This window comes from Sciurus carolinensis, chromosome 7, assembly GCF_902686445.1.
Source record: "Sciurus carolinensis chromosome 7, mSciCar1.2, whole genome shotgun sequence".
Lineage (NCBI taxonomy): Eukaryota > Metazoa > Chordata > Mammalia > Rodentia > Sciuridae > Sciurus > Sciurus carolinensis.
The window spans coordinates 153,535,823-153,677,810 of NC_062219.1; the positions used below are offsets into that span (position 1 = coordinate 153,535,823).

A 141,988-nucleotide genomic window follows, 5' to 3' on the forward strand; every position below is an offset into this window, starting at 1 on the left:
ATTTCCTAATGAGAGGGGGTATGCTCACGAACAAGCTCAAAGGGCCCTATCTACAAGGTCATTTTTAAGCAGCATTTCCTTTTCTGAAGTTTCATTATTGTGTTTAAGAGTATAAAAATTAATACAGAACTGTTCGACTACAAAAGATAATGCTGAAGAATGATATATAGACTTTTATTAAGGTTTCCAGGGTAATACAATGGCTGCATCGTATAACTGAATTCAGAGAAATCAATTCCTGTGAAAACCAATTAGGAAATACAGCACCTCCGCAAAATTCTCAGGCCAGCCGGACCAATTCTCTGAAGCCAATATTTGCAGATTACATTTTAGACCACTGTGATCCTTAAGCTCCTTTATGAATGATACGTTATTGCATGTCATGACAGAGAGGGTATAACAAGTCCAGAATTTAACAAGGAGGTGGTAGTTCATTTCACTTTTGTTGGTAGACTGAAGATGACTTTCCAAAATCTGAGTGAGAATAGGAATGAACTTCAGGCGTTTGGCTTTCCGCTGGCTGACAGGGTTTAAGTAGCACCAACACGCCACGCTCTGGAGCAGCAGAACCTTCACTTTGGGAACCACCTTTTCATTTTGCAACAAGTCAGCTATTTCTTTCATGTAATCAGCTGCGAACTTCCCAGCAATGGGTCCACCTGTAAAGCAAGCATTTGCATTTCCAGCAGTGTTTGGTACACCGAGTAGTAGCTACTAACATTTTGGAGTCTCATGCTTCTTTCTCATTGCAGCAAAGAGAAAACACCGTGAAGCCACAAGGCCTGGAGGAGAAGGGTATTTATTTATTTATTTACGTTTTGGGGTTGCTGGGATTACCTGTGTGTGCCACCATGCCCAGCTGGACCCATTGTTTTAAATTGAGATCACTAAAGAGAAAATAATTAGTTATAACTGTGGTGGTTGAAAGACAAAAACTAGTCATTCAGTCAAAGGAAATGTTACTGGAGGTTTTTTGTTTGTTTGTTGTTTGTACCAAGGATTGAAACCAGGGTGTCTAACCACTGAGCACATCCCCAGCCATTTAAAAAATTTTTTATTTAGAGACAGGGTCTTGCTAAATTGGTCAGGGTCTCGCTAAGTTGCTGAGGCTGGCTTTAATCCTCCTGCCTCAGCCTCCTGAGCCACTGGGATTACAGGTGTGCACCACCATGCCTGGCTACATTATTGGGGTTTTAAGAATAGAGCTGAGGAACTCACCAAATTACAGTGTTCTAACAAAGAAGAAAACTTTCAGATGTCACTTTTAGCACAGCTGGTTAAGTCATACCTGTGAAGGCCAGCAGCCCAATTTTCTGGGCAGCCTGGGCTCTCGTTTCAAAGGGTAGAAGCGAATTCTTCAAGGTGTGGCCAAGTGCCAGCATTTTTTCTTTGTGAAAAATACTCTCAGCTGAGGAGATGTGCACTTCCTCCTTCTCCTCCTCAGCAAAACAGCTCTTAACAGTGACATTCCAGAAATTTTGGAGGCACTTACACAACCTCACAAAACAGAAGTGCACCCGAACCCAAATTCGTGTGCAGAAAAACTGTCTCTTGGTCATCGTGCAGGACGGCCGCGCCTCGGTGGCCCTCTGGCCTGGGGGGAGCTAACAGTCAAGAACTCCGGCCGTCGCCCGGCAACGCCACAGAATGGAACCTGCAGCCGGAGGAGGTGGCCAGGGAGTGCCGGGCCCTGAGGGCCGTCCCCAGGTAAGGGGCCACGTCCGCTTCCTTCCTCTGGGTCCCCAACCCGGCTTGACTCTGAGCCCCTAAAGCAGGCCGACGGCCCTGCCCTGGCACTTGGCGGGCACGGGGCACCCAGCTCTTCCGAGGCCTGCCCTCTCCATTGTGGCCTCACAGAGCTGCGCCTTCTGCTTCCGTGTGACCCAGGGAGGCCTTCCTGTGCCACAGACTCAGCCTGTCTTGCTGAGAAAAGAGAAGCAGGGCAGGAGGCTTCCGTCCTCCTGTGCACTCCCTGCCCGTCAGCGTCCCTGGCCTCCTGGTCCCCAGGGTGTCCTCTCTGTGCAGGGTTCTCTCAACTCGCCTCCCCAGACAGATTCTTAGTGATTTTTTTCCCATCTCAATTGGGTCCTTTGAATCATCCAAAAACAGAGGGCACTTCTTTTCCTCATTATGAAATCGAAGCCTCACCCGCACCCTCCCGCAGCGCCCACACAGGGGTCTCCCCTCTTCAGACTGCCTCGTGCCGTCTCAGGGTTTCCATTGCCCCGTGGATGGCCTCCGCACAGGACTCAACCACGACTCCACTGACGTCGCCCAGCAAGGTCCTAGGAAGGCCTTCCGTCCGCTGAGCCCAGTTCTCGGTCCTCAGCCCTCAGCAGTCCACGCTCCTGTGGACAGTTTTCTGCCCAGCCTCAAAGACACGCTCTCTTGCTTTTCCTTTTACCGGCCACTCTCTGTGTCCCTTTGCTCATTTCCTTTTTTCTTTATGGCCTCTAAATATTGGAGTGTTCTAAGGCTCAGTCCTTGGATTTCTTCTTTTTCTATCTATACTTCCTACCTGAGATAAGCCAGTGTCAGGTCTGCTGAGACTCCCAATTCTGTGGTTTTGTTAATGCTCTTTGTTTTGAGATGGGGTCTGGCTGTGTTGCCAAGGTTGGCCTCAACTCCTAGGCTCAAGTGATCCTCCTGCCTCGGCCCCCTGAGTCACTGGACTACAAGGAGCACACCACCAAGTCTGACTCCAGTTTCGTTTTGAACAGGAATTTCCATCTAAACCCGAGACTCATTCTGTCACCAGCTCGCTGTCTCCATTGGGATGTCAAAAGCTTTGCGACCTTGTCATGTATAAGACAGAGTTCGGGGCTTTCTTGGCTTTCTTCCCTGGACCTGTTGCTCCGCAATGCCTCATCCTGGAAAACGGTGATCCGTCCTTCCAGTCGTTCAGGTCAAAACCGTCGGATTCGTTCTCGGCTGCCATTGGTTTCACAGTCATTTCCAACTTCGCCACAAATCCTGGGGCTCTACTTCAAAACATCCCAAGTTCGAGACATCCTACAAAACGTATCTGCCTCTCCGCTTCAGTTGTGTGGATGTGTGAAAGTTGGGGAAAAGGCTCAAAGAACAGCGTTACTCGTCTAGGTGGAAAGAGCTTGAGGATCGTGACCCCTGGTGGGATCCTGCCTGCCGGACTGCGGGAGAGCGTGCCCTGGGCGCCAGGCGGGTACTGTGGGACACCGGGGATCGGAGGGACGTTGTCCAGGAGGCAGCCACCGCAACACGAGGCTGTCGACCAGTCCGGATTGAGGAGTGCTGTCCATGTGAAATGCACCGGATTCAGAGATATAGTATGAGAAAGATGTGAAACATCTCAGTGATTTTTACACTTACATTTTGAAATATTTTAGATAGAATACACTTCCCCTGTTCTTTGATATTTTAAAAACGTGGTTACTAGGAAACCCAAAACACCTAACTCAGCCCTTTTTCAAGATCTGTGTACTTATTTTTGCTTCTGTCCGGAATGTTCTTCCCAGATAAAATGATCCACACCACTAACCCCATTACTCCTCCAGTCAGTCCTCAGTGACAACCCTTTGTGCTTGGGGTCTTTGACCTCATCTCCCTCTGCCTTTATTTTATTTACAGTAGTGGGGATTGAACCCAGAAGCACTTTACCCACGGAGCTACATTCAGAGTTGCCCTAAGTTGCTGAGACTGGCCTCGAACTTGCAATCCTCCTTCCTCAGACTCCCAAGTCTGAGGAAGTATTACAGGCGTGTACCAAACACCCAGCTAATCACTCCTCTCTCTCTTTTTTTTTTTTTTTTTTTTGCTGCAACAAAATACCTGAGATTAAACAACTAACAAGGAGAAAACATGGTTTCAGAGGTTTCCAATCCATTTTGGCTGCCTCCCTGGCTTGGGCTGTGGCAAGGCAAAGCATGGTGTTCTCTAGGGAGGGCATGTGGAGGGAGGCCACTCAGCATAGGCAGCCAGGAAGCCAAAGGAGAGAGAAGGGCCTGGGGTCCCATCGTCCCCTTCAGGGCCCCCAGGGACCTAACTTCCTTCCACCAGGCCCCGCCTCCCCAAGGACCCACCACTGCCCAATAGCATCACGAGCTGGGGCCCAGGCCTTCAGTCCATGAGCCTCTCACAGGGACTTACAGAGGCTGCCCTTGCTAACAGCAGGGGCTACTTAGGCCCACAAATGCCCCGCGGGTAACTGAAGGCAGGACAAAGCTCAGCCTCTCTGCCTTCGTCTTGTGCCTGCATTCTTCGTGACCTTGAACCAGGGCCAGGTCCCTGCAGGGCTCTGCACACAGCCTTGCTGATCATTTAAGACACATTCATCTGAAAGCTGATAATGCCAGGCTCACAGCCCAAGTTCACCAGACCCGCCTTATTCCCGCTGGATCGGAGGTCTCTAGGCCTCCCCACGCTCAGGATCACAGGTCTGGTAGATGAACGCCTTGACGGGCAAGCGGAAATTGTCCCCCTCAAATGATAAAGAACTCTGGAGCCACCTGCCTCACAGGAGAGGATGACCCGCCAGGCGGTGACACGACTGTTGGGTGAAGCGGAGCTCTCACCCTGCCCTGCTCCTCGTCTGTTGACTTAAGGCTCCCGTGGATGCCCTGGAGACAGGGCTGAGACTTGTTTCCACTTTGCCTTTGCAGTATGGCCAGTGTTTCAGCCAGTTTTGCCATGTTGGACCAAAAGACCTGACAAGAACAACGCAGAGAAGGAAGACTTCATTTTGATTCACAGTTTCAGAGGTTCAGTCCACGGCTGGCCATCTCCATAGCTTGGGCCCAGGGTGAGCAGACCATCAAGGCAGAAGGATGTGGCAGAAGAAAGCCACTCAGGACGCGGTGGCCAGGAGGCAGAGAGAGCTCCCCTCACCAGGGACAGAATGCCACCCCAAAGGCACAACCCCAGGGACCTACCCCTCCAGCCACACACTACCTGCCTCTAGTTACCACCCAGTTAACCCATATCAGTGGATTAACCCACTGACTCGGTTACGTCTCATAATCATTTCACCTCTGCAAATTCTCGTGTCGTCTCATACATGAGCCTCTGCGGGACCCCTCGTAGCTAAACCATCCTGGCCATGTTGATTAGAGTCTTTTCACTACCTTTTCTGTTTGGTTTTTGAGGCAACTGGCAGGACCTGACTTGTTGGGACCTCTGGAGGCAGGTTCCTGGCCTTGGACTTTGGTAATGAGCACTTGGGGGACTTTTAAGATCCAAATGATGACATTCTGCCTCTGACCCCACAAGGTCACATCCACCTCACAATGCCAACGCATTTAGTCCATCTCCAGGAGTCCCCAGCCTTAACAGTCCCAGCGCGGCCGAAAAGTCCACGCCTGAAGTTTCTTTGAGACTCACGGCAGACTCTCGCGGTGAACCCCTATAAAAATTGAACGAACAAATCATATTTTTCCAAGATACAATGGCACAAGATATGCATTTCAAAAAGGAGGAGGAGGAGCACAGAAAGGAGGGACGGGAGCCAAGCGACACTGAATCCCAGCTGGGCAGACATTACACCCAGACATTACACCCTAGTTCTGTGTTCAGTGTCTGGGGCACAAGGTGGCATGCGGGTAGCTCCATGGTCATGGGCAGCCCTCCCCGTGGCCTTGCTGGCTGCGGCCTGCGTGCCTCCCTGTTGGGCTGCCTGCTCACTGCCTGCATCTTCCCGGGGCAGCTCCAACTCCCCAGAGTCTCGCTGCAGCTTTGTCTTCCCTCACCGCTTCGTGCATCGCCCTCTCAGGGCTCTTTGCAGGCACAAGCACAAATGGCCTCTGGTCCATTCCCAAGAGAGTCCTTGTTCCATCTGAAACCTCAGGAACAGTCTCCACTGGTGTGTTCCTATCAGCAGTCCAGTCTTCTGAGCCGGCATTCCAGACTTTCTCTAGCTCGCTTCTTCAGACTTTTCCAGATTCATCCCACGAACCAGTTCCGAAGGCTTCTGAACTGCACGTGTAGGTATAGTCACAGCCACCACCCCACTTCTTGGCACCAGTTTCCTGTGTTAGACAAGTTTTTGTTGCTGTAACAAGATACCTGTGATGAACAACTTAAAAGCAGAGATTTATTCTGACTTACAGTTTCAGAGGTATCAGTCCATGGTCAGCTGGCTCCTTTGCTTTTGGAGAGAACATCAAGATGGGGAAGGTATGGTAGAGCAAAGCTGGTCACCTCATGGAGACCAGGAAGCAGAGACAGAGTGAGGGACTCAGGTCCCAATACCCACTTCCAGGGCAGCCCCTCCCCCAGTACCCTAACTTCCTTCCTCCGGGCCCACCTTCTGAATGTTCTACTCCCTCCTGCCACAGACTGGGACCAAGCTTTCAGCACATGGGCCTTTGGAGGAAATCTGAGGTCCAAACCATAGCACTATACAGGGTGCACTCAGAACTTTCTCAAAATATTCAAATGCTATTATTTGTTTAATACAAGGTACTTTTTCCAGGAAAATGTCAGGGATCGAAAGTGATCTTGTTTTCTTTTTGAGTAATTTGTTTTTTCTTATGTATTAAGAAGTGCTGCTATTTTTTGCTGAATTCAGTTTTACCATCTTACTTGATGATTTTGTAAAGTAACGAGGGCAATTCAGTTAAACAGTATAGCAATAAACATATAGGCAAACTCTTGACTCAGTAAAAGCAATAAATGATATTTGGTGAACACTCCCAGAGTTGAATGTCAGGTCCCTGTGTGCTGCTGCTGCTGCCGGTTTGGGATGGGCACAGTCATGAATGAAGGCTCCCTCTGCCCTCAAGTTGCTCAGTCTGTGGTCATGGATACCACATCCCGGACACAAGCTCCCAACCAATTAGCTTTACAACACGTCTGGGTTACTTTGTTAAATCAAACTTTTGAGGCTAATAGGTCTCTGAAAATAGGGTTTGTTGAGCTGTGTAGATGCTAGCTGAAGGGTGAAGGGCCAGTGGGACACATTCCTAAGCCATCTGCAGCGGGGGCAGATTCAAACTGCAAAAATGTCCACCAGACCTAAGGGGCCAGGGTAATCTATGATAACATTTTGGGGAGAAGAAACATAAATCATTTACACGGAATCTACTTTTGACTATTCAGAGAGGAGGGAGGGATCACGGGAAGCAGGCAGTCAAGGGACAGGAAGTTAGTTCACGAAGAGAAGATGTTGCTACTTTTTGGTTGGTTGGTTCCCAGAGCAAAATGTGCCATGGTGGTTGATCTTCAGCACACAGGAAAGGAACGTAGAGCACTTGATTGAGCTCAAAGTTCTGATTTAACATGGCCTTCTCCCCTCTTCCCTCCCTCCGTTCTCTATAACTCAATTAGGACATTTCAGAATTCTTATCAAGTTACTTTCCCTATTTATGTAGGTGAAAGTTCAAAATCAGAAGAGGCCTGAGTTGAGAATGAGGTGCAGTGTGGTGTGGATGCCAGCTGAGGAGGCATGGGAGAAAACACCCCAGACTCTGCGGAGACTAGTCATTACAAAATAACTTTTATTTTAACTTATATGATTGAGTGATGAATACAAATGCCACAAAACTAAAAGCACCCCCTAACCCAAAATAAAATGCAGAGGTGAATACAAAAGATGTGGAATTAATTACTCATGCAATATTCAAAAAAATTAAAAACCCAAAACCAAGAAACCCTGTAACATGTGAGACTTGATTTTCTATAGAAAGAACCATTTCAGTCATTTAACATGGACTACAGACTATGCCTACTAACTACAGACTGTACAATGAGCCTTTAAAATGAAGGATGAATGCATGTATAATATTTATAAATATACAAATATGTACATTATAACTTCACAGTTGAAAGAACTATTTTGCCAGAAGCCTGGCAAATAATTTTCACTTTAAAATGAAATGAACTCTTTTAAAAAGTCGTGCTAAAATGTAAATACTTAAAATGACAGCCAAGTGAGATTTATGCAAGCATGTCCAGAGTACTGCTGACAGTCCACAGTTCAAGTCACATTCACAGGTGTTGTTCCGATACCCTGGCGTACCCCACCTGCCCCTCTTACAGGGAGGGAGAAAAGTCATTCAGAAGCAGTGGCTGTGGGCCCTGTCTGGTGGAGGACCGTGGGAGCTGCCATTGAGGCTGTTTGGCCAAGGATGCTACCTGGTGGTGAATGGCTTCTGGGGACTTTCCACCCCTCAGGGAATCCTTCTTTCTAATTTCGTGGTGATTTTTATAGACACAGGAATGATTATTAGTGTCCCTATGGTCCTAACCCATTAAGGAGTTCAGGTTCTTCCACCTTGAAAGAGCATCACAGTTTTCTGAATCCATGACTTCTGGTTTTGATTTGTCTTAGCAGCAAAATACCTGTATGGGAAGAGTCTCATCAAAAAATGGCTCTTGTTAGGAAAAAAGAAAAAAAAAGCTGTCAGGCACGGTGGGGCACGATGCCTACAGTGTCAGCAATGCAGGAGGCTGAGGCAGGAGGATCACAAGTCTGAGGCCAGCCTGGGCAACTCAGTGAGACCCTGTCTCAATATAAACATAAAATGGCTAGGGATGTAGTTCTGGGTTCAGTCCCATCAAAAAAAAAAATAAATAAAAAAAAGGCTTAATGAGATTTTGGTTTCTGAAAGTATGGGTATAATCTTACTAAGGTAGTTATTAGTAACTTAGTTATCTTTTTATTGTAATGAGAACATGATTTGGGAATTTTTAGGATGGGAAAAAAGAAAGACAGCACTTTAAAAAGTAAAATACAAAAATTAGACTCTCACAATGGGTCATTTTGCCACATTCTGCAGGCAAACGTTATTTGAAGAAATTCTTTTTTGTGCTTGTATTTAAAGTAAAATTAGGTAGCTAAAGGACCACTCAGCCCTGAGAACACCACAGAGAAAAGCTGCAAGGCATATGGTATCATCAAGATACCACAGGACAATTTCAGCTTATTCAACTTCCGAAAAGGTACAGAGATGGCCGTTTTAAGACCCCACGCTTGTTAAGATGAGGTGGGTTCACTGACACTGCCGGACAGTCGACCACGGGAGCCGAGTTCTGCACAGCCTTGTTCCTGTGGCCCAAGGAGGAGCAGGGCTGGGAACCAGGCTCAGTCCGTCTCACGTTGCAGGAGGTCTTCATGTCCTCTACGCCTTCCAGCCACATCTGGCACGTCTTGGTGGAAAGGGCCGGAAGTTGGGACGGGTCAGGCAGTGCTAACCGGTGGCTAAAAGGCCGTGGCCACTTCAGCTCCATGACGACCTCCAACTTTCACCTGGTCTCGGGGAAATTTGTCCAGCTGCTCGTAAGCCAGCCGCCCGTCTTCTCCTGGATGGAACAGGAACATGAACACCATTGTGACTTTACTCATCGTTCAAGTAAATTCACACCATGGCTTTGGGTGTGGGTCACTGGGCTGTGGTTTTATTTTCCCCCCCAATGCTGAGGGTCAAACTCAGGCCCCTGCACATGCTAAGCAAGTGCTTGGCCACTGAGCCACAGCCTAGCCCTGGATGGCTATTTTAAGCTATTTGCCATGGTAAGAAAAATTGGCTATTATTCCTAATTATGTTACTGACTTCTAAGGGATGTTTAGAACAACCATGAGCTTTTGAGCTAATGCCAGATACCAAAAGAATGCCAAGGCGACATGAAGTAGAAGCCCTGTGGCCATCTGCCTCTGGTAACGTCACACGAGATTTATTCCTGCACTACACTTAGGTGTGTCAGGGATCTGCGTGTAGCTTATCCTTCTTTAGTGCATCGAAGTTCCACAGTCCTCTCTTGCACAGACTGCATATGACGCTTCTAAGTGATCACTGGTACAAGTCAAACCTAGGCTTTCCAAAGGTAGTGGAAAATTGCTCTCTGCCTCGGAAACCCACGGGGATGGCCTTCTTCCAGTCCGCAGCTGTCTCAGTTTTGTCTGCAGCAACACCTTGAACAGCCTAGATATATTTTCGAGTAACTCAATATCTATTTTTCCTGTTCAAAAAAACTGATTAAAAATAGGGGAAAGAAGGATGGGGATGTAGAGAGAGCACACGGGTCGCACGCATGCAGCCCTGGGTTCAATCCCAGGGCCAAAAAGAAGGAAAAAGGAAAATGGAATGCAGCGACCGTGATAAGATGGAGGCTTTCCTACGCTTACTAGAAGTGAGACAAAGACAGAAAAAGTGAGTTGTGCTCAAACAGAAATTCACTGTGCAGGAAAACAGAAGGAAAAAAAATTAAAAAAAAATCATGAAATACTGGAAATACATGATCTTCGAAGGAGTGTAATCTTGGATTTCATAATGTAGTCACCACAAAAAGAAACCTTTTAATAAACCAGAACTCTGACTTAAAGTTTTTGTTATTGTTTCTTTCATGTAACTTTTTCAGGAATACATAGACATTTGCTTGCCTCTTAAGAAGCCCTGCCAGTGGACTCTTCCATTAGCCAAAGCCTGCTTTTTTTTTTTTTTTTTGAGGTACCGGGGATGGAGCCCATTTCTCTGGCACAAGCTAGCAAGTGCTTGCCACTAAGCCACGTGCCCAGCCCAGAAGTCTGCTAATCTAAGGGACGTTTGTTAACAGCCTTTTCAGACCCTGACTTTTAGAGACATGCAATATTATGTCCTAGTATGATATTCTCAACTTTTTCTTACTTTGGAGCAGAAACTTTAATTTATTGAAACGAAATACTTATCCAAAACTCTGTAATATCAAACAGATTAAAACAGGGCCTCACAGATGATGGCCAGGGGAGATGAAGAGAGAGGCTTGCTGAGCCTGCTGGCCACCTCCTGTCCCTCCTCCTCCTCCAACCACGGACACCAGGTCAGCGCCTGGCTTGCTCAGGAACCCTTCCAGCATGGAGTGTTCAGTTCTCCCCCAGAGCCCAGAGTCTGGTGGCCTAGAGGGTCAAGACTCCACCTACCAGGGGGGAAGCTGGGTCTGGGTGTCCATTGGCAAGTCATGCAGCCTGTGTGCTACTGTCTGGATCTCCAGTGTCCCCCAGAGGCCTGTGCTGAAGGCTTGGTTGCCAGTCTGTGGTGCTACTGAAAGGCGGTGACCCCTTTAGCAGGTGGGGCTAATGGAAGGAAGGAGGTCACAGATGCTGGGACTGGAAGGGGATAGGAGACACCATTCTCTTCCTCTCTCTGCTCCCTGGTCTCCGTGAACAGAGCCGTTTTCTTTGCTGTGCACTTCTGCCATGATGCCCTGTGTGCCACAGTCTCAAGGGCACTGACCAAGTGGCCATGGACTGAAGTTCTTGAAACCACAAGCCAAAATCAATCTTTGCTTCTTTAATTTGATTTATCTCATGTTTTTTGTCACAGCAACAGAAAGATGACCAACATCCTCAGCATCCCTTAGTGTGCCCGCATATAAAATGGGACTAACTGTGCTTCTCCCCTCTCTGAGCTCTGGGAGGGACAGAGGAGCCCTTACAACAGAGCCGAGCACAAAGCTGGTCCCCTACACAGCTACCCAATACTGGCTGAGCATCCCTACCCCCAAATCCAAGATCTGAACTGTCCCCAAATCCAAACCTTGTGAGCACTGATGTGACTCCACAAGTGGAAGACTCCACACCTGACCTCGTGAGGTGGGTTCTAGTCCGAATATGAGTGAAGTAAAAAATGTTGCATAAAATGACTGACTTATTTTAAAGCTAGATATATAGTAAACGGGTGCATCTGAAATATAAACGACTTTCATGTTTAGACTTGGGTCCCGTCCCTAAGACATCTCAATATGTATATGAAAATATTCCACAGTCCAAAAAAACCATGAAATCAGAAACACTTCTGATCATCCCAGGGGAGGGCTACTAAACCTGCCTTACAACAGTGCCATGACCAGGGCTGGCCTCAGGGCATCTCACTGGCATGCAGTCGCGGTGGGCTCTGCTCGGCGTTGGCTCCTCTGCATCCCTTATCAGCCTCGAGCTAGGAGCACAGCTTCAGAGGAGGGAGCGCCTGGGTCTGGGGAGTCAGGAGCATGGCTCCGGGCAGACCTGGTTCCCGTGGGACCCACCAGCACGGTCACCATTGTGATGGAGACGTCTGTGTCGATACAGTGGCCACCAGCACACGTGGCTATTTAAGTTTAAATTGCAATTTCTCAAAATTAAATAAAGTGATTTTTAAATTTCTATATTTTTGTGGTGTTGAGGATTGAGTGCAGGACACTGCATGGGCCAGGCAAGTACTCTGCCACCAAGCTGGACCTCCAGCCCCAAGGAAAGCTTCAGTTCCCTAGTGGAGGAGCCAAGCTTGGGTCGTGCAGGACCACCTCTGTTGTAAAGGGGGACGTGGGGCACCCCCATCCCACAGAGGCATCCACTGGACGGCTCCAGGCTGACACGTTCCTGACTGGGGTGCAGAGCTGCCTGAGTGCCGTGATGACTCTCGGACCTTTGTCATTGGGAGATGCATTAATTCCCACAGAAAACACCACTGTCACCATAGCAGTGCAGCCACCTGTGTGAGAAAGATGCACCCGTACTTGGGTGTCAGGTGAAAGAGGACTCACAACGCTGAGTCCGGGCTCTCAGACTTCATTGCACGGAAGAACCGTCTGGAAGGCTTTGGGAAATCCCCACGTGTGCTTCAGATCTTTGGGGTGGACCCTGGACGGGTGCGTGGCTTCCCCCGTGAGTGCAGCATGCAGCCAGTGTTGGGACCCTGACCTGGGAGCACAGGGCCCGCAGCTGGCATGGGTGGCATATGAAGAGTGGAGGAAAGCAGGACGGTGGTCACTCCTGGAGATGCTGCTGTGGGTGCAGCTCCAGGGACCAGGCCAGCTCCTTGGGGACCCTCGCTTGGCTTACAGTGGAGACAGCAGCATGGCTGGTCAGGTTTACCCTTCTGTCTCTTTTGCTGTCGTGGTTATTTCAGAACAGAAAGGATAAAGGAGTCTAAACTAATAACACCCTGGCGTCATTTAGAGCAGTAAATACCTTCAATACCTAAAACGGCCATTAGGAATAACTATTTTATCCTTTGAACAAACATGCTGGCCAAGCTTTCTGAGCAACAAACAATACACACAATAGCGGGATGGAGTCTTAACCCCGTAACTGTAAGGAAGGGCCTAACTGGGAATGGGATTTCCACGGTGGTTAAAGTGCCACGAGATTCCCCTTCACACGGGTAAGACACCAGAGTCAAACCAGGGTGACATTTTCCCAGGTGGTTTTAGGGATGGATTATGTTTGAAGAACTTCAGAGTATTCCTTTTAGAATGTAAGAGTGTGTTGCTATGGTAAAATTATTTGGAATGATTCATGCATTTTTATACGGCACTAAGAAAAACTATAAAACATGCTAGGCAGGGACCTCATGGTGTAAAGGGGGGAAGGACTATCTGGGTATTCCAGAATTAAGACGTCAGCTCTTATCTTTGGGGTCAGGGCTCCGGTCGGCCTGGGGGGCAGCCCAGGCCGAGGTGTGTGGGATGCAGCCCTGGAACCTCGGGTAATCACTGCCTTTTGTGGTCGCCAACCCACACTGGCACCCCATCTGGATATCCATAGCCTCCTCTTCTTGGTTTGATGTTTGTGTCCTTGATCCAAGTAGGACACAAACTGATAAACCAGGACAGCGTGACTCCTGAGAATAGCCTCGCTCTCCGCATTCAGAGAGAACGAGGGACCGGGGAGACGGATACTGATGTTCCCCTACTCTGCATGTGTGAGTAGACAACATGTGGGGGAAGTTGCTGAAACAGGAGAATGAAACTCTTCTTCTCAGCTCCCTTCGAGAAAATCAGAAGTAAGCAATTACATTTAACAAAACAAAACAAAACACAAAACCCAACTCACCAAGAGACAAGAGGGTTTCTGAGGCCACATTTCTGATTTCTTCAGTATCAGACTGACACAACGTCACCAGCATTTTAATGCTTTCAGTTGCCTATGGGGGGAAAGTAGTTTAGCGCTCTGATGTTTACTCTGGGGTTCCCCGAGACAGCATTTCATCACTTAGAAAATCTTACTTAGGGGTCCCCAAACTTAGTAGAGTGTCGGGATCATTTAGTGAGCTCCCTTATCAGTGCAAGTTCCTGGGTGCTGCTCCAGACCTGCCATACTGGAATTTCCTGGGGGCGGCCTAGGATGTGCACTGTAGACAATCTGAGGAGCCGCTAAATCCCTCTTTGCAGAGTACTCCAGGGCTATAGTCGAAGGTGAGTCTCCTGCTTTTCCAAAACAGAACCCATTTCCCTAGTGCTTTCTGCTGCTTTCCACAGATTCCAAATAGCACCGGGAATTTCCACACCTGTATTATTGAAACAGCACATTGTGCCTGATAAATATGCACAATTATTATCTGTCAGTTCAAAATAAAACTTAAAGACAGAACTCTTATTCAGTTTATGCACTGAAATAGAGAAGGAGAGTTAAAGTCTGTGGTGGGACGTCTTCTATTTATCCTGTGAGCAGCTGCTGAGCACTCTGCGAACCAGACAGTTCTCAAGCCAGGGGAGAGTCTATGGTGACCCCGACATGGTCCTGGTCCAAAGAGTCTACAGTCCAGTGGAAAGAGAGATTGTCACATGGGCACTTATGATGAGTGACAGCCGAGTGAGGTGCTGGGGCAGAGCGCCACTGGGAAACAGCCTGCCGGGGAGGGATGTCCCCACGGAGAGGTGGCCTGAGACTTGTGAGCCAAGTGTGGGGGTGGGCGGGTAGTGTGCTTGGGGCGGGGAGTGCCTGGGGTGTGGAGGAGGAACTGGTTCTGGCAAGGCTAATAGACCGCAGCAGGGCCAAGTCCAGAGGTAGCCACAGAGGTGTTTAGAGAAGGCCTGTGCCTCATGAAGGGGAGTCTTGTGAGCCATGTAAAAGGCTTCCAGTTGAATCCCGAATTCACAGCTTCATCTGGGTCTAAGTCTGAGATCTAAGATCGCAGAGGCCCCTGCGGAGCTTTGAGCAGATCTGTGTTTTGTTGCAACATTTCTGATGTGGTGGCGAGGGTGGCCTGATGCAAACTCAGGTTGTAGCAGGCAGGGGGCTCCCACGCAGGTGACTGGTGCAGACGGGTGGCGGATAAAGCAGAGGGCACAGACTGAAAGTGGGGTCCACGGGATGGCGGGATGAATGGCCTGGGAGAGGAGGTGGGGCAGGGTCACTGTCGACTCCTGGCTCCCAGGGCCTGGTGTAGGGCCCACCAAGGCACGGAGGCGAGTGGTGGCTGGGGTAGACGCAGTGTGAAGTGACTTCCTGCCAGAGCTACCTAACAGCAAGCTGGTGATGGTCGGCATGGACCTGGACCGGAAGTACTGGGGGTCATCGGTGCAGAGATGGCAGTGGAAGACTTGGGGGTGACCTCCCATGAGACAAAACGCCTCTGCTGAGCTGCTCGAGGAGCTGGGCTTGTGAAGTAGTAGAGGTGGACAGGGCGCCAGAGAGGGACAAGCAGAGGGAGCAGCCTGCGGCACTGCAGCCCATCACAACAGGTGGGAGACCTGGACGTGGCCACTGGACTTGAGGACCAAGATTCCCCCAAGGCTGTTTCCAGGCTGATTAAGGAACAGAAAAGTGAGAAATTCCTGCCTGTTACCATTAATTAAAAAATAAAATAAAAACTCCCCCATAAGTCAGCTAAGGATCGTGGGTTGGCGTGGGTGAGTGACGGATCTGCACTGTCTTGCACAGGAGCCGGCGGGCTGTGGGGGTCTAGGCAAAGGCATCTCATCTGGCAGAAAGGGTCCTATCTTCTAGGAAAAGAGAGAAAAAGGAGGATCTGGTGCTCCCAGACGTGGCTGTGCGGGAGTCGGAACGGAGGGTCTGCTTTCACCTTCGCAGCCTGCGGATCCGTGAAGACCCCAGCGGGCCTCGGGGTCCTGCCCTACTGGTGCGAAGTCTGTATCAGGCATCCAGCCCTGTGTGTGTCACCGTGTGTCAGGGACTGCCCAAATAAACAGAAATCACTGCAGGCTTTTTTCTGGCCACCTGAAAGTCATTTTTTGACCAAGTAACAAGGAAGGTAGACTTTCCCACAGTTGTTTTTCTTCACAGGTCATTAACTTTCCTTTTGAGGAGTTAATCCCTTTCTTCACGTCCCATCAGGCCTGCAGGTCTCTGCCTTTGTCCCAGGTGCCCATCCAAGACTTCGGCAGATTCTAAGGTGTGGCCTCCTCACTCTTTTCTCAAGGCCCATTCGTCTTATTTTTGTGATACAGCAGGTCAGATATTAAATCCAGCCCATGGAAAGGGCACCTCTTTCTTGCCGGGGATTCTCAGCCCTTCCATCGTCCATTAACAGTGCAGCTCTTCCCTCTCTGCTAACTTCCTTCCCCCACACAATTAAGACTGGCTAACTGCTTACAAAAATAAATCATGGGAAAGGATCTGGGTGGAACCCAGGGGCACACTGACTTTTGAGACTTCTTTGCATCCCTTCTATCATCCCTTGCCATTTGTTTTGCACATTAAATTTTGGCGAAATCATCATCTCTTTTTGGAATAAAATATTTTCCTAATACTGACCCAGAGGCAAACTGATTCCTAAGGGCCACTGCAAAACATGATTATTTCTTCCACTTATTCACTTTAACAAAACAAAGTCACATGCAAGGGAACAAGGACCCCACGTCTAACAACCAGCTGCAGGGAGAGGAGCAGGAGGTACTGGGGGCGTGGGAGGGGCTGCGGGCTCCAGGGGAGGCCCGGCCTTACCTCCAGGCTCCGCAGGGCCAGGCAGGCCGCCTTCTGCAGCTGCAGGTTGGTCTTGGTCAGTGCTTCACAGTAGTAGAGCAGGGCCTGGGGGAGAAGAGGGACACTGTGAGGCGTCCTAGGAGTGTCCCGGAAGAGGTGTGTGACACTCCCCTCCCTGAGAGGAACCACAGCACCTGTCCAGGTGCTCTGAACCACGGTCACAGAAAGAAAACCCGGTGAAATTCAGGTTGCTTAAAAGACCAGTTTATTCAATAAGGGGATCCTTCATCTTCTGCCAGCTCACAGACTCTGGGGAACATGAAGTTGGGTGATACAAAGTTATGCTTTTTTTAAAGATTGATTTTTCCTCTTTATTCGCCAGTTTTCAAAACAATGAACTGGTTCGTTAGTAAACCCAATGGTGACTTTTCATTTTTTAAAAATGTATTAATATTTAAACATTTTTAATGGGCACATGTTTGCATGGGTTTATGGGGCAGAGTACGCTAACTCAGTACGTGTGTACGACGTGTAACGATCGACTCCAGTGATCCACGTTTCCATCATACCCAACATCTGCCACTCCTGTGCACGGGGAATCCTGGACTCTTGCCTCCTAGTTATTTTGCAACAGATCATTGACTGTCACAGACCAAGTCACCCCACTGCGCTGCTGCACACCAGGACTGATCATTGATTGTCACAGGCCACAGTCACCCACTGTGCTGCTGAACACCAGGACCAAGTCTTACCTCTCACCTAACCTCTCTGGGACTGTCACAGTCCACAGTCACCCACTGTGCTGCTGAACACCAGGACCAAGTCTTACCTCTCACCTAACCTCTGTGGGACTGTCACAGGCCACAGTCACCCACTGCACTGCTGAACACCAGGACCAAGTCTTACCTCTCACCTAACCTCTCTGGGACTGTCACAGTCCACAGTCACCCACTGCACTGCTGAACACCAGGACCAAGTCTTACCTCTCACCTAACCTTCTGGGACTGTCACAGGCCACAGTCACCCACTGTGCTGCTGAACACCAGGACCAAGTCTTACCTCTCACCTAACTGCTCTGGGACTGTCACAGGCCACAGTCACCCACTGGGCTGCTGAACACCAGGACCAAGTCTTACCTCTCACCTAACTTCTCTGGGACTGTCACAGGCCAGGTCACCCACTGCACTGCTGAACACCAGGACCAAGTCTTACCTCTCACCTAACCTCTGTGGGACTGTCACAGGCCACAGTCACCCACTGCACTGCTGAACACCAGGACCAAGTCTTACCTCTCACCTAACCTCTCTGGGACTGTCACAGTCCACAGTCACCCACTGCACTGCTGAACACCAGGACCAAGTCTTACCTCTCACCTAACCTTCTGGGACTGTCACAGGCCACAGTCACCCACTGTGCTGCTGAACACCAGGACCAAGTCTTACCCCTCACCTAACCTCTGTGGGACTGTCACAGGCCACAGTCACCCACTGTGCTGCTGAACAACAGGACCAAGTCTTACCTCTCACCTAACCTCTGTGGGACTGTCACAGGCCACAGTCACCCACTGTGCTGCTGAACACCAGGACCAAGTCTTACCTCTCACCTAACCCTCTGTGGGACTGTCACAGGCCACAGTCACCCACTGTGCTGCTGAACACCAGGACCAAGTCTTACCTCTCACCTAACCCTCTGTGGGACTGTCACAGGCCACAGTCACCCACTGTGCTGCTGAACACCAGGACCAAGTCTTACCTCTCACCTAACTGCTCTGGGACTGTCACAGGCCACAGTCACCCACTGCACTGCTGAACACCAGGACCAAGTCTTACCCCTCACCTAACCTCTGTGGGACTGTCACAGGCCACAGTCACCCACTGCACTGCTGAACACCAGGACCAAGGTTTACCTCTCACCTAACCTCTCTGGGACTGTCACAGACCACAGTCACCCACAGTGCTACTGAACACCAGAACCAAGTCCTACCCCTCACCTAACCTCTCTGGGACTGTCACAGGCCAGGTCACCCACTGGGCTGCTGAACACCAGGACCAAGTCTTACCTCTCACCTAACCTCTCTGGGACTGTCACAGACCACAGTCACCCACAGTGCTACTGAACACCAGAACCAAGTCCTACCCCTCACCTAACCTCTCTGGGACTGTCACAGGCCAGGTCACCCACTGGGCTGCTGAACACCAGGACCAAGTCTTACCTCTCACCTAACCTCTCTGGGACTGTCACAGACCACAGTCACCCACTGTGCTGCTGAACACCTGGACCAAGTCTTACCTCTCACCTAACCTCTGTGGGACTGTCACAGGCCACAGTCACCCACTGGGCTGCTGAACACCAGGACCAAGTCTTACCCCTCACCTAACCTCTGTGGGACTGTCACAGGCCACAGTCACCCACTGCACTGCTGAACACCAGGACCAAGGTTTACCTCTCACCTAACCTCTCTGGGACTGTCACAGACCACAGTCACCCACAGTGCTACTGAACACCAGAACCAAGTCCTACCCCTCACCTAACCTCTCTGGGACTGTCACAGGCCAGGTCACCCACTGGGCTGCTGAACACCAGGACCAAGTCTTACCTCTCACCTAACCTCTCTGGGACTGTCACAGACCACAGTCACCCACAGTGCTACTGAACACCAGAACCAAGTCCTACCCCTCACCTAACCTCTCTGGGACTGTCACAGGCCAGGTCACCCACTGGGCTGCTGAACACCAGGACCAAGTCTTACCTCTCACCTAACCTCTCTGGGACTGTCACAGACCACAGTCACCCACTGTGCTGCTGAACACCTGGACCAAGTCTTACCTCTCACCTAACCTCTGTGGGACTGTCACAGGCCACAGTCACCCACTGGGCTGCTGAACACCAGGACCAAGTCTTACCTCTCACCTAACCTCTCTGGGACTGTCACAGGCCACAGTCACCCACTGTGCTGCTGAACACCAGGACCAAGTCTTACCTCTCACCTAACCTCTCTGGGACTGTCACAGGCCACAGTCACCCACTGTGCTGCTGAACACCTGGACCAAGTCTTAGCTCTCGCCTAACCTTCCTGGGATTTTGGCATTTTAAGGGGCCTCAGGTCTAAGGAGAAACCCCAAGGCTGCTCTGAAGGAGCTGAGGAGGGGATGCGTCAGGTACCAGGAGGGAGCCCGTGTACGTGAGAGGGGAAGGGACGTCTTCTGGGTGTTAGGGCAGGTTTCACAAAATGATGTCAGGGCCTGGCCTATTGGCTTAGTGGTAGGTGCTTGCCTACCATGTGAGGGGCACTGGGTTCGATTCTCAGCACCACATATAAATAAGTGAATGAAATAAGTTCGATTAACATCTGAAAAAAAAATGATGCTTGAAGTGGGTCAGAATGGTGGATGAGGTTTCAGACGGGAGGCTGGGGAGAAAAGGGAGTTTGGGCAGCAGTGAGGGAGGCAGAAGGAGGCAGTAAACTCCAGTGAGAAGGGGCCACTCGTTGGGTGCAGGGCATCTGGGTGCTGTGTGTTAAGTTCTTCACAGGGCTGGGGGTACGGTGTGGTAGAGTGCTTGCCTGGCACGGTGAGGGCCAGGGTTCCAACCCCCTACCGCCTGCCCCCCTCCAAAAAAATCTTCATGCAAAAGCAAATTTTCTTAATCACTAAGCTAATTTCTTCCTGAGTGGGTCATTGACTTATAGTATTTAATATGAGTTCGGATGGGAAGAATCACTCTCAGGCATTTGTTCACAGGAAACAATGATGACTTGTGGAGAGAGGCAGACGGGAAGGACTGGTTTTCCATTTCTTAAAGACAGACTGCACAGTCTCTTGGCTACCTGCTGAGTGGCTGTCCTTTTAAAGAGCAGCACTCAGGTAGGGTCACAGCACTCTAATCCACAGCAGCCAGCTGACTCACCGTCACTCACACCACAGGGCTCCTCAGACTCGCTGCTTCCCATGGCCTCCCGTTTTGCCTTTGCGGTGGTGTGGCATGTCCACTCTGGGGGCCGAGGTGGTGGGAGCTCATGCCCCCTAGCACCCACCCTTATAGGACTGCCCAGCATCTCCTCTAAACCAGTGCCTCCTTGGGGCTTCCCGAGGTCCAGGAGCAGCTGGCCCCGTGGTGGACCCTGCGCCCCTGTTCCCGGGCCCTGCACTCTGCTCCCAGAACTCCTGTGCCCTCTCCGTGGACCCCCTGCACTCTGCTCCCAGAACTCCTGTGCCCTCTCCGTGGACCCCCTGCACTCTACTCCCAGAACTCCCCGTGCCCTCTCCGTGGACCCCCTGCACTCCGCTCCCAGAACTCCCGTGCCCTCTCCGTGGACCCCCTGCACTCTACTCCCAGAACTCCTGTGCCCTCTCCGTGGACCCCCTGCACTCCGCTCCCAGAACTCCCGTGCCCTCTCCGTGGACCCCCTGCACTCTACTCCCAGAACTCCCGTGCCCTCTCCGTGGACCCCCTGCACTCTACTCCCAGAACTCCCGTGCCCTCTCCGTGGACCTCGCTTCTGATTGTCCTCAGAAGGCCTTGGGCCCGGCCCCTCTCGTGGCCACCTTCCCTTCTCGTTGCTCTGTGCGCTGTCCTGCTTGTTTATCTGGGGTGCAGGGAGGAGGCCCAGGGCCTCACACGTGCTCGGCCAGCCCTCTCCCGCTGAGCCATGGGCAGCAGCCCTTCCTTGTGTTTTCCCACCAACGAGTCAACTACCCTGACTTATCTGTACTTGGAATTGTAAGTGCAGTATACCTGATGGTGGTGAGACCCGCTCACAGGCTTTCTGACTCTGCTGTAGAGAGACTTACAAAGGTCTGGAGAGTCCTTGGCACAAAGCAAGCCCTCCGTAAACACAGCCACAATGATTTTCACATGCATCCGTGTGTGCACATTTGTTCACTGGAGAAATGCCACAGTGACCTCATTTATGTTGATTTTGTGTGTGTGCGTGTGCTGGGGACGGGACCCAGGCCTTGCGTACATGAAGCCTGCACTCTACCACTGAGCTCCGGGCCCGTCCCCCATCCTGAAACTCTTTGAAGATGTCTTAGTTTCTCTTAAAAACGTATTCAGCTCCTTTGGCATCTAGAAGGATATTCTATACCTAGCGAGTACCATCGAATTGGTAGCAGCAGAGGCCCTGGATGCAACTGCTCAAAAGCATCCGGCCTTAGTGATGGGCAGGCTCGGGAGGTGCCAGGAGGCTTTGCCTTGACCAGAACGGCAAGGCCTCCTTGAAAAACGATGATACATCTTAGCACAGGATAACACAGGAAGGAACAGGATTCTCTGGAAGCTAGAGTTTCATATTCTAATATGGAAAAGACAAGTATTTTATGAAAGAATATGTGCTAACATGCTAATAGTAAACCACAGAAAACTAATGAGTGTCTGGTTCAGGGGCCGAGATTTGGCCTCCTACCTTTTCCCTGAAATGCTCGTTCTTGGAGGCCGCTGCCAGGTAGAGTGTCACGGCCTCACTGACGTCACTGTCGTCCCTGGTTAAGAGCAGAGCCAGAGTCCGGAGCACCTCTTGCTGGGCCAGGAGGCTGCTGGGAGCGAGGTCACCCATGGCCTGCTGCAGCTTCTCGTCTCTCAGGGACTGCAGAGTCTGCACCATGGACACTAGAGGGGCAGAGAAAGGGCGGTGCGGACAGCACAGCACAGGTCATCGAGGACACACGTGGAAGGTGTGTCTCTGTGACAGATCCAACACGTGTGACAGTCTAGCGACACGTCACACAGGGAGCATGTCTCTGATGGATCCAACGTGTGCGACAGTCTAGCGACACGTCATTGAGGACACACAGGGAGCATGTCTCTGTGACGGATCCAACGTGTGCGACAGTCTAGCGACACGTCATTGAGGACACACAGGGAGCATGTCTCTGTGACGGATCCAACGTGTGCGACAGTCTAGTGACACGTCATTGAGGACACATAGGGAGCATGTCTCTGTGACGGATCCAACGTGTGTGAAAGTCTAGTGACACGTCATTGGGGACACACAGGGTGCGTGTGTCTCTATGACAGATCCAACACGGAGACCGTCTACACAAGGCGGTGTTTCCAGTCGGTGAGAAAAGGACTGAGGGATGAGTAACTGGAGGGCAGAGTGGGGGAGTCAGGGGAGAAAAGGTGACCTGGAGTCTGCCTTAGGGTGGACGCCCACACGATGTGTCAACGCAGTCAATGAAAAACAGTGAAGGAAAGATAAGGAAGAGCGTGTGCAGTCTCTCTGGAATACGCGCGGCAAACCCAGCTGCCCGACTTTTACTCAGACCGTTTGTCAAGACCCTACTCCTAGGCGAACCCAAGACTGCGCTGAGGTAACCCGGCCCCTGCGCAGAAACTCACTTTGTTGACTGGACTATGGGGGTAAGACCACAAAGAGGGCTCCGCGTCCCACGTGGCCCTGCCGTATTCCGTGAATCAGCGTGTGCCCCGTCCCTAGCTCGGCGTGTAGCAGGCTCCACTGCAGTGGCACGGGAAGGCCCGCCTCACCTTGCCTGGCCAGCTGGCACAGGTGGCTCTCCAGGTCGCTCACGCTGTGGCTGGTGAAGTAGCTGTGGTACTGGAAAACCGTGACGACTTCCGAGGAGAGGCTGGTGGACACCAGAGGCTCAGTTCGGTCCAGAATTTGGGAGACCAGGGTTCGAAACACTGTTTGGAAGGGAAAGACCCAAAGCAGCTGAGGATCGTGCTGCCATTCATGCATTCTCTTACTGCAGCGCGTGTGAGCGAAGTGGACCCTCACTTGTCCACCGTGCACCGACTTGCCACACGGGCAGGAGACTCACATTCTCACACACCTGCATAACTTCCAGGCATGTCGAGACCCGGAAGGTCCTCAGCACTCAGTCTGGGCTTCTTGTGCCCCTTCCTCGTCCACAGCTACCCCCTCACTCCCAGCTAGTAACCTGTCCCCTGTCTGCATAAGTGCTTGACCTTCACATAACTGGACTGTATGTGTTGCTTCTGGTTCCTTCTACCCTACAAAGCGTCTGCGAGATTCCTTCAGATTGTTGCTTGTAGCAGCAATATATTCTTTAAAAAGTGCTATGCAATACCCTGAAGTATGATTATGATTTATCATGGGCATTTGATGTGTTCCCCAAAACTTCTGGCTCCTGTGAACGAAGCTGCTATGAACTTTCTTCCACAAGTTCTTCCTCCTGAACATAAGCACTCGTTTCTCTTGGTATGTTCAAGAGTAGAATTTCTAGATTATGGGGGAGGGGCATATTGAGTTTTAGTAGAAACTGCTAGTATGTCCTCAAAGTGGTTGTGCCATGTGACAACTTTTGTACTGGTGGCATTTGATGAAAAGGTATCCATGGGTCCCACATCTGCAGATTCAACCAACATGAATCAAAAACATCCGGGAAAAAAAATTGTAGTGAAGAGGCAGACATTTGAATCTCGTCATCATTCCCTAAGCAATACGGTGTAGTAACCCTTCACACAGCAACCGCACTGTCTCAGGTGTTACAAGGAACCCCGGAGTACATGAGGGTGTTCATGGGTTATGGACAAACACCACGGCATTTATACCAGAGACCTGGCATCTGCGATTCAGCTGCGAGAGTGTCCTGGAACCAGTACCCACAGACGCCCAGGGAGAAGACAGACACGTAGTACTTTTTAAAAAATCGCTGGGGACACTCTCAATCGAAACCTGCTCGACATCTGTCTTTCCTAACCCTGACTGAGTGGTGATGTCCTCCCTGGGCCTGCGTGAGCACTTCTTCAGGCCCAGCTGCGGGACAGGTGCAGGGGTCCAGCCGCACCCACTCTCACACCGAGGGACAGACCGTCTCCCGCGGTCCCACCTGGGTCCGCAAGTCCTGGGTACTCGGTGTTGACGGTCCTGGCGAAGCTGGCTTCCAGCTGCGTGACCACCCGGTCGGCTGAGCTGTGGTAGACACCGGCCGGCCCGCAGCACTGGGTCCAGAAGGACAGCAGGGACAGCTTCTTGTGAAACTCGGGGATGGCTGGAAGAGAAGAGTGGCCAGCTCAGGACACGCTTCAGGGGGACTGCAGAGGTGCACCTGGAGGGGCGGGGGCACCAGCAGGCCTTTGGGCTCTGAGGGGTTTGTGATTGGAGCCGGCAGGGGGACAGGTTAGGAGGAGGAGCGCACCCTGCCCGGGAGTAGAGAAAACAGAAAACCAGGCCTGTTTGCTTTCAGTGACAGAAGGCCCAGCAGTCCCCGTTGGGGGTCATCGAGGCATCTCAAGTCCCCTAACGTCACAGGATCAGGACTCACACTGCCCGGGTTTCCCTCAGGGATGCAGCCCTGGGGGCTGGGGGAGTTTGCCCTGCCTGGGGGCTGTCAGACTGGAGAGTGGACTGCAGAGGGCAGCTGTGTGGTCACCACTGCACTCCTGAGGAGGGGACAGTTGCTTGTGGCCTGAAGGTGTGTCCCTGTCTTGCCTCTCAAGGCTCTGCCGAGCTGACTGCTCCTGGGACCTACACCTGAGGCCGACACCAGGGAGAACCGGGGGCTCAGGCCTGGTGCAGATCACTCAGAAGACCCTGCCTCCCCCCACTTCTGATGAGAAAATAGAAACCCTCGCGAGGGAGACCACAGGCGTGCCAGCCACCTCCTCGCATCGAGTTCAGCTGCCAAGACGGAGCCAGGGCCTGTCCTGCAGGCCCGGGGTCACCAGCCCTACCTCTGTCTCTTGTCAGTGCTATGGGGTGCATGGCCGCTGCACGGCCAGACCCCGGTCACCTGTCTGCAGGGACTCTGGACGCTGCCTGGAGTGACGCTGCCTCTGCACACGGGAGCCCCTGCTCCCCAGGGAGGCCCTGCAGAAGACGCCAGGGGCCGGGGTTCACCCGGAAGGCTCGTCAGGCCGCCAGGAGCCCACAGCCCGGGCACCGCCTGCTGTTGCGTGGCCCACTGCTTCCCTGTCTTCCCGATGAGGCCCGGAGCAGCGTGGGCAGTGGGCGGGCGGGGGTGCCCGCGCCCCACCAGCCGCGGGTGGAGGCTCACCGTGTACGACAGAGCTCAGACTCCCCGCCTCGTCGTCGCTGACGGCCGCGAGTCTCTCCACCACTTGGATCTGCCTGGAAAGCTTCTCTAAGAGGTTTCTTGCCACAAAAGGGGTTTTGCTGGAGAAAACAATTTGCTGATAAAAGAAAAATGGCTGTTTCAGTTATGTTGTCGGGAGTGTCCCCGCTCCCCACTGCCTCCTTCCAGAACGAGCGGCTGATGCCGGAGGCACGCACGCAGGGCTACTGTTCCCGCCGGGTGACGGTCCTCACTCCCTGCCAGGTAAAATGTCTGACCGAGGCACAGCTGCCTGTTTAAATCTTTTCTTTTCTTTTTGGTCCTTGGGATTTAACCCAGGGGCAATTTACCACTGAGCCACATCCCCAGTCATTTTATTTTTTATTTTGAGACAGAGTCTCCCTAAGTTGCTGAGGGCCTCTCTAAGTTGCTAAGGCTGAACTTGAACTTTCCATCCTCCTGTCTCAGCCTCCTGAGCCTCTGGGATGATAGGCGTGTGCCACTGTTCCCAGCTAAATTTTTTCATGCCTGTCTATGTATCCAGGAATTTTATCAGTAGTAGAGAGGCAAGCTGCTGTGAAGTTGTTGTCCCTTTTATGTATGGTAGATCTGGTCATCCTCTTTGAAACTCGGAGGACACATTTAGGCTGCGTCTTGGTGTGTAATCAGAAAAAGATCTGTTTGACAAAGTGCAGTAAGTTTTCACAGCATGGCTTTGTTTTTTGTTTTTCAAGTGAAACATTAGGAGCAGACTGTGTGATGACTGTCATTGCCATCAGAGCGGTCTCTTCACGCTGAGGGAGTGCCCCTGAGGGCCGGGCCTCAGCCCTGTGCATGTGTTAGTTCATGGTGCTTCTCACAATGACCCAAAGCAGTGATCCGACTGATGTCCCCATTTTACTGATGAGGACACTGAGGCACAGAGAGCTTAAATAATCTGCCCAGGGTCCTACGAGTGGTGTTTATGTTTGTGTGCAGGTCACACGCACAAGGAGGTGACATAAATCACTTGCTGTTGATGTCCCTCCTCCTTTCGGTGCCTCTCAGGACCTGCCTGGTCACCTGTTAGGCACAGGCAGACGCAGGACACAGAGAAGTGCTGTATCATCTAGAGCAGTCCCACTCTAAAACAAACAGGTCTTCAAACTTCAAGTCCACAGTCATGTGCTAAAGTCTTTCGTGTAAGTGAATAAAGTAGAAGTATATTTATTTAAAAATAAGTATAGCTGTTACGATTCTTACGGAAGGCCCGTTTTTTTCTTGAGTCATGTCAGTGAACACGTAAACTCACCGATTGAGGAGTGAGCGCAAGTGAGAAGCTAGGTTTGCAATCTCCTCCCCTTAGCCTACATCTTTATACCCACCCCTTTGCTTTTCTAGCCTGGCTCTTCCCCACGGAAGACTTGGATTGATCAGTCTTTGGGAGCAAACCTCACCCTCATGGAAGAGAATTCTTGTGTCTCTCAGAGTAACTGTTTTACCTCTAAAAAGTAAACAGGTGGTTTCCTTGCACGGTGTCAGCATCAGCAAGAACAGAGTGTGAAACCCTCCCATTCAAATGGTCGGTAAATAATGAACAGCCATAAGTAAATAAGAACGCTTGTCCATTTCCATCAGAGAGGAATATTGCACCTGCTGCCTGGATGGTTTTTGGTATTGTGGTTTCTAACCTTGACACTCAACAGAAGAGACCAATAGGGTGCTGGCCAAGTGGTAATTGCCAGCCAGTTTCCCAGAGCACACGAGCTGCCTGTGGTTCCTGCGGGGTTCTTCATACGTGTGGAAGACATGCTCCTCTGTCTCATCACAGGTGTGGCACTGAGGAAGCAATGCCGCCCAAGGCCCGGGGCTCCCTGACTCTGCACCCGACCCTGCCTGCCAGCGGGCCGCTCCCTCAGGACCTCGGCTCCACCCCCGCTGGCACCCCTCCCTTTCCCCCATGTCCACATACAAGCCGAGAGAACAAGAGCGGGAGAAGAGAAGCCACCAGGTAAGGAGGCAGCGTTTAAGTAGGGGCTCTGGGGCAGAGGTTTGGTTCGGGACAGCTGAAAGTCTTCCTGCAGCAGAGGGTTTCAAGACCTTGGCTCCACCGCTGTGAAACCTTAAGGGGCCAAGTTTGAAATGAGAAGAAACATCAGCTCCATGCTGCCCCAGAAAGCGGGCTCGCCGGTGATGGCGAGACCCAGAGGCACGTGGCTCCCGCTGCTCAGAGGTTGCCAGCGAGACCTGGGGAGGGAGCTGCCGTCTTCAGCCTTTGCTCGTGGCTCTCTGGGGGACACGCCGTGACTTTCGTGTTAGTGCATGGTCACTGTACTGCTTTCCACCTCCATCTGGATGCAGAGACCTTTCCCCTTAAGCACGGTCCTCTCAGCTACTGCCAAGAGATCTAGAAGAGCCAGCAGATGGTGTTCGACCTGCGACCTTTTGAGATCTAGGTTCTGAGATAGCAAACCCAGGGCTGAGGGAGGCAGGGCGTGCCATTAGGGCGCTTGAGGAGGTTCAGACCCAAGCGGGACTGTTCTCTTACTCCGAATTCTCATCGGCCTGCAAAACCGAGAGCGGAGGCCTGCTCTCCGGCCACTGGGGCGGCTGCATACTCGGGCGCGGGGCCAGCCGCGCTTCCCACCTGGACCAGCTGGGTGCAGTGCTGCAGGTGCCGCACAATGGCGATGTCCAGGCTCTCGTTCCCCGTGGTCAGTGGGAGGGGGCTGCCCGCCACACTGGTCCCGACGCCCGTGTCTTCCGTCAGAGCTTCACTCAGGTGGCCCCTGGCTTCTGGGTGGACCGACCTGTAACTGGTGAAGGGGGAGGTGGGTGAGAGGTGTGCACAGGCCTTGGGCCGCGTTGGCGCGGCTCGCGGCGGGCCCCACGCACCCACTGGAATCCTCTTTCCCTCGCCTGCTTTAGAAGCACCTCGCTCAGCCTGAGCTGGGCCTAGCACTGGAGGCCCAAGCAAACGCTTTGCTTCTAGGGCCTCCGCTGCTTCTCTGGCCGCCGGCCACTCAAGAGGGGCCTCTCAAGGTCTTTGAAATGGACCCTTATTGTGCGTTGGTCACACTTTCCTGCTCTGTTGACAAGACGATTTGCCAGCTTTTCTGGCATCAAACTGTCCTGTATCTGTGGTTGCCCAAGAGGAATACCGTTAAGAAATCATCTGTCACCACCTTTTCCTGGCCCCAGGTCAATTGCTTCTTGAAGACAAGGCAGAAGGAGAGTGGCCGGGAGGGGAGAGGGGACATTCTGTAGGGACAAAAGTCCGGAGTAGTGAAGTCCGGAGCCCAGCGGGTCCTGCCTCCCAGCACTAGGAGCCTGCATCTCCCTGAGTCTCATAGTGAAGGCACTTAACGTTACCCCGTTTTATTCTCAGAGTGAATCTGTGCTTGGGAGGGACAGAGCAGGGAGCCCGGAGAGCGCCTTGGTTTACCGGCTAGGCACCAACAGACTGGCTTTTAGCCTCCTGCTCCCCCTCAGTGCTCATGACGCAAAAAGCTCCTCACCCAGGCTCAGCAGCTTTGAGGGCTTTGCTCTGCTTCACCTTTGCCTCCAGGGAAAGATGCTCAGTTGTGTACACACACACACACACAGATTCTTTTCTAATAATTCCGATAACATGCAGTAAGACTGCAGTAAGACTCAATCAGTTAGGTACATTTAACATTAATGTTCTGCAAAATGTGCAAAAGCCATAATGTTTTTGTTAATTAAAATGCCTCTTTTAGCATGAAGAAAAAAGTTTAGACAGACGTCTGACTGTGATGAGTCATGTAGCTGTTGAGTTCACAGAAAAGTTTTGGTGAGGAAGTATTTCACGAATTGTCAGGATAGAAAGCATGCAGAAGCGGAATTAAATATTACATTCATCCGTTAAATTTGCTTTCCTTTTATTCCCAGTTTGCTCTGAGGAACATGTTCTAGTTCTCATGTTGTGTTTTGCTTTGTTGATGTTGTTTTTGTTTTTCTTCCTGGTTTTCTCTTAGAAAAGAGCCCCAAAACCATAACTCCTCCCACAGAGAGACTTGTGGAGGTCGAACACAGAACCTCGAAGCGTATTCATATCACATTGTCCCAGAGGAAGAGAGCAGTAGGAAACGCACCTCTTCCTCAGGGAGTGTTTGTGCATCTTTCTCAGTGACTGAGGGCCAAGCATGCTCATGGTGCTTGTCTGCTCTGCTCTGAAATCACAAGACGGACCCCAGGACCCGGCTCGAAGGACCAGGCAGACAAGGTGACCTTTCACCTTCATGATCCCCCACCCAGAGGTCACATTTTCCACCCCAAGCCCAGCCTGCTGTGGACTCACTGGGCTGAAGGGCAGGCAGAGCAAAGCCCAGCAGAGCCAAGGCCCTGGGAGGAAGAGGGCTCCAGGCGGGACCGGGCCCCGCCAGCTGGAGAGAACCGCAGCAGTCGGGCTGCAGACACGGCCCGGCACCACAGCCTCCCCAGGACGCACACGGCAGCCATCCAGCCGTCCCCTCACACCGGGGAAGAAAGGGGTCAGTTCTCCCTTAAGCAACCCCAAGGAGGTGAGGCTGTGCGTGACGGTAAAACGGAGCCCAGTGCCGCATGCAGGGCCGCGTGGGAGCTGTGCGCCAGGCCCCTCGGTGTCCGCGACGCTGGCCTCAGACTCACCTGTTCCTCTCTGGCTCGGTGTCCGAGAAGACCGAGTCAGCACCTCCGCCAAGACCTGCCTCCTCCCCGTCCTCCTCCTCGTCAAAATCGGAGGTGTTCAGGAAGTCAAAGCTTTCGAGAGCGCTCTCCACCGTGAGGCTGAGGCTGGAGGCCCTGCTGCGGCCGGCCACGGGCTTGCACTGCAAGGCAGAGGGCGCCGGCGTCAGCACCCTGGGAAGGAGGAGCGCCCGCGCCATAGGCCACACTCGGCTTTCCTTTAGTCAGGCTTTTATTTTTTGTTGGCATTTAAAATCTTTGTATTCCAAAAAGAAGTACAACCACAGGTAAAAATGGCACAATATCTGGGGTTAGCTCCCAAATGATCCAGAGAGAAATACACAGGTAGAAGAAGGGACAAAACAAGACGGGCGTGAGCTGATTGCGGAGGACGCGCGCCGATGTCAGAATGGGCGCCTCTCCTTCTGCTTCAAAGTTTTGTAATAAATGCTTGCTAAAATGTCAACCAGAAAGTCTTGGGAAACAGAACTGCACTGTTCCCCTCTGCCTGGTGCTCACCCCTAAATAAAGCACAGCTAGCAAGCCGGGGCAGTGGCACATGCTCATAGTCCCAGCGACTTGGGAGGCTGAGGCGGGAGGATCCTGTAAGCTCACAAGTTCAAGATCAACATGGGGCCACACAGTGAGACCGTGTCTCAAGAAACAAGAACAAATCAAAAACCAGCAGACAAATTTTAAGAGATACCAAGTCAATGCTGATTACTAACCAATCTCTAATTACAAGTGACCATGTCCTCAAAGTCCTGAGACTAGAGCTTTCTATCTAAAGCACCTGCTGTAAAGGTAGTCCTGTAGGCAAATCCCAGAACACAGAACGGTGTAGATTCACGGAGCCCACATTCTCTATGTAAGGAGCCCTACACGGAAGGTCACATGTACAGCGCGTGACCTCTTCGAGCACCGAGGACTGAATGAATGGTACGGGCATGACGGGAAGCAGCCTCACTGCCTGGAGCTCTGCCTGGAAAGGAACGAGCCCGTGGCCTCCCTGGCCAGGCCCTGGAATTGTGGGGTGAACCGCCCTCCGACCTGCAGACTGTGTCGCAGGACATGCACAGAACATGACAAACAGATGGTGCCAGTAGCTACCGGCACAGAGGGGAGAGGAATCCCAAAGGCTCAAGAGAAGGCTGTGGTGGGCGCAACGGACAAGTCCTGCCAGGGAGACGTGCTACATGTCCTCCACGCTGCTAGGTGGCACTGCTTGCTGACTTCCCAGAGCAAGGCAGGAAGGGCCTGGCAGGGCTGGCTCGGGCACTTAAGATGGCACAAGAGCACATGGGACACGTCTGTCGCTGTTTTAAATCACAGTAGTTCTGTTCGCCCTCAGGGATCTCCATCCAAGAGGCAGCTTCATTTAGTTCCTGATCCTCAAGATGGGTTAGCGCCCTAGGAATGTGAGGGAGGGGAGAGAGAAGAGAGCTTTGTCCAGCTGATGCTTTGATTCTGGCCGGGTACAAAGCCACTTGCCCCAGACCTAAACCCTGTGGGCATTTTCAGTCTCAAGGGGAGAGAGGGAGCTTGTTGGACTTTCTCCTAAGTTAGCTATCTGTACGACTTGATCTTGTAGAGGATGGGGGTGGTTGAGGATTGCACTAGCAAGTTTTAGAACAAATGTAGGCTGAAATAATACTTGGAGAGGAATTCGCGATCTGCAGGTCTTCATGAAACTAACGGTGGCGCGTTCACTGTTTCTGGATGGACTGAGCTATTCAGAGGCATCCTAGGTGCCTGGAACAGGAGCTGCCATCGCCCGCTACAGTGTTTGTTTAGGTGGGTCAATGTGGGTCTCAGGTCTCTTCATTCTGAGAGATGGGCATTGAGTCCAGGGCTCACATATACTAGGCGAGTGCTCATCCACTGAGCGACAGCCAGCCCCTCTCTTAGTTCTTTGGCTCACAAAACAGAGCTGGGCCACTGTGTAGAAAAGAGGCTCAGTGGAGTAGCAGACCAGCAGTCTCCACGCATGAGACCTCAGATGACGCTTCTGAGCTATGACTACTGAAGCAGATTCCAGTGCCCTTCCCTGAGTCTCGGAGCTGTGCCCACAGTGGAGCTAACCTGTCACCAGCACTGGAGGACCTGCAGAGTCAGAGGCTAACTCATCATCTGTGAGGGCACAAGTCCTCTCCAGGGCAGGGCCAGCGTGACTCAATGGAGAGGCATAAGATGGACAGGAAAGCCTTAGAAATGGAGTTCCAGATGCCACTGTCAAGCCACATCTGAAAACAGTCCCACAAAGCCTGCCGCAGCCTCCTGTGGCTGGATTCTCGGTTTGTTGCTGTAGCCTTACATTTAAGCCTCTTTGACAGAACAGGTCCCCAAGGAATTGCTCTTTCAAGAAAAAGGATCCAAGTTCTCTTTCTATATAAATCAGAGTCAGAAAGCCAATAATACAAGAAGTGGCAGTGAGATTCAGGACACAAATTCAAGCTCTGTCTCCACGTGCGGCATTTTCAAAACTGTTAATCCAATGCCGGGTGAAGACAGATCCATTCTGCTATAGCAGGGATCATGATCTTGTGCTTAGACCTCCTGCTTGAGAGGAAACCAACTCTCTCACTCTTATCTTATCTAATCACCATGGATGGGCGAAAATACCTCTGGTGAAATCTGCCTTCCCTGACTTCTAGAGTGTGGCATGACGAGTTGCTGGTGAGGTCCCAACTTGCAGATGGAAGGGTTTCTTCTACCAGGCAGGACCACTGGAGAGGGTACCAACTGGGGCTGGCCAGCTCCGACTCCTGCCAGGCAAAAGTCCCCCTATTTCCTGAGAGGGACCCTGTCCAGTAACATCTGAGGCTATGCTGGTCACAGTGCCAGCATTTCACATTTGGATTAGAATGATTAGTTCTAGGACTAGAAGGGTTTAGACATTCTTTTGAGTTTTTAGACGAACTCCTAATCAGTTTAGTTAAATTGATCTGTTGTTGGGGAAATAAAAATGAATATGCACAAGTGGCATTAATAATCACTGTCATTTAAATGACAATTATCTATTGATCCTGTGACAGGACAGGGCTTAGAAGAAGGAGGAGGAGAAAAGATGCTATCTTAATAGAAAATTGGTCTAGGGCAGCTCTCTGCAAACCTAATTCAATCTCTCTGAAAAGGCACTTACTTTTAGAATATCATCCAAATGCATGACCTCTTGGTTCAGATCCTGAAACTCCTTGTACTTCTCCTTGTGTGGCTCAAGAGCAAGCAACAGCCCGCTCAGGGCGTCCTCTAAGCTGCCCTCCAGGAAGGACTCCCCACCGGCAGAGTTCTCAGAAAGCAGCTGCTCCGCAGCTACTGGCGCCTCTGCCGAGGTGAGCCTCTTGACCAGCTGTTTTGTGATATTTCCTTCAGAAGTATCCAGCTCCACTGGCTTCAGCTCCGAGGCCTCGTCGGACTCCTGCAGAAGGGCCTCGGCCACTGCATTCTCAAGGAACAGGCGCTCAGTCCCTGCAGCTGTGGCCATGGTGGGTCTCCTGGGCTCCGCTGGGTCTTCCTGCAGGTGGGCCTTGGGCTCCTGGCCTTCTCCCGAGGAGCTCCTGGAAGATGCTGAGCTGCTGTCCTCCTCTCCCTCATCCCCCTCACCCCGGGAGCACGGGCTGGTCTGGCTGAGCTCTGCAGGGGTGATGGTGATTTCTGGATTTGCTGAGCTCGAGCTGGAGGGAGACGCAGAGCTGGAGGGGAGGGCACAGTCCCCATTGGGCAGGTCACAGGAGCTGAGAGACAGTGGCCTTGGTTCCTCTGTTGCCTTCCCAGTTTCAAAGATGTCATCGGGTAGATTCGCCTGCGGATAAAGACAGCTGTTATTTTCAATTCAACTGATGGATCTGGCAGGCTTATTTTCAGACAAAACCCAAGGAGTTAACATGAAAAAGTTTGAACTTTCATATTAGCCTTTTATTTGCTGATGTATACATATGGCGGGCAAAAGAAAACAAGCCCTTGAACACTGCGCATAGTTGAATCTAGGTGCAAGTTCACTGAGCCTATTCTTAGGGCTGACATTTTCCACAAGAAGCAGTTAGGGGAGGCGCGGGATGGTTGCTTACTTTCTCAATCCTGAATCTCACAGTATTTGGCAGCCATACTTTGAGTAAGACTATGAAATTCTTCTTTTCCTTTTGGCATCTCTCTTAAACAACTTCCCAACATTCTCGCTACTTTCTTTCAAGGATGTGATGCTTTGTTCTGCTTCGGTTCTCAAAAATTATGTTTTGAAAATCTCTACCCACAGATCCCAGACTCTTGAAATGTTTTACTAATTTAGTAACCATGCCATAAACACTTCAAGACCAATGGTACATCTGCACAGCTTGTCCAGGAATAATAGAAAAAGACTAAGAAACAAACACGCATCTTCCAGGAGGCAGAGCCCTCCCCAGCCCCCAGGCTCCCAGCATGCCGAGGTGCAGCAGATGCAGGCTGTGTCCCGACAGGCTCTGCGGCGGAGCAGAACTCTGAAGAGGGATGATTTGTTCACGCTGGCACTGCACTTGCTGAGTCAGCTTCCCTAGGCTGCCTCTGCCCACAGTGGCTAAATGCCAAACACTGCTCTGTGTTTTCTAGGTATCTGAGACTGAGCCCTTCAGAATGGTTGATTTTTCTGCATTCCAGATTGGATCCTTAAAGTACAACCAACCCTCTGTGTCCATGAGTTCTGCATATGCAGATTCAACCAAGGACTGGAAATACTTGAAAAACAAATCTGTGTTGAGCACATAACAGATTTTTTTTTCTTGTCTAATTCCCTAAACAACATAGTATAAGAATGAAGTCTTTGCATCGCATTAGGTATTAGAAGTAACCCGAGGGGGTTTAGAGAGTATGGGGGATGTGTGCAGTTTATGCAAATGCTTTACCGTGTCATGGGAGGGGCTTGGGCATCCCTGCACTGGGGTTGGTACCAGGGACTGGAACCGGTTGCAGACAGACACCAGGGATGACTGTAAATTGTCGTCACCAGGCTAGTGCCTGCTTTACTTACATATAAAATGACAAATTCTCATAAAACATTCCTGCAAGTCAAACAGGAGCAGACCCAAGGCAAAGGTCTCGTCCACCTCCAGAGGTGTCTTGGCCTGCTGCTCCTGGACATGCCCTGGGACACTCAGACCCTCGCAGGCCCCAGGTCCTGGACTTCTCTGAGCTGAGAATGCTCCTCAGACTCCTCGGGGTGCAGGTTCTGGCGCCCCCTCCTCCCCTCCAGTCTGCTTATTCTGGCTCCTCCCTCTAATTGCCCCTCATGCTTCCAGGAAAGACGACGGGAACGCTTTTGGGGGGTGAATGGGGAAGCTGGAGTCCTCTCGTGGGGTCTCCTCTGTGGGGGTCTCTTAGGCACCTTGCTGAATGCTCGGCTTACAACTGATCCTGCCAGCTGGGCTGTGCAGCACTGAGGCGGGGTGTGCTGACCAAGGCAGAGGACAGGGAGGTCGAGGTTCTTACATGTCCACCCTGGCCACTTCTCCCATTCTGCGTTCCCAAGCCCAATTCATACTACAAAAGTACAAATGTCGAGCTGGAATAGGTTGAGAGGCCCTGCCCAAGGGACTGACAGTTTCCCAGGGGACAAGTTTACACGGGACATACCCCAGTGCAAGGAACTTGTCCAGGAGGAAGGCCACAGTGGAGTCGCATTGGGTCAGGGCCCTTAAAATGGAGTCAAGCTTGGTCCAGGCCCATCCAAGGTTCGACTTGTGAATGGAGCTCTCTGCACACACACCCAGTACATGCTGACCTCACGCACCTGACCGAACTGGAAAGAAATCCACTCTCCTTTCTAATGGCTTGTGAAACCACTCCCCCTGTTTCCTGAGACTGTCTCCATCCCTTCTACAGAACGGTTTGGCCTTTAGAGCACCGATCACAATTCTTGACGAAGGACAGATGTAATCAACCTCCGCTGGCCCTGGCCCTGGGAGCTGAAGAGGGCATTCCCAAGGCTGCTGAATTCTGTCTCCAGGTCTTGCAATCCTGGCAAGCCCTGAATACACTTCATTCTTCTGTTCTGGACTGGGCTGGTTTTACCTTGGCTGACAGAGTGCATAGTGCAACTGAGGCATGTGTCACGAGATAAGGGTCCCAGCAAGGGGAGAAGTGCTGCCCAAGAGAGGACCGGATCCAGCCTCCACAACAGCGAGGGAGAGGACAGAGGGGACAGGGGCAATGTATGCAAAGATACGCGATCCTGGAAGGATGTGGCGAGTTGGGAGGAGAGCAGGGAGGTAAGAGAGGGGAGTGTGGGCCGGGTAAGACAGGGATAGCTGCTTTGGGGACTTCACATGGTTCCCAGGCTACATGAAGCCATCGAGCTCTAGTGACCTTGCTCCTGTGTAACACACTCTGAAACCTCTACTACCTCCCCAAGCCCTCCAACTTCCGGTGTCTGAGTGTGCACATGCATTGGGGGGACGGGTACGTGACAGCTGTGTCCGTTCCACTGCTTTTGAGGTATATTTTCATGCACATTTCCCCATAAATTCTTCTGATTTTCCTCTGAAACTCCACTAGGGCTTCCCCTCGTCCTTTCCACCTGGTTTTTGATTCAATGAATAACATGCAAGTATTCCTATGATAAGGTTGCTATCAGCCTGAAGACTCCACCTTTTTCTCCCTGAACATTCAAAGATGGCTTTTAGTGTCTGTGAGGAGCAGAATATTCCATGTATGTACAAGTATGCACGTAGTCTCTTGTGACACAACGTGTGATTCATGTGAAGTAGGCTACCTGCTGCACTCCTGTGAATTCAAGGGTTTCTTCTACCACAGCATGAGAGAATGAACATGCTACGATACACCAAGACCGACAACCTCTTTAGGTAGACGCAGTGCTAGTAGAATTAGTCTAAATCCTTCAGAGACTTGAATGCCAGTCTTTGAAAGGCTGAAATTTCTCTAAAATAAAACCTCCTTTGCTTTTAAGGATAGCTGTTGTTTTAAAAAATAAAAATCTTATTACCATGGATATCTTTGCCACAGTAGAGAAAAATCACAGCACAAAAACAGGGATAATCTAAGGAGGAGCAACACAAGTTGCATGCATAGCCAACCTGGAGAGCAGGACAGAGAAGACGAGAGAAGAGAAATGCAGAAAGGCAGGGGATAGCAGCGGGGGAGCGCAGCCTAGCATGCACAAGCTCCTGGTCCAAGCCCAGTGCTGGAGGGGGACCAAAAGAAGAGACATGCAGAAGCATCATGCAATGAGCCCCCGAAGTCACTGAGTCAAGCACGTCACACCCAGGCAGGCCACACTCACATAGAACTCTAGCATGGCCATGGGGCTCAGGCCGAGGGAGGGCAGGTCCCTCAAAGAGCGGCTGCGGTGCAGCTTGGCAAAGAAAGTGTCTCTGGAGGCACTCAAGACAGACAGCCACCACGGCCTGTCTGCAGAGGGACGCCGCGGGCTCCTCTGAAGTCAGAGCAGGGCGGGGAGTGGGTGGAGAGAACAGGTTACCGCACCACCCTGGCTGGCTGGAGGTGGGCTGGGGCCCTCCCTAGGTCCACTTCTCTCAGTGACTAATGCTAGACCACCTTTGGAAGAGTCCACCCATTATCATCCAGCAATGGGTAAGACGAGGGAGGGACGAAGAGGAAAGAGGGGGCACCACCGAACCAAAGGCACCAGGGAGGCCACTTCCTGTCACCCTTTGACTGGGGAGACCTTTAAGAACGTGGAGCAGGCACTCCTGAGAATCCCCGCACCACTGTGGGGCATCGCAAGTGCTGGGCACAAGCACGGCTCAGCCTCGACTTCTCCTCCAGAGTCACGCGGAACTTACGAAGAAGGAGTGGTCTTTGAAGGTGGGCGTCTCCGGGGTGCCCTGGCTGTACATGGACATCCTCCTCTGGAGCGCTGCCGTCTTGTTCCCGGCGCCACCCGAGGATGGGGTCGTGTCCTCCACGTCGAAGGGACTGCAAAACAGCGGGTCCCAGGCGGGTCACTGTTAGTCACTGGTGATGGCAGGAGCACAGGCCGAGAAAGCACCTCCTTGCACCCAGGTCAACTCAAACCTGGGGCAACTGTGCTGGATTTGGCTAAATTGTCAGAAAATACGCCAAGAGAAGAGAAGGGGGAGCAGAAGACAGAATCGAGACTAGTGCAGCTCTAGGCACGATCTACCTATCCGCCTGGGCGTGTCCGTGTCCTTGTGAGCACTGGACTCGTGGACACACAGCGCGGGCTCCACAGAACCAGAGGTCGGGAAAGTCTGTGGAAGTTCTCTCTGTCGGGAGACACTTGAGCAGCTTGAGCAAGGAACAGGCTGCTGTGTGTTTCTAATGAAAACACTCAAAAACAACCCCATTCCTTTCGGCAGCTAGAGGCTCCCGAGAGCCTGCTCGCAGGGATGCTGCTGATCACCCTGACGCCCTGGTCATCCAGCGAGAGTGACCTTGCTCTGTGACATCAGTGGCTACACTGGAGGAGGCAGAACCGGGCAAAGGCACTGGCACTGCTTCCTGGACAGGCAGCAGGATCTGGGCAGCTTCCACGCTGACTGACGGGAAGGGAAGCCCAGAACCCGCGTGTCCCTGTGTGGCATTTACTCGGGCATGGTCCAGGGACACGACATCCAGTGCTGGGAGCTACAGACCTCATCCAGATCCTTCCAGGGGTGGCCCTGGGAAACCACCTCTGCATTCCACAAGAGAGAGCTCTTGCCTCGGACACATTCTATTTCAGTAAGGGACGCCTAGAGGGCATTTGCAGTTCTCCAGGGAAGTACGTGCTAAGCAACTGGGATGGCTGGGACCTGCCTGAGGGCAAATCCTCCCACCCTGGACAGTTTGCTGCAGCTCACAGTAGTTTGCTTGGGAGGCGAAGTTCTTGGTGTATCTGTGTGAAGGTAGAGAAGGGGGAAGGAGGCAGAGTAAGACGCTCAGCGTGGGGAGAAGGAGAGGAGTGTGGGGACGTGGCCAGCTTATCCACGAGGGCACGTGTCACCTGGTGGGTTGTTGACAGGTGCTCAGGCTGCAGGGCTGACGCTGTGGGTTTGCTCGACAGACCCCCTGGCGGTGCCGGTGCCCATGGCGGCACCCGCCTCAACAGCGGCCTCCAGAGCGCGCAGTGCCACGGGAGGACAGAAGGGCAACTTACTACCAGGTGATTTCCAGGTTCAGCTTGATGGTTCCAAGGTCATTGATGTCCACAGCCACCACCTGCGGCCGGGCTGCAAACAGTTCTTTGGTCTCACAGGTCACGCTGCCTACCAGGAGGTGAGTCGCCAGCCCTTTGAGCTCTGTGACCTGGCAGGAAGAGGGGCAGAGGGGGAACAGGCTTTCTCTTTTCTTGTTTTCTGAACCAGCTGGTCGCCTGTTTCAGAATCAGACTGAAACCCCAGGGGGCTATTTCAAAGGTCCAGCACTTTCTCATGAGAGCAGCTGTCCTCCTCACAGACAGTGGGGCAGGAGGCTGAGGGGTGGCAGAGCTTTGGGGAAAGGCCCCCAACGAAGGGTCCTACTTGGCGCCAGGAAGACAAGGGGCAAGGTAGGTGCTGACCTTGATGGAAATGAACCCCACGACCAGCGGCAGGAAGACGGTCTCCTCCCCGTCCCAGCTCTGCTTGCCGTTGACCTCTATCTTGCCCTTCAGCTTCCACCTCTGCCGGCCGTACTTCATGAAGATCTGGAGCAGACACCACAGGCCTCACGCTCACTGCCCGCTGGCTCCCAACGCCAAGGCAGAGGGCCAGGCGGCCGGCCCCGGGCAGCACCCCCTCCACCCTGTCCTGGTTCCTGGGGAGCTGACGAGATCGGGAAGGGGCACGTGGAAGGGGAAGGGCTCTGCTTCCCCAGGACGGGCCCTGGAGGCGTCTCCAGTAAAAGACACGGAAAAGACACAGCTGCGCCCTTGGGCTCCTCTTCCTTAGTTCTATGCCCATAGGTCAGCTAGGGACTAATTCTCCAGGGCCCCACCCTGTAGAGACACAAGAGCCCATCCCTAAAACCTGCCTAGCATAGAGACCCCCGCCCCTGGGTGACAGCAAGCGGGCAGGGACTGTGACCCACATGTCCTCTGGGGGTGGGCCTACAGGCTTTCCCTGTCAGGTGGAGGGTGCTGGAGGAGATGGATAAGGTCCCTGGTGACAGGGAAACAGAAAAGGACTTTGTACTCGGTGGAGTTGGTGTTTATATAGACAGGCCTACATATTCCTCTTTAGTCGTGATATTTAGAACAGGTCGTGATCCTGGATTAGGTCTTAGATCAGGAAAAAATAAAAACTGCTACAAAGTACCGTTTTGGGACACTACTAGCATAATATGAAAGTGGACTATGTGTGAGAAGACAAGAGCCAGAGTGCGCCGCACTGGGAGCTGCGCTCTGCTGGGGACATCCTCCACCCTCTGGAGGGCGCCAGGCTGCAGGGCCAGGAGGCGGCATCCCACTCCAAACAGCACAGCTAATCACCACGGCACGATGGCTATAGATGCTACGCCGATGTGGCCCATGGTTAAAAAGAGCCAGTCCAGGTGAAGGGCAATGAGAGGCCTTGCACCCACCTCCAAATCTCATCGGCATAGAATGTTTCTCAAGATAAAAATAAGACACGCTCAGGAAGCAAACAAGACCACCAGCGCCGGCCCGCAGGTCCTCAGCCCAACCGTCGGTCAGCAGATACTTACTTCGTACTGGTCTCCAGGGCAGAGACGTGCAAAGCCAGCCAGACCTGTAGGCAAGCAATTAGGACGTGAGGTGCTGAAAACGTGTCCCCAGAGACCCGGGCCGCGTGTGCGAAAATCCAAGTGCAATGCCAGACTTGGGCAAAGCTCAAGTAACATTCCGGGGCTGTCTGTGTGGAACAGCTTTTTGGGGAATCCCATCTATCATGGTCGGAGAGGACATTCCTTGACGGGCGAGGGGGAGGGTTTCTGGGGCAGGGAGGCTGTTGGAGGGTGACTTAGAGTCCCAGGCACCTTGGCAGATTCCAGAGTCGGGGTATTCGTGCTGCAAGACGCACTCAGTTGTGTACTGTTCCCGTGAACATAAACTGCAGTCTGGTTTCCTTCTGGCTCTAAGATTGGAGACTTCTCCCCGCTTCCCATTTAAGACTCCCCTGGCCTCTCCCAGCCCACTCCTTCCTGTTCACTCATCCTTTCTACCCAGCACACTGAGGCCACCATCTACTGCATTAGGAAGTTGCCCAAATGGGCCGTCATTTACTTGCAACTAGTGATTAAGAAGACAACTCAAACCAGCCGTCCACTCGACAACAACCTACACCCGCGGTGGGGAGAGGCGACTTCCCTGTCCCGCACCTTCCAGCCAGCCATACCTAAAAGGGGGCGCCTTGCGGCAAGCCATTCCTAAAAGGGGGCGCATTCCGGCAAGCCATTCCTAAAAGGGGGTGCATTCCGGCAAGCCATTCCTAAAAGGACACGCCCCGTTGGAGGCTGGTGTGATCTCTGCCTGGTGCAGCAGCAAAACCAGGTCTTGACAGACTACAGGGCCCATCCTGGGACAGCCCTGGGGTGCTGGCTCTGGCGGGTTCCCTTCGTTCTTTCTATGGCATCTAATGAGAGCTCGCTGTGTGTGAGGGTCTGAGTCAGGCACTGGGGTGATGACTTGGAGATCAGGAGAGGCTCACAGACCCCCACAGTATGGAACAAAGCCTGGTCAAAGCCCACAGGAGTGAAACGGACAAGACCCGTGGGCTGGGAGATGGACTAAAGCAGAGCTCCTTTCTGTCCTCCTACCAGCTAGCCTGCTCTCATTTGTCTAGCTCCAGTTTCTTCACCTTTAAGATAGAGATAACAATGTCCGCCTTATAAAATGGTTGGTAAGGAAAGAGATGGCATCTGGCACACGGTAGGTGCTTAGAATGTGAAAATGTTTCATGCCCATGTATTGAGCACATGGTGTATACTATTCATTTAAAAGATGTCATCTGTCCATGCACAGTGGCACATGCCTGTAATCCCAGTGACTTGGGAGGCCAAAGCAGGAAGATTGCAAGTTTGAGGCCAGCTTCAGTAACTAAGTGAGGCTTGGTCTCAAAATAAATAAATAAATAAAATAAAATAAAAATAAAAGGGGCTGTATCTCAGGGGTGGAGCACACCTGGGTTCAATCTTGAGCACAAAACAAATAGGATCCCCAGCAAATTAATATCCATCAGGAAAGCAAAGAGCAAAGAAGTAATGGTAAAAGATCACTGCTTTTTCTTACTTTGTGTGTTTATGAGAATGTATTCCTTACATGATTAAAATTAAAAATAAAAAAAGAAAGACTGCCTTTCACTCAATGTAGGACAGCCCCATGGAGGAAAGCAGCAGAACCTCAACGCAGCCAGACCAGGCCTCGCTCTAAGACAGGTGAGGCTGAGCGAGTGGGCGGGGGCCTTCCACCATCATTGTTTTTCTTTTTGGGAGGTGCTGGGAATTGGACCAGGGCCTCAGACATGCTGGGCAAGTGCTCTACCACTGAGCGACACTCCCAGCCCATAATGGCATTTCTTGAACGCCCACTGTGAGTCAAGCATGAGTGATGGGGTGGGGAGGGAGGCAGATGAGTCTGAAAATTTTAATCAAGGAACTAAAATCCAATAGAAACCAGAAAAAAAACTGTCACTTTTTAACTTTCTGATTAATAAAATTTGTGATAAAAATTCCAATTAAAAAATCAGTACAGGTCAGGTGAGGTGGTGCATGTCTGTAATCCCAGTAGCTTGGGAAGCTGAGGCAGGAGGATAGAGAGTTCAAAGCCAGCCTCAGAATAAATGAGGTGCTAAGCAACTCAGTGAGATCCTGCCTCTAAATAAAACACAAAATAGGGCTGAGGAATGTAGCTCAGTGGTTGAGTGCCCCCGAGTTCAATCCCCAGTCCAAAAACAAACAAACAAACAAACAAAATAAAAATTCAGTACAAATGAGGCATGAGGCAGGATGCAAAGTGTTATGCAGAGTCTGATCTCAACTATACATAAATGTATCCAAAGGAACAAATCTAGAAAAACTGCCCAACTCTTAGAAAGAACTATCTCTAGATGATGGAATCAGGGGGAAAGTTAAATATTTGACAATAAGTTGTAACTTCCATTTGATTTGTAAAAGATCATGTAATTAATTATTTTCTAACAAAAAGAAAAAGGATATAAAAGAGCCAATAACACATTGGTAGTCAGCATAAACATACAGAAAAGGCAGGTTGGATATTTATGATCATTTTAACAAAGTTTAGCACTGAGTGGAGCAATTGTGTGATTTCAATTTATGGCATATATTTCTCAATGTTTAAAAATTATAAGGCACTGCTTTTCAAAATGTTATTACAAAAATTCAAGAAGACCCGAACATCCCATTTCAGTTTATCCATTGACTTCGCAGTTGCAGCCTGAGAGGAAATGATTTTGATGATCTGGGGAAAAGAGCCCTGTGATTCTTAGATCCTTGACACGCCAAAGATGTCCAAACAACAAATGGATCCCTCCTCCTCTGCCTCCTCACCTTGACATCATAACCTTCACGTTCTGGGTTCCTTATGCATTCAGCATGATTTTAGCCACATGGAGATGACGGGGATGGTGTCACACAAAGTACCTTTCCTTCTACCAAGAACCCTGTAACAAGTTGTGACTCCACATGACCCAGCCTGCTGATGCACAGGGCCAGGTTAAGACAGCACAGGGCCAGAGAGGTGCAAAAAGATCTGCTGTTACCAGCTGCCATCAATAGGTGGCAGCAACTCGCCAGCTTGTCAAGTCTACCCAGCCAGCTGGCCCATTAGAACAGCTTTTATTAACAGAAGGTGGCCAGCCACTTAAGAAGACTTACTGAATTAGAGCAGAATTAGAGAAACCCATTCTCACTAATAATTTGGGGCACTTAGTCTTTTAAAAAAATACTTCTGAAGGAAAGCATAATCAGCTGCCTTTCATAAATTCAAGGCTTGACATGTTAATTCTATAAGAATCCAAAGTGCTTTTAAAGAAAAGCCTGCAAATTAGTTTGGGATTAATTCACTGCCTGTTTACCTGTGCAATTACAATAGAAGCTTGGTTCAAAAGAAGCTGACCTCCCACGGTTGCTAGATAAAGGTGAGGAAAGGGGAAAAAGCTTTCATTTTCCCCCTTTCAATATTGCCCCAAATTTCATATCTGAAGACCCTAACGGAAAGGAAAGAAGGTACACAGTGATGACGTTTTCTTACATAATCCAAGGCCTGAAAGCGCTCCCTGGAGCTGCTGGTAGAGACACCACAGCGGCTCTGCTTATAGCAAGGACGCAGCCTGGCAATGGCGGGGGGCTTGGTCCAAGCTTCCTCAGCTCTCCCTGCGCAGCAGGCGCCCTGTGAAGTGGCAGTGGCAGCTGCTGAGCCCCAGGCCGTAGGTCCTGGCGTGCCCTGGCAGGGGCCTACCGCACTCCCAGCGGGGAAAGCTGAGTGGTCTTCCTGCAGTTTGGGGACTGCTGTTGCACTATCTGGGAAGTTTTCCTTAGGACCACCCGGAGTCCTTCCGGTTGAGGCTCGCGTGGGATGAGTGTGGGGACCTCACATCCACGTGCGACCTCTCCTACCCTCCGCGTGTTTCCCTGTGCCCACGTGTTGCTGACATACTGGCCCTTCCACAGCCTCAGCTGGAGGCCAGGAGCTGCAGGTGCAGGCGCCCACCTGGTGGCCTTTGCTCAGACACCCATCTGCCAGAGAGTGCTTTCCACCGCCTTTCCCGCTTCTCCCACACGCACCATGACCTTCCTTCCCGGGAGTCACTCCTTCTGCCCATGGAAAACAGCCCTGTACTGCCAGTCGGGGTTTCTCTTCCGGCCTTACTGATTTACTGACCAGCTCTCTGGAGGCCTGACTGGCCTTAAAGTTGGGGGGACAGCACAGATTTTAGGACACACGTGCCAGGAGCTTAATTAGCATGAAGTCTTGGGGAAGAAATGTTTCCCTAAGGAACGCTCCATCCTGGTCCCAGTGTGGGAGCTAGCGCTCTCTCCACGGGGCATTCCCGGTATTCCAGAATCTGGTCCTAGAGAACTACCCACATCTCCTCCCAATAAGCACTTCTGCCACACGGGTCTTCCTGGCTCCTTCTTCCCCCACCCCCCTTCTCCCCCCACCCCCCTTCTCCCCCCACCCCCCTCCTTCTCCTCCCCCCACTCCTTCTCCTTCTTGGAACTGGGGACTGAACCCTGGGGACAATCTACCGCTGAGTTACAAACCCAGTCCTTTTTGATTTTTTTTTTTTTTGGTGCTGGGGATTGAACCCAGGGTCTTGTGCATGCAAGGCAAGCACTTTACCAACTGAGCTATATCACCAGCCCACAAACCCAGCCCTTTTTAATTTTTATTTTGAGGCAGGTTCTCAAGGAGTTGTGGAGTCCAGCCTTGAGCTAGTGAGTCTCCTGCCTCAGCCTCCTGAGTGGCTGGGGTTGTGGGCATGCACCACCAGGTCTGTCCTGCCATCTTTTTTAAGAAATTTATTGGTTCTTTTAGTTATCTATGACAGTAGAATTCATCTTGCTATGATCAGGTCCTGTCATTTTGATCAGTTTCCCTTCCTTGGTGCGTGCTACTCCAGTTCTGCTGGTTCTACTTCATGGGTTACAAGGGAGGCCTCCCTCCTCCTCCCCCACTCAGCCTCCCCCAGGCTTCCACGGCCATCTGGTTATACTATGGGTCCAGCTGGTCATTTATTCCATCGAATGAAGTGCACTGGCTGGCTCAGTAGCTGCTGTGGAGCTCAGGCCAGGGACCACTCACAAGGTGCCCAGGAAGCACTTGCTCCATGTGGATGTCACCCAGGGTCTCCCCCCACCCCCAGCAGCTGTCGCTGTGGGTTGGGGTGGGGCAGAAAGGGAAGTGGGGAAGGGTGTGGAGGGAGGAAGTTAGGGTTGCCAGGTCAGAGTATTAGGCAACAGCTTCAGTTTGTGGCTGTGTGTTGGGGTGGTTATATTTTACCAGAACAAGTGACAGAAGAAAGCCACCATGGCAAAGATCTAGGATTTCTTGGCAGCAGGCAGGCCTTCCCTTGCCCTTTCTTGCAGAGAGGGGAGGGTTTCCATGGGGCGTTACCCTCCAAAGGCTGCAAGGATGTGGCCTTTGGCTTTCGTGTTAGGTTAGGAAAGCAGAGGTAACAGGAGTCTATCAGTGGAAAAGCGGACAGCTTCAGGTCTGAGAGAGGCCCCGGATCCAGGTGGGAGCTCCGCCAGCCCACCAGGAAAGGAGCTGAGGGAGGGAGGGAGGGAGAGGGAGGCAGAGCTGAAGCAGTGCTGGTAGCAGCAGGGTGGTTACCCCCAGGGGTGGTAGGGCCCCAACGGCTGTCGGCCAGCTCTGGAGATCAGGTGGGCGGGACAGCTCCCTCCCCCCACTCTCAGGGTGCCAGTGTGGGGTGGGGGTCCTCCCCCAGCAGGGACCACCCGTTGAGCAAGAACTTCCTCACAGTGTGTGGCTGGGTGGGGACAGCAGGAGCCAAGAGCCAGAGTTCAGTTTCAAGTTCAACACCGACTGGCAGTGTGACTTCCGGGACCAGTCACTGAAGCTCGCCGGGCCTCACTTCCCATCTAAAAAATGATAAAATTTCCCTCTCGCCAAAAACTGAAGCCTCGGGTAACAGCATCAGAAAAGGGAGCCACAGGGCTCTCCCTGTGTTGCCAGCGAGCAGCTGGTGGCAGCGTAGTGACTGACTGCGTTTCCTGGCTGCAGCAGCATCCTCAGAGTTAAGACCATCCGAGGGGACCCCACCCCAGCGCCATGTGCTCTGACTTTTGGCAAGGGGCCCCAAGGAAGAGAACAGAACCGGAAACCTGGGAAAGTGCAGATGCCCAAGGCAGCAGTGTTCTGGGTTCCACACCCCGGGGAGAAGTACGCAGCACCTGGTGGCTGGGGCCAGGCCTTCCTGTTCCAGGTATGCCCACTCCGACTCCGCAAGCCCACTCAGCGTGACGCGCCTCCCGAGGTCGAGGACGCACATGTACATGTGTACACCAAGCTCTCCTGTTGAGCACTTTTTAAAAAAGTCTCCCTTCTTTACTTCCTTAATTGCAGAAAGTAGACAAGAGGGTGATTAAATCCCCATTAGCAACACAGGGATCAAGCTGCTTAAAAAGCCCAGGAGAAGAAAGAAGTAGAAGCACCAGCCCCTCCTGGCTGTGGGAAATGGATGTCCTGTGGAGCAGCTCAGGCACAGCCGGCCTGGCCCCTGAACTTTGCATCTGTGACGCCTGTGTCCCTTTGTATCCATTTTTGTTCTGAAGATGCTGTGGTATAAATCAGTAATGCTTCTAGACTGGAACTTTCTGGAACAGATGCCACAAAGTAACAGTCCTCCGTGATGAAATGGTTGACAGGTAGTTTACAGATGCATGGAATAAAGGGACCATGCAGAGGCCAACAGGCATTTCTGGAGGGGAACATTCGCACCAAGGGGGCTTCTCCCAGCCCACGGTGGGAAAAGAGGGCATGGATTTGCTTCAGATTAAAGAAAATCTAAAAGATGTACCCAGTTACTAATCAGGATGCATGGTCCTGATCCTGATTTCAGCAAACCGACCATAGGAAGCATTTTATAAGACGACTGGGGAAATCGAATGATGAAGCGGGTCAACATCAGGCCTGCTGACTGTTAGATGTGGAGATGGGACAGGACTCAGCACTGCAGCCCTAAGAGGGCCCTGTTCTCTAAGAGAAGCAACTGAAGCCTCCAGGGCAGCCTGACAGAACTGGGTTTCATTTCATCAAAGGACTGCTAATTCATCAAAGGGAAAACAAAGGCAAGAAAACAGATCAGGCAAAAATGTGCTAGTTATTAAATCCAGGTGATGGCTTTATGAAGGTTCATGTAATGTTCTCTCCACCTTTGTGTGTGTTTGAGATTCTTGGATAATGAATGCACTTTTTAAGTCTGAAGGCGAAGACTCAGGAGAAGCATCGATATGCTAACACCGTGGGTAGGGCTGAGCGTGGGCAGCACAGTCTTTGCAAGGAAGCAAGAGCATTTCCCTGGCAGGAAAGCATTACCTTTCATCCTGATGGAGAACTCCCCCAGCAAACCCTCCAACTCCGCTTCGATGGCGCACATATTCTGTGGGGCAGAAAGTAGAGGGGCATCAGAGTGGGTTTTCTTCCACGCACTTGAAGCACGGGTCATTTTAATAGCTCGGCAGCCCCTGCATGAACTACAGGAGGCCTTTACCTGCTCTCCAGGAGTGGCACAGCACAGCCTTTGAAACGTTCTTGCCAAATGTTTAACCTGAGGCTAACCGAGACATGGAGGCACTGACGGATGAACAAGTTAAATTATACCCCAATCAGACAAATCCAGAATGTGGGATAGTCTCTTAGAACTGGCTTGAACTAAATCAATCTATTTATCTATCTCATGGGGAAACAAATTCTAAAGAAAGGGTAGAGACATAGTAACCAATTGCAACCCCTTTACCTTGATTACAACCTGGTTTGAAAGGTAAGCTAATAAACTAAAATAGCTATAAAAGGCATCAGTGGGGGAAATCAGAGAAATCTGGAAGTAGACATGATGTTGGGTGATTCTACAGGATGGCTGTCAGTTTTCTTAGTTGCAATGGAATGTGGTTATGCTGAAGAGGCACTGTTACCGTTAAGACATCCACGGCCCCTGGGTTCAATCCCCAGCACCGCAGAGAGAGAGAGAGAGAGAGAGAGAGAGAGAGAGAGAGAGGGAGAGAGAGAGAGAGAGGGAGATGCAAGCTTAAAGTGCTCGACTTACCCATTCTACAATATACGTATTTGAAAGCATAATGCTGTATACTGTACATAAAGTTTTTACTTATCAGTTAAGAAGATTTTTAAGAAGAGATCCATGCTAAAATACTTATGAAATGAAATGTCATGATATCTTATTCTCAAGTGACTTGGAGGAAAAACTAGTCCTATGAGAGGGTGAGAATGTTAAGACGTCACCCAGGGAGCTCTAGGTACAGGTATCTAGTGCTTGCTATGCTGGTCTTTCAACTTTTCCACAGGTTTAGATTTTTTGTTAATAAAAATTAGGGCAAAAAGAGCACAGGAACTCAATTCTACCAGAGTGAGTGAGGCAGACCTACTGCAATGCCACAGCACCCCAGAAATGGCTCCCAGGTCTGGCGAGGTCCTCTCCTCACTCTAAGGGTGAGAGAAGCGAGACAGCAGGATCCACGGGGCCTGTGGTGGGGCACCAGACTCCACGTCCCACCTCCCCAGGGTCTGAGGACCTGACAGAGCAAACAGAGTGGGCAACTCAGGCGAAGAGCTGCAGGGTCTGCGTCCCCAGGGAGGCCCCTCTGCAGCTGAGCCTGGGCCCACCTCTGCTCTGCCGAGCAGCACCTCCATGGCAGTCCCCGGGGGTGCCTTTGGGCTTCTCCCCCAGTAGCTCCTCCATGGAGGCTGGGCTGGGGAGGCCAAGGCGTGAGCAGGGCCTCTCAGGGAGCACTGACTGATTTTGAATTCTGTGTGCGGAGGACACCAGGAGCCTTGTGTGGGGCCAGGGCCTCTGATTCTCATTTGTTCCTTAGTTCTCTCCGGATGGCCACTTTCATGGGATGCAAAGAGAAGGGCCTGCCTTTTGCCTTACAGGGGCTCGGGGCCTCACAGAGCAACGAGCACTTCAAAGTTCAGAAAACCAGGTCTCAGCGGTGTGACCATTCTGCCTCTCAGGGCCCCGGGCTCTCTGGAAGGAACAGTGTCTGGAAACACCACTGTGTCCTCGTGCCCGCAGGATTGCCACCACATCTGAGACACTTGGGAGGCAGCTCGGCTACCTGTCGAAGGCATCATGCTCATAGTTCTCTGCCACCTCACCCACGCAGCCGTCCATGGTCCATGACCATGGCCACACACACCTTCTGGCCCTGCACCCTCCGTGATAAAAGCCTGGCTTCTGTGGTTGCAGAGCATATGCCACAAGAGGGTCAGAGAGGTGCGTAGCCCTGTAAGTCCTGAATGTCTTCCTACTCTAAGGTAGTCCTTCCTCTCGCTGAAATTGAGCACCCCATCTTTGAATCTGTGGGCAAAGTCACAAAGCCATGCCCTGGCACCTGAGCCAGGCTGGGTGTTTCTGAAGTGCCCTCTGTGTGCTATGAGCAGCCTCTATAATTGGGAACTACTGTTTTGATGTGAGAGGCATAGACCTATAGAAACAAGGTCTCAGGAACTAGGAGTGCTTCTGAGTTGGGGGTCTCAACCTCTGGTCCCATATATTCGGATGGGTGGGTGGGAAAAGTCACATCCTTAGTTCCACTAAACTCTGCCTAAAATTTGCCACATCCCCATGCCATAAATGTAGAAATAAGTCACAGCCGTATCAGTTGTACAGTGTGTGACCTTGACACCGAGACAGCAGGCACACGTTGGTGTCACATTATGTACTGCAGATAACTTTAAGCATATATATTTTTCACTGCCTTGAAATCTTAGTAGCTATTAGTATTAACAGAGCAATAGTATCATACTATACCACACGTGACTTTTAAAATATTTTGACAACTGTATTGACAATATGGAAATAACTTTTTCAATGTATAATTTTGTTCTTTGAATTCCTATCCTATTCAGGCATTGAAAACAATGTTTGGAAAAGGGAAGTATAGGCAAGAAGGGCGCTGTTCTAGCCTATATGAGTGGGCAGCACAGGAGGTGTGCACAAAGCTGTCTTGAAGCAGATGCCCAGCCTGGGGCTTGTCTAGCATGCCCTGGTCAGGCCAGGCCGATGACTTCATTCATGAAATCAGATCTCTGAATAAAGGACCCAAGGGATACTGAGAAGTGCAGCCTTAATAATTCAGCCACTTTGTCAAGGACATTGGTATCGGGTGACCTAGGAGGGCTTGGCCCCAGACCCAGGCGCTCACAACAGCACACTTGTCATGGCTCTGTGGCTTGTCTCCTGGAAGATAAACATGGCCCTCACACACAGAGCTGTAGGCAAGGGCTTTACTGACACCCAGTGCTGACCCCGCAGCAGTCACTGGGCCACAGAGGTAAAGCGAGGTCAGAATGTACACTAGAATATTTGGACGTGTATGGAAGTAACAAAGTCAGAGCACTGTTGCTTGCTTATATTTTTTGGGCTGACCATGACATGATCTGTCTGGAGAGTGGAGGGAGTGAGGGTCCCCGTTTGCCCTGGTGGCCACTGGGAGGGGCCCAACCAGGTGAGGGCTGGTGGAGAAGCGGGTGGTGGGCACACGCACCTCCGTGTACTCTTTGTAGCTCCGATGGATCTCGGACAGACTCTCCCGGGCGGCCTTGCTGGCCGGGGACGCTGCAAAGGCCTGCTTCATCTTGCTGGCCCCGTCTTGGAGGCGGCGCTGGATGCAGTAGGCTTCATACAGCTCGTCCACCTGCCAGGGTCCAACAGAAATGCAGACAGTCAGTGTTCGTCAGGCTGGAGGAAGTCGCGTGGGGCACTGTCAGGAGCTTCCGGACTTCGCATTTCTGGCCTCCATAAGGAGAACCTTGTAGACATGTTATTTTTTTGAACAGAGACCAATCACTTGTACTTTTACTATGGTGACTCGTTTTCTCTCTCAACAAAGATCTCACTCTGATCCTGCTTTCTAGTTATACAACCCTGTGTCTTTTGGGGGGCTGTCATTGAAATTGTTTAAAATTACTCTGGGCTGGGCTTGTAGGTCTGGGGTGGACTCAGTGAGCTGCACCTCTGGGACAGGTGCCTCTGTCGGTGGAGCAAAGGCTGGAAGGGTTTCAGCTTCAGTCTATGGTGAGAACTGTCACATATGACCCACCAGCTTATCTTAAGGTGACCTTACACATCCAGATTCAGCATTTTATTAAAAACAATCTTTTGTTTAGTCTTGGCTCAATAATTAGAAAAAATAATTTATTCAATGGTTAAGATTAGAATTTAATTGTTAAAACGTATTCAATGGAAACATAAGAACTGTGATCTCTTGTATACAAATCATACCACAATTCAAAAATACATTGAAAAAATGGAAATGAACACCCCCCCTTTACTACACTGTGTTTCTTGTAGTAACAGACCCTCTTACAATGACTGGTCACACTGAGCAGACACACCTGACAACCATTTCATGCTCCAAAGGCAGTGCTTCTCTATCAGCCCAAGGTGACTTGACCCTGGGTGTCTATGGGCACAGAGGGGGCAGAGGCCAGGGGTTTGACCACTCAGCCCATCTCACAGAGGACAGCCGCACAGTTCTATGAATGTGTCCTTATGGTCGAGGCTGGAAAACGTCCTGGTCATTCCCATGACGTCTGCAGTCTTGCACTCTCTTCGGTTACCAACACACTAACCCAGCCACAGTCACCGTGTAAGTTGCCAGGCAGACAACATGACCAGCTGGGCATGGGCAGAAGCACATGAAACCTGCCACTTCTGAGAGGCGGTTACCTGTCGACGATGATATCGGTCTTCACTCTGGCATGAACTTTGTTTCCTCAGACAGGTGGCTTATGCCATAGATCAGAAGCTGAAATGTGAGCAGCAACTGTGTTTTACCCCGAAAGGTGACTGTCTAAAAGACAGTCAGAGTTCAAGGTTCCGACAGAGGCACCTGTCCCAGATGTCAGAGTTTAAGATTCCTCTCTATTGCTACTTATTTCCAGGATTCACTCAACTCTGCTGAGAGGAATTCCTAAACTCTGAATATGTTCCGTGGACTCATCTCTGATTAAGAGGGAACTGGAAGACTCAGGGGCTGGTTGGATCTCTTGGTGGGTGACTGGCGCACAGTGTGGTTCCTGTGCTTTAAAACTAAGCTGGGACTCTCCTGCTGAGCGTGGGGAAGTGCTGACACCCAGGCCCCATTCTGGTCCAGGAGGTTGGGGCTGGGCCAGGGATCTGAAAGGTTAAAAGAACACCATGGGTGTTCTGATGTAGAGATCCCCAGACAACTTCTAGAAACAGTGTGTCGATACCTCTTCCAATGTAGCCAGGCAGGTCCCTTCTGATGGATAACACTGCTTTATTTATTGAGTTTGGCAGAAATAAAAGCAACTTCAGATGTGCCCAGGTAATAAATATCTTTCAAAGTGGGAACACACACATACATCATATTCAAGTTTCAAGGCAAAAGGAATCTTGGGATTGGCTAGGCTGGATATGTGTACCTCCCTAGTCCCATTGCACTGAGAGGAAAGGCAAGTTCCACGCAGGGACAGAATGAGTGGGCAGAGCTGAGGGCCAGAGTCCAAGGCTTCTGACTCCTAGCAGGGAGACCCGCTAAGATCCTCCAGGCCTTCCACTGGTAAGAGAGGCTGATTGGTGTGGGTAAAAACAAATTGCTAGTGTTGTGATATGTCCCCAAAGGGGAATCTCTAAGTGACATTGATGATATCCCATAGCGTCCAGAACAAAGGGGCGACAGGCCTGTCCATCATACTAGTATCTCTAGGGTTCAGGGCTGGATGTCAGAGATGTTGAGACCAGGGCATATGAATGGAAGAAGCTTGAGAGGAGTTTGAGAAATACTGAGGCAGGCACATGGGCAGAGCCTTTAAACAACTGCAGGTCTTCAGGGAGGAGCTGATGGGATGCCAGGCTGTACATGGGATTGGAGTGTGAAGTCAGACAAGGGTGAAGATTTTGAGGGGGCCAGTTGAGCCCATCTTATGTCTATGCACACCCCGCTGAGCCTGTGAGTCCTCCATTAGCCCTGCGAGTGCCACACAGGAAGCAGGCCTTCAGGAGAGACCAGGACGCAGCAGAGCCAAACCGTGCTGGGCTCTCAGGCTCTGGGCTCTCACTGCCCACCTCTCTGCTGCTCGTTGTAGGCCTTAATTGCTAAGCAGCTTAGGAGTCAACTGGGTAAGAAACTCTGCTTGGTCTAGGTGTTACGCTCAGGCCAAAGGTGCACTGATCAGTCACTGAGAGCTGAAAACCAGGAGCAAAGACAATGGGCACTTCCATTACCTTACTAATGTGAAACTCCAGGCGCCTCATGTATCTCTCGATCGTTTTGATTTGCTGGAATTAAAAGAAGTTTGAAGAAGTACAGTCACTCACAATTCAAGTGATTTAGGTTTGTGAGAAAGAATATTTCTTTTTGTCATCTCATGCAAAAAAAGAAAGAAAAACAGCCGATGCTGTTTTTTCTCTCTCATTTTTGTTGCTATTTTGGAGATGCTCTAATATCAATTTGAAAAATATTTTTCAAAATATCAGATATTCTAAGGTGAAGTTGAGCTAATTATTGTGATCTTTGTGTTCAATGTCAGGGAGGGCGACCCATGGAAGGTGTTGGATTTCTGGCAGGACAGTGACAAGCTGGACTATATTTAAATATTCTTATAAGATATTCTCTCTGTGCCACAATGGGCTTTTCCCCTTCACATTTGAGCATCCAGGAAGTTGGGATGCACTTCATAATTGTCACTGGCCAAAGGCAGGCTGCTGCCTATGTGTGCTCACAGAGAATTAGCATGGATCATGTGTCACCTGAGTTAGAGATGTCATTGTTTTTCTATGCATTGAGTTTAATTGACCTTAAATATCTTCAGGAAGAATTTACTATGATTCAGCATTGAAATAAAATTATTGTGTACATAGAAAGGTGTGGCCAGAGAGCAACTCCTATGTAGCTAAAAGGAAGGAAAGAAAGAAATCCATGTCTAAATCAGCATGAAAATGTTCTGACAGGGCAAAATACAGATTTTAAGTGAAAAGAAAGAACTGTCCAAGTTTAACTGGAATCATTTTTATTTTCTTAGTGGCACATAAATTAATGTTGCATCTTCTAATCAAAGAAGTCTTAGCTATGATCAAATGCGGTAGTTAATATTTAAAGACTGTCCAGCTAAAAGCTTCAAAACTTCAAAAGTCCTCTAACTTATCAAAACATGGGAAGACCCTACAATACGGCAATATTTCTATGGAGGTGACCCTGAACACTTTTTTGAATCTGTAGATCATGGTGTTTATCATGCTTATTAGACAAAAGCATGAATTTTTCCACGATTAGAAAAATACCTGGTTCTCTAAGTTTTTACTGCCCTCGGGTCTCTCATGAACACCTAGTCAAGGACTCAGTTTTATCTTTCAAAAAAACCCCAACATGGAACCATCACTTACCTTGTCTAAGTCATACAGCACACCCTAAAATTAAAAAAAGGAGAATGTAGATTAAAACATATCTTCCTGAAAAATGTCACCAATATTAATAGTTCAGTCTGCGTTTCCACATTAGCTTGAAAGACAATGATCAGTCCTGCGAGATTTTACTGGGATTTTGACATTCGCATTAAGAGTTAAAAATCCGATTATTTTAAATATGGGTAAAAGTAGTTTAAAGAGCGAATATCTATTTGCCCTCTGAGTTCCCAGAACTGTACCCAGTTTTCTCCGACTCTTGGGGTATTTGGGGTTTTCTTTTGCCTCCGTCACTCCTCTCCCATGCATTGAGGGGTATGTGGATTCATGCTCATTTTTAAAGTCTTAAAAAATGAGTGATGACAGGCTGGGGTGCAGTTCAGAGGCACAGCACTGGCCTAACGTGTGCGAGCTCTGGGTTCCTTCCCAGCACCATGAGAGAACTGACAAAAATAAAAAGTGATGTTAACATGAAATGTAACAATGGTATATATGTTGAAAAAATACTTGCCTTGCTGTTTAGACAAATAAAATTGGTACTTCAGAAGCATTCCTGAGGGTGGAGATAATGCTTTTCACTAATTGTTTTTCATGCAAGCTCATTTCCTGTGTGCTTGCAATATCACAGTATAATTGGTGCTCCATCCCTATGTCCTCCACCTGAAGGCTTTTTATGGCACATGAGGTCCTGGTGGAAGCTCCTCCACCCATTCTCCATTGTTCTCCAGGAGGCCCTTTGGCCGCCATCTTGGATACTCAAGGGCATCCAAGAAGGGTGAAGGCCATGCCACAGGGAGCCCCAACCATGGGGTGATTTATAAAACACTAGTAGAAAATAAAAGCACTTAATCTTGGTAAGGCCTTTAACCTGGGAGCCTTTGAAAAGGACAATACACATTTTAGCCCATCTCCTAAAAAGGGAAAGGACAAAAGTTTTTCCATTTATAGCTGCACCTCTGAGGCACATGTGGTCTTTCCTCAGGTTTTCTGATGCGTTCCAACATTAAGGCAAAATAGCATTAGCAGAGAGCAAAATCATTTACAGTAGCGTAGGCATCAGGAATACCTTTTCAACCAGACAAGTGCTCACAGATGCACTGGGATACAGGAAGTTCCCAGCACAGTGTTCAGTGGGCCAGTCTGAGGACTCCTCTGACTTCTCAACCCAGTTACCTCCTGGGGCCTCTCTCACTCCCTGGCACCACTGAGATATATATTTTTTAAAATTGGTGATAAATGTTCTAGTTCTGAATTCTGAATGCACTAACACCATGCTAGGAAAACTCCACTTTTTCCTTTCCTTACAGTATTTGGGGGCTGGGAGGATTTAGGGGATTTCTCATAAAGTGTGTTCCTGGTTATAAGCATGCTTGGAAAATGCTGAGAACCTTAGAAATAGACACTAAGAGGAAAGTGCTCTCCTTCCTTCTGAGACGCACAAGAGCAAGCAGGTGGCACTTTGCCCCTTGGACCTGCTTTTCTTCAACGCTCCTCCCTCCCCATACTGTAGGGAAGATGCTAAGCCAGAACCCCACGGTGGGAGCTCGCTCACCACTGGGGAAACCTACCAGGCGTGAGTTTCTTTTCATGTCTCTTAGCTGAGTTGTCAGCTTGTCCAGCTCTGTCTGGTGAACGTCCAGATACTCACTGCAAAGACAAGACGTCGCTGTGAACTGTCACCGCTGACCTTCTCCTTTTGACTGGGGGTCAAGAACTGAACCTTGGCTGGGGCGTGGCTCAGTGGCAGAGCGCCGGCCTAATGCGGCAGGCCCTGGCTTCCATCCCCAGCTCTGGGAAATGAAAGAGTCTGAACACTGTGCGTCAGGGGCCTTCTACCTTCCCAGTCTTTGAAAGCTCTAGCAACTGTGTCCGATCCTGTCCAGATTATCAAAAAAGACCGCAGGTCTGACAGACCGGAGATGAAGAGCCCGTGGGCGGGGACGACGAGGCTCCCGTGGTGGGTCCTGATTCTCAGGCTCCTGTGAGCACAAGACTGAGATGCCTCACGACAGGCCAGGCGATCTCACTCTGGGCGCAGTCCCTGTAACGTGCTCAGGGAGGTCTGAGAAGCCCTCTGCGACAGCCTCTGGACGGTCAGCCTGCGCGCACTGCGGACTCGAGACCCACACGGCTGCGCCTCCATAGGCGAGGACCGCTGGGGTCTCCCTCCGCGTGGAGGAAGGGATGTGAACCCCGACCTGCCCCGCGTCTCCAGGATCATCACAGCTTCCCAGAGCCGAGCAAGAATGACACACCCACTAAGGAAGCAGCCTTCCGGAGGTGACCTCACGGGCTGGCTCCCCTCCCGGAAGTGACCTCAGGGGCTAACTCCCCTCCCGGAAGTGACCTCGTGGGCCAGCTCCCCTCCCCGAAGTGACCTCACGGGCTAGCTCCCCCACCCTCTGGTCCTCTTAGAAGGCAAGGGTCCCCTTCTCCGCCGAGGGCCTGGTCAGGGCCAGTGCTCTTACTCGAGTCCCTTTTTCAGGGCCCTGTAGACCTCCTCCACCCTCTTAGGCTGCGGCTCTTTGGGAGGGTTGTTGTTTTTGTGTCCTAAGTTGTGCATTTTCTTCAGTTTGGCCTGGGGCTTCTTGAGAGCTGAGGAATTTTCAATGAAGGAGTTACACCTACAGAAAGAAAAGAAAAGAGATTGGGACCCTCCAACTTCCAAAAGGATCTGATAGTCTTTCCATTCACGTGACTGTCCTTTGAAGACGGCTGCGTGCCCTTGGGTAGGGACAGGTCTGAGCCTCCTGCATTTAGTTTTTGGTTCAGTGGGTCAAGTGTGGAATCTGGGAGGTTGGCGGGGCAGAGGCTACCCTGGCGCAAGGCCAAGCTTCCTTGAAGTCACCTGCCTTCTGAGTGAGCACTGCCTCACTGGAACCTCAGGAAGCCCCGGGGAGCAGGTGCAGAAGGTGCAACCCGATGCCCACCAGGCGCAAGGTCAGACAGCCTCTGTTAAAGGCGGCCTGGCTGTGAATGAGACCCTTATGATGCACAGCTGACTGACAAGCGACTAAGCCCATGTGGCATGAAAGAGACGCACACACAGCAGTTCTGATAGCCTTCCTTTAAGGTTATTTGTTTTAAATTATGTAGCTATAATTATAAAAACTCAACACCTCTACTGACGGCAGACACGTAGGGTACAGGGGTAAGGCTCCTGGTGACTTCAGCCCACATTGTGGGTGGTCAGGAGACGAAGGCCAGATGCTCACTGATCTGCCCCAGTGGGATAGCAGAGACAGGAGACTGGTGCCCGCTGTCCCTAGGCTACTATGCTCTTCTGTCATCACTGTCCCAGGCCACAGCACGTAGGTCCTCTGGGGGACTTTATGACGTCAGAGTCGCTGAGATCGAATGTGACGGCATGCTGCCTCTTTGCTACCTGGGCTTTCTGGTTTTAGATTACACTCTAGGGAGAGCAGGAGACATTTTCACAACCTCCGACTGAGTGACATCTGGTTGTCGCGTCAATCTGTGAAGCTGCGTCTTTATTCACTGCATAACTTCATACCAAACATAGTCTCCAAACTCTGAGTGTAATGGAAAATGTGCTTCCAGAGGGGTGGGAGGGGTGGAAGATGGAGAGGGCCACACGCAGACCAGCTTGTCCTAAACCCCCGGCCCTCTGAGCAGGAGGAATCCAAATGACAGGAAAGAAGCTATAGCACTTCATATGGGGCACCTAAATTGGCACAGGTGTGTGTGCATGAGCGTGTGTGTCTTGGCAGGGCTGCGTGCACCCACGTGTCAACAAGCCCATCCCAGGGCAAGATCCCTGCACTTGCCTGGATCGTCTCTCCTGAAGGCCGCTGAACCCCGCGAAGGACTGGCTTCTGATGATCCCATTGGGCCCTCCAGGCGGGAAGGACTGGGACCCTACCAACATGATTTCTGGGAGTCGGGTTGGCAGTCCTGGAAGAAAGGAGAAAAATCATGGAAACTCCAGGCGGGTTTAGACGGAAACACACAGCTTGTCAATAGTTTGAGGTGTGACACAAGGTGAAGTGAGTCTGGAGGTCCTTGTCACTAGGGTTGTGAGACATTGGGGTGATTTTTTCCCTGTAGCATGTCCCCCCCACAAAGTGTTTAGTTCTCAGGTTAAAAAAATAAATAAAGTAGATACCCATGTACTTAGACCAAAATAAATAAAAATTACATGAAATTAGCCATCACTTTAGGTTTCTTTTAGCAGTTCTTCTCTTTACGAGGGCCAGTCACACTTTCCCAAATATGAGAACTTCAGCCACCCTTAACCTCCATCCGCCGACAATGAAAACACACAAGGAAGCCACTGGAGCACAGCACGGCCAGCCTGCAGGTAGAATTCCACACTCAGAAGTCACGAGGCTGAAACCCAAGGCTGCTCAGAGACGCACTGACTGAAACGTGCTGCCCTGCCTGCCCTGAGGGGCTCTGTGAGGCAGGACCGTGCCAGGGCGAGGAGGAGCCGGGAAGAGGGTTAAAGGAGCGCTCACAGAGGAACCACAACCAGGTTAGCTCGGCGCTGGCAGAGCCCCGGAGTCCCGGGAGGGGCCGGTGGGAGTCCCCCAGCCCTGCCCCCGCCTCCAGCCTGGCTTCCCTGGGACCCACTGCCACAGCTGGACAGAGGCCCAAGGGCGGTCTTCCCTGGACTGCCCTAGATGGTGCTCTCCTTTGTAGATTATCACAGCCACGTACCATGGTCTCACGAGACCCTTGACTTTGGTCACAGAGGTTTGAGCTAGAGAGAAAAGGGAGACTGTCCAGACTGAAGCCTTCCCCAGGGGCAGACCCCAAATTCTGTCTGAGGAACATCAGCAATGTCCCCCTTAAATACCCAATGTGAAAGAAAGAAAAGCTAAAAAAAAATTAATAAATCATAATAGTAACAGCAGCTCCTCTCCCATGCTGCTGGTGTTAAATCCCTCCCCGCTCCTCCCTGGCCAGGAGAAAGCAGCTTTGGGATTTGTGCGCATTCTTTTGGGGTACAGTTGCTGACTCGCGCAGCAGCAGATCTGGAAGTGGCCAGTGGGCTCGCTTTTTGACCTGTGTGGGATGAAGATCCCATGCCTCTCAGGAGGGGAAGCTTCGGTTTGGGTCATTCTTTTAGCCTTTTAGAAGTGATGAAGTCAAAGTGTGTAAAAGGTTAATAGCAGCAGTAATGCACGTGTGTGGCTCAGGCACAGGCAGGTGCAGAAAGCTCCTGGTCACTCCCCCCGCCGGAGGGTGTGAGAATACCTGAATTCCTTCAGTCCCTCAGGGAGAGGGCGTCAGGTGCTCTCTGTGGGTGACAGGGGTCTGCGTTTCATTAAGGTGCCTTCCTGGTAAAGCGGAGTGTCAAGAAAGACTGGCCCGGGTTCCTTTTTGTATCCAGTATTTTCATTTTGTTTTCATTGCTGTGCTGGGGATCAAACCCAGGCCTAGGCAAGTGCTCCGCCCCTGACCTGCAACCCTGGTCCTGTGCTCAATAATCTGATCACCAGATCCCTATATTGAAGTCTCAATTTAGTAAATCATATTAGTATTGCACTTATTTTGTAAATTATTGCCCAATATGTCTATGTATCATGAACATTCTCTGATCACAGAAAAAGGGAGTATTTAAATATTAACTGTGTCTTCTTGTACTTCCTGAAAGTGTATTTCTTAAGCCAAAATCGTGTATTTTTTCTTATCCATTGGATCACAGTAATTTACTTTGAAACCCCCAGGCTTTCTGCTTTAATTAATATGTGGTGTGACCTGGGTATGACTTTTAAAAGGTCCCCAGATGATTCTGATATTCAGCAAAGTTTGGAAGCCACTGTCTTAGAAGATTCGATTACACAAAAAGAAAAGAAGACCGAGTGCTAGAGGGAGAGGAGAAAGAAAAGGTGCCAAGTTTGTTGAAAATTTAAAACTTCTGGGAATAAGAGTCTTGTGCAATCTATCAAACCCAACTTTTAAAAACCGGCATTCAGTCTTCAACCCTCCTCTGCCAATCTTAAGCATCTCGTCACAGGGACACTGGAGAGTAAAACCTGGGTCCAGATGCCTCCTTTCCTCCGCTCTTTCTATCACAGGTGAGAAAGGCTCTGAGACTGAAAGACTGCCGCCCAGGTTCTGAGCTGTGAAGTGCCCTGGGCAGGGGCACGTCCCAGAAACGCTCCGTCACGCTTTCTTGGGGGCAGAGCAAGCAGGCTTGCTGATGCTCTGCCTTGTGGTCTTAGGAATGATCATCATCTAAAGTGGGAAAGACTTTGGCCAGGAGCTGCAGGTTGAGACCTCTGTCCCACCAACAGCGTCCCTAAGGGTGGACACCAGTGCCTGAGGAGGTGCCGGGTGATGACAGGAGGAAGCCCGGACCCCTGGCTCCCGAGTGCTGTTCTTTCCCACCCCCCCACCCCCCACAGGGTTCCATTCAGACCATCCCACTCTTGGTGCCCCAAGTCCTCAGGCCGCTCCTGCCTCCTGGGAAGTCCCACAGCCTGCTGTCTTCCCAGATCCCAGCTCCCAGCAAAATCACCCTGATGCTACTTGAAGGATTTGATTTCATTCCCCACTGACAGAGTAATTTGCATTTTAATACCAGGTGCATCAAACCTTCCAAAAACCTTAACCTGAAGATGGGACTAGCAGAAGGCAGTGTCACAGCTGGTAGGGTGAACAAGAGTAATGAAGTTCAGGAGGACAATTCGGCAGTATCCGTTAAAAATGTAAAACTCACTTCTTTGGTATCTCCTCTAGACAAAAACCCAGGTGCACTAAGAGGCATATACAGGGATGTTCGTTACAGGCAGTGTTTGTAATACTAGGAAAGTGGGGGATGAGGTTGGGGCAGTGTTGTGTGCTTGTAATCCTGGGGGCTTGGAGGCTGAGGTAGGAGGATCACAAGTTCAAGGCCAGCCTCAGCAATTTAGCAAGGCCCTAAGTGACTTAGTGAGACCCTCTTTCAAAATAAAAAATGAAAAGGGCTGGGGATGTGGCTCAGTGGGTAAGCCCTGCCCCCTGGGGTTCAATCCCTGGTACAAAACAAAACAAGAAAGTAATTAAAGGAATGGAAGGATGGAAAAATATGTAGCAGTAAACAATAATATGTCCACACAGAAGGATCCCCAGGACAAGCTACAGAACACACAGTTACAGATACCTGGAGTGTTAAAAACAAAGCTGTACAAAGCAATGCATATTCATAGAGATGTCCTGAAAGCCACAGGCAGATGAGCTATGGAGAAGCGCGATGGAGTGGTAGTCAGCGACATTTTAATATTTTATGCATTCTATTAATTCTGATAGAGGAAATGTATTCATGGATTATTCATAGATGCAAAATTCTTTTTGTAAAAAACTGCAGTCACTTGGAGTTGGCAGTGTGGAGGAGAGGACTTTATATACAAGATCATTGTGTTGCATAGCAATTATATTTATATAGATGTTTATAAGTCTTGCAGGGGAGAAATATGATTTCCAAGAAATAAGGTTTCATAAATTTTGATTACATTAGAATAATTCAGATTCCCCCAGGAAGTCCTTGGGTCCTAAGCTATATGACAACTTCATTATTTTTATTTGCAAAACTTCAGTGACTACACCTGATACCTATTGCTGAGATCACCATATTCTATAGCTAATAAGCAAGAAGTTCTACGGAAAACAACTCATCTTGGCTGCTACTTAGAACTGGGCTTTGAAAAATGTTTCCAGTCCATAGCTGTTAACTTCTCCCCTGGTCTTTCTGAAAGTTCCTGCAAAATATTCTTTTTTTTTTTTTTTTTTTTTTTTGGTGTTATACTGGGGACTGAACCCAGGGGTGCTCTACCACTGGCTACACCCCAGCCCTTTTTATTTTCCATTTTGAGAAAGGTTCTCACTAAGTTGTCCAGACTGGCCTTGAACTTGTGATGCTGGGATTGCAGGCGGGTTCCATTGTGCCTGACCAGAACATTGACTTCGGTGTGTTCAAGCCCAGCTAGTATTTAAATCTTAGGCAGATGGTTTGCTCCGCACTTGGCATTGTTGCAGGAGCCTCCTCTGCCATACCAGGCAGCTGCCCCCACCTGCCCTTCCCACAACCCAGGATAACAAGAGGATCTTTCTGGAAAGAATCCCTGCCACCTTGACTGGTGGCGCATGCCTGTGATCCCAGCAGCTGGAGGGCCCGAGTCAGGAGGATGGCGAGTTTGAGGCAGACTGGGCAACTTCGCGAGCCCCTGTCGCTAAATAACATAAAAGGGGCTGAGGGCACAGCCTAGTGGTAGGGCAGCCTGGTTTTGGTCCTTGTATCACACATCAATCAATCAATCAATCAGTTAATCAGTAGTTGAAAAAAATGCTGCCGTTCTGAGTGGCACCTCAGAAACAGAAGCCTGAAAGCCACAGTGCTCTGTCCTCTGGGTTCAATGACAGCCACATCATCTTCCCTAGCGGTGCAGTGCCAAGTTCCAATTAAACCACACTAGGGCCTTTGAAGTTAAAACAGGAAGCAGGCTTTACGTGTTATAAACACAGGGCCTCTGCGGACGCAGAGCGTCGCAGCCTGACCTCAACAGAAGGAAGCTCAGCAAAGCAGCAGGCAGGTTTGGGCAAGAGCCCTGGGCCTGGAGGTGGGAGGCAGAGGAGATCAGGGGTCAGAAGACCCCCCTCGTCCCCTGGTCTCGAGTTGCGACTGGACCTGAAATGACAGGTAGAATATGACTGTGATCCAGAGGGGTCATTTCCAGCCACCTGGAGAACCCAGATGTAACCTGACTCTGATAGGAATCAGCCTGGAGGTGCTGCTCCAGATGGGCCAGGGAGGAATCCACACAGCAGCCTGGGAGGCAGGCCCCCGAGGCACACCTCGGTACCACCCACAGCTGTGGACACAGGGATGGAGGAATGTTTGGGGAGCCCGTCTAGGTGACAGCTCCACACACAGGACCCCAGGTTTTGGCCAGCTGGCACTGTGGTTTATGAAACACCCTTGTGCGTGTGATTAGCTTGGGTGGCGAGTCTCGCTCTTCGGATTTCAACAATTCCACTACAGGATGTGGGGGCCAGGTATGCTAAGGTCAGGGTCCTGATGCCCAGCACCTGGCCGACCTTCAACACCACCAGGCCGGATGCTCCAAACTGACTAGCTCAGAGCAGAAGAGCTGGAGGCAGCCATTCATACATAAAGCAACTGGCAAGCAGCCCTGCCGGTTAGAATGTCAACCTTGATGGTTAGAATTAAGATGCTCAGACTTGTGGAGGGAAGCAGGAACCATTAGATTATTTGTAGTTGTTATTAAAGCATAAAATCACTCTCCTCTGTCAGGAAAATATAGGAAAGTAGAAAGACGGCAGCGGAGACGGGGAGAGAAGATCCATGCTGTTTAAACCAACCAAAGCTCCACCAGCAGGGTTTTGGTGGGTTTGAGATTCTTCAACTCTTCCCTTTCCATGTAGAGCACAATCATTTGAGCATTTCGCATGCTAAACTTTGTATCCTGCTTGTTTATTAGATTATTTTTTAGAGCTGTGTTAAGGAGTCTATAGATTAGCTTTTCTTCAAAACCATTTTTAAAAGGATACTTAGGCCAAGTCCATATTCCCTGTGCCCCTTTGGTTAATAAAAGAAATCCCACCCAGTCTACACTACATATGATTTTTATTTTTGATGTTAAGATATAATAGGTTTTGGGAATTAACCCAATGAAGGATGTGAAGGACCCCTACAATGAAAACCATAGAACACTAAAGAAAGAAATCGAAGAAGACGTAAAGGACGGAAAGATCTTCCAGGTTTTAGGATAGGCAGAATTAATATTGTCAAGATGGCCACACCACCAAAAGTGTCCTACAGATTCAAGGCAACCCCCATCACAATCCCAATGACATTCTTCCCAGAACTAGAAAAAAAGCTCTTTTAAAATTCATCTGGAAAAATGAAGAGACCCAGAATAGTCAAAGCAATCCTGAGTAAGAAGAGCAAAGCTGGAGGCAACACAATTCCTTATCTCAGATTATATCAGAGAGCCACAGTGACAGCAGGGCAGTGACACAAAGAAAGACCAGTGGAGAGGAGTAGAAGGCGCAGAAACAAACCCACATACACACAGTTACCCGATACCAGACAAAGGTGCCAAAAACACGCTGGAGAAAAGACCGTCTTTTTAACAAGTGGTGCTGAGGAAACTGGAAATCCATATGTAGAAGCTGGACCCCCGTCTCTCACCCTGCACGAAAGTTAACTCAAAGCAGATCAAAGACCTCGGGATCAGACAGAAACTCTGCACCTGCTAGGAGAAAATGCAGGCCCAGCAGTCCAACATGTCATCGCAGGAGCCCACTTCCTTAACAAGACTGTTAAAGTGCAAGAAATAAAACTGAAAATCAACAAGTGGGATGCCATCAAACTAAAAGGCTTCTGTACATCAAACGCAACGCTTAGGAGGGTGAAGAGAAGCCTGCAGGGTGGGAGGACTTCACCTCCTGCTCCTCAGCGCCCTCATCTCCAGGATACAGAGAGACCGCAAGGGCGGCCTGGGGCTCAGGGGCAGAGCACCTCCCCGCATGTGTGAGGTACTGTGCTGGAGCCTCAGCGCCACATAAGAATAAAGAAACAAAACAAAGGCATGCCGTCCATCCACGACTACAAAAAAACAAAATAAAAAGAACTCAAAAAACTTAACACCAAAAAGAAAAATCCAAACAATAAATGGGCAAAACAACTAAACAGACATTTTTCAAAAGAAGAAATTCAAATGGCCAATGAATATATGAAAACTCTAGCAATTAGGAAAATGCAAATCAAAACTACATTGAGATTTCAACTCATTCCAGTCATAATGGCAATTATCAAGAATACAAATAATAATAGATGCTGGTAAGGATGTGGAGAAAAAGGTGCACTCATACATTGCTGGTGGGACTGCAAATTAGTGCAACCACTCTGGAAAGCAATACGGAGATTGCTCAAAAAAACTAGGAATGGAACCACCATTTGACCCAGCCATCCCATTCCTCGGTTTATATCCAAAGGACTTAAAATCAGCATACTACAGTGACGCAGCAACATCAATGTTCATACCAACACAATTCACAATAGCCAAGCTATGAAACCAACCTAGGTGCCCTTCAACAGATGAATGATAAAGAAAATGTGGTACACATACATAATGGAATATTACTCAGTCATATAGAAGAATGAAATTATGGCTTTTGCTGGTAAATGAATGGAACTAGAGAGCATCATCCTAAGTGAAATAAGCCAGACCCAGAAAGTCAAAGGTTGAATGTTTTCTCTGATATGTGGAAGCTAGTCTGAAATAAGGGGAAGCTAGTCTAAAATGGGGAGGAGGGAAGTCCATCAACATAAAAGATTGGGGCAATAGAAGAAGGGAATTGGGGAATGAACCAACTTTCCAGTGCACCTGTGTGAATATACCACAGTCTATTCACATCGAGCATATCCACAAGACGCTGATTTTGACAAATGTAAATGAAGAGAAAGATCGGTAGAGTAGAGGAAAGAGAACAGGAGGAGGGAGGAAGGGGAGGGTAAGAGGAAAAAAGAAAAAAAAAGGTGCAGCAAGTTTGGCCCAAGGTGGGCCTGCAAGGATGAGACCAGGCTCTTCTCTGGGCAGTAAGAGCCTGGGAGCCTTTGAACCTCCTGATCTATAGGAGATCAAATGCCATGAAATGAAAAATGAGAAACATTGAGCTGTGATTGCTTTTACCTTATGGTGTTTTCTTTTCTGACTTAACCAAATCCTCTAATAAATACATAAGCAGGGAACTGTGAAAGGGCCTTATGATGCTGGAGGATGCAAGAGACATCTGTGCTCTGAGTGACCCTAGTAGGGATACTTTGGTTTTGGCCAAAGCATGTCCCATGGGGGCAAAACCCCAATGAGAAACCTAGAATTATCAGAGTTACCAAGTTGTTCCTTCCCCACGAGCTAGAGCAGACCAACTCTGAGTCCAGACAGGACACCCATAGGTGGCTTGCTGGGGTGAAGTGCTGTGCTGCAGAGTGAACTTTAGCTGGGTCCCCCGTCCTCACCATCCAGGAGGCTGAGGCAGGAGGATCGTAAGTGCCTGGGCAGCCTGGGCAACTTGGCAAGACCTTATCTCAAAACACAAAATAAAAAGGGCTGGGGATGTAGCTCAGTGGTAAAAGCGTCCCTGGGTTCAATCCCCAGTATCAAAAAAAAAAAAAAAAAAAAAAAAAGAGCAAACTTTCTAATCAGTCCAAGCACCTGCCTGAGGATAGTGGAGGGAGCAGGCAAAGGAGGAGAGGGGACTTTTGGGGAGTGAGGAAGTGCTCTAAAACTGCATTGTGGTAACATTTGCACAAATGTATAAATTTATTAAAGCGCACATGGATACCTGAGTAAACTTTATAGTAGATGGATTTTATATCAATAAGGCTATTTTTTTTTAAATCACTATGGATTTCCTGGCACTTTCTAAGAGGAAGTGCCACGAAATCAGACCTTGGAAAGGAAAAGCTGAGGCAGGAGCCACCCCAGAGCTGATCCTTTGTCCCAGCAAGTTCATGTCAAATGGAGCACACAGGCCCACTGAGCTCTGAGTCGTTTCCCCATGCCAACCTGGGATCCTCTTTCTCCTTCCCTGACAAGCCACCCTGTGTATGCTCCCCCACATCCTGGTCAAGAGCAGGAGTGTAATTCAGTTGTCTGCAAAAGCATGTGGGCCAGATGCAAATAGCCTGCTATGCTAAATGATTATTTGAGATGAATCCTAAAAATAGGTGTCTGCTTATTATGTGGTTACAAGGTACTTATTACAGAACAGTTGACTAATCTTTAAAAAAAAAGAGTAGATTTATTTAAATCATTGCCTATTTTTTGTGTATGACTGCTTTAAAATAAATCAAGGCAATGGCAATATTTGCTTCTCAGTTGTCAACACTGTCTGCTAACCAGATGATAAATATGCACATGAGACTTGTGGTGATGGACTAAGATAAGGATTGCAAATGGGGGAAACAACTTATAGAACAGCTCCCCACAGCCTGAGTCCTCAGCAGGGAGAAGGAAGAACCAGGTCAGGTCTCCCAACGGGCCGTCAGGCAGGCACCACGCTCCAGTGCAGATCCTGCGTCTGAAGGGTAAAGGTGATCTCCCCCGTTTAATGGGTGAGCATTGTAGGTCTCAGCCAGATCACAGTGTCATCCAGCCCTGCAGCCAGAGACTGCTTCCGTTTCTTCCACACTGAACACACCATCCCTGCAGGTGGCAGGGTGTCTGTCCACAGGGAAGGGGAGGCAGTGCTTTATCAAAGATCAAGTGCCTGAGAAGCACCACCGCCATGCTGAAGGTTTATTTTTAACTGAATTGACTGAAAGAAAGGAAGAAAGAGAAAAATAATAATAATTTCTCAGCATCTCTGGAAATAGATCTTGATGATTTTACCTCTGTTCTTTTTTTTTTTTTTTTGTACCAGGGGCACTGGACCACTGAGTCACATCCCAGCCCTTTTGATTTTATTTTAAATTTTGACCCAGGGTCTCGCTAAGTTGCTTAGTGCCTCACTAAGTTGCTGGCTTTGAACTAGCGATCCTCCTCCCTCAGCCTCCTGAGCCTCTGGGATTTCAGGCGAGGGCCACCACACCCGCTCTTTCTGTGTTCTCTAAGAGCCATCAACGATCATGTGATTTTTAAAAATAATTTTTACGTATTTTAGTTGTTGATGAATATTTATTTATATGCGGTGCTGAGAATCCAACCCAGTGCCTCACACATGCTAGGCAAGCGCTCCACCCCTGAGCCACAGCCCAGCGCTGACCGCGTGATTTTATAAGCGTGATACTGCCAGGGTGCTCTGTGTTTCGTCCAACACCCCAGAGAACCTGAGGTGTGAGAACCTATGTCTCCACACACCCAGGAGAGCAGGGTGGCAGGAAGGTGGGCTCTCGAGGACAGATCTGGGCTCAGTTTCATTTCTGCTGTTTACCACTCGCTGTTTTAAAGTGTACATGTTGTCTAACTTCTCTGAATCCTGTTTTCCTATTTGTATAAGAAGGCTACTCAGAAGATTTTTGTGAGGTCTCAGGGAGATAATATACACAGACCTGGCATATAGTAGCAGCTTCATAAAAGTAATTAATAGTATTTTAGAATAACAAGAAATTCTCTCAAAAAAGAGGGGAGAGAAATGTGACTGGAACGGCCATAAGGTGTCCCAGAGAATGCAGAACCCCAGCAACCTGAGCTGAGCGCAGTGGCCAGGCAAGAGTCAGGGAGCTCATACCAAGGGCAAGTTTTAGGTAACTAAACACCACCAACTGAGCAGAAAGAAAAACGTGGGTACTTGGGAAGCCCAAACCAAAGTCAATAAAAAGTGTGATTTTGAAATAGTTTAAAACTTACAGAAAAATCGCAAGAAATGCACCCAGAGCTCTCATCTCTTTGCAAGGCCATCGTGGGCTGACCTCTGCCTACCTCACTCTGTCGTTCCCCTCCATAGACGCGCAACCCGTGTTTCCTGAGTCCTGCGGGAGTTTGTACACACATAGTTTGCGTATGGCTACCTCCCGTGGACACATCTGAAGATGTGATGCAAACTTACTCTTAAACAGTTCAACGTGCTTCCTAAGAACATGGACATTCACTAACATAACCACCGTTCACTGATCGATATCAGGACACAAAGCATCAAATAATTCTCCTAATGTATAATAAACCTTATCCAAATCCCAGCAATTACGCCAGTAATATTCTGCATATTGTCCCCCCACCCTGATTCCAGGAGCCAATCTAGGACCACAGACTTCCTGTTTTGTCCTGTGTCTCTAGTCTCTAATCAGGGGCAGTTCCTTGGCCATTCCTGGTCTTCGACATTGACATTTTAATAGAGTGCAGGCCAGCTGTCTGTGGAGCGCGCCTTTCTTTGGTTTGCCTGATGTTTTCTGGGGATAAGATTCGGGCTAGGCCTGCTCAGCGGGGACACAAGCAGCCTCCTCTGGTCCCACTCACAGTCATGTGGCCCTGGCTCACGGAGGCAGTTGTCCCAGACTAGAGAGGTCAACGTAGATCCCTTGGTCAAGGTGTTGTTGGCTGGTTTCTCATCTCGTAAATTACTATTTCTTTTTCTTTGCCTTTTTTATTGCGAAGTAGTTAGTAAGGAGGCACTTTGAGGCCTGAGCCCAGGAGTTTTAGCGTCCATTCATGATTCTTGTCTGAATCAATTATCATGGTAATGGTGGCAAAATGTCCCTCTTTAAATTCCATCATCCTTCTGAGGCCAGGAGGAGCTTTCCTTGGGATTTTCATCCACTCGTCTGTTTATTTGCTCATTGTCAGTCTTGACTCCTGGATTCTTGTTTAATCCAATGGATTGTGACCGGTACCATCATCTTAGAAAAAGCTCCTGTCTCTTGGGGCTCTCTCTGAGCGGCACAGCCAGAGAGACCTCGTTCTGTGGGCCGCGACACTGGAGATTACTGGCGGGCAGTAACATGCTCAGGGACTGCTTGGACGATGGTTGTCTTCCCGAGTGTCTCATCTCCAACCAAGCTACACCCTTCCTGAGGGTGGCTTCCAGCTGTCTTTCAAAACACTTTGCTGTTCAGTAAGAAACAACACTGGTTCTGGACCCAGGTGACCCAGGCCCCCTCAAGCCCCTGTCCTCCCTAAGCCCCTATTTTTCTTGTCAATCAAGTGAGTGATAACTTCCCCAGTTGCCATGTTTGTTTTGAGGGTAAAATGAGGGTTGGTGTGAAGTAAACGGCCTTTTCTGGAACCAGACCTTGCATTCAGAGGCATCTGACTTTCAACTGTTGAAGGGGACGTGCTTATTACGGACCTGCATGTGTCACAGGTGACAACACACAGGGATGCAGTGTGGTGACATTTCTGCTCTCCCTTTTCTCTCCTTCCACTCAAAGAAATGACAGCAGGGCACGTGGAAGCTATTTTAAGGGCCCGATGCAGTCATTTGAAGAGTAACGAAGAAATGTTAACAGCGTCTCTATTCACTGGGCCAGTCAATTGTAGGAACTTCTTGATAATTGACACTGTTCCAGCCCTGGGGAAAATGAAAATTCTGTCTCTTCTTCCGTTCTGGTGGGTTAAATAAATGCAGGGAGCAGCAGCTGGCCTCGGGATAATTAGAAATGATTCAGGATACAGAGCTCGCCGGAATCTCTCAGGGGGCTGGGTTGATTTTGACTAATGTTGTCATCACTCATGTTAAAATGCAGAGCCTGGAGAACCGTGCACCTCCGTGGTGCACACGGCCCGCCGGGGCAGGCCGGGGACGCGCACTGAGCACCACGTGAGGCCCAGGCTGGCTGCAACCACAAGACCATTGACCTACGTTTTCTAAACCAGCAGAACTCGTGGACATCAAAAGGGAACATCGCTTGGGAACACGGTCTTCAGAGACAGCACGGCTGATCCTGCTGAGAGAGAAACACACCCACCACAAACCCTCGTGTTTTGATCACCAGATTGGAAAACAACGCTGCCTCCAGGAGAAACCGGCTCCTGGGGCGCCCTCGCCCTGCAGGCAGCAGGTCCTCGCAGAGCAAGCACGCCACTCCTCCCAGCCCACGCGGACCGTGGCTTCTTTAGAACAGTATCAAGCGGATACCGACCTTTTTTCTTCTATAGCTCTTTGGCTGTATGAAACGGGCCATTTTAATAACCTCGCTTTTTAAAAAGTGGTTTGCGCCAGAACTGAGCTGCATTTTTGGAAGCCTTAAACGGAGAGAGCCACTGGGTTCCGGGAGCATGTACCCAACGTGTGCTGGGGGCGTGGTCCTCGGCCGTGGCTGCTCCCCTGCCCACGTGTGTGACTAAGGCTGGCAGTCGCTCAGGGGCACCAGGGGCCGTGGGGAGCGGGACCCTCTCGTCAGCCAGGAGCCCTGCTGCCATCCAAGCCACAGGAAGTTATCTGGAGAGAGCTTTCCAGAGGCGGCCGACGCACTCGAGCTCAGCTCTTCCCTGGGCTGCCTCGTTTCTCTGCCCATCTTAGCAAGCAAACTGACCGACGGAGGGCGATGGGCAGGTGCGTCATAGCAGACAGGCAGGTGGGTCATGGTGGACGGGGAGAAGCACCGACTGACTTGGCGCTGCCCTGTGCTCCTGGCCTTCTCTGAGCAGCGCAGGGACGGCGAGGACTGAAAGGAGGGCAGGCCTAGCCAGCTTGACTTGCAGGCATCGTTTTATTCCGTTGTTATGACAACACTTTTGAAAAGCTGCACTTCGAGTGTTTAGCGTTCTGCATCTTATTATAGACTTGAAGGTAATACGCCAGGGTGTTGGCGCTGCCCGAGGGGCTCCGTGAAGGCCCGGTGACCGCCGGGGGCCAGGCCAAGACTCGCGCTCCTCTCTCGGCTTTGGGCCTAGAGCTCCCCAACTTGGTTTTTTTCCCCCTCCCCTCAAGAAGGTGAAGGTCCACCCAGGGGAGGGAAGCTCTAAGGATCATGTGGGAAGATACTTATTATTATTCACAGTCTCTATTCTTTGGCTGCATTTGTGAAAAAAAAAAGAGATTCTTTCAAGGCCTTCTGTGTTTCATTTTCTTGATTACAGCCTACGTCACGCAGCTTTCAGGAGCCGGAACATGACGCGTGCTCTGATGGATTTCATGCACTCATTGCAAGCTTCTGGAATGATCCACTTATGTAAACGCAACTTTATAGGAAGAAAGGCGTCTCAAACCCGCAATTATTTGGAAAAGTAACCATCAATAAAGAGCTGTCTTACTGAACCTGAGACGAGAGTCAGGAACTGGCTGTGCTTGTGCTAAGCCGATGAGAACAGAGAGGGTGGTTAAGTTCCGGAACTGGAATTGCTGTTGGCATTAAGCAGTAGGAAGATGTTACCGACCAGTGAGCTGGCTGCACGGTAGCCCTTTTCCGTTGTCATGCTTGACCAGGGAGAAAATTGTATCTGTTGTGTTTAATTCTCCATCTTGAAAGAAATTTGAGAATTTTATCCTGTTCTTCCTAAATCTGTGTGTTCTGTTTGCAATCATGTAAATTATTAATGAGTAAGGTTGACAAAAAAAAAAAAAAAAGGAGGAGCAAAACTATAACAAATGATTAACTGGGGACAACCTGGCGTGAAGCTATTCCAGGGTCGGAAGCCCGGGGTGGCACTATGTATGCATGTGCCGTCACATGCCAGCAGCTTCAGAGCTGAGTGGCTTCCAGAGGCCTGCACACATGTTCTATGCACGGTAATTTTAGCAAATTAAGGGCTATAACAGGGACAGTGGCTTCATTACTGGTCCTTGCTGCTGCATACCAAGAGGGGCCACATGCACAACATCTGCTGAGTTATTTTTGGTTGCCAAAACCAAATAATTTATCAGCAGAATGCAAAGCAGTTAGGCACAGCTATGTGAAAGCCCTAGATTATCAGCAAGCAGGATGGCGTTCTTTCAAAATTGTATATCAAAGGCTTTTAATAGTTTCTTGCTGTCCCCTGCTTTGCCCAAAGGATTTGAAGCTGCAAAACAATAACGAGGCAAAAGCCCATCTAATCCTTAGCTGCAAGCACAGTGCAGTGTAAGAGAGCGAGTGTTTATGCACCCAACTCTGCATTCACCGAGGCCCGGCAGACTCCAGCACCAAAGACAAAGGAATACATTAAAGACTTATTTGTACACATGTGGAAAGCCTAGTGCCGTATTCCCAGCCCAAGGCGGGTGGCACTGTCCCCACAAGGTGCCCACATGGCTCCTCTGATCACACCCAGCTCTTTTGGGCTTGTGCTCAGCTGTTTCTCCCACGACCACCACCCTCTGCCTGCCCACTGTCCTTAGCCAGTCTGTCTGGATGGGAGACACATCCATTTCTATCGAGCAGGAAATTGAGGAATTGGAGGACTTTCCCCAGGACGCCTGTGGGACTCCTGCACTCCTGGACTGCACTGCTGCCCCGGGCTGCGATCACTGTCCGCTCCTCCACCCTTCCCCGTGGCCTCACAGACCACTCCATCCTCCAGACCACACCAGAACTGTTGGAAGGACCCCTTCTGATTTTCTGGGGTTGCACCTCACTCTGCAAGGCCCGACCTTCTTTCCGCCCTTCCCTTTCATTCCCCGGCCTCTGGTTCACTGGTTTTCACTCGCTTTCTTGAGTGAAGCTGTGAAGAGCAGAGGGAGAGAGGCTGAGTTCTTGGAGAACCTGGGAGAAACGGAGCAGGGCTGGGACTCCTGGTCCACCAACTGCTGCACCCCCAGGAAGGAGGGTGTAGGAGGGACAGACAGCCGGCCAGAGGCAGCGTGGGAACGTGTTTTGACCATGATGGTGACAGACCAACTGCAAAGTCACTTTCGAGTCTCTGGGGATTTTGATATGGATTAGATATTAGAAGATGGCAAGGAAGCCTGACTCATTGGGTAGGCATGACAGGGCCTTTGGGTCGTGCAAGAAAATGCCTGTGCTTCTGAGCCGAGTACTGAAGAGCGCGGCAGGGAGGTAACGTGAGCTCGGGTTGGCGTTAGCATGTTCCGTAGCCAGGATACCAAGGGAGAGACAAGCACGTCAGGGGACTCTTGACAAGTGTTGTGCTGGACGGCGACTCCTCAGGACCTGTGTCCTGTCCACTCTCCTTGGTGCGTGTTTGAATGTCGTGCTGGTGTGTGGGTGTCGACTGGCAAGCGCCCAGGCACACAGGCAATCCCCACGCAGCGCCCTGGGAATCAGGGTGGTCAGGCAGTGAACAGCAGGCCGGTGCAGTCCCAGGGATGGCCTTAGTCTTTGTCCTCATGGGGACACAGTGAGCACAGGACGGGAGGAGGCTGCAGACAGTCCACACAGAGCCCCGTCCTCCTCAGAGTTGGCAAGAGGGAGGCCGGTCAGTGTTCTCTCCAAGGAGAAGCAGAATTGGTCTGGCCTTTGAACTGGCTGGGTCTACCTTGTCCAACTTCAAAGGAGACAAGAAGCCACACTGGTGGTCATGTTAACTGGCTGTAATGAGATCCAGGTCCACCTCATTTCCCACTCTGCCCAGGCCGGCATCTGTGTAGACACGGATTCCTGAGGGGGGACCAGCTCCCCTGGACCTGGACAGACTGCCGAGGAGGGAGCTGTGTTGGGAGGAAGCCTCCCGTTTTGCCTGTGTCCTCGGGGAGAAGCTCGTGGGAGTGTCCTGGGACTTGGGGACTTGGAGGCCTCAGGCTGACCGGGCCTGAAGAAACAGAGGCGCACTGAGCACACTGGAAGCGCTGGGCCTCGCCTCACGAGCCCTGGGAAAACGGAACGAGGCAGGAATCTCTGCGTAGGGAGTCGGTGCTCAGGCCCACGGAGAGTGACCTTCCACCACGAGGAGTTCACGGAGAATCTGGCACCAGGGAATGTTAGGAGCAGGTACCTCACTAGAGAGCAAAACCAGCAGAAAGAACGGCTCGTCTTTTGGTGGCCACCCAGTTAGGGGACTCAAATGCCTTTGCCAGAGGTGACTCCCAAGAATCACGCAGGCAGCTTGCAGATGGCACTTTTTCAAATGCTCTGACAGTGGCCCTGTGCACTGGGGGTGAGTTATCGCTATCCCGCCTTACAGCTAAGGACACTGGCCTGTTGGCAGCATTGCAATGACATGGTGGCAGCGCTGAACCAGAAATAGGCTCTCCTCCTCCCAGCTGTGGGCCCGTTGCTCTTCACCTCCACTGCCCCTTAGCTGAGAAGGCAGAGCTGCCAGTCTTGGTGAGGTTCTCCATCCAGCCGAACTGGAGGGTCTTTGGTACCCAGGATGCCCGGAGGCCCCACCAACATGCCAGCCTGTGTTCACCCAGCGCTCACCAGTTCTGAGGTCAGCTAGCTGCCCGAGCCGTTACCCCCTTACCCTCCGAGGTGCCGGGGAAGTGTTGACAGCACAGGGTAATTATAACAACAGCCTTCAGCAGCTACAAGTGGGCCGTCTTTGCTGCTCGGAGAGCAATGTCCTGCACCTCATTCTCCTGTGGTTAGACCCACAAAGTCATGTCCACCAATAGGAACTGGGTTATTGGGTTAATTTGAAGACATCTGCTATGCTGACATAAATATTCAACTGTGTCCCAGGCCCAGCATCTGCCTCTGGATGAACCTGTCAAGAACCCTAATGAGACACTGTCTAATGGGGGAGGGTCCTCAAACCCAACTGCATGTTAAAATTACCTGGGGAGCATTTCGGAAAAGTTGTTGTCTGAGCCTCGTGCCCAGAGATGCTTGCTTAGCTGATCTGGAGAGGGACCTGGGCCTGGGGACGTTTTGTTCAACTTTCTCAGGTTCATTTTTGTGCATGTACACAGTACGCAGTCTCCACTGCCACATCTGCCTCCCTTTCACATGATATGTAAAAAGACCAGAGTCATTAACGTGTTTTAGTTGCTTGACTACAAAAGATATCTGAAAAAAGCTTTGCAAGTCTTTACCTGAAAAGAAGGCTAAAACCATTTCTCTTGGAACATAGGAATGGTTCTGAAAATGTTAAGATTTAAAGGAACTTCCCCACGGTTGTGAAGATTTAAGGAGCCATGCGTGAGGACTGGACCTGTGGTCACCTGTCCTTGCTTCCCAGTGCTGCCTGACAGAACGAGTGCCCGCCACCCCAGGCGCTGATGCCAGAGCCCAGGCTGCTGGGTTCCTGGAACGTGGCTCTGCTTCTGTTGTGTGGTCTCTGCTGCAGCTACGCAACCTCCTCAGACCTCCCTGTCATCTGTGAAGTGGGTGATAAGAGGACCAGACTCGGGTTGCTGTGAAGGTCAGGTCAGCTCATGATACAGGGAGCCGTGCACAGTGGGTACACTCCTTATCTTCTTGTGGCAGAGAGGAGGACACAGCATCAGGGCCAGTTTAAGAAGGTCTAGATGGAAACTGCTGCGCATCCCCAGAGGACAGGGGTTCAGAGGAGGCGGACTTCACCAGCTCAGTGACTTACCGGGCCCTCCTTCATAAGCTTTGTGCTTTCTCAGCGCTCCTGAAAGTTGGTTCAGAAACGCCAGTGAGGCTTCTGCTGTCTGCAGAGGAAGAACAAGCAGTTGGTTCTTCCAGTTTACAAAATGGCAGGCTTCCTGGGTATTCCAAGAGCCGGTTTTCCCTGGTGTGATCTGCCGGCTGTCAAGCGGATCCCCTCCAGACACTCAGCTGCTCTGAGCCTTTTCTTTTTTGAAGGATGCCATTCACACTGCGTGTTTCTCGAACTTCGTGGCAAGACTTTGGATTTGAAAGCACAAGAACATTGACTGTGGGTGTTGAGGTGATGAGATGGATGAGGAGAACTCAGACTGTGAACTAGGCGGTGTCTTTCAGAATGACATGCATTCACAGAAGAATGTATTGTGATTCCTAGGAGGGATGGGATTTTTGCACCAAAAATACATCCTTCGGCAGGGTGTGCCTATTGTTTCTGAGTCAGCAGTGCGGGTGTTCCAGCCCAGGGACAGATGCCCTCCAACTGTTCAGACGGGGGTATTCAGGGTGAAGAGAGAAGGGACCGCAGCATGGACAGGTGGCCCGCCCAGTCAGTCATTGCACCCCTGCGCTCCAGAGTAGAATTCCAGACTCCACTGTGTGACACAATTAATATTCCCAGCAGAAAAGGACAAGAATCAGAGGTCTCTGGCACTTCCAGAGTCAAGGCGAACTGTTTAAGTCAGAGCATTTGTGTTAGCATCTGGCTCACATATCCAGTACCTTCCTCCCGAGGAAGAGGCAATTCCACACCGTCACAGCTCAGTTAGGAGACGGAGAACCTTGGGGAGCTCACATCCAGTGTGTTCCATCAGGGCTACAGAGAAGTGGAAGTAAGGAAGCAGCAGCCTGCAGAAGGTGAAGCCCCCGCACACGGGACGTCCTGCGTCGCGAGGCAGCTCGTGAGCACCGCACGTCCACAGGACAGAGATCTCATAACACTCGCATCCTGATTCCCCAGGACCGAAGGCATCCTTCTGTAAAGGGCACCCAGTGGCACGCAGTCACACCCAGGTCCACGTTAGCATGGTCACCATCACCAGAGTCCAGGGTAAGAAGACACAGCCTTTCCCGAGCAGTGAAAGTACCATGTTGTTGTGCTGGACAGTCAATGTGGTCTTAGCGGAACCTGAGGCTCCAAGTGGTAAATCTGGCACCACAATGAGGCTGTTAAGGAGTCATGACCCCACTGTCCGTGCTGGGCTCCCCGTGGGAGGGTGTGGGCCTGGGGATCCTCACTCCCCCGCTGACATTTGCTCAAGACAAAATCTGATTATGGCACGTAATTCTGGCTTAGATTCAGTCGAATCACTTTTTCCCAAAAAGGGGAACTGAGGGATTCATACAGATGTTTCCTTTTCTTTTCCTTCCCTGTCTTTTGTAGCCACTTTTAGGTCTTTGGAGGAGCTTGATGGACAGGAGAGAAGAGCAGTTAGGTCAGCAGTGCAGTCTTGCCCTGCAATGCCTTGGTCAACCAGCTGCATGGGACCTCGGAGGGTGCGTCCCTTCAGAGGACATTTCATACATCTCAGGAGAGATTTGCTGCCTGAGAAATGGCTGCATTTTGAATGTCCATCTTTCTGATTGCTTAACTGATAACTTCCTATGTTCCCCTTTTTGCCTGGCTACTAGGAAGCTCAAAGCAAAACCAATTGCTCAGTCAGAGCAAGAACACTGGTTCTTTGCAGTTAGTGTATTTACTTTCTCCAGCTGCTCCACTGGACACCGATTTTCTCTTTCCTGTAGGCGGTTATTGGCCCAGCCTCGCTTCAACACCAGGGAGTACATTTTTTAAGGTAAACTGTAAAGGAGTCTCTGTCTTCTCTCAGCCACCATGTGTGAGTTCAAGGAGGCTTTTGCAGCCATCTGTCACTGACGAGAGTCACGAGAAACTCTCCATCCATGTCCATCTACTGCTGTTGTTGGCTTCAGTTTTTTGGAAGCCACTGCACCACAGAGGTTCAGGGACAACACGGGAGCTGGAAATGTGACCTTCACGGTGACATCTCCCCACTGTGAAGCTTGATAAAGACAGCAGTCACCAGGCCCAGCGAGTTATCCTCCTATAGGAAATCATACCTAAAGGCTCACAGGACCATGAAGATACCTTCTCTTGCGTGGAAGTGAAATGTGGGCATTTCTGGAAAGGATTGAATAAGAGTTAAGTCAGTGAGCCTCAGCTGTTGTTCTGGAAATTTTATTCAAATCCAGTCTGGGTGCATCTGAGAACTCCGATTGTGATGCAAATCAAAGAGAATGATACTTGTGCTTTGTAAGCAAGGCGACAGCGCCCGCCCGTCCTGCAGACTGGTTGCCACTCCAAGTCTCTGCTGATGGAGACAGAGGGTAAAACGCGCGTGTGCTAATCACGCCTGACACCGGTCGTTTTTCTTCAGCTTCAGGTGATTATTCTGCGTAGTTCTCCTGTGCCCGCATCAAAGCTGCATGAATGCACAATGAGCTTGTTTTCCTACATTTGTTAATTAACAATTGAACAGATCTAGGGATACTTCACATCTGGGCAGGGGCCAGACAACCCCTGTCCTCACGGGACAAAAGTTCCCAGGCTTGTGTCTTCTGTATTCCCCTCCCCTCCGTGGGGCTGGTGGACCTCTGAGCCTCCGAGAGAGGCCGGGCTTGCCTGTGACACACATCATTTATCAGACATGTTGCTCACTCAGAGGAAAGGGATGTTTCATTTCCTGACAACGGGCACCTCTGTGGACACGGTGGACGCTTACTTGGCTGGAATAATGAATCTGTCGCTTGGATGATGTGGGAAAGCCTCTCATGGACAATGAGGGTCCGGAAGAGTCTCATTATGGCCTGGTTATCCATTGATAATCTCAGCCTGAGTGGACGGACTGCCAGGTGAGTTGCTGAGCCACAAGAGCTGGCAGCCACCCGCTGCGAGGTTGGCGGGAGGGTGCGGCTCACGAGACCTGCTCCTGGCCTGCAGTTGCTGCTCTTGGAACCCTGCGTGTGGACATCCAGGACTCTGACGCCACACAGCCTAGGGCTGAGCCTCAGCTCTGCGCACTCTCATCTATAAAGTGAGCTCATGGAGGTAGTTACGGTGTGCTGTTGGGAGGACTCCACGGGTCGTCACAGGTGCATGCAGGACATTCTGTTGAATGCTGGTTCTTATTAGTATGACTATACAGCTTCCTTTAGGTTCACCACGGAAGAGGCTCTGGGTCCACATGCAATGCAAGACCTGAACACATGTGTCTGCAGTTCAGAATCTGCATTTATCTTTAAAGATGGCAGTGGCTTCGGTCTCCCCTGGTGTCCAGGAAGGCCGAGTCTCTACTTGCCTGCATTCAGGACCCAGGATGTACCCAAAGGGAGGTGACAGGGAAGACCACTTCCCTGCCTGTGGACTCCTGTGGGCAGCAGCTGGCCAGGCTCCTCTTTCCCCAGCTGAACTGCAGAGTGAGGCTGGTCCCCTAAAGGAGACATTGCGTGCCCCCCACGTGTCTTTTCCGCAGCACCTTGATAACCTTGATAACCATACCCACGTTTACGCAAGCACCCGAGTCCATGTCAGCCCTCGCCTCCTGTTGCTTTGGCTATTTTCTTCCATCAGTGGGGAAAGAGCCATTTTGCAACAGAGAGCCAAAAAGTCTAGAAATTACATCTGGAAAATATCTTAATGTGAAGAAACACACACTGAAGATCTTAAAAAAGAAAATGACCCTTGCAAAAGAAACACCACGTGTCGTTTCTGTCCTATTTTAGGCCAAAGATCATTGTGACAAGAATCAAAGGGCAAACTTTTTTTTTTTGGAATGTCATGGGATCCTGAAAAGGGAGCACTTCTTGACCTTTCTTATGTCACCAGGGGCCAGGTTTCCATCTGTAAAACCAAGTGTCCACGGACGGCATTAGATAATAAGAGTAAGCAGCCACATTTCAGGCCCCCTGTCAACTTTGGCTTCAAAGTGGCCACATTTTGGTGGTTAGAGGAGGCGGCAGGCAGAACAGAGTGCCCTGCCCTCTCCAGCGTGACCTTGGGGTGGGGAGACCCTGGGGAAGCCAGGCGCCCCGGGGCCCCTGCCGCCGTGCCTGATCCCGGGAGGACCAGGTGACTCTCCACTGTGTCGCCTGATTGTGAAGTAGGAACACCGAGGTCCCATCACAGGGCTGTCTCTGGTTCAAATGGGACAAGGGAGAAAAGAGCCGTTGAACTCTCTGAGAGCCCACCCGAAGTGAGGTCCTGTCACTTGGACCCAAGCAGGATTACGCACTACTCTTAAGCAGACCTCGGACTCAAGTTGAGGAACAGCAGACGCTAGGCCACCAGGCAGGCGGCAGGTGCAGGCAGAAGAGGTAGAGAAGGAAGCGGTGGGTGGCTGCGGGCGTGGGCACGCCTCGCCTCTGTGCCTGGGTCGGGTGCAGGCACCGCGGTCAGTCCAGCTACACTTCCCTCTCTCTCCATCTCCTCAGGGGGCCCTGATGTGAGGATAATCCCCGAAGTAGAGGTGTGAAGCACCTGCTCTAGCGAGACCGAGACCACTCTGCTTTTCGAAGAAGTTGTTTGGACTCCTGCCAATTCAAATGTTGGATCAGCCCCTTTGAAACTCCTCCTCAATGCTCTCAGCTCCACTTTCCTGAATCCTCCCCAACACACCAACCAAATATGTTTGCTTCTGATATAAAATTAAGAAGGTGCTCCTTAGGCCAACACGCAACCAGAGGAGAAGGTGGGTTGTAGATTTGGTTAATCTACCAGTGACTACTCTGTGTTATTTGCCTCACAGTGAGAACTTTGACAGGGAGGATATGAGGCTGTGGTCTCAATCTCTTTCACAGCTGACTGTATGGACCCACCCAGTTATTTATTTCTGGGAGACAAATCCCTCTCAAACTCAGTGGCTCGAGGCCAGACAGTGGGTTGGGAACTGGAGAGCTCTGGGAGAGTTCTGGCTCAGGTCTTCCATCAGTAGCCAGACATGGAGGAGCAGGGCTGGTTGCTGAGCGGCCACCTCCTCTCTCTTCCCTCGGGTCTCTCTGTGGCTGGCTAGCTTCCTCACAGCATGGTGGTCTCGAAACAGTCAGAACTAACGCGGCAAAGCAGCTGCTAGCTTCAAGAGTTGCTGCTCCCACAACAGTAGAAGGGGGCTGTCTGCTGTCATCTACCCTCACTCCACACTCTGTCCATCAAGAACGTCACTATTCCAAAGGGATGGGACATAGACCCCCAGCTCTTCATGGGAGGAGCGGGAGGGTAATCTCGTTGGAGGGTCCTGTTGGTAGGTAGGAAAGATGGCTGAGGTCATCTCTGAAGCATCCAGTCTGCTCTGTGGAGGGCCGTGGTTCAGGCTCGAGCTGTGGAAAGGGTGTCTCTTTCTGATACTGACATTTGTTTATAATCTCACCTTAATCCCCAGACAGGGGCTCCAAACCTGTTAAGCCCCAGCCATCCTGAGGCCCCTTCCTCCCTACAACCCCGAGGCCTCAATGTCTAAACAGCTCCTGCTGAACTTCCTCAACATCTCAGGCACCCGCCTCTGCTCTGCCCCATGCCACCACCCTCAGAGAAGGGCAGCTAAGAGAGCCGGGCACATCCTCCTGGGCCCCCTGGCTCCTCGTCTTTCCGCGGCAGCTGTATGGGGTGTACTTGAGGGCACTCGGTGTCATTCTGACCCTAGCCAGAAGCCCTGCTTCCCAGTATCCCCGGCAGCTAGGATTTCACAGGTGAAGCGGGACCCCGTTGAGGCGCCTGCACGAGATGAGGTGGGCGTGAGAGGGAGGATGTGCAGATTCCTTTTCCAAGGCAGCCGCAGCAAATGCCCACAAATGTGGCTTAAAACAAGACACACGCACGGCTCTGGAGGAGTTTCCCTGACCCCTGCGGCGGCACAGACGCACTTCCTTCTGGAGACTCCTCAAGAAAATCCTCCTCCTCATCTTTTGGGGTCCTGGGGGCCTCCTGCATTCCTTCCCCTGTGACCCCTTCCTCCACCTCCTAAGCCACAGCCCTGCCCCTTCCTGGCCCCTCTTCCTTAGTCACATGGCTTCTCTGCCTGTGGGGAGTGGCGGACTCAGCCAGGCCCAGGTGGGTCCAGGACGCCCTCAAGCCCTGCGCTGAGCCCCACCTGCAGAGCCCCTCTGATCACACGATCACACCGGGTGGCGAGCTTGCGGGTCCAGGGATTAGGATGCAGACGTCCTGGGACATGATTCTGCTGCCCCAACGTTACCATCTCCCGCCTCCTGCACTGAGCGCCTGTCTTTTGCTGTGGTGGCTCCGGGCAGGCTGTTCCCTGACCAGGGTGGTGGAAGCTCATTTTGGAGCCAGGAGTTCTGAAACCACCAGGCAGCTTCTGGACTCTAGATGGGGCGGCGGGCCCGGTGGCACCCTGTTCCACACTGGTCTTCCAAAAGCCAGCCTAGGGCCTTCAATATACCATGTTTCCTAGGCTTCCTGACCCCACAATTCTGGAGCCATTTCCGTTTCTACCTGCTCTGCTGAGTGGACCCTGCATTGAAAAGTCTACTCTGAAGATGAAGCAGTGCCCAGATAACAGAGTCAGACGGTAACCTGGGAGGACAGGGGTCTCCTCAAAGCAGACGCTGCCACCAGCCTTTCCAACCAGAAGCACAGTGTGGTCTCCCGCTCAAGGGTTGCCAGCTGGTCTTGGTCTGGAGTCTTCATGCAGGATCCATCAACCTCGAACCTCGGCCTCATCGGGACACCTCGACGTGGGGACATATTGACTGGAAGGTAGACGGTCACGGTGAAGGCCAAGGCAGAGTCATCCCTGAACTTCTCATGTAGCAAAAGGCAAGGAAGTGAAACGCCACGCTGGAACTGGCCTCCCGAGATGGCCCTCGCTCCAGGGCACTGTCATTCTGAGTCATCCCTCCTCTGAGGCGGGAATATGGCGGTGCTCCATGATCCATCTGTGCTTCTTCTGTGTTTCTAGGGTTCCCTTCTCCCGCCCGCCCTCACACCCTTCCAAGAGTCCCGGAAGACAAGGACGGAAGGAGACGAGCCCCAGGAGAATGGAGGCGCGATTTCTTCAGTCCCTTGGGAAGGAAGAGCTCACGTCCGGGGCTGGTGGTGAGGGCCAGTGGTATTCAACTCCAAAGGTAAGGACAGATCCAGGAGGGTCTGGAGGACGTGCTTCTCGCCATGAGGTGGTTTTTGGTGTGGCCCTCGTTCTGCCGCCACCGCCACGTTCCTGGCAGCCTGGCTCACCATCCTTCCCCAGGCCTTCCTTGCTGGCCGGGCTCCTCGCTGTCCTGACCTTTCCCACCTGGAATCTCTCTCTGACCAATGTTTGCTGTCTGCTCCTGGTGGGCAGCCTGCCAGCTCTGAGGCCTCAGGAGAAGCCGAGCAGAGCGGAGCTCACGGTGCTGGGCCTCTGTCTGCACAGGCCCCCTTCCCTTCCATCCATCTGCGATGTCACAGGCACACTAGAGAAACCATCCCTGTCCAGCCACGGCCCCTGCTTCCTCTGACCTTCCTCAGCTGCTTTTTCTAGAGCCATCATGTGACTTATTATCTAAATCCAGACACTTCTGAGTGGAGGAAGTGCTATTAATAATCATGCTGCCTGCCACACAGGTGCATGTTGGGTTTGGGGGTGACGCAAGGGTCCCTGGTGATTATAGGCTGGTATAGTCTCCAGGGTGGCACTATTAGTGGAAACTTTGGGAGGTGGGGTCAAGAGGTCCTTGGTCAATTGGGGGCATGCTCTCCAAGGGGACTGTAGGACCCCTGTCTCTCCCTGTTCCTGGTCCAAGAGGTAATCCCTCCTAGCTCCCACTGGAGTTCCAACTATTTGCTGTCTGTCATGAGGTGATGGAGTCAAGAGGTGGCCCTCACCAAACCTGCAAAATGCCATTGAGACGTTCTGCCTCCAAAACAGTGAGCTAAATAAACCTATCTTTATTTCATAAATATCTTGTGTCAGGTATTTTGTTATAGTGATAAAAAGTATACCTGGGGCAAACCAAGCATGTGGTCACCCATAGCACACTGTCCTATATTGGTTCCTTCTTTCTCCCTGTCAGACTGTACTCTCTGAAGGTATCTTCAATATCTTACTCATTTATATTGGATGAGAATCTGACTTTGACCAGATCCCAAAATAGTGCACACACGCTTAAACTGAAAATAAAAAAGAGTGATATTTGCTTAAATTACATAACACTGTAGGCTTAGACTCAAAATGCACCTAAGGATTTAAAATGATTGTTAATTGGTTCATTGTTTTTCGAATGCTAAACATTGTGAATAACGCTCCCTTTGTTTAAGACGCCTCCCTCCCTGTTCCAGCGGGGACTTCATTTTGATCTTATGGGAAACAACACAGACATATTGCACCTTATTTGCTTTCACTGTTGAAAATATTCTAATTTCCTGTTTCATTAGTGTAATGAAGGTGTGAAAGCATTCATCTCCCCCACAGTGCTCCTTGGTCTCACAATAAAATAAACCAAAGCAGCTTCTTTTCTCGAGGGTGCTCTGGATTTCCTTTGGGGAGGGCGGTCCAGCACAGAGCCACGTGTAAGATGATCTTTTCTAGGTAGCCTGCCACACTCGGAAGAACATCTGTTACTCACAGGGAACACTTCCAGCCAAGTGGGATGAGTGTACTGTGACTAAACCAAACCAAAACCGAAGCCTGGACCCTGAACCAGAGAGGAAGGGCAGAGGCGGGAGGAGAACCGCGCATTCGCGGTAGGTCGAGAGGCAGGAGGGACTCCCTTCCATTGAACCCACACGAAGGTGCCCTTGTGCTTGAGTGAGGAATATGTCGCTTCAAGAAACCACCCGCCAGAATAGGATCCGAAAGTAGGAGAAAGGGGACCAAAGCAAGTGCTGCCAGTGGGTGGAAATACTCAACATCTCTTGCTTTTCCAGACAGATCTGCTCGTCGCCGGCCGGGTGTTTGCATGGCAACTGCTTCGCGACACCGTTCCACACCTAGGTTGGCCTTTGGGAACCAATGAAGGGCTGTGGAGGGCCATCCCCCGCCCCGCCCTGCCGTGCGCCCCTCCATTGTCTGATGCGGCTGGTATTCTTTTCTGCTTGAATGGCCACGAACACAAGCCGTCTCTCTCCCCAGCTCCTGGACCTCTGCCTGGCAGACAAGCAACCCTGGTAACAAGCTTCACAAGCAGGAGCCGCTCTCGGCCACGGGGCACAGGAAGCCCCACTGGAAAGTCAGATCTGCCATGGCCCCAGGAGCACCATTGTGTACATGAAAGGGCTTTCGCTTCCACCACCACTTCCTCCCAAGAAAGCGAGAAGCTGGTTTTAGACTTCTAACTTCTTTTCAGAATTAAAACAAGACAGCTTTAATTTTTTTCCCCCAACACATTGAATGCAGCGACTTATAAAGTAAAACACACGCTTAGACCCAAGAGCCTATTGTCTGAATGATCAGACCATTTACTACAGAACCAGAAAGCCATACTGCTCACTGTCCACAGCTGTCTCCGCTGCGTTTTGGTCCCTTGACAGAGGGGTGAACTAATAATCCCTGAATTCACCCAACTTGTAACAGAAATGGCTTGGTTACATTTCCAAAGGGCATGTGGCTGGTATCACAGCTGCACTGTGGGGTTTTATTATGGTAACAATGTTTCCATTGCAATGACCTCAGGTTTAGTGCGGGACACCTCGCTGCCATGCAGGGCCCCACTGCGTGGACTCTGATACCCAAGCAGGGACTTCACATGCAAGTTTAGCTACCAACATCTGTAGACATAAGCATTTCCTCCCTGGTCTCCTGGACTTCTTTGGACCACCCTTGAGATGGGACAGGGCCGTTCTCTGCTGGAAATAACACTGTCAATAACAAAGAAAGGGAGCCATTTCTGGAGTCTGTGTTTGGGTAATCAGAATTCCATGCAAGTCCCTGGTGGGCACTTTCAGTTTTCTTCTCTAGCTTTGTATATCTTTATATTCATACTGAGGATAAAATATTCAAAGCAAAATCGCACATTAGCATTTCAGGGGAAGAGAGAAACAACACCAATTGGGAGTCTTTTGGAAAAACCACATATGCAGGATGCTTTTATTAACAGATCCTCCAGTTAGGGTTTTGGAAGCATCACATTTTTGGACAAATGCATTGTCTTCCAAGGGGAAAGGCTACCATTTGGAAGGACCTCCACTGAAGGGCAGCTGAACACAGGAGGCTGACCCCCAGGGCTGGCTAGAGGGGCACAGAGAAGGAGGAGGCCTTTCCTCTAGTAACTGTCACCCCAGGTAGATGTGTCCCTGCAGTTCATCCCTACTGGGGGAGGGCAGCTACTGGCTACTTCCTGACTGACCACTAGAGACTAGCTGTGCTGTTTCTGGTTCTGGGGAGTCCATGGTTGACATTCCTGCTGTGACAGCAGGTAAAACGCAGTGTGGTGGACCTAGAAGACGTGTGTGGGCAGACCCTGGAAGAGCAAGAGGAAGAGAAGTAAACCAGTAGGAATATCGGGGATGGGGGCTGTCCTCAGACCACACAAACCTGAGATGAAACCAAAAGGAAGAAACGACTGTGTCAGGTGATCATGGGATGAACAGCAGCTCACAGGTGATGCACAGCCCCCTCAAGGGGGGCATGCAGTGTCTGTGGGAATGGGGGCAATGAGCAGTCACAATCCTAGACCTGCAGCCAAGAGCAGGGGCACAGGCAGACGGGGGGTGGGTTGGGGGGAGGGAGGACTAGCCCAACACGTTTCCCCAGACTGGAAGCTCACGCTCTCTCTTCTGTCACTCACACCACACACAGGCACCTCAGCTGCCAGGTACTCTGCATCGCCCCGCTGCACAGGGCCAGCCTGCTTCTCTAGGCTTCCCACTTGCTGTCTTGCTCCTGAGCTGTCACTTTGCAGCCCTTCTGCCACCCTAACACCTTCATGGCTTCAGCTGACTGAATTTCAAACAGCACCCACTCCCTTCTCAATTGAAGGTTCTCTACCGGATGGTCACTACCTTGCGGGAGGAGTCAGGAGGTGACAGTCTTGGGCAACACTGTGGCAGACGCCTCCTTCTGGGACCCCTCCTGCCAAGACACCTGCCGGTGGCTCCTGTCCTCAGGAGCATCCCACGTCCCCATCCTCCCAGACGCAGGTCCACATCAAGGCAACTCGCTTCCCCTCTCTTGTCCCTCTTCCCAGTTCTCATCGCCTCCCCCCCTCAAGGCCCATGTGGAATTCAGACGCGGTGAGGAGGGGGCTGATTCACAACCAAGCTGAACTGGTCAGCCAGGGGGCAAGTGACGCCCCTGGCCGGTGATCCTCCCCTGAGCTGGATTCTGCCAGAAGTCGTTGGGCAGCCGGGGCCACGCCGCCCCCGTCCGCCAGCGCTCAAGCACCCCTCCCCACCTCCGGCCACGATCCTGCAGTCGTGCGTTTCCGGGCCCCAGAAACGCTTCTGCCCGGGCACCGCCGCGGGCTCTCTGACCTTCTCGGCCGCGCCTCCTCTCCCCAGGGCATCCTCCGGCTCTGCCTGCAGAGTGCGTGTGCCCCTCTCGCTCAGCAACTTCCCTTCTCTCCGCGGAGGGCATCAGATGCCCGAGTCGCCAGGGTCGCCGAAGCCCGGGACGCCGGGTCCGCACGGCTGCCACGCTCACTCCACGCTCACCAAGTCGAGGACGCCCTCCCTCCAAATCGGAAGCAAGAGAACAAACGAAGCGGTGCGCCTACCTAAGGACGAACGCTCCTGGTCATGACAGGAGCTCGGCCCCCGGCGCGTCACCTCGGCGCCCACACGATGTCGGGCTGCCTGCTCTCGGGCTCTGCCCACAGCCCGAGCTACTCGCGCGGGTGAAAGGGAAGGGCCGCGGTGACAGCCGTGTCCCCGCGCTGCTGTCCCGGCGTCGCTGCCCCGGGCCAAGTTGCGGGGCGGAGCGGGGGCGCGGCGGGCGGAGCGCGGGGCGGGGCGCGGGCGGGGCGCGGGCGGGGCCGCGGCGTCACTGGAGCGGGGCGGCGACGCGCGGGGGCAGCTGCCTGGCCGCCGCCCGGACCGGTGCCTGGGGTAGCTCCCGGTTCCTTGCGCCCGCTGGTGCCACGGCTTTGGAGCCATCCTTGGAACCGCGCTGGGGCTGGAGCGGCCTGGGGCACGGAGCGCACGGAGGGCGGAAGGGAAGCCAGGCCGGCGGCGACCGGACCTAGCGGAGGCCGCTCGGGAGCGGCGGGCCCGAGGGCGGCGGCTGGGCAGGGTTGCTCTGGGAAGCCCTTCGAGAGGCCGGGTGACCCACGGGGCTGCACCGCGGCGTGTGTGGACAGCCGCCTCATCATAATGGGGTGAAAATTATTTTTTAAATTTTGTTTTGGTGGATGTGAATGATACGTAAAGATTTCCTTTAGGAAAGTCTGGGTCTGCTCGACAAAAACAATTCATCACTCTGCCCCCTCCTTCCGCAGGCAATCCCTGCCAGGCCCCGGTTTCCTCGTCTGTAAAACACCCTGTTGAGTAAATTGTTCATTTAGAACATATTAAGTAGAGTGGTACCCACAAAATGCGCCCACCCCTCCCGCACCTGGGGTACAGGCGCTTTACCAGGGCATTTGGAAGAGTCAGTGAGCTTGGCAGCTGTTCCTAGGAGACCTGTCAAGTCCCTCTCAGTCCTGAAGGACCCCACCTCAGGCCTGGAAGGAAGCAGCCAAACCACAGCCTAATCATTACACCAGCCCTCAGCCCAACAGCCCCTCAGGGCCCAGGAGCTGTAGGGTCCGCCTGAGACCTGCAACCAACACCCACAAGCCAGCTCTGGTCATCACACCTGCACCTTAGACCACAGCGGGTGGAAAGTCCAGACTTTCCTTACAACTGCTTTTCCCAGTGACCCACCTCACTGGGTTGACAGCATTTAATCTTCCCGTGTATGTCTTTCCCCAGAGGAGAAACCCTGTTAAGCATGTGAATAAACAGGAGTCTGCCTGGCCAGGGGCTCTTCATGTGTGTGCAACATTAGGATTCTGGCCAACACGCAATATTCAAGTCTCCAGTGAGCTCGTTTGACTTGACTCAATCCACTTGAACTGAACACTACAGAGTATTGACCACCTTATTCTATCCTCGGGCTGCAAAGCAGATACTTTACAGCACTGTGCCGTTGACTTCTGACTACAATCCTGCAGTAGGAATTATTATCCCCATTTTATAGATGGGGAAACCAAGGTTCAAGAGACTTGTCCAAGATGACACGGTTTAATTAACTTTAGATGCACATGAAAAAAACCCAAGTTTGGGCACCTGCAGAACACAGCATGTGGTGACCCTACTATCATGTCTCCCATTCTTCAGAAGTCACAGTTAAGCCATGCCTGTATTCCCAACTCACAGAAACTGTGGGATAATAAACGCGTGCTCTTTTAAATGGTTAAATGTATGGCAATTTGTTGCGCAGCAATAGATAACTGCCTACCCTGCAGGAAGAGTGACCTTTAAAAATATGAACTGGACTGTGGTCCCTCTCCTGCTGGTTCCCCCATCGGGCTGCAGAAGAAATCTCAGACTATATCCCTCTGCTTGCAAGTCCCTGAAGAGCTATCCTCTCCAGCCTTCCACCCTCAGTTGTGCCTCTCTCCTCCCGAGCTAAAGCCACCAGCGGCCACCATCGAGTCCTTTCCTTTCCTTCTGCCTTCATGGGGCACAGCCTGAGGGCACCACGCAGACCTCCACTCACAGCGCGCAGGAGAGCTTCTGCTCACGGCTCCCCAGGACACCTGGCGGGGAGCAGCCTGGTGCCCACCCTGGAGGGAGGCCCACTTCCCCTCTGAGCACTCCCCCTCACTGCCTTCCTCAGGCGCGGAGGTGTGGGGGCCCTCCCACCAGGACCCCTCAGCCAGCCTTCCTTTTCCACTGCCGCCTGGTTGGAAAGGTAGCCGACACTGATGCTCTGAGAAGCTGAGCAATAACCTGCTCACAATCACAAAAGCGAAGCTGTAATTCAAGGTCATGTGTGAATCCAAGTTCAGAGCTGTTTTTACTTAGAGTCTTCCACCACAACGCACTCCCGACTTCCCCTCTGGGGCTGAGCGTTGCCCCAGCTGCAGTCTCTGCTTTTCCTGGGGCCCCATTCGGCCTCCTGGACTGAACTGCAGCTCTGGGCAGGACCAGGAGGCTCCTTGGGAGTCGTGCCCTCCGGGAGCTGGCTCCCTCAGGAAGGAGCACCGCCGGCGACCAACGGCTGGAGTAGGACAGAGTGGGCTGTTTCCCCCACTGGATCGCAAGTTCCTGGCTGTGGGATCTGTCCTGGGGACTCTGCAGCCCCCATAAGTGTGTGAGCAAGGGACTGCGCTACAATCCTTACTGGTCCGTTTCTTCTTGTCCCCACCCTCTCTGTTTCCTACCTTCTGGATTCCTAGTGTTCCCCCAGTAGGATTCTTGTATTCCAAAAGCTTGACTGGGCAGAGCCCTAGGAGACCACGGTGGAGCCCTTGTGGCACAATCCAGAGCAGTAAAGCCCAAAGCCTGCTGGGCATCAGGGATGGTGATATTATCGAACATCCCGACCCCTGCCCAAGATGAGTCTCTCACATTGCTCTTTCATATGAACAGGAAGAACCAGTTCCTTCCAAACCAGAAGCAACTTGGCACAAGTAGAGGTTTGCCCTCACATAGAAATGGTGTGGGGGGCACTGGGGAGTGAACCCGGGGTGCTCTACCTGTAAACTACATCCCCAGGGACACTTTTCTTCTTCTTCTTCTTTTTTTTTTTTTTATTTTGAGGCAGAATCTCAAACTGGTCTCCAATTTTTGATCCTCCTGCCTCAGCCTCCCAAGTCCCTGGGTTTCCAGGTGAGCGCCACCATGCCTGACTCCCCTCTATCTATTAGTCTTAATTGGAAACTCTCCTAAGTATAAACGAGAGCTATTATTTCAACAAGTAGTTGGAATAATAATACAGGTGCAGAGGGAAGCCCAGCAGTCTCACCACCTGCCTGTGAGCCTGGTGCTGGAGGTGGTTATAAATAAGCGAGGTGAGTTATGGAAGAGGAAGTGACATGGTGCCATGGGAACCACAGTTATTTTTGGCATCACAAGACGGTGTTTGAACTTGGGCAGCACCAGAAAGGGTCTCTTTCCATAACTGATGCTATGCCGTCCTCCCCTCATGGGCCCTCATGGCCAGTGTTTGGAGGGTGGACGTGGCCAGGCCAGCCTGAATGTTCTTCCTGCCGTCAGTGATCACAGGAGACAGCAGGAAAGCCCCCAAGACGCGGCCACTTTGCTTTCCTGGCTGAGAACCTCAGATGAGTACAGAGCTCACGTGAGGACCACACTGCTGGGGAGTGGAGTTGTCGCTTCATCAGAAGGTCTCGGAGAGGTGTTCGCACTGTCCACACTCTCCACTTACATTCCTAAATAGTCCTCGTGCCTGCCCTGCTGGTGGGTTCTTGGCCTCATTGACTGGTCCTGGAGAGAGAGGTGACCAGGTCCACCTGCCCCTAGGGTCTTCCTAACTGTGATGCTCCATACCTACACGGACAGCGGATCCAATGTCCCAGATCTGCAGTCCCTCCTCTACCGGAATGAGCTTTGCTTAGAGGGTGGCCACCCAAGTGCAGGGCCCAGATCCAGCTTGGACTGCCACCAGTTCTACGACTCTTGATCTCCTCTCTCACGCTGTAACTTGTTGCCCTCCACCTTGACCCCGTCTGTTGATTTCTTCATTCGTTGTTCTGACCAGTCTTTCTTCCTCTCTCTGTCTTCAGTTTAATAATTTATGAAGTACACAAGCATCATTCTGGGAAAGAGTCTAGATTTTCAGGTCAATTCTCGTCGTTATCAAGCACAGGAGGTTCTCAGAGTCCTCTCAGAGTGGACTTGGGAAGCAGTGGTCTACAGAAAGCCCCGAGAGGCATCCAGCCCCGTCGGTGCTGCAGTGAGCTTCTGGAAGTCCTTCCAGCTGTGTGTCACTCTTCTGCCAACCACACACACAGGGGACAGCCCCGGGAAGAGTCCTGGATGCTGGACTGAGATCCTTCAGTTCTATTTTAGTGTTTCCAATGGAGAACTCAGCAACTCCCAGCGTTTGAGGACCTCTGTGTCCTCACCTGCCACAGGAAGGTCTGGACAACCTGATCACCGAGCTGCCTGTTGCTCCAACAGTTGACATTTCCTGCTTCCTTTTTTTGGCTCAAGTCATTCTTACTTCTTGGAATTCTCTGCTGAGTCTTCTCCAATCACTTTTTCTCCTACCTCTCAGGTTTGTCTCTAAAGATCCTGCCTGGCCTGGAAAGCACGGTCCACGCACTCCCTCCCGGGTGACATGACACCCGTCGCCCTGTGAGTCCTCTGTCTCCAGAACACAGCCCTAAGCGCACACTTGCCCTCTGTGGAGACTTGGTGTTCTCCTCACAAGGTCACAGACTCCTCCACACAGGACTGAGCTCTGTGTCACATGGAGGGTGAGAAATAGGTGAAGGAGCACAGAAGGTCCAGTGACCACCACTAGATGAGGAATGAGCACATGCTGCCCCTGCTGCTGGCAGTCACCCCCTGCCCTGGAAAAATGGTGCAACAAGCCTGCATTTATTAGCATCCAAGCTGCACCCACGGTGGCGTGTTTCCACCTGGGGGGGCGACAGCTGGGCCTTGCTCAGCCGAGAGCGAGACTCCTGGTCCTGCCCCTGCCTGTGCCCATGGCCAGGTCCTGGGGCGGAGACCCCTGGGGCTGCTTCCTCTCCATCACCTTCCACATCTGCTGCACAGCAGAAGCTTGCTTACCGCCATGGCATGTTAATGTGTCTCAGGAATGCATGACTCAGGGCCTGACGTCAGGCGGTGTGCTCAGGCGGGTCACCCCATCCCAAACCCCACCTGCACCCCACTTCCCGCTTCACTCCAAGAGCCTGGCAGGCTGTGTGGACAGAAGTAAGCAGAATGTTCAAAGCTGATGGGAAATTAAATCTGCCCTAAGTGCAGCACAGCCTCCTCTCCAGAGACTTGAATTCCATATTTCATATATTATTACGACGTTACGGACAGAGGTCATTTTCTGAAATAACATAACTAGACCAGTTGTTCCAACTTTTTGGTCTCAACACCTGTTTATACAATAACATAATCTACAGCAGTCATTTTCAAACTTTTTGGTTCCAAGACCATTTTAGACTAAAAAATATTGAGAAGGTTGGGAACTCCAGAAAGGGTCTTGGAAACCTCAGGGGTCCTCAGACCACATTTTAAGGACCAGCGATATAGATTGACAAAACTTTTGGCAAGATGTTAATTTGCAAATCTTTATCGTTATGAATGCCCGAGGTTGAAAGTAAACAGCTTGCATTTAACCAAGACGTATTATTGATTAAATAATACTTATTATTAAGTATTAGTAAGATAGTCACCCGAGCATAAAGCAGCTCACAGTGAAGCAGAAACGGCTGGAAACTCAGTGTTTTCATTCACGCAGGATGCTAGGTTCTTGGTGTGCAGGCTCCTGAAGGTTCAACTTTAACTTTCACTATGCAACGTCCCCTGCCTTGTCTCTTGTCAACAGGGGCAACAGTAAAGTGAGGGACGCTCAGGTTCCCCACGGTGACTGTTTTGTGTCCGGGCTGGGCTGGAGGTAGCCCCTGGCTTGCAGGGTGTCCTGCTGCCTCCTGTTCTCCAGCCTTCTCCTCCGCTTTCTGCCTGAGCCCCCCAGGGACCAGTGGCTGCCTTGCCCTGAGGTGTCCACTAGGTCTGGCCAATGGAGCCCAAACAGGAAGCAGGAGCTGGCCACTGGCTCCTCCCTGTGGGGTCACCTGGGGCTGTGTCCTTCACCAAGGTTGACTGCTCCCCTCTGGCGGCCCCTCTGCACGGCTCTCTCTCCTGGCAGTTTCTTCCTCTCTGGTTCTTTGGGCCAGTAGTAGTTCTGCGATGTGGGGCTGGGCTAGTCATGCCCTGCGCCCGCCCCTCCCCTCTTTCACTCTTCTCTTTATAAGCAAAACATCCTAGACTCATTCTAAGTTGAGGGAGCCCTCGGTTTCTCAGTAATGCCCTGATTCATACTTATTAAAAATTACCTATAGATCATTGGAAAAATTTTAAGTCTGTCCAGTCCACTCTTGTGCTGTTGCTCCTGGCTCCTGGCCTCCTCCCTGGACTCCCAGCCTGGCAAGTGGTGAAGACCTGTGGGTCGGGGGACACCCGTGGGTGGGTGGATGCCAATGGGTGGGTGGGTGGACACCCGTGGGCGGGGTCACACACGTGCACACGGGATGCAAGACTGGGTGTGGTCGCCAGCCAGGTGGTCAGCCTAAAGGGCCCAGATGCCCTGTTCCCTGCCAACTCTGCGGCTGACATGAGGGGGTGAGAACAACCAGTCGACTGGACTCCTCACTGCCTTCTCGGACAGGGCTCTGAGAGGCCAGGGCTGGAACCATCCCGGGACTGGCCTTCTCCCAGGATGGCTCATCCGAGAGCAGCTGAAAGGCATGTGCTGCTTAAAAATCACGAAGAATGATCATTTTTAAAATCTGCTTTTATCCACTCATTTATATTTTAAAAAATTCTTCAGGGAGCTTCTATGATTTGACATTCATTCCTCCGTCCATTGTAGGTCAGGACCTTGTTCTACACGATCCTCTTTAATTCTTCTCCCTCCAGTTCCGTCCCATTCATAAGCCGAGGAGGTGACTTCAGGAGGTGGCTTCAGGAGGTGACTTCAGGAGGTGGCTTCAGGAGGTGACTTCAGGAGGTGGCTTCAGGAGGTGACTTCAGGAGGTGGCTTCAGGAGGTAGCTTCAGGGGTGGCTTCAGGAGGTGGCTTCAGGGGGTGGCTTCAGGAGGTGACTTCAGGAGGTGGCTTCAGGAGGTAGCTTCAGGGGTGGCTTCAGGAGGTGGCTTCAGGAGGTAGCTTCAGGGGTGGCTTCAGGAGGTGGCTTCAGGAGGTGGCTTCAGGGGGTGGCTTCAGGGGGTGGCTTCAGGGGGTGGCTTCAGGAGGTGGCTTCAGGGGGTGGCTTCAGGAGGTGGCTTCAGGGGGTGGCTTCGGGGGGTGGCTTCAGGGGGTGGCTTTAGGAGGTGGCTTCGGGGGGTGGCTTCAGGAGGAATTGCAGGCCCAGCAGCTCTGTTTCTTAGGACTGTCACTGCTGGTTAACCTTCTCCATCTGCGGCACATGGTTTTAGAGTATGATTTACATCTGGAATGGAGGTCCCTGGGGGGTTAAGGGAGCTGCTGCTACCAGGGAAGCAAGTTGAGAGAGCTGCTGAGAGCTGCAGGCAGCAGGGCGGCCGGGGCCACTGGAAGCGGAGAATGGGGTCCTCCCGGCTGTGTGCGGATTCTTCTCTCAGCAGCCTCTCCCTGCCCTGGGCCCAAATCCAGTGGTCTCTTGGTGACTTGGGGCCCATTAGACATCCCAGGTGGCTCTGGTGTCTAAGGCCTCTTCCTTCCCAAGTCCCTGTTGCAGCTGGCATGCATTTTATGCAGAATCTGGATCCTGGATCCAGCCCAGGCTCCGCAGAGCGTCCCTTGCAGAGGTGACAGTGAGGCTGACTCTGGTCCACAGCTTGCTGGGCCCACAGAGCTTTCTTGGTGGGAGCTGGAGCCAGACGCCGGTGGCCTTTCCCCTCTGCCGCCCTCTGCACTCACACACTCCACATCCCTGGCAGCTTCGGATAGGAGCTGTGACAACAGGACCGAGCCCTGTCATCCTCCATAATTAGCCAGGCTAGCGAGGCTGCTGTAATATCAGTGCATCCGCAGTGCTCTCGCACCTAATAAATTATTCACGCCGCTGAAGTGTAATCGGCTGTCACGTTCAAAATAGGTCATTCGCGCTAAGGCTGCTGGAGGTGAAAATTTCACAGCAATGGTAACAAAGCCAAGTGCTTTGGTTTAAGCAAATCTCCGCAGAAAGTGGCTTCTCCAAGCAATCCTGTATTAAATGTCTTTAGCGGAACCCCAGCTATGGTTTCATTAGCGGCAGCAGGGCCATCCAGACAGCTGTCTGCGTGCAGCAGTGAGACCAGGGACAGTCTCTGCCTTAGCCTTTTCCCCTGTTGACACTCCCCAAGGAGCCTCCAGGGGCTGCTCGAGAAAGATAAATGTGAGCACTGGCCCCCGCCCCCACACACGAGGCTCAGTCAGAATCAGCAGGAAATCCAAGTCCACTGGGTGCGGGAGCCCCTGCACTTCGGTCCTCATTCACGGACATTTGGCCTCTTCACCACAAGACACCTGCCCTCTTGGTGGTGGACACGTCATTCCGCTCCAGTGCCCCGTGGAATCTGAGCAGGGGCTGCTCCCTTAGGACCTGGGAGGGTTTGTGGCGTTAGTGGGTGCTTTGAGGATATGAAGGACTGTCTTACAGGAAGAAGAGCAATTTCTCTGAGGATTAGAATACAGACGTGATGGAACACATAACTTGAAAGGTTTGAGTTAAAATAGAGTGAGCACGCGGTCGCGGGCTGTTGGCTGTTGCCTGGACGTGTGACTAGGGAGGCTGCCCCAGCTCCTTGGGAAGGGGAAGGGTCAGGGGCAGGGAGGGCCTTCAGCCACGGGGTGGACCCTGGCCGGCCTGCTGGGAGGAGGAGTCTGTGAACCACAGCCTGGGCACAGAGGCCGGAGCAGGAGAGAGCAGCCAGTGCAGGAGAGCCGGAGGAGGCAGAGCTGGCCTGTCACAGCCCTGCTCCCGGGAACCAGGCCCTCGCCCCAGCCACTCGCCCCGGAGCCGGCCAGGCTGCCCGGCCCTCCCTTGGCCCCTGTGATGCCCTGGAGCGGTTGCATGGCAGGTCTGGGACCAGCCCCCACAGCCCCCAGGTTCTGCTGCCCCGTCCCCACAGGCTGGGGCAGAGTCGGTGGGGGATTTTCGCCACGTCCCTGCAGCTTTGCAGTCAGAGGGCAGAGTGCTTCCAGTGCCTGTCTTCCAGTGCTCAGACAGGCTCACAGAGCCACCCGTCCACAGCTGGACTCCTGCTTCCCCACCGCAACCCCTGCTCGGCACAGCCTGCTCCTGCCCAGCTTTCCTCATCCCGGGAAAGGGTGAGGTTTTCCCTGCGGACACCCAGGACAAAGCGTCGCCCTGGCCCACTCCCCTGGTGTGCCTGAGCACAGGATCCCAGCAGTTCTGCCCCGGAGCATTCCAAGTCCCCTGACCAGCCTCTCTGCCTCCCCCCTTGCATCCTGTCTGTTTCCAAGGCCACACTAGAAGGATCCTTTCGCAAGGCAAGCCAGGTGCGCAGAGAATAAAAACTCCAGACCTCCCAGTCTCATCTCCGACCACCTGGCCTTGCTCCCCCTGTGCTCGGCCCCGGGTCTCCTTGCCGCTCCTGACCCCCACAGGTTGGCCCTCGACTGCCCTCAGCCTGTGGCCTGTGTCAGAACAGCCTTCCTGCTCGCCACCACACGCACCTCCCCTTCCGTGGTGTTCCTACGGGGTTGCGTGTCCGCCTCCCTCCGGTGCAGCCCAGTGTTGCTCACGAGGCTGAGCCTTTCCTGTAGTCACCGCTGCGTCCTGAGAGCCAGAAGAGAACTGAGCCCTGCTCACGGCAGGCTTTCAGCAGGTGCTCTTGGAAGAGTCCCATGTAGTCTCACAGATGCAGTTAGGAAGAAACGTCTCCCTAGGAGTAAGCTGGATACACCCAGCTTTGGCTCGGTCTAGACCAGCTCCTTAGAACCTCCTCTATCTCCTGTGGAGATTTGGTTCACTCCTGGTAAGGATGCATGGTTAAGGAAACGCAACTGCTCTGCAGGATTTTAGAATTGCCTAGGAGTTTCCTCTATTTTGGAATACTCATTCTGAACTATTTAAGTGAGGAGATCTATACATTTGTGCGTCTGCGTGTGTTGTGGTCAAACACAGGTAACAAAGTTTCACATCTTAGCCATTTTTAAGGGTACTGTTCAGTAGTGAAAAGTACATTCCCATTGTTCTGCAATGGCTTTCATTTTGCAAAACGAAACTCTATGCTTATTAAATAAAAATCCTCCTCCTCTCCTCTTCCCTGCTCCAGGTGACTTCCACCTACTTGCTGTCCCAACGATGGCTCTAGGTACCTCATATAAGTGAAATCACACAGGATCTGCCGTCTTTGAGACTGATTTTTGCTTTGCGTTGTCCTTAAGTCTCACCCTGTTGTAGCCTGTGTCAGAGTGTCACTCCTTAAAGCTGGAGAGCACTCCATCCAGGTCTGCGCCACATTCGCTCTCAAGGGACACTTAAGCTGCTTGCACCCCTTGGCCGTTGTCAATGACATTTCAAATACAGTGCACGCGCATCTTTTCAAGACCCTGCTTTCAATTTGCTTGGGTATATACCCAGAAGTGAGATCGCTGGATCGTATGGCAATGCTATTTCTAACTTTTTGAGGCATTGCCACACTATTTTCCATAGCAGCAGTACCATTTTACATGACCACTGTTTTGGTTTGGATCTGAACCGTGCATGTTCCCCACAGGCTTATGTGCTGAATGCATGTTCCCAATGCAGCCGTGTTCAGCGGTGGGACTTTTAGGCAATGACTGGATCATGAGGCTTCAGCCTCATTAGTGCATTGATCCATTTGATGAATTAATAATCTGAGTGATCCTGGGAGGTGTTGGAAACCATAGGCAGGTGGGGCCAGCTTGGAGGAAGCAGGTTTTAGGGGTGTGCCCTTGGGGACCGTATCTTGTCCCTAGACCCTTCCTTTCTCGTTCTTTCTCTGCCTCCTGGCTGCCATGAGATAAGCAACTCTGTTCCACCACACCCTTCTGCCATAATGGTCTGCTTTGCCTCAGGTCTGAAGCAATGGAGCCCGCCAACCCTGGACTGAACCTCTGAAGCCCTGAGCCAAAATAAACTTTTCCTCTTTAAGTTGTTTATGTCAGGTGTTTTGATCACAGCCATGAAAAGCTGACTAACTCACCACTAATTTACATTCCCACCAACAGTGCAACAGAGTTTCCTAAGTCTTTTTAGTAGAAAGATTTACTTCCCCCTACAGCAAGCCAGAACTGCTCAGAGATGCCTAATAGAGCTAAACATTCCTGCTTCTTCTAATGCTTAGCAACCAGGAGCTGAACAGCCCCTGCTAAATGTGCATGGGTGTGTGGCAGTGCTTTAGCTCTCTCCTGTCGTGTCTGTTTTGAAAAGGCTTCCTTGTTCTCAAATTAACATGCAGGCTGAGCAGACTCACGCCGGTCTGCCTTACAGACTTGGGGCAGTGGCAAGAGCCAGCACTGTTTTTGGAAGATCAAAACTCCACTAATCCCATGTAATCTTCTGCCATAAAGGTAATGTATTTCCAGTCTGTGGTTAAGCTTTGGGGAGATGCCCTCTGAGGCCTGGTGTCACTGCTCTCTGTGAACTGGGAGACTTGGTGTGTGGGAAAGCCCAGAAGACAGTCTTAGGTCCTGCTTGCTGACCAGCCATTCATTATGAGTGGGCCAAAGGGCTTCTGATCTCGCAGACCAGTGGGCCCTGGGGTCTCCTGGGAGAGAGGCCCTGGACTCTGCGGTGACTGTCTTCCTTCACCTTGTTTACTGTGGGCCAGGAGAATAGATCCTTGGCCTTCACCCCACCTCCAGCCAGAGAATTCTGTCTAAGGCCACTCATTTTTGTCACCCTTCCAATTGATGTTACAGAGAGAGATAAGGGGCTGATACGCACTCTCTCTAAGAGGGTATCGACATAACCATGGGGGTGAATCCCTCTCACCTAGGAACTCAATAAGGAGAAGACCCTCCCAGCAGATGCAAAGAGGGGCTCAGGAAGAGATGGCTCAGAAGTTCTCAGTGACTTAGGAGGGAAAAGGATCTGGAAGCTGACGCCTCACTCAGGGTTTGGCAGGCCTTCTCTCGAAAGCGCCAGATAAGTATTTAAGGCTTTGTGGGCCAAGAGGTAAAAAGAAGGAAATTATGTAGATCATATAACCAGAAAGAAAGCAAACTTTCTCAAAATTTTTATTGACATAATTCAAAATATAATAATTGAGCACCATTTTTGGGGCAATAATGGTCTACTAAAGAGAGGAATGAATGGAATGTTTTATCTTCGAGATAACATTTTCCGTAACTGAGATTCCAGGTTTGTACCTCGCACTGAATCAATTGCACATGCTCACTCTCCTGCCGCCAGCTGGATCTGGCCTGCAGACCCTGATTTGTCAGCCCCTGCCTGGAACAAGAGCAGGGCAGAGAGCCTCTGACTGGCCACGGGCAGTCCCAGCATTACCTGTGGGTTCTGAAGGCCTTAACCAAGATCTTTCTGGGCTTATTGTCAATGTTAGGAAGACCTAGGGGTTTTCTGTCCTCTGCATTGTGATCCCTACGTAAATGACAAGATGTGCTGTGTTTTCACATACGGAAGATGGGCCTACGACACACCACCTGCTGACTGCCAGGTGTAGAAGGTCGGGTGGTCCATTCCTGATCGGCCCTGCTTCAGCTGTTATTGCTGACCTCACTGGCTGGTGGGGAGCCCTGGTCAGAACTTTCACTAGTGGAGCTCAGTGAATGGTCAGTTCCTGGAGGGCTGATTCTATGCACCTGTCCTCTTGCCCTTGTGGTGGTGTACTGAGGACCAGGGCTAGAGTTTGTCCTCTGTATGTCTGCGTGCCATGAGCATCTTCACGTGCCAATGCACATAAGCAGATTGTCATCGTTCCCTCCAGGAGATCTTACCAATGGAAATATTTAAAGATCAATGGAAGAGTAAATGAACACAAAGGGCCTCCAAAGGGAAAAGCGGAGAGGCTGCATTTGAAATCTTCGTCATTGTCCCAAGAGGGTGCCGTGACATGAGTGTGTGTGTGTGACTATATATGTGTATACATATGATCGAAGTTCTCCATGGGGGCTGACTTCAAACTAGAAGTCTTCAACACACATGGAAAGGTCAGCCTTCCTCAGATCACCTTTCTAAAAGAGCTCTGGGGAGTGGAGAGAGTTGGCAGTGACTGTGATACATTCGCCACGGTAAATATTTACCCAGGAAATAGGTCCTGCTGAAGATGCCGTCAAGGGGTGATTCTTCACCTCCAGCATTCAAGGACAGAGCAACGGGCCCCTCTCCACAGAAAACTTCCATCGTGCGGTTACCCTTCAATACCAGGCAAAGGAGAGCATGTTGTGACAGTGACAGGAAGTAGGGAAGAAATCGTGAACGAGGCTGTGCCAAGCAGGGAGGCTATTCCCAGCCCTGCCTCGGTCACGTGGTGAGGATCAGAGGGCAGCCAGGCTTGCTGTCCTTGAGCCAGAGGCATCGCTAGAGTCCTGGGAAGTGAGCAGTCTCAACAGTCCTGCTCTAATCAGCTGTGTCTTTGATTAAGCTGGCTCGTCCTGTGACAAAAACCAGGAGTAGGAGAGGGCAACTGTGTCGACTTGGAAAGCTGGGACAGCTGAGACCATCACAGTTAGATAAGAGCTGACCTTTGTGTCATGAGCCCTGAATGAGTTTTAGTTGCATCATACATTATCTCCTCAGCTATTTTGTGAAGGGACAAATGTCATCATTGTTATCATCATCACCACCATCATCATTATCACCAACACCATCACCACCACTACCACTATTGCTACCACCACTGTCACCACCATCACCACCATGACCATCATATCACCAACACCAACACCACCACTACCACCATTACTACCACCACCGTCACCACCATCACCACCATGACCATCATATCACCAACACCATCACCACCACTACCACCATCACCACCACTACCACCACCATCATCATAATCACCAACACCATCACCACCACTACCACCATCACCATTACTACCACCATCATTACCACCACAATTGTCATCATCACCACCATCACCATCACCACCACTACTACCATTACCATTACTACCACCATCACTATCACTACCACCATCACTATCACCACCACCATCATTATCACCATCACCATAACCATTACTACCACCATCATCATCACCACCACGATTGTCATCATCACCACCATCATCACCATTACCAACGCTATCACCACCACTATCACCATCACCATTACTACCCCCACCATCATCACCACCATCGCATCCTCACCTCATATCATTATTAATATCATCATCGCCACTACCATCATTATCATAATCCCCATGTGGAAGGAGGAATTGAAGCTTCTGAAGGGTTAGATAATTTTGACTAATGTCAAACAACTAGTAAGTTGAACTCGGTAGTTTGAATTCAAATACTTTATCCATTCTGTAGCCTATTGCTACTTTCCCTCAGTTTGGAGTCTGAATAGTAAAAATCAAAGACTGAAGAACAGCAGTAGCTTCAGAGTCTCTGTGTGCAGAATGCCTAGTACAGCCCCAGGCTGGGGAAGGTGCCTGGCCCTGCTCTGGAAATGCTGGCAGGCTGAGCCACGATATGCGCCCCGATTGCAGAGTGCACATCACTCAGAACAGCAGCGCTCCCTAAAGAGGCTGTTGTTAGGCTTCATGGTGAGACTTTAAGTTTTGATGGTTTTTGATTCTGAGAGATGCTAATGGAGCCCACGGCACGTGCACCAGAACTTGAGAAGAGTTTGTTTCCCAGGGTGTCAGTCACATAAGCTGCCTACGGGAGTAAAGAGCACCTTCCGCAAAGCACACTTGCACATTGAATCTCAGGCATGTTTTTTTACATGTCACTCCACAGTACCTCGTGTTGTTATCGATGGACGGAAAGGATCCTACTACAGAAAACGCTCCGTGTTTGTTCCCGCTGGGGCTTTCCGAAGGCCAACTTCCAGAGGACAGAAGGCCGAGTCGACAGCTCAGCCAGCTGACAGCTTGCGATCTGAGACGTCATTCTCCCCTCGTTGTGGAGCTCATGACTACCAGCTCTGAATAGATGATACAGAGTGGGGTCCAGCGGAGCCTGAGTCCCAGGGTGCAAACAGGGCCGCCCTCCACTCCCCACAGGCCACACAGGAGGGAGCTGCACAGAACACGAAGACCTGCGGACCTCCTCCCCACTCACCAGCTTCCCCATCAGCGAAAACCTTCCCAAGTCTGATGTGAGTGCTTTCTCTTCCATCACCGGAAAAACAGACTCGCCGCCCCCGCCCCCACGCACTCATGGTCACCTCGCTTTTATATTCTACATTTTAAGATCTGTACCTTGTATCCACCATCGTCTCCTTCACCTGTTCTGTCCCATCATCCCTACGTGGGATCCCTAAAAAACCTAAACTCACCAACAAACATACTATTTATAGTATCCTTGAAATAATTTTCTGTGCTTTTAGAGTTCTATTCTTTTGAGAAAAGTAGTAGATAAATGATTAGCGATAACATTCATTATTATTATTAATGATGATGTCACGTAATAAGCTTTCCACTATGATCGCCAGCCTATTTCAATGCACCCATGTCAAGTTCTTTGAAATATCTGCAGAGATCTTCAACTCTACTACGGAGCAATAGTAACAAAAACGGCACAGTATTGGCACCAAAATAGACAGGTAGGCCAATGGTACAGGAGAGAAGACATGGAGACAAACCCACATAAATACAGTCACCTCATACTAGACAAAGATGCCAAAACAAACAATGGAGAAAAGACAGTCTCTTCAACAAATGGTACTGGGAAAATGGAAAATTCATATGCAGAAAAATGAAATGAAACCCCTACCTCTCACCCTGCACAAAACTCAACTCAAAATGGATCAAGGACCTAGGAATTAGACCAGAGACCCTGCACCATATAGAAGAAAAAGTAGGCCCAAATCTTCATCATGTCAGCTTAGGACCAGATTTCCTTAACATGACTTCCAAAGCACAAGAAATAAAAGCAGGAATCAATAAATGGGATAGATTCAAACTAAGAAGCTTTTTCTCAGCAAAGGAAATAATTAACAATGTGACGAGAGAGCCTACAGAGTGGGAGGAAATCTTTACCACGCACACTTCAGATAGAGCACTGATGTCCAGAATCTATAAAGAACTCAAAAAACTTTACACCAAAATACAAATAACCCAATCAATAAAGGGGCTAGGGAACTGAGCAGACACTTCACAGAAGAAGATCTCCAAGCAATCAACAGATAGGTGAAAAAATGTTCGACATCTCTAGTAATAAAAGAAATGCAAATCAAAACTACCCTAAGATTCCATCTCACCCCAGTTAAAATGTCTATTATCAAGAATACAAGCAACAATAGGTTGATGAGAAGAATGTGGGGAAAAAGGTACACTCATACATTGCTGGTGAGGTTGCAAATTAGTGCAGCCACTCTGGAAAGCAGTGGAGATTCCTTAGAAAACTTGGAATGGACCCACCATTTGACCCAGCTATCCTACTCCTTGGCCTATACCCAAAGGACTTAAAATCAGCATACTACAGTGACACAGCCACATCAATGTTTATAGAAGCTCAATTCACAATAGCTAGATTGTGGAACCAACCTAGATGCCCTTCAATAGATGAATGGATAAAGAAACTGTGGTATATATACACAATGGAATATTATTCAGCCACAAAGAATAAAATTATGGCATTTGCAGGTAAATGGATGGAGTTGGAGAATATCATGCTAAGTGAGATAAGCCAATACCAAAAAACTAAAGACCGAATGTTTTCTCTGATAAGTGGAGGATGATAAAAAATGGGGTGGGGAGTGGGTAAGGGAAAAATGGAAGAAGGATGGATTGTGTAGAGGGGGTAGGGGGTGGGGGGAAAGAAAGATAATGGAATGAGACAAACGTCATGACCCTATGTACACGTATGATTATATAAATGGCGTGACTCTACTTCGTGTACAACCAGAGAAAGTTGTGCCCCATTTATATACAATGAATCAAAAAAAAAAAAAAAAAAAAAAAAGAAAGAAAGAAAGAAAGAAAGAAAGAAAGGAAGGAAGAAAAGAAAAAAGAAATATCAGAACTGAAAACTTGGGACTTAATGGATTAACTGTCGTTTGCCTGAAGCATACATTAGGTTAGGCATGAAAAACTTCAGAGTCCACCTGTGGAGGAGCGAGGATGCTATAAATAACACTGATGCACCTTCTGTGGCCAACTGGACATCATCTCTGCCTGTTTCGTTTCTTCATGATACTGCGGTGGAACCAGGTGCTCCACCACTGAGCTACACCCCCAGCCTTTTCTACTTTTTATTTTGAGACAGTGTCTCCTTAAGTTGCTGAGGCTGGCCTTGCTTATGATCCTCCTGCCTCAGCCTCCCAAGTCTCTGGGATTACAGGCATGCACCACCACACCTGGCTCCTTATCTCTGCCTTCCGATTGCTATTGCAGCATGGGTCAAATCTTTCTCTTACAAACATGGAAACGAGAAGGAGTAGCTTGTTGTCCCCATGACAGGAGGCCCCAGGTGGTGGGTGAGATGTCTCCGTCTACACCACACAGTGGAGGTGACTCAGTGTGTGACCTGCGTGGCACCCTGGCTTGGAGGGAGCTCAGGTTCTCCTCTCAGCCTTCTTTCCTCCCAGGGTGCACAGGTGCCTCGAGACCCCCAGGCCCTCCAGACGCCCGGGGAGCAGCACGGGAGAGCCTGGACCCCCGCTTCATGTGGGGGACTTGTGGGTGTGTTGGGGTCCCACCTTGCCCTATGTGGGTCCCTTTCTTCTTTCACTTGACTTGCTAGGACGGTCCACTCATTTGTTTTTTCTTCCTGTCCAATTGTCCTACTTTCCTTCTGGTCCTTGAAGCAGTCATTTTAATTTGGCTCAACCTTTTCCTCCTTGAGCGTCTCTTCTGGAATCAACTTAATAGGCAACTTCTTAGTTAAACCCCACGGCTTTTGGCAAACAGTCAACAGGCAAAATCTAGCCATCCGAAAATAAGCCAGAGGCTGAACAAGCTGGCGCTTGCTGAGCACAGGGAAGCACACAGGGCCTGGTGAACTGGATGGGTCGCGTCTTCAACAGGCCTGTTGGCATCAGCGAATGGCTTCACAAGGAGGAGAAAGAACAGTCCTCGCCATTTACCTCCGGTGGTCACAGCGACCGCACGTTTCTCTTCCCGTCTTTCTTTACAAGAGCACCAGGTGCGCGATGGGCTGGCACAGACTCCAGGGTTCCAGGCCGCGTCCTGCAGAAGCACCCTCGAGTGCTCCTTCCACTTCGCCTGCGGAGCTCAGACCCGGCGGGCTGCTCGCGGAGGTATTACCCTGACCGTTTAAGATGCCTGGCCTGTACCGGGGCCCCTTTCAGCGCTGGGCTCATCTGCATAGGTTACCCTGAGGTCACTGAGGCCATAAATAAGAGGGGGGACTGGTGGCTAGACAGCCTGCATAGCTGCAGTGTGAGGCGCTATTTTAGTGTGTGTCCCTGAAGTGACACTGCTTCTTTGGCACCAGTCAAAGAAAGCTTCCTAGACATCTATGGGAAGAGAGTGTTTTCCAGTCATCCAAGGCTGAGTCAGGCAGGCAAGAATTACCGAGGGGAGGTCTGTGTGCCGGTGACCCGGCCGGAAAGACTCCCAGCCAAAGTGTATCCAGGAGCCCAAGGGGGGATGGATCCAGCAATCTTGGCACACGGTGACAGCAGAGTAATCAATTCCCTTCAGCCCAAGAATCTAGGACAGCCTAGCCCTGTCCCTTCTGCTGTGCCACTACTTGGGTCCACTCAGGAACCCCAGATATTCCTTTGGAAAGATTCGACACAGTTAAGGAATGACGATTGTTTCGGCTTATGTGATGCAAACTGCGGCAGGACCCAGCAGAAAGCCCACCGCCTTCCACCCCGGCGCCTGCACTTTCAGGTTCTATTTCTCTGATTTTTTTCCGTGAAGGGGTTGACAACTAATCTAAACTGTCACAATTTACTGGCTGTGTATGCATATCTTTATTTTCCTTCCTTGCCCCGTATTTTCTTTTAGGGATTGAACTTGGGGTGCTCTACCACTGAGCTACATCCCCAACTCTTTCCCTTTTTTAATTTTGAGACAGTGTCTCACTAAGTTGCTAGAACCTCCATAAGTTGCTGAGGCTGGCCTCAGACTTGTGATCCTCCTGCCTCAGCCTCCCAAATCGCTGGGATTATAGGCATGCACCTGACTTGCTCTTTTCCTTCTCTCTCTCTCTCTCTTTGGGGTACCCGGGATTGATCCCAGTTGTGCTTAAACATGGAGCCACATCCCCAGGTCTTTTTTATTCTTTATTTTGAGACAGGGTCTCACTAAGTTGCTGAAGGCCTCACTAAGTTGCTAAGGCTGACCTCAAATTTGCAATCCTCCTGCCTCAGTCTCCTGAAATGCTGAGATTACAGGCTTGTGCCATTATGCCCAAATCTCTTTCTTTCTCTCTCTCTTTCTTCCAATTTTGGAAGGGGCAAATGTAATTTAGTATACAGTATCAAAATATACTGGATTTCAACAGATTGTGTAATTGTTTACCTATTTTTTAAAAACTACCTTGGCTTCATAACAGTCTCTAAAGACACAAAGTGGCCAGCACCCTGATGGCAGTTCTTTCTTGACAGGCCTTTTGCAATCCCACTGCCTGCTCGGAGTCCACGTTCCCTTTGAAAGAGGAAGAGTCTGACTGGCAGCCTGGGGAAAGGTTAGCGGCTGAGTCAAGAGGTGGCCTTGCACCCGCTCCCCTGCGGGTCTCTTCAAGAGCCGCCTGCAGCCCTGGTCCATGGACCTCCCCTTGCCAGCTCATGTCTCCCTGGCGGGCTCTGCCTTCGCTGGGGAGGTGGCACTGACTTTCTGGGACACTGTTACTCAGGAGAGGGCCTCTCTGCGATGCGGTGCCGTCCCAGCTCCGGGGCACGTCAGAAGATGTGGCACGAGTCTTGCTGTTCCTGTGGCCACGAAGCGGGATCTTATCAGGTTTGCCAAGGTGCAGGGAACAGGAGCCCGAGAGTCCTTTGCACATGTGCTGTAAGCCCGCCATGTCTCCTGCTCTGCTGGCAGCTGGACAGCGGATCCCTGAGCAGGCTGCACGTGCAGGCAGCTGGCCCGGCCTCTCTGAGGAAGGAGGCCACTGCGGCTCTAACTTGTGCTCAGGAGTCATCTCAGCAGCGAGACGTGGACAGTGCCAGGGAACTGTCCCCCCACACGGGAATTCTGCCGGCTCGAGTCTGCTCAGGCCTCCTGTGCGCGGCCCTGTGTTCTCCTCAGTCACCACCATCACCAAGGCCATTACCGTCACCATCACCGCGGTCACCCATCTGGCTATTTCTGACGTTCGCCAGGCTGACTGTCAAGATCACACAGTGACGGAACAGATAAAAGCCCTTGAATTTGATAAGTTTGAGGCAGCCGGGGGAAGAGAGGCTCTGAATCTAATTACTGTTTTTTGAATACCCTGATAATCAAATCAGTCATTTCCCAAGGAAGATCGCATCTAGGATCTAAATGATATAATGAAGTCGGTGGTGTTCAAAAAGCAAACTGAAGGCCGTGTGTGTGTGTGTGTGTGTGTGTGTGTGTGTGTGTGTGAGAGAGAGAGAGAGAGAGAGAGAGAGAGAGAATAAACACCGGGGTTGGGGTGTGGTGTGTGGGTGGAGGCTGTTTCTCGCTCGCTCTCTCTCTTCCTGTGCAACCTGCTGTAGAAAAGACCAGAGTTACACACCAGTGCTTCCTCGCTCTGTAAACCTTAACATTTTCTTTAACCACAGAAAACAATAGCTGGAGCAAACAAGATTCGGAGAGGCAGAAAAACATCAGTATGACACGCCCCACCCTCAAGGTCTTTATGTGGTCTGTGTATCTAAACGAATCAATCACTCTATCTGTCTATCTAACTAAATAAACCTAAATTCTAAACCTGTTCCTCTAGGGGACAAAGTTTCCTTTAAAAAGTGTTGGCTGCAAGGGCACATCATTGCCCTAGTGATCAGCCCCTGGGCGTGTTCTTTCTTTATGTTAGAGGAAAGCCTTCTGCCTCCGTAGGATGGAAAGTGAGCCAGTCCCGTGGGTGAGGCCTAGAGCAGGCACAAGGTCTAGGGAGACATGTCACTGTGCAGAAAAGAATAAGTAGAATTCTGAGGTTTTAAGAAGTGAGATCTCAGAGAATGCAGTCGACCCTCTGGTTTGAGATGAAGAGTGAGGCTGGGGAGGATGAAGACCTGCCCAAGTCCCCGCAGCTCTGTCACAGCAGGGGTGTGGCTGCTGAGCAGGCGGGCAATGACTACTCCAGGGCTGTTTCCACCACATTAATCTCTGAAAAGTTACCTGCACACTGATGTTCTGTAAAGGAATCCTGCTTTGAATCCACTAACCAGACATGCGAAAAAAATCTGATGAAAACATTCCTTGAGATGTGGGAATTAGCATCTATGAGTACGTCCACCTGTAGGCACCGTTCTAAGCCCTCTCCCCGTGAGAGCACTTGTTCTGCGCACAGCCCCACGGGGTCTGCGCTCTGCATTATGAGAGACAAGCTAAGGTGCAGAGAGAGTAAGCAACCTGCTTAAAGCCACATCGTGAGCCCAGGCCCTGCAACTGCAGAGCTCACGATATCTCCTGGCATTGAGCTTGCTGAGAGAGAGGCGCCAGCTGGCCGAGCTTCCTCCCACCAGCCCTAACTCTGAAAGCTGAAGCGCGATATGCTGAATGTCAGCCTTGCCAGGTTTCTCTCTCTGATCGCCAGGGATCAAGGCAAATGAGACCATCGGTTCGGAGAGGGGCAAGCACACCACTCTCAGGAGCAACGAGAACATCCGGAATCTGCTGGGCAACCCAATAGCTTGCTGTCCATGGCACCATGGAGAAAGCCCAGGAGGCACAGGCAGCATCAGCAGGAACAACTCCAGGCTAGATCTCCTCTGACTCTCCACCTGACTGTCCAGCCTGGCTGTCAAGGTTACAATCACCTGGCAATCGTGTGCCCTGGAGACGGTCCCTACAGTGCATCAACCCCTGCTCTGTGCAGGTCTTAACCCTCCCTTCAGGAAGAACCGCCCCCCATCCAGAGCAGGATCCCCAGTCTGTAGAGGGCGCTCTTCAGCTCTGTAGCTAGCCAAGAGGAAAATCCCTTTGGGAAGGAAACAGGATGGACATTCTGAAAAACTATTCCCGGTAGGAAGAGTGGGCTAGTAATTACCAAATCGTCCAGCCCAGGCCTGTCTTCCCGCTGGCGCACATTTGTAAGAGTGCACGAGTGTTAGCATCTATGTGGACAGAGCCAGAGAAGACATCTTCAAGTGGAAGCCAAAGCCAAAGAATGGAGCCTAAGTTTGACCTCGAGGGTGGCCCTCGGTGCCTGTCGCGTGGGTGGAGCCACAGACCGACGCGGCGAACAGCAGCGAAGCCCAGGCAGACATTCTCCAAACCGGGGTAAGTCGTGATAAAAACCCAAATTGTCATTTTAATTATTTCGGTGACTGGAACAAAATAAGAAAGACAGAAACCAATACTGACCGCAGTTAAACCAGCTGACCGCAGGACGGGGCACTCGTACTGCACAGTGCGCTCTGATTTTTCTTCATGAACTCGTATTACTCAGGTAACCATCGTAAGAGGCTCACCACTGCTTCTTTTAAAAACTTACTTGATAGAGTCCTTAGAAATTGACTGGACTTTTTTTTTTTTTATGGGAAATAACCTAATTCTCAAGATCCCTGGGCCCAGATTCCCACTGACTTAGGCGGGTTCAATTCTAGGAAGGTTCTCGCCCACGGCCCGTCTCACGGGCAGCGTTGGCACAGGACCTCTGTGGATTACTGGGTGGGCCACCTGGAAGAAGAGCAAGCTTCCCAGCGCGCAGCCAATCTGTGGGAGAGCTGGGAATGGGAAAGTGAGACCAGGAGATGCCCGTGGGCGACAAGCGCTGCAGAGGAGGGGAGCAGGTCCAAGCTCCACGGCACCCGCCTCCAGCCCCACCCGCAGCCTGGCTGTGAAAGCACCCGGGACAGCTTCCCTCAGGGTGTCAGACTCCACAGAGCTGAAAAGGGACGGGAAAGACTCAGTACTGCTTTCTGACCTACAGCAAACCTTTACCAGCCTGACTGTTCACAAAGCATCAGGAGGCACCCTCGCAGCCCTGCCCGACCTCGCCCGAGCTCCGCGGTGCCCACGTTGACATCTGCTCACTCAGAAAGCTCGGGTCTCATCATTCCAAAGCACTGAGTCCTTGCCCAGTCTGGCAAAAGTTTTCCTTGGTGTCAAAACAAAGCTAAGCGGACCAGAAGGGCTCCTGCCAGAAAGATCATTTACCTTCGCCAAAAATATCATCCTCTTCGTCAGCCAGAGGCTCCTGGACATCGAGAAACTGCATCTTGGGAAGACAGTGAGCTGCAGGAACCGGCGCCCAGGCTGTCTGGCCGCACTGCCTGGGGTGATTTCCTTCCCCACTGCTGCTCGCTGCTCCCTGCTCCTCGGGAGGGGAGGGCCGCTTCCGCATCTGCCCTGGGCTGCAGCTTCATTCATAGGGGAAAGCGCTTGGGCGCCTCTTGAAGAGGGATTTCCCTGCGAGGTGATTCTCACCGCTGAGAAGAAAGAGCCATTTGGAAGGGGCTGCGGATCCAGTGGATCTGAGGGCAGATATCGCTCGATCTGAGTGCCATGAATTCTACTTCAAAGCGCTACCTTTCATATTTCCTTAAAGAGGGAGGTGGGCTCTTAACTCCCTTGCTTATGACTTTGAACACAATGGGCTGTGTTGAAAGAGGGGTTCACATTTCTCCTATCTTGGTTTTGCTTCAATGACAATTTATCTGAAAGTCAAGCCAGCGGCCTGCCGTGCTAAGCCCCAGAGCAGGCCTGGGAGGACAGGAGCTTAATTAACTCTCTCTGTCGCCCTTGAATTTTCTCTTTTGCAAACCTCCTGCATTTGAGAACTGGAAACTGCATCGTTTAAACCAAATTTAATATGGATCCAGGCTCTCAGTGTCCCAGTGAAATCTACCGTCAGTGGCAGATAACTGGTTTTGGTGAGACAACTGCCATTTCACAATAGTTACTTGGTCGGATACTTCAACCTTTATCAGAAAAGGAGAGAGAAGAAAACGTAACTGGAAACGCAGCTCCTGACCGCGGAGTGGTGGCTGCCGCCCTTCCTCTGCCTCGCACCTTATCCAGCAGCCTGGAGTGTTGGATCTGTGTGCTGTGCTCCCATCTCTGAGACACGTGGGGACATCCTCTGGGACTTCCCAGGGCCTCTCAGCGGGGGCAGAAGCTCAGAAGATGCAAATAGAGGTGTGAGAGGAGCTGTTGACTCTGGGTGTTTACTTCTGGGGCCTTATTTACTGCCTGGTTTTGAAAAGACTCCCAGTGCCACCCCTGCCCCCCAGGCCCAGAACAGTCCCCTCCTCGCACAGCTGTGCTCTCTTGTGCTGGAGGGGAGTGTGGGTCATGGGCTGGAGAAGCCCATCCGTGAGCCACCGCCCCAGAGCGGGGCAGAATTGGCCACTGAGTGCCCGCAGAGGTCCGCCTGTGTTTGGAATCCCCAAAGGCACTCTTCAGGGAGTCCTGCAGGGAGCTCCGGTTGCTCTCCACCAGGCTGACGCAGTCCTCAGCAGAACTTTGAAGGCTTGTCACTGGTATCCAAGGTCTTGCTGCCCAGCGGCCAGGGCCAGGAAGGACCAGCTCCCCCAGCGCGCTCAAGGAGGAGGGACGTCTGGCCCCAGGTGGCCCCTGGGAAATTCTCAGGCAGACAACCTGAGACGCCCTGTCCCTACACCTCCTCTGCATCCTGCCTTCTGACCACTCCCTGCCCTGATCTGCACCGGAAGGATGCGTCTGGTCAAGGGCTGCAGTGAATCACACGGACTAATCAAAAGTGGGTCCCAATGCAGGGAAGCAGGGTGGGCTGAGCTCAGGTGGTGTGGCTGAGTGAGAGGCGAGGGTGGGTCAGATCGCCCACGGCGCTTCCCGGCACTGGGTCCTGGAATCACACCGCCACAGACGCTGCTATCCCATTCTACAGACGAGGCCCTGGAGGCTTTGAGGTCTGGCCCAGCTCTCTTGCGATCTCCTCACAGATGTGGCTCACTGGAGCTCACTTTGTTACCTGGGGTCTAGCAGGTTTGTGGAGAGTGCCTCTCCGGCCGCTTAGAGCTCTTCTCTGATGAAGTCTCAGGGGATGGAAACTGATCGGTCACCCCTCCACTCTGTACAAAATCTCAGCAGCCCTCAGTCTCTTCTTCTCCAGTTTAGACATCTAGACCACAGCTAAGAATCTCAGAACAACTCAGATGCTACCAAGAGCTCCTTGACAGCAGGAAATATAGACACCATGGTCCTTACCCTCTGAAGTTCACAGTGACCTTAGCGGGACGAGGAAAACACACAGGGAGTCAACTTAGAAACCAAAGAGCTGCAGATGAGCGCATCTATATGAGCGAATTTCCACGACCTGTCCACTAAAATTTCCTGACAAATATAAACAGCATGATTATGTTCATGCAAATGTCCCAAAGTGGGACAAATGTGAAAAGCATACTCACAACAGGAAACTCTCCCCCAGTGCCCAAACAGTTCTCTCAAGAGGTGGCAGGAGCCACCCGGGGGCCTGCATCTGGCAGGTGGTGGAGGGGCTGAGATTGGACCAGGCCGGGAGTCGACTCTTGAACTCCATGCTACACTGAAGGAAGGGAGGAACCAGAGCTCTCTGCAGGCCCGGAAGCAGGCACTTCAAGCTTCTGCTCACAGGACTCCCTCTGCCTGGAAGCTCCCCTCCGCATCTGCTGCCAACCTGAGAACAGTCTGCTGCCCTGGAGAGCTGAGTGGAGGGCTTCCTCTAGGGCGCTGTCCCCAGGAGGCCCTCTGACCCCCAGTGGGAACGCTGCCCCTCCCCCAGTCACATATGCATTTGAATACCTATCTGTTTGGCTGCCTTCCGTCCTCAAGGGCAGGGGCCACTTCTTAAATTCTGAATCTCCGATCCTTAGCACAGGGAGAGGCAGAAAGCCCCTGAGGCACACGAGTGGATGTGACCCAACTAAGAGGGTAGAAAGCTCTGGTGTAGACCGAGCGCCAGAGTGAGAATTCTCACTTAGGAGGTAGTCCAGGAATCTGTAGATGAGGCAGAAAAGCTTCCTCTTTCCTCTTATGCTTATAACTGGGGACTTCAAACTAAACTGACAATAGACAGATTAACAAGAAAAAAGGCACGCAAATTTTATTAATATGTCTATGTGCAGAGGGTCTTCACAGAAAAGAAGTGCAAACCCCAAAGAAGTGGTTCAATGTGGTGGCTTACATACCATTTTAACGGAGGGCAGTACTTTGTGAAGAAGGGACTCTTCAGAGACAGCAGGGCAGGAGGTGGGTTCCCTGTGGCAGGTTGGTAGGGAATGAGAGGTGGATAAGGGTGTTGTGCACAGTCCCTTCCAGGGACTGAGTTCCCCTCTTCCTGGGATGTGGAGAGGGACACCTGAAACGGGGAGGCCTGTGTCCCTTCCACATAGGGAGGTTCATACCTCATTTTAGGCAGAAAGCGGGAGTCAGAGGGTTATCCCAGAGTCTGCTCTTTCTCAATTGCCTTTAGTCATAAATAGTCCTCTTGCTAAAGTGGTGTATTCTGCAGGGCACATTCCGGTCCCTTCAAACTCATACTAGAAAGGACACTAAAGCTGGGACAGCCAGTGATTAGATAAGGGCCGTAGGCTACAGAGAGTAATCTTGTTGCTGTCATCTTGGCACAGAGTAAGCACCACAGAGTCCTAGTTATTTTTATTTTATTTTTGCATATGTTTTTATTTTAATAAAACGGTTCAGTCGTACCTATTTTCAGGGGCACAGGGTGACATCTCTACACCTGCACAGCGTGTAGGGATGAGGGGGCAGCTGGCTTCTCTGAGTCTGTGCAGAGGGCGGTTGTGGCTGAGAAGTGAGGGGGGAGTCTGGAACCACAAAAGGACCTGGCTTTTCAGGGAACCGAGGCTGGCAGCTCCAGGGACTGAAGTCAGGGAGGAGAACAAAAGCGAGGGTGAACCAGGATGAGCAAAGGCTGACGACCGGGGCTGAGTTCAACAGCAGGATCTCGGCGTCAGGGCACAGGAGCCTGGTCACCCACACTCTGCACAGTGGGTGCCCACGGTGCCACAGAGGGCCTGAGGTGGGCAGGGCCTGGCTGGTGCTGCGAGGAACCGCCTGCCTAGCCCTGTGTTCGTCTGTTCATCCCAAAGACGCCCCGTGGGTACCCGCTAGATTTCAGGAGCCCTGGGCGGCAGGGCGCGTGGCGTGCAGGGCCGCTGTCTCCTGGCACGACGACGTGGTCACAGTGATCCTTGACTTACTGATCAATTTAAAACATCTCTGCTGGGCTCGCTGTTTTGAAATCTTGAAATGTCATCTGTGAATCACTCAGAGGAGGAAGCGCCCGGCTGGGAAAACCACCCGCAGGCGGACCCTGTTCCCACGGGAGGCAGCCCCCCAAGATTGTGCCCCCGAGACCCGCCCACGCCCTCTGCAAGGCGCTGCCAAAATGCCCACCTTTCAGGTACCCTGACTTCAGAGCAGGCAGAGGGGTCGGCGCCAGGCAGGCAGATGTCTCAAACTGAAAGGAGAGCGAGGAGGAGAAGGAACCCAGGCTGCAGGAGTGGCCGGAACCAAGAAAGGACAACGAGGTGCAAGGTCCACAGGCCAGAAGCAGCCCCTTCTTTGGGTGATGTCGCCAGAGGATGCAGAGGAAATGTGTCCGGCTGCAAGATGCCACAGAGGGAGAGCTGGGGCCAAAGGCGCGTGGCCGTTCAGCGTGCTCCTGGTTCCAGGTGGCAGCCCTCTGGAGCTGTGGAAGTCCCTCCCCACCCAGCTCAGGGCACCACAGGTGCAGGAGCCACACTGAGGGCCACTTACCGCAGTGCTGGGAAGCCTGCAGGGCGAGCTGCCCACAGCCCTGGTTGGGCTTCTCCAGTAGGACTAAAGGTAATGGGGTGACTGCCCACTGGGTCATTCCCACTCCTCAGGAAGAAGGAGAAGGGCCCCCCCAGAATGATCCACAGCAAGACCCACAGTGGGTATGGTTGGCACGTCCCAGCCTTGGGCTAAGGGTATAATTGCTGGGAGGGTTTAATTTGCAATTAGTGACTTTAAAAAATTTCATTCATTGTTAATGAACACTAATTTTTGCTATAAAGACACAGGAATTAGTTATATATATTCTGATATTTTATTTTCCTCAGCTAAGTAGCCAAGTTCACATGTATAAGTAAATAAAAATAAAGGGAATTTTGTTACGGTGGGGTCATTCAATTATTTGTATTAGATATTTTCTAGTGTACCATTTTAACTTTCTCATCATTTCTTTTGCTGTAGTCTAAAACTTGTTTTCTTAGTGATTGCCCTGGGGATTACAATTAGCATCCTAGTTTATAACAATCTAATTTGGATTATCACCACCTGAATTTCAATAGTAAATAGAAACTTGGATCAAGTCCCCTTCCCTCTCCTTCATGCTGTTATCAAAACACAAGTTACATCTTTACATAGTACATGTCTGTTGACACAGGTGTCATTACTACTTTATACAGTGGCCTTTTAAGTAAGATGGAAGGAAAAGAGTTATCAGCAAAAATGCATCTAAATGTACCTTACATTTACCAATGACAGTTACTTCTAGTGTTCCTTATTTTGTCTTATAATGATGGCTATCTGTACAAAAAATTTAATACTTAAAACCATGCAGTCACAAGAAAAATATATACAAACACACACATACATCTTTTTCTTTCACAAAAATATGATAGACTACTCAAAAACCAAACCAAACCAAAACAAACTTCCAAGTATAAAACTACCTTCCATTGAGAGGGGGAATACTGTCCAAATTTGGGGTGCAGGAAAATTTGTTGATGATACCATTAGCAGGACCTCCTGAAACTTACATCTAGGGTTCCTGGTATTGAGCATCTCCAAAATAGTCCTATTCCTTTTATAATGGTTTCCTTCTTCCTCTTTATTTGTTCTTATTAGTCATACATGAGTAGAATGTATTTTGACATATTAAACACACATGGGGTGAGCATGACTTCCCCTTCGTCTGCTAGTACGTGATGTAGAGTTGCACAGATCGTATAATCACACATGCACACAGGAAAGAGATGTCCGATTCATTTTACTATCTGTCCTGTTCCCATTCCACCCTCCCTTCCCTTTGTTCCCCTTTGTCTCTCTGATCCGAAGTACTTCCATTTTTTCCTACTACCCACTCCCCTTATTGTGAGTCAGCATGTACATATCACAGAGCACATTTGGTCTTTGGTGTTTTGGGATGGGCTTATTTCACTTAGCACGATGGTCTCCATTTCCATCCATCTACTGGCAATCTAATGGTTTTTTTTTTTTTTTTTTTTTTTGATGCTGGGGATCGAACCCAGGGCCTTGTGCTTACAAGGCAAGCACTCTACCAACTGAGCTGTCTCCCCAGCTCCAATCTAATGGATTTTAATGATGTTAGAGCCTTTCTGGAATATTGATTTATTCTAACCTGCCCAAGTTTTAGTCTTATACTGATTCTAATGATCTAAAACTAGAAATTCTTAAAAAACAAAACAAAACAAAGCTTGTCTTTTAATGATGACCTTTTGTTTCCTAGTATAGGCCTATACCAACAGAGAATGTTTATGGAGGCTGCCTCAGGACTCTTTCTCTAATGGTGAGTTTGGATAAAACTTGGTTAATTTGTCTGAGGAGTTGTCTTAACAATTAGGATAAAGTTCTGTGGGGGAGACAGAATAGGAATACAGATTCAACAAGAGAAAGGAATAACGTAGATTTCCAAATCTCCAAAAGCATGTCCGCATATCTCAACGGACACTCGGGATGTCACATACACCACTCTATAAATCACACCCTTTCTAACTTAGAACTCGTGGTGACTTTCTTAGATATGTGAGAGGTACGTGGTTTTTGCCTAAACAGGTAAAGGCCACTGGACAGACTTCACGCTCACATGATCTGAGTGAGACCCCTGTAGGGCCCGCCCTGCCAGGTGTCCAGGAGACCCCTAGTGTCAGACTCCATCTGGATGGAGATGGCAAATGACAGACAAGGACGACCTGCTCCCTGGTGCACTGGCAGCAGCGCCTGCTCTTCTCCAACGTCTCGCTCTGAAATGTAAATCGCAATTCAGAAAGACGGTGAACATAGAACCAGCGATAAAGAGAACGTGTTCCTAGAGCTCGGAGGGGGACGGCCCTGCCCAGGAGGGAAGGGGGCACCGCTGCCCTGACCGGCTGCTCAATGTCCCCGCCTCTTCTTAGCTGGATGGTGACTTCTCAGCTTGAACTGGGGCAGCAAAACCTGCTTCCCTCCCCAAAACAGTGTGGCAGACCACGGCCAAGCTGGGGGACAGATGTCCACCCGCTGGCTCCTTCCTTGCCTCCCTGCGTGGCAGGGGTGCATTCCACAGGGGTACACCCCAGCCTCTGGGTTTTCTCTTTAAGTTGCCCAGGCTGGCCTCGAACTTGTGATCCTCTAGTTCCAGCCTCCTGAGTCTCTGGGATGGCCCGTGTACACCACCACACCCAGCTTCCTCTTCCTTTTAACTGAGAGAAGAGGCCAGCTGAAGAATTAGGAGGAGGAGGAGATTAAGAATAAAAGAGGAGAAGGAAGGGAGTAGGAGGAAGGCAGGGAGGCGGGGAGGTGGGGAGGAAAGAGGAAGGGAGGGAGGGGAGGTCAGGAGGGAGGGGAGAGGAGCCCTGCTCAGCAGGCTCTAATGCTGGGTGTGCTGGGCTCCTGGCCCTCCCTCTTCCCTTTGTCCCCTGGGATGGTCGCTCATGGGTAGCTGTCAATCACTCTGCGTATTTAAAAAAAAATCCCCCCTTTTAACTGTGAGCTCAGGCTACCCCCAGAGAGACTTTGCCGTGTCCAAGGGTCTCTCCTCCGAGGCCTGGACGGGGCCTTCCCTCCTCTGCTGCTGGTCTCTGATTTCAGTTGAGAGGCCCCTCTTATCTGCACATCCCAGTCAGTCTCTCTTACTCTCCTCTTCAAAACAAGACCCTTTTTTTTTCTCTTCCCAGAACTGTATCTGCTGCGATAACAGGCTGAGGAGGGCCACCCATCATCCTCTGCGAGACCACAAGCAGCTGCAGGCAGTGGAGCAGGCTCACAAACAAGGGTGGAGATCAGAGCAGGCGCTGGGGCCACCCCAGCAGGGAGCAAGAACAAGCTGAGCCCCTCAGCTCACAGCCACGAGCAGGAGGCAAACAACCTTCCAGAACCCAGGACACCAAAGACGACCCACACCATCATGAGGTGGAAGGTTTTGAAGTCACTGTCACTGTAGATTTATTTCAGAGACATCCCCCACGGCCACAGTCCCTGAGGACTGCCAACCCAAATCCTTGCCATTCAGCAGTCGGGCCTCCCCTCTCGGGTTCTGCATGGGAAGGGGCTCCCGGCTTTTCTGGACACTCTTAGGGTCAGGTTGCGGCACAGTAAGGTGGGGCCAGCTTTCGGGGGGGGGGGGCTCCGAGGTAAGCAAGCAAACCTGGAGACAGTGGGGCAGAGCGTCCTCCCTCTGCGCACTCGGCAGATGCCAGCCACTCCTCCTCAGGGTTGTGGAGACGTGGCAGTGGTGGCAGGCTCACTAACCCCCGGAGTCGGAGTCGAGGACAACACCTGCAGACTGGAAGCTGGGGAGCAGGTGTTCTGAGGGTGCCGCTCCTTTCCCCCAGGGAGAGCCCCAGGGAGCAGCCTGGTCTCTGGAAGAGGCGGCCTGGAGCAACGGTGGGATGCTGGGATGCTGGGTGAATTGTCCCATGTGGTCTCCCGGGTTTTCACAAAGGGCTTGTGAGGGCGAGGAGGGGCAGCCCCGAGGGCAGGTGCCCTGCTACTCTGCACTCACCGCCTAACCCAGGGAGGACGAGCAGCTTCCTGGGGCACGTGGGTGTGGTGCTTGTCATTAGTGTTAGTGCCCCTGGACCAGCATGAACTGGGTGCTAAGTGCCAAGTGTTCCAGGAACAGCTCCTACTAGTTTCTTTTGTTGAACTGCATCTGATAAAAACTACTCAAAAGTAACGTGCTGTGATTGATTGTGGATCTTCTCCGATGATCATAATTCTGGTAGGTTCTTTCTTGGACCAGATAACTCTGTAAGGGGAGAAAGTTGGCAGTGCATGTCCCATAAACAACATTCTTTCCCTTTCCTTTCTCTCTCCTTCTTCTCCAACAATCCCTTCTTTGCTCTTGGAAAAATATGGGTCTTGCTTTCCCTTGTACTCCTGGGGACCTCCTGGTTCCTTGTGATGGCAGTGTTAATACCAATAGAGGTGCTTTTGTTTCTTAAGAAGCTTGGAGAGTGAGGGGAAATGCTCGGGCCTGCCTTAGGCCCTCCTGCCCTCCTGCTGGGTTGCAGGGATCCCGGTTCTCAGGCCTCAGGCACCTCAGTTGTGGGAGAAGCCTCTCGAATCTGCAGTGAAACGGCCTTGACCTTCAACCTCCTGAAGGCTTCCTGAGGTGTGGTTTTGGTGTTTGTTTCTTGGTTTTGGGGCGGCTGCTTCCTGTTCCCTCCCACAGTTAGCTCACATCTACCTGGTAGAGAGTGGGCTTGGGTAAGATGGGTCTGCTCCCTGGCACTGATTTCTCAGATCCTGCGCTGGCCTCTGCACGCCTGTAGGACAGAGTCCAGGCTCAGCTGGGAAGCTACGCCTTCGTCCTGTGGACCAGTTTTAAGCCAGATGCGCTGCTAGCCTGCAAGACGAAGGCCAAGCGAGACCTGGGCTGAGACCCGATGCCAATCAACACTCCACCAACACTTTTCAAATACGCGAATCATCGCTTCTCTAGGCTTCAGGACCAGAGGCTCTGGGGGGTTCACGGTGGAAGGGGTGGGGTGACTCTGGCAGGGCAGTGAGGTCAGCAGGTCACAGGCATCAGGGTGGAGGGGAACTCCTTTGTCCTACACTGAACTCTGTCCCACTGCACAAACGGGCTGGAAGAGCCCTCCTCACTGGGCTCACTCTTCAGGGCGTTTGGGAGGCTTTGTGTTCTCCTCCACCTACGGTCAGCCACCCTCAGTGTCCATGTGGAGCTGGTTCCCAGACCCCCGTGGAGACGCCATGGATGCTCAGGTGTCTTTCATAAAAAGGCACATTAGTTGAATGTGACCTTCCTGTGTAATTTACGTCCTCTCTGCTCATGATGCCCAGCACCATGAGAATACTACGCACTGAATACGGTTATAAACGCTAGGTACTGTGCATAGTATATAGCTATACGCTGTACTGTTTAGGGGATGGTGACAAGAAAAACTCTGTATCTGTCCAGTATAGTCACAATCTTTAAAAAATACTTAGCGTCCTCAGTTGGTTGAATCTAAGGAAACGGAACCCGTGGATACAGAGGGCCCAGGACACTGCCCCCGCCACCTCCAGGGCCTGGTGGGAGAGGGACAAACATTTTCTCAAGTCAATCCATCATCTAGTCCAGGAGTGTCGAAGTTGAATGTTTATCTCCATACAGTGTTGTCTGCAATTTTATTGAGAAAGATAAGTCTTCCATGAAATGACCCCTTGAAAGTAGCTTAATGGGAATCCAAAGCATGTCTCTAACAGTAATCACTGCTTCTCCACCACTTTCTCTCTACTTCCTTGGCCCCACGATCTGAGGCTGCTCTTGTTTTCATAGCCCCTATTCTACTTTTATGGACTAAAAGAGAATTGTGTCAGATACACTTCATGGGCACCTCAAAAACTGGTACCTAGGAACGAGCATAGTAGGGAGCATTGTGACCGTTGTGTCAAAGGAGCAAGGTCATCGCTGCTTCCAGCATTTTCTGGGCAGCATTTTCACTGGTCCCTAATACACAGCATGATCAGCTGTAGTTGTCACCCTAGTTCCCTTTTCTTTACATGTCCTGGGATGAGAGGCATGTGAGAACGGAACTTGTGGTAAAGACTACCTTGCTACGGAAGGCCCCCACCCATCTCACCTTCCGCTGGACCCAGTTGTAACTAGGTAGTGGCTGGTAAATATATACAATGCAGTGGGCATTGCCACACCGGTATCTTCAGTAGAACGAACCGGAATTTACAATTTATACCTCTTTTGAAATGTGATGAAGCAATGTAGAGTTCAGCAACTGGATGAGCACATTTTCTCTACTGTATTGCACTCTTTTGCACAATGTGTAAAAACACAGCACAAGAAACCCACAAGAGAAGGAAACAGAATGACGAGATTGTGCAGGCTCAAGGTGGAGGGCAGAACTGCGCACCCCACCTGGCAACATCCACTTTTTTCTGTTCTCATCTCCAAGTCTCTGCTGCTCTCTCCTTCTAAATCATTCCTTTCTAATATCCATCCACATGTCTATTCACCCAGCCAACCATACATCCATACATCTACCCATTCACTCATCCATCTATCCATCCATTCACCCACCCATCCACCTATCTGTCCATCCATCCATCCATCCATCCATCCACTCATTCACTCATCCATTCAACCATCCATCCATCCATCCATCCATCCAGCCAGCCAGCCAGCCAGCCATTCATCCATCCATCCACTCATCCATCCATCCATCCATCCATCCACTCATCCAGCCATCTACCTACCCATCTACTCATGCATCTATCCACCCATTCACCCATCCATCACACTAGCTGCTGCTGATACAGACTCAGATTAGGGTCCTAGTTCCTGGGTGGGGGTGCTGACTTGCAGGCAGTCTTTACTGCTTTTCATAGTGCAAATACTCTCAAGTTACTAACATGACATTACTGAATGCAAAGCTGTGCAGTAGCATACCACTATACAATGCGATAGATAGAAATAAATTTCAGTGCACAGATCATAGTAAAATACATTGATTAGGAACTGATGAGTTTTAAGTATTTATTAACATCATTTTAAAAATAATTTACTTAATTGTACATTTATAATGTTTAATTTTAAATCATGGTTGTTTTAACAAATGGCTCACAACATTTCTAAAATTTTCACAATGTCTCTTATAGATAAGTATGCACTGACTCTAACACACTGCTGGATAGAGAAAAATAACCCATGTTGTCTGCTTTATGAAAATAGTTTTATATTTAATTTAGAAAAAAAGATATATACTATATATGTAAGTAAGAAGTAGTTGACGTGATAGTGCAGTAGGGGAAAGATTGGGTATAAAATTAGTGGGGAAAGACACATCCAGCCCAAATGTATAATACCCAATGTGGCTGTATTTGGAATAAGAAAGTAATTAAAGTTAGCTGTGATTGTAAGAATGAGGCCCTGATCCAACAGGATTAGACTCCTCCTAAGAACAGTCATCAGGAACCCACGCTCTCTCCAAGAACATGCACCAGCAAAGACTGTGAATGTCAGTCAGAAAGAGAGCTCTTGACAAACACGAAATCTGCTGTCATGGGCTCAGGACAGCAGCCCCAGAATGTGGTACCATGGCATTTAAGAGCACAGAAGCAGGGAGCTCCCACCTCCCCTCACCCCCGCCCTCTTCTGAAACAGGTCAGAAGATGCTCATTTGAGAAGTACCTTCCCTGTATCCAGCAAAAAGAATGTCCTTACTTCTAAAGACACAACAAAAAATCTGAATAAATAGGCCTTGTTTGGTTCCCCCAGTTGATCCCCTTCGATCGCGCCCTCCTTGTCCAGTCAGGCATGTGCATGGCTGTCTCTGTGTGTGTGGGTGTTCATTTCTGAAGGCTCCTGTGTCATGGAAACATATTAAATAACTTTGCATGTCTTTTGGGGGGAGGGCAGGGGATGGAACTTAGGGCGCTCAACCACCGAGCCACATCCCCAGATGAATTTTATTTAGAGACAGATTAGTGCCTTGTTTTTTTTTTGCTGAGGCTGGCTTTGAACTCGTGATCCTCCTGCCTCAGCCTGGGACAGATAGAAACCTATCTTTTACCCATTAAGGTCCAGGCTATTTCTCAAATTCCAGCTACTGGGATTACAGGTGTGTGCCACTTCACCTGGCCGCATGCTTTTATCTTGTTAGAAGGGAACTCAGCCACGAACCTAAGATGGGAAAAACATTTTCCCCCTATAGCTGGAAACTTATGTTTTGGTTTGGGCTTGGACTCCCCCAAATCTCATGTGTAGGAAGCATGGAGCCCAAGGCAGCAGGTCCAGAGGTGGGGCTTTAGGCAGTGATGGAATCCTGGAGGCTCTGACGAAGGTGGATTAATCCACTGATAGCTGGTTGGACCACTGGGAGGGGAGACCTGTTGGAGGAAGTAAGTCACGGAGTGTACCCCAGAAGGCTTTATATTCTCCCCAGACTCTCTTTCTCTCTCCCTCTGCTTCTGGCTGCCAAGAGTTGAGCAGATTTTCCCCACTGTTTGCTCCCACCATGATGTTTCTGTGACGGAGTTGGCCAACCATGGACCGAACCTCTGGAACCATAAGTTGAAATAAATCTTTCCTCCTCTAAGTTGTTCTTCTCAGGTGTTTTAGTCACAATGATGAAAAGCTGACTAACACACTTGATCTTGGACTTGTAGCCCCAAACGCTGAAAGAAAATAAGCCTCTGTTGTTTAAACCACCCAATTTATGGTGTTTTGTCAGAACAACCCAATCACACTCTTGCAGAGCCCTAGAATGAAGTTACCTTGGGAACAAGTTGGTAACTTGAACTCCACGGAAGCCCCTGATGGAGCGCACAGGACTGACTGGAACTTGAGAGGGGGACCCTCCCTGTTCAGATCCATGTTTTAATTGTCAGCCAGTGTCTGCAGATGCAAGCACCTGGCACAACTGCCATCCTTGGCCTAGTGTCTTGTCAGCTTTCTTGCTTCTGTGACTAAATGACCCAGCACAACTGTGGAGGAGGAAATGTTTATTTGAGGTCTCAGGGTTTCAGAGGCCTCAATCCACAGAAGGCGGAGAGAGGACAGTGGAGGGAAGCAGCTTGCATCCTGGTGATGGGGAAGCAGATGGACAGAGACTCCACTCACCAGATACAAATACATGCCCCAAAGCCACGCCCCATTCCCACCTCCTCCAGTCGCACCCCACCTGCCTCCAGTTACCACTCGGTTAATCCCATCTGGTATTAGTCACTGATTGGGTTAAGGCTCTCACAGCCCAATCGTTTTTCCTCTGAACCTTCTTACCTGTCTCACATGGGAACTTTTGAGGGACACCTCACATCCAAACCATAACACCTAGCGTAAGCCTGGCCAGGGAGATGGGAGAAGTCCAACATCGGAGCCCATGCTGAGAGGGTAGTGTGGGCAGGCAAGCCTGGGAGAGCGGTGGGTGGGAGCGGCTGGTGCAAGTGCGTCACCCTGCAGGCCTGCTCTCCAACAGTGACTTCTCACCACAACAGAACACACAGCCTGCATTGGGTTACTAACACTTTCCAGTTCCCAGGATTTCTGACTTTGAGAACAAAATGTATGCCCTTAAAATGTCTTTAAGATTCTTAGACAACTTGGTGGCTGTGGAGAACCTAAGAGAGTTCTTCCTAAAGTAGAGGTGACCGAATAGCACAAAAACCCCTTAAGAGTTGGGACCATTCACACTCTGATTTATAGATGAGGTGATGACATATCTGCCAGAGATTGTAAGTGTCTAGAGAAAAGATGCTGATTGTGACATCAACAGCTGGTTATCTCTGGGTGACACATTTTGGGAGGAAAATTTAGTCCTATATATTTGCTTGAGTTGTTTTGTATTCTTAATAATTTCACCTTTTTGGATTAAAAAAATTAATAAACAAACCTACTGAGTTAGTCAGTTTTCTATTACTATAACAAATACCTGAGATAATAAACTTATAAAGAGAAAAGGTTTATTTTGGCTTATAGTTTTAGAAGCTTCAGTCCATGGTCACTCAGCTTTGGGGACAGCAGCTCAATGTGGTGGACGCTCTTGGCGGTGAGGTGAAACTGCTTACTTTAAGACTGGGAAGTGAAAGAGACCAAGAAGAAGGGCGGGGTCCCTCAATTCCTCCAAGGGTACACCCCCACCTCTTGAAAGTTCCCCTACTTCCCAATAGTATGGCACTGGGGACAAATGGGCCCTGGCCTCTGTAGCACCTGCCGATTTTTAAAAAGCCAAGGAAGGTTAAAGAGGAACTTAAAAATCCAACCCTCGGCGCTTCGATGGTTAGTGTACAAACTTCCAGCTCTGTCTTGGGGGCATGTCCTTTCCAGCAGTCTCAGATAAAGGGTTCCATTTCCAGGGTGGAACTACTGAGCCCTGGGTGGGAGGCTCAACGCTGGCTCACACTCTGACGTCAGGTCAGGAAGCCTCACCCTGCTCACTCTTTCTTCCTTTTAACCCTCCTTTTTCATTCCTCACGATCGTTTCAAAGCCTAAACCACGGTCTGTCTCTCTTCCTCTGCAGAGAAAATACACCATCAGGTGCCCTCACGCTCTCTGCCACCTGTTAATCTTAACCCGCCCTTTCTTCCCCTGGGTGGGACTGAGACCTATCTTTTACCTGTTCAAGTCCATGCTATTTCTCAAAAAACAAAACAAAAACCATTTTTTCCTGGCATTGTAAATAATGATATTCATATTAAAAATTTAGGAAATGTAAGACAATATGAGAAGAAATAAAAACTAGATGTAACTCCAACACTGAGACAATTGATGCTAATATTGTAAATTCTTTGTTTTTTCCATGCATGGTTGTATGTATCTGTATATTAAATGTGTATTTTTTTTACAGGATTGAAACCATTCTGCATATGTTATTTCATAAATCTTTTTTTCTCTTACAATAGATCATGAATATTTTTGCATGACCACAAATATTCAACAATGAAATTTTAAAATATTTTCCTTTCTCTCTTTCATTTCTTTTTCTTTTGTTGTTGCTGGAGATGGAACCCAGGACTATGTACGTGGCAGGCTAGCATTTCACCACTGAGCTATACTCCTAGCCATGAAAATATTTTAAAATTGGAAGTAATTTTTCTTACTTTAAAAATCAGGGTATGCTTATTGTAGAATAGACTCTCCAGTTATAAGGAAGAAAAACCCAGGTACCTATAATCTCATCTCTGAGGTATTCTCAGTCAACATAATTTTTATATACCTCTATTTTACAAAAATCTAAATCTATTTTACAAAAATAGATTTAGTCTGGCAGTATTCTCTGTTGTTTGTGATACACCAGTATTGTTCCATCACCTCGTAACACCGTGTAGCTGTGACTACAACGACAGTCTCTGTTTTCTAGATGGGAAACTGAGGCCTCATGAAGCTAAGTGACCCGTCCAAAGTCTTCCTGGCAGAGGTGGGATGGATGCAGGCAGCGTGTCCCCTACGCGGGTCCCTGACCCACCTGTGCAGCTCTGAGCTCACACAGAACCCGTCCACAACAACAGATATCCCTCCATGCAAGCTTGCAGAGATCTGGGCCACCCAGCAGCAGGGGACTACTGAGGTAGGTTGTCCTGTGTGTGTGTGTGTGTGTGTGTGTGTGTTGCTGGGGATGCAACCAGGGCCTTGGGCATGCTAGGCAAGCGCCCCACTGTGAGCTGCCCCCGCCCTCCTGCGCTCCCTAGGTTTTCCTTCTCAATTACTGATGCCTGTGGGACCCCTTCCCTTTATGCTGAGTGGATTCTCACTTCGGCTCTTCCCCAAAGCCTAACTGATGATCTGAGTCTTTATTTGTTGAATCACCTATGATATCTCCACTCATTAAGTGCCTTAAGTGCCTCCTTTGTCTTGGCTTCTATTTTCTCCTGCCTTCTTTGGAAACACATCTCATGTATCTTCCCCTCTCTGCACTGGGTCTTGGGACTCATAGCTGACTCTGAGCTATCCGTGCAGCGCCTAAGGAATGCGCTCATTTGTTCAACTCCTTCACAGGAGACGCAACAGTGACTGAAATACAACATCTCTTGGGCCGTGCAATTCAGAGGTGTGTGCAACACTCTTAGAAACACATACACTACAATTACACACCCCAACCCCTGTTCTCAGGGACTCACAAATACGGTCTCATTTAACCCTCTCAGCCCGGCTTTGCTTGGGGACTATTTTTGTCCCCTGTTTCTCATAGGAAGCACAGAGAGGTTAAGAAACTTGCCTAAGGTCACTTAACTTTGTGGAGGGTTGAGAAAAGTTAATAGGTAATTCCAATTTTACACAATAAATATTTTTTGAAGGGGAAGTACAGGGTTCTGTGGGAACTATTAGCAAGAACATACATTGGGCTATGGGAGTCAGGAAAGACTCTGGGGAGTGGCTCCACACTCCTCCCAGAGCTTGAGAGGGCGCAGGCTGTGAGCAGGTAGGCAGGGGGTAGGTGGGTGTGAGCGCTCAAGGACCGGAGGAGAGAGAACGCAGCTGGGAGGAGCCAGGCGTGGGGGGCAGTGTGGGATGGGCGCGTGAGGGAAGGGGCCGCAGCTGTCCATCATCTCTGGCCTTGTGAGATGCCTGAAGGCATTTTCACCATGCTCTGGAGGAGAGGAGGCCTGGAAGGGCATTAAGCAGGAGAGACATTGCCCTGGCTGCTGGTGAGGGTAGGTCACTGGGGCAGGAACGTGGGCAGCGCAGAGTTAGGGGCCCCTGCACCAATCCAGGTAGAAACCTTGCCGGCGCGAACCAGAGCAGTGGGAACAGGATGGGGACAAGGCAGATGCAGCAGCTGCTTCGAAGCACTTGATTGGACAGCGGGCGTAGACAGGGGGGTCGGCGACTATGACCTGGCTCTTCTCTCTACTAACCAGCCTCCAGCACTAACATCCTGGTCTCTGACAAGTGTGGGTATAGTTAACAGCTAGGCTTAGTATCTGTACGGACAGGAAAGATGAGCCTGGCCACAGTCGGATCATAAGGTTCCTGTGCCTCCCGGTCAACAGGCGCTGCCCTTCGTGGGGAAGGCCTGGGAGTTCACAAACAGCAGCTCTCCAGAGCGGACTCTGGGGTGGGCCGCGGTACATCTGAAACAGGTGTTTATTAGGGCTTAATGCGCTATATTCCACAAACCGTAGACGCACCCTCTGAAGCGCACGGCCAGTGCTTTCAGGATATTCATGGACGTGCACGACCATGGCCACGATCTAAGTCTAGGACATTTTCAACACCCTTTAGAGACCTGCGCCCAGCCGCAGCACTCCCCAGTCTGGCCCCCACCACACCGTTCGCCCGCTCTCGGCCTGGACATGTGTCCTGGACGTTCGCATAAGCCACACCGCAGCAAGCGCTCTCGGCCTTCTCCCCCTCCGCCTGGCCCGCGCACCAGCAGCTCCACCCACCCTCCAGGCGGGACTCCGCACTGCGTGGCCACGGCACTGTGTGTTCACTCTGCAGCTGGTGGACGTTCGGGCGGATTTCACCTCCGACCCGAATGACGCTGCGTGGACATCACGCACAGCGCTCTTGACTCGCGTTTTCCACAGGGGCCGCGCCGTCTTGCATTCCTGCCAGGCATGCGCTAGGCTGGGGTCCCCCCGCCCCTAACTCCAGTGGGTGCCAAGTGGCATCTCGCTGTGGCTTTGATTTGCATTTCTCTGGGGACTAATGGTGTCCAACGACTCTTTATGGGCCTGTTGGACACTTGTATATCTTCTCTGGGTAAATCTATATATAAATTGTTTGCCCATTTTTAAATTAAGCAGTGTTGGGAAGCATTCTTCACATATCATGAATACAAGCCCCTTACAAAACATGCGATTTGCAAATATTTTCTTGATCATGTCCTTGATACATAAATGAAATCCCATTTATGTGAGTTGGCTTTCTGTATCAAATATGAGAAATCATTGCCTAAGCAAAAGTCAGGAACATTCACTCCTGTTTTCTTCCGGGAATTTTATACTTTCAGCTCTGACCTTAGGCTGTGACCCATTTGGAGCTAATTTTCTGGTGCGGTGTGCAGTCGAGGTCCAAATTCATTCTTTTGCGGTTAGGTATCTACTTGTGCCAGTGCCATTTGTTGGAAATCCTCTTTACTCATTCAATTGTCCTGATAAGTACAAATTAATTTTGTTCTTTATACTTTTTCTTTCCCAAACTAGCTTTGAGATATCTACACATGTGCTTAATTATTTAAATAAATAAATAAGTGCATTCAAAATGAGCCCCCCCCAAAAAAAAATAAGAAAGGAAAAAGAAAAGGGAAAGAAAAGCAGATCTGCCCCCTTTTCTTTTTTAATGGAAGAAGCAGATCATTCCAAACGCTTCAGCTGAGTTGCATTTAATAGGGTTTCTTCTCTAACTCCAAATCAAACCAGCCCTCCTCCTTCAGTGTGTTCTCAAAACAGTCAACCCTCTCCCAAATCCCACTACATTAGGGTTGGTGACAGCACAGTTATTTGGTCAGCTATATTATTCAAGCAAAGTAAACGTCCATAAAAATAATGCATGTATGGTCCTTGCATGTCATGCACACTTGAGAGACCATCCTTGCACCAGGGCAGGAGACACATGCCATTTAACAGCATAAGTTGTTTGACCACAAGGCCAATTTAAAAATACTATCAAGCCTGTGGAGAAGTAGATCACATTTAGTAGTAAAATTCGTCAAATGCAGTTTTAAAAGAGCCACATCTGATAGCAATGGGAGGGACCTTGTAAACTGGATCAGTCCTGAGTATCTGTGTGGTGCTGGAGATTGGACCCAGGGCCTCATGCGTGCGATTTAGAGCCCAGCTCTTCAAAATCTGATGTGGGGGTGAACCAGCGAGGATCTGGGTCAACAGTGGGGTCTGCTCTCACCTGGAGGCTAGGCAGTTCGGGCCTGAGAGTGTGTGTTTCTCACGCTCCCTGGAGATCAGCTACTGCTGGTCCTTGGGCCTCTGAACAGCCAGGCCTGTACACAGGGGTTCTCACCTGGACCAGCAGTATCAGCATCTGGGGAGCACATGCAACATGCAGATGCCCAGGCCCTGCCCCAAGCTATGAACCACAAAAATGGGGGCAGGGCCAGAGAGCTGTGGCCAAACCCCTCAGTACCTCTGAACCTGAGGTACGACGTGAGGACTAGGCCTTGGGGCTCCCTGATGTCCCCTCACAGTGCTGTGTGACTTGTCTGCAGCAGGAAGGTGGCTGAGGTGCTGTGAGGGGGGTGGGAATGAGCTGGGGGCAGAAGGTACCACCTCCGAGAGCCGAAGCCCCTTCCATTCCCGGCAGGCAGTGCGGCGCCGGCAGGGACTCTGCGACAGCTTGGGCTGCACGGTCGTCTGTGGCTGGAGGCCATCCCGATCGTCTGGATGTGTGGGGTGAAGCCAGGAGGCAGGTGGGGCATGTGGACCAAGCAGCCCCACGTCACAGTCCCCGGCAGGTGCAGGGAGACGTTCGCCGTCTGAGTCCTACAGCTCACGCCTGGGCGTCCAGACGGAGTCTCGGTTCTGCTGAGCCATGCACCACTCGAGAGGTGCCCCTGGCAATCCTTCATCCCCCCTTCCCAAGGTCTGACCATAGAAAATGTCTCCACTTTGCCAAGTATCCCCTGGGAGCAGAACTGTCCCAGCTGAAAGCCACTGGGGTAGAAGCACAAGGTTTTGGCAGTGTCTCCTGTTGGAGGCAGGGTCCCCAGGCAGGGACATCAGCAGGAGCAGACACCGAAGTATGGCAAGGACACTGCCCAAGCCCGAGAGGCCCTGTCCTCCCTCTCCATGGCAACAGGAGCTCAGATCTCTGTCCAGGATGGTGCAGCTGAAGGCTGCACTTGAAGAGGGCCCAGAGGGGTCGAGGGTAAGGTGCCCGGCCTGACCCACACCCGACTGCTGTCCTGCAGCCAAGACAAGGTGGAGGCCCAGGGCCTCACCTGAGCCCCTGGTCCCCGGGCCTGGGGCCAGTCCTGGCCACAGTCTCTAAGTCACATGACTTCTCTTGAGTCACAGTCCCCTCATCCACAAAATAAAATCACTGAAACTCCCTCCTTTACAGGAACAGCTGGAGGATTAAATCATGTCACACGTATCTCACACAGAAGTGACGACTCTGTTCCTCAAGTCATCCTGTAACTTCTTGGGCACCTCGAGTCGCATGAGAAGTGGGCCCAGGATGTGCCAGGGTGGCTGAGTGGCAAGACCACCTGGCTCCCCACAGGCTGTGTGACCTTGACCACCCTGGCCAGTCTCGACTTCCTCACCAGCAGAACGGGGTCGGAGCAGCGGGTCCCCAAGGTCCTGCTTCCTCCTAACCACCATGGCTGTGTCTGGCCTCAACCTGCCTTCACACCTCAGCTGCCCTGGACCACAGCCTAGACCAGATGTCCCGACCTCCTTATTCCCATTCTCGGACGGCTGCACCCGCCTCCGCAGATCACACCCCAGGGCTCTGTGGAAAGGAGCGCGCCCCGATTTCCCAGCCTGCAGTGTGCCCTCCACCCCGAGTCCTGAGGGTCCATGATATGCTGGCTTTCTTCCAAGCCTTCTCTGGAGCCTGACCAGTCGCCCTAACTAGGTTCAATTCCTGGGAGCTGGACCGGTCATCTCCTTTGTTTGGCCAGTCACTTCAGTCAATCTCTAGAGCCAAGAGGGAGGAAGGCACTCTTGTCCCCGTGTGCCTGGCCTCCAGCACCGAGGGCAGTAGGCAGCCACGGGGCACCCCTCCTCCTGCACCCTGGAGGGTTGCCATGGAGAAAGGCTGCCATTGTGGAGCTCTGGCCACACACCAGCACTCTGCCTTCGAACCCTTGGAGGACGCACATTTAATTAGACCAAGCTCTCCTCATGGCCCTTCAGGGAGCCAGGGCAGTACGGTGACATCATGCAGCTCAGGGCTCACTCACTTACCTGGCCTGGAGGTGTGGGCTCGCCTGGCAGCGCCCCACCTGGATCACACCCGGCTCTCCACCCTCCTTCCCCCCTCCCCATCCTTCCGTCTTCCCAGCCAGCTAGCTGACTTTCTCACGCTCGGTTGCTGGGTGAGAACCTCCGCTGCGTATCTGCACAATGGCGCTGATCGCAGTGATTAAATCCATCAAGTCTGATTTCATAATCATCCAGTGTATAATTGCCCCACACGTGGTATCCCAGCTGCCTGGTACAAGACTCAAAGACGGCGAGAAAGGAAGCACTTGCAGGGAGGTTGGCAATACGTGTAGGCTTAACACCACATTGACCAGGACGACGAAGCTCAGGGCTCTGAAACCTTGCATTGCAATGGTGAAAGAGCTGGTCCACGGTCTCCCTGTGTGACTTCCTTCAGCATCTCAAGTATGAAAACACACCTTGCTTCCTGCTCCCCCCGCCGGGGCTTTATTCTCAGAAAGGATTGTACGGTCAATGGTATGCAATGGAAGAATTTTATCAGCCGAGGAAGTCACTCCTGAAAACTGTCATTCAAAGCACTTTGAAAAGCACAGTCACTGTAAAAGTACGGCAGGTATAGTTGTATGAGGAGCCCTGTAGAGAGCTTCATCCAGCTGTCTCGCCTTAGGATCAGGGCGGGCAGCGATTGGTGAGCATCGTGTTTAAAGTGAGGAGGCTCTGATGCAAAGGTTGGTCTCACAGCCTCTGTTCCTTCTCCGGAGTTGAAACTCAAAATTGTACCTGATCAAAGGAGGTGGAAGAAAGGGACATTCTCCTTTCATTCTTTTTGATCAGTCCCACTGGGTTTCTCCATAAGGCATTTCTTTTCCTTCCATTTCCAGACCCCTGAATGCCTAGAGGAGACCCCAGCAAATGCTGCCAGTCTTCCCAAAGCCTCTAGTGAAGGTGTAAAGTCACGCATCTTCAAATGCACATCCCACTCATGATTCCATGTTTCCGAGGGCTCAGTTCCTTCAGACAACCCTCCAGTCATCTGAGAGGCTCCAGGTTTCTGCAGCTTGAAACCCTTGTGAGGCAGGAAAACGAATTAGTGTCTGGTGTGTGATGAGCCACTTGGAGCCTTCCTGGTTGGGACGGAGAAGCCCGTGGAGGGGCATCTGCAGGCCTGCCAGAGTTCACTAGAGGCCCAGGGGAGGCAAGAGCTGTGTGTGCCCATCACTGACTAGCCACGGCTTCATTCCCTATGTCTTTCTCTGGGTTTTACTTTACAATAAAACATTTTTTAAAAAAGTAATCAATTTCTAAACAATTTGTAAAAGAAACTACAGATGGCAGAGAAAAGCTCATGAAACACATAAAATTATCAGACAGACTGTAAAATGGTCCATGTTTAACATATTTAAAAAACCACAAGTTTGAAAATACATGCAAGAAATTAGAAATAATATAGAATATTCAAACAAGTTTGAAAGACGATAAAGTAGAATTTGGGGAAATAAAAAGATAATAACAGAATAAAACTCACTGACGTGTTTATCATCAGATTAGACGCTCCTGAGAAAAGAACTCGGAAGTTACAAAGATCTGAAGGCAGCATCGGGTATCCAGTGGGGGAGGCAACGAAATGGAGAACGTGAAAGAGAAGTCAAGACGTGGAGTAGAGTTAAAGAGAGGCCAGAGCAAAGGCGAGGTCTGGATATATATACGAAGTACGCTCAGAACTTAAGAAAATAAAAACCTGATTAAAAACTAAAATCTGAATGCGCCCCACCAAAGAAGACGTATGGACGGCAGAAGACTCGTGAAAAGATATCGCTCAGTGTCGGTGGTTATCAGGAAAACTCAGGCCCAAGGTGAGATATTAATGTTCACTCTTAGAACAGCTCAAATAAAAGCCACTGGTGACACCACACGCTGGTGAAGACGTGGAGAACTGGATGGCCCACGCACTACCACTGGGATGTGAAATCCTACAGCCCCCTGGAGATCAGTTTGACATTTTGTCAAAAAACCAAACTCCTCTTACCGTAGGGTCCATCCATCACCCTCGTCAGCGTCTATGTCACAGAAAGTGAAATCTGTATCCACACAGATACCGAAGGGGCCTGGGGCCTTTCCCTGTCATAGTCAGATGCTGCAAATGACCGACTTCGCTCTGTAGGCGACCGGCTGGATGGACTGGCAACCGGCCTCCGAGCACGGCTCTGTGGTCCACGGAAGGGCCGTGGCCCTCGTTCTCAAGAGTCCAAAGCATCTGCCTCCAATTGGGAGCTGTCAGAGGGTAAGGAAGGCGGGGACCGTGACGGGCACAGGAGGGAGCTTGCCCGGGAGGCGAGGTCTGCGCTGCACTGGGACGGGGGTGGCCCCGGAGGCACCTAGCGCGTCTGACAAGGTGGCACTGAGCCACGCTCACCATCCATGTCCCTTGACTGGTCTTGACACTGTGCCCGTTATGCAGAACATACCTCTGGGGAGACGGGGTGAAGGCTGTACGGGACTTTGCACTGTTTTCGGTGACTTCATGTAAATCTATAATTATTTCAAATTAAAAGTGAGGAAAAGAAAATAAAAGGTAGAATTTTCCCCAATAGATGAAGGACACAAACTTCACCCAAAAGGCTAAGTGAATCCCAGGAAGAAGAACACACACACACACACACACACACACACACATTCACACGCATGCACAAACACATGTGTACCTTTAGAAAAACCGAGACGGGGTGTGCCAGGCATAACTGCTGCAGCTTGCTGATTCTGTAATCAGCGCGAATTCCGTGAGGGACCTTCCCGGTTCTTCCCTTCCCAGGAAATGCTCTCCACATTAGCGTGCACGTGCCAGTGTGTATGTATGTGTGTGCACACACGCACAGACGTGTCTGTTTCCTAAAGGGCTGCATTCTGTTTTATGTTACACTTTCTCTTACATATTATCCAGAGATTCAAGACTGCACCAAACTTTCTGTGACAGTCATGAGCACCACCCTTCCTCCATTGCTGGGTGCGGCGAGCCCACGAAGCCCGTGAAGCCCGCGAAGCCCGTGAAGCCCGCGAAGCCCGCGAAGCCCGCTAAGCCCGTGCCTGTGTGGGAGGGTGGAAGGCAGGTGGAGAACATGAGCCTCCTCTGCAGTAGCCTCCTAGCCGTCCTCGTGGAAGGAAGGGTCAGAAGGAGGAGGACACACAATCCTGCCCAGCACGACCCGGGGCTGCAATTCTGCTGACCTGCCTCCACCAGAACGAGCATCTCTTGAGGGGTTTCCAGACCCCTGTGCCTAGCGGGGCCCCAGCAGATGCCGCCAGTCTTTCCCAAGCCTCTAGCGAAGGCGCAGAGATACGCATCTTCAAAGTGCACATCCCACTCACGAGCGTCCCCAGGACGAAGCTGGCCAGGAAGGTCAGCACCTGTCCACACGCACCTGTCGACAGTCTCCGCTTTAGCTTCTCAAACGCTTCTAGCACCTGTGGTCCTGGGGGTCCAACCCGGGCCTGGGGCATGCGGGGCCACTGCTCTCCTGCTGAGCGGCACGCGCTCTTCTTTCTCTTGCTTGAATGTTTTTTTCTTGTTGTTACTGTTCTTTAGTGACACGTGACATGCATCTTGACATGTCGCACATACGTGGAGCGTATCCATGTGCTGTTCTCGAAATGACTGAAAGCTCAGAACCTACCGCGGTGCAGGTAGGAAGCTTTCTGCGTCCCACCTCCCCCGGTGACACACGGCACCATGGAAAACAATGGAGAAGGTCCCACAGTCCCCGGCACTAAGTGCCAGGACAGACCAGTACTCTAAGTGTTTCAAACGCAGTGCCATCCTCCGCTTGGCTCCGTCCTCGATGCCTCCCCTCCTCCCCGGACTCCCCTTCCCAGGTGCAGGCTCTCTGGTCTCTTTAACTGGCCTCTCAGGCCCCCAGCGTCTCTCCTTCAGACCTCGACTTGTGTCCCAGGAGAAGAACCTTGGAACCTTTTCACTTATCTACTGCCCAGCCTTGCACGGCCACACAAAGCCTGCCACTTTGAGTCCACACAACGTGTCCAAGCAGCGAGGCCGTAACCGGAGCCACACTGCAGCTGCAAGACGCTCGAGACGTCAGTGTCTCCCGGGCCTGGAGTTCAAGCTCATCCCGTCCCCGCGGGCGCTCCTCGCGCTGCCCTGGCCTGCGTGAACCTCTCCAGAGCGGCCCGTCCAGGGTACAAGCCTGGTCCCCGCACGAGGCTGCCTGCGTGCGCCAGCCGTGGGAACTGGCCGGGAGACCTCGAGGGCTGCTCGGCCGCTCTGGGCCTCACATTCTACACTCTCGGAGCCAGACGCCCTCCATACCTACCGCCTCGGGTTCCCCGTGTCCAGCAAGTGAACCTCCATGGAGGCTTGGAACCGCCGCGGCTGAGAGCTGGGTGGGCGTCTTCTCACTCACCTGAGCCTCAGCACCTGGAGGGCTCGCCTCCCAGAGCAGGGCCTCGAGGCTTGGAGAGGGTAAGCCACTCTCCCCAGAGCAGCCACGGTACAGACGTGAGCTGGAAAGCCAGCCCAGGTCTCTGGCTTCAGAGCCCACCCTCCCCACCACCCATACCCTATAACCCCCAGCCCCTGGCTTTGCATACAGCAGGGACTCCATCAATACTGTTTACTATACCCAAAGCACTTAAAATCCACACACTACAGTGACACAGCCACCTCAGTGTTCCTAGCTGCTCAATTCACAATAGCTAGATTGTGGAGTAAACCTAGATGCCCTTCAACAGGTGAATGACTAAAGAAAATGTGGTACACAGACACAGTGGAATATTACTCAGCCTTAAAGAAGAGTGCAATTATGGCATTTGCAGGTAAATGGATGGAACTGTAGAATTTCATGCTAAGTGAAATAAGCCATTCCCCAAAAACCAAAGGCCAAATGTTCTCTCTGATAATCAGATGTGATTGTGGGGGATGTGGAAGAATGAAGGAACTTTGGATTATGCAGAGGGGAGTGAGGGGAGGGGTGGGGTGGAGGTGAAGGGAAAGACAGTAGATTGAGACAGACATTATTGCCCTATGTACATGTATGAAAAAAATTATTTTAAAAAAGGGAAAAGAAGTAAAGCATGTTGCGTATCCTCCCCTACGTCCTTTCACACTCTGCCCTGGCCTGGAGCACCCCACCCTCCGTCTCAGTCTCCAATCGTCCGAGCTTTCCTGAGACACTCTCTCCTTCCTCTGGGTTTCTAGGACACATCCGACCCGTGACGCTCGGGCCTGGCCGCGCCTCTGGGTCTTGAGTTGTCTGTTCCACGTGCCTTGCTCCACCACTAGGCCCGTCTTCTGCGGGACCATTATCCTGAAAAGGCTTTGAGAAACTTCTGGAGTGAATCAGCCCGTTCATGACATGAGCCCCAACATCACTGGCACTGGGTGACCTCTGCTCCCAGCAGCCGCTGGAAACCTCCTTCCGCTCCTCAGTCGGACTCCACCTGGATCAGGACCCTCGGTGCAGCTGTGACGAGGTCACGCTGCCCACGCTGGGGCGGGTGACCTGCCTGGAGCCCGCAGGCCCTGCCGATGGCGTTACAGCTCTTCTGGCTCCGCCGGCCGGGCCTGAGGGTGTCACCGGCCAGCACTGCCCGCATGGACAAGGTCTCCGCTGTGCACAAAGCACAGTCGTTTCACATTTATTCCAATCCCAGAACTCGGGGAGCCATGTGTACTGAGCACCTCTACCGCTGACCATGACCTAGGTGGGAAGAGGGGGTGCGGCCGGCCCTCCTGGGTGGGCGGAGCGTCCCCCCTGAGAGGCTGCCCTGCGTTTTGTTGGTTGTCTTGACTATTTTGCCTTGAAAGCCTAATTATTCAGCCTGTGACTGTTCCTCAGCCTAAAGTCATCAGCATTTCAAAGAAAAGCAGAGGTGCCTTCTCCAGCCCAGGGGAGCTTCCTCACCCGTCTGTTGATCCAAAGTCACGGAATCGCAGGGATTCAGCCCAGAAACCATGAGACAGACGGCGGGGTGGCTGCAGGTTCTGAAGTGAACCCAGGAAGCAGGAGCAGATAGCCTGTCAACCCGCGAGAGCGCGACTTCCCTGGATCCACCAGTCACGTCTGGACATCAGGATCAGTAGGAACGGCTCAGGGAAAACGCGCAGGACACAGCCGTGGTGCCCAGGCGGGGATCTGTGCGCCTCCCACGCTGTTCTGGCTGGGCTTACTCAGGGGCAGGGATACCTCTGTGCAGCTCAGGCCACCAGCTGTGACTGGGCACCGCCCTGGATGACTCTGGGCTTCCTGTCCTCATTGTCAAGATCAGGGTGTTGCAGGTTTTAAAATCCTAGAACTCACTTTTCCTCATGCACCCCACACAGCCCTCAGATGAATTTGTACACATGTGGTGCTCTAAGTGACTACAGAGCTTGGAATCAGGGTCTTATTTACACCGAACTCTTCTCCAAAGATCAGAGCGAATGGGCTCCACCAAACGGCCTGAGAAAATGTCCCCTGCCCTGAGCAGCCTCCCGGGTCTTCTCACACGGGAAGCGCAGGCTCTGAAATTCCAGCTCCGGGATTTATTAGGTAGGGTCACGTCTGACCTGTTCCTGCCACGGACACTCCGGGGTGAATGAAGGTCAGAAGCCGTCCTGGGTGAGACCGCCTGGTTGGCACCCAGCTCCCCTGACGTGCCGGGGCAGGACATTTCCTCTCTGGCCCTTGGTGTCCTCAGCCATCAATGGCTCAGGTCCGGCCTCTCTCCTGGCGCTGCAGTGAGGATGGGGTGGAGTCCCAGCCGGCAGTGGTGCTCCTTCCGTCTGTGGGAGGGTTTGGAGCAAGGGGGCTTCGTGGGGAGAGCGGCGGAGCCCCGGAGCGGCCACGGGGCGAGGCTGACCAGAACGTCCCCACGGGACGGCGGGGCGCTCCTGAGATGGCTGCTGAGGGCTCAGTGTGACGCCCTCTGTGAACAGGTCCCTGGCCACTCCCAGCTCCTCTGGAACCACTTCCCGAGCTCTCCCCACACTCGCTGGGACAATGATGCTGAGCTCAGTATGGCCGGAGGTTTGGCCTAGAGGTCTCTAGTACACAGTGACTCTGACCCAGCCTGGTGTGTGGACAGAACCCTGATCCAGCCTAGTGTGCAGACAGAAAACCCTGACCCAGCCTGGTGTGCAGACAGAACAATGACCCAGCCTGGTGTGTAGACAGAACAATGACCCAGCCTGGTGTGTAGACAGAACAATGACCCAGCCTGGTGTGTAGACAGAACCCTGATCCAGCCTGGTGTGTAGACAGACGCTGACCCAGCCTAGTGTGCAGACAGAAAACCCTGACCCAGCCTGGTGTGTAGACAGACCCTGACCCAGCCTGGTGTGTAGACAGACGCTGACCCAGCCTAGTGTGCAGACAGAAAACCCTGACCCAGCCTGGTGTGTAGACAGACGCTGACCCAGTCTGGTGTATAGACAGAACAATGACCCAGCCTGGTGTGTAGACAGACCCTGACCCAGCCTGGTGTGTAGACAGACTGCGACCTCTCATACCCAGTAGCTAAGGCTGAACCAGGCACAAGTGACCAACTGCTCCACCGCGTTCAGATGGACGGGCCATCCCTGGGCCTCACTGCGTGTCCCACGTCACCTCCTGTGGCTTCCTCTTCTCTTGCTGCAGATAAGACCTGCTTCTCTGGTCTGCAAGCATTCTGGACTATTTTTGGCCCAGTCTGCTGCCTGATTCTGGAATAGGCCATTTGAGATCTGCAAAACTAGAGTTGTTGCAATTTCGTCTTCTTCTTTTTCCCCCAGTCCTGGGGATTGAACCAGGATCTCAGGCACACCAGGCAAGTGCTCTACCACTGAGCTATATCCCGGCCCTAATTCTGTCCATCAATAACTAGGGTTTTTAAATTGGTTCTTTTTGGTTACATAGACATTAGGATTCCCTTTGACATAATTATTAAAGCGTGGAGTATAATCTGCTCTGACTCAGTCCCCAGGGCTGCCCCTTTCCTCCCCTCCTCCCTCCCCCTGGTCCCTTCCCCCTGCTCTATGCTCTACTGATCTTTCTGCTGTTTTTTTAAACTAATGTCTTGTGGATAAACAGGACGGTGAGACTCACTGTGGTTTATTCACACGTGTACACAGGATGGCAGGTCAGATCCATCCGGCCGTTCTTCCCTTATCCCGTCCCGTCTCCCTCCCCCTTGATCCCCTTCGTCTGATCTTTCTTGTATTCTGATAGAATCACCCCCCCACCCCTTTCCTTTCTCTCTCCATTTCCCTCCTTATTTGGACTAGTTTCTGCATATCAAGAAAACATTCAACCCTTGACTTTCTGGGTCTGGCTTATTTCACTTAGCATGAGAGTCTCCAGTTCCATCCATTCCAGGAAATGCCACAATTTCATTCTCTTTATGGCAGAGTAATATTCCATGGTGTATATACACCACATTTTCTTTATCCATTCATCTGTGGAAGGGCACCTAGGTTGGTTCCATAGC

At 51.1% G+C, this 141,988-nt stretch overlaps 2 protein-coding genes and 2 long non-coding RNA genes across 7 annotated transcripts; 2 read left to right on the forward strand and 2 right to left on the reverse strand.

Annotated features, from left to right (window-relative positions):
• Positions 1 to 231: 231 nt before the first annotated feature.
• Positions 232 to 1,630, reverse strand: Armh2 (armadillo like helical domain containing 2). Its single transcript, XM_047559046.1, has 2 exons — positions 1,289 to 1,630; positions 232 to 659 (listed from the first exon to the last, which is right to left on the reverse strand). Exons 1-2 carry the CDS (start codon positions 1,557 to 1,559, stop codon positions 232 to 234), a joined length of 699 nt encoding a protein of 232 aa, XP_047415002.1. The 5' UTR covers positions 1,560 to 1,630.
• Positions 1,631 to 7,449: 5,819 nt separating this feature from the next.
• On the reverse strand, positions 7,450 to 112,301 carry Ripor2 (RHO family interacting cell polarization regulator 2). 4 transcript variants are annotated; one of them, XM_047559043.1, is made up of 22 exons: positions 112,153 to 112,301; positions 59,081 to 59,207; positions 57,761 to 57,916; positions 56,861 to 56,939; positions 55,275 to 55,298; positions 54,117 to 54,170; positions 51,412 to 51,561; positions 48,224 to 48,287; positions 40,891 to 40,934; positions 39,767 to 39,892; positions 39,365 to 39,513; positions 38,049 to 38,181; positions 33,398 to 34,057; positions 30,220 to 30,398; positions 28,217 to 28,379; positions 25,573 to 25,708; positions 24,406 to 24,567; positions 23,078 to 23,236; positions 21,996 to 22,198; positions 16,613 to 16,696; positions 13,760 to 13,850; positions 7,450 to 9,273 (listed from the first exon to the last, which is right to left on the reverse strand). In XM_047559043.1, exons 1-22 carry the CDS (start codon positions 112,211 to 112,213, stop codon positions 9,173 to 9,175), a joined length of 3,105 nt encoding a protein of 1,034 aa, XP_047414999.1. In that variant the 5' UTR covers positions 112,214 to 112,301; the 3' UTR covers positions 7,450 to 9,172. The 4 variants fall into 4 exon arrangements, with proteins under 4 accessions (XP_047414999.1, XP_047414998.1, XP_047415000.1 ...); XM_047559042.1 differs by having other exon boundaries at positions 28,217 to 28,385; XM_047559044.1 differs by lacking the exon at positions 112,153 to 112,301 and adding an exon at positions 88,816 to 89,004 and having other exon boundaries at positions 28,217 to 28,385.
• LOC124989105 (uncharacterized) lies at positions 38,815 to 42,472 on the forward strand. Its single transcript, XR_007109560.1, has 3 exons — positions 38,815 to 38,989; positions 39,272 to 39,483; positions 39,860 to 42,472. It is a non-coding gene; the product is annotated as an uncharacterized LOC124989105 (long non-coding RNA).
• Positions 112,302 to 112,788: 487 nt separating the features above from the next.
• Positions 112,789 to 120,895, forward strand: LOC124989106 (uncharacterized). Its single transcript, XR_007109561.1, has 3 exons — positions 112,789 to 116,805; positions 118,480 to 118,534; positions 119,901 to 120,895. It is a non-coding gene; the product is annotated as an uncharacterized LOC124989106 (long non-coding RNA).
• The last annotated feature ends 21,093 nt before the right edge of the window (positions 120,896 to 141,988 follow it).

What these genes read in the sequence shown, in the direction of transcription:
- Ripor2 (XM_047559042.1), bottom strand. Translation starts at nt 112,213, where the DNA reads ATGCAGTTTCTCGATGTCCAGGAGCCTCTGGCTGACGAAGAGGATGAT. An exon ending in TGGAGTTTCACATTAGTAAG is followed by an intron (nt 51,562 to 54,116) that starts GTAATGGAAGTG and finishes GGACCCTGGCAG; the next exon opens with GTGGACGAGCTGTATGAAGC. An exon ending in TCAAAGACCACTCCTTCTTC is followed by an intron (nt 34,058 to 38,048) that starts GTAAGTTCCGCG and finishes CTTTATCCGCAG; the next exon opens with GCGAATCTACCCGATGACAT.
- Armh2 (XM_047559046.1), bottom strand. Translation starts at nt 1,559, where the DNA reads ATGACCAAGAGACAGTTTTTCTGCACACGAATTTGGGTTCGGGTGCAC. An exon ending in TGGGCTGCTGGCCTTCACAG is followed by an intron (nt 660 to 1,288) that starts GTATGACTTAAC and finishes CTTGCTTTACAG; the next exon opens with GTGGACCCATTGCTGGGAAG.